The 121896-nt window shown below is 45.5% G+C and overlaps 2 protein-coding genes across 7 annotated transcripts in view; one reads left to right on the top strand and one right to left on the bottom strand.

The window, feature by feature from the left end:
* Positions 1-9405: 9405 nt before the first annotated feature.
* Positions 9406-91822, bottom strand: nptnb (neuroplastin b). 5 transcript variants are annotated; one of them, XM_038784482.1, is made up of 10 exons: positions 91633-91810; positions 84096-84110; positions 53231-53578; positions 47127-47301; positions 44907-45001; positions 33640-33773; positions 26418-26691; positions 13875-13887; positions 11562-11629; positions 9406-10297 (listed from the first exon to the last, which is right to left on the bottom strand). In XM_038784482.1, exons 1-9 carry the CDS (start codon positions 91718-91720, stop codon positions 11569-11571), a joined length of 1203 nt encoding a protein of 400 aa, XP_038640410.1. In that variant the 5' UTR covers positions 91721-91810; the 3' UTR covers positions 9406-10297; positions 11562-11568. The 5 variants fall into 5 exon arrangements, with proteins under 5 accessions (XP_038640410.1, XP_038640409.1, XP_038640411.1 ...); XM_038784481.1 differs by having other exon boundaries at positions 13875-13899; positions 91633-91807; XM_038784483.1 differs by lacking the exon at positions 84096-84110 and having other exon boundaries at positions 13875-13899; positions 91633-91807.
* Positions 91823-111883: 20061 nt separating this feature from the next.
* LOC119956814 (CD276 antigen-like) overlaps positions 111884-121896 on the top strand; it is a 330224-nt gene continuing 320211 nt past the window's right edge. The window contains exon 1 of one of the 2 annotated variants that reach the window (XM_038784260.1): positions 111884-112175. The gene's annotated coding sequence lies outside the window, so the exon portion shown is untranslated. The remainder of the gene's footprint in view (positions 112176-121896) is intronic. The other variant, XM_038784259.1, reaches the window with a different exon arrangement.

Below are 121896 nucleotides of genomic sequence, written 5' to 3'. Positions count from 1 at the left end.
TAGCCAGAGTTTCTGCATGGTTCTGACAGGAGTCATATTTGTTTTTTAAATCAGTATCAAAAGATCTTTATTTCTCAAAGAACACCTCTGTATACCTTTGTTCCAATGGTAGCTAAAGTGAATTGAGAGCTGAGGTTTACACTTAAGGGTAAATGTAAACTATTTTCTCATGTGACGTTAAAGATATTTTAATCCTGTGTTAGTAACAAAGTTTGTTTTAATATGCCATATCCCTATTTATTTGTGCATTCACTCCTGGAGTGAGGTATCCTTTCCTCCATGTCTTACAAAATTAAAATAAAATATTGAGGTTTCTGTCCAGTATCCTCGCCTCTGTTGGGGTGTGGTCTGCAATCGTAATTCTAGGCTCTTTAATAATATTACTGCAACTAATAAGAAAAACCTTACTGCAAGAGATATAAAATGCAATACATATACACCAATTTCTTACATTCATCACAGTAGGAGAATAACAAATATGTAGCAATTGGAAGAAACCAGGCTTGGGTATACGCAGCTTATACGTTGTTGAAGGAATGACAGACACAATAATGTCAGAAGTCCCATAAGCTCAAGGTACTGGGGAAGCATGTGCTAAACTAGGAGGCATATGTATTAAGGGATGATTCCAGCCCAGTGAACAGAGGATAGGAATCATAGACGGGATGATAGCCTGGAAACTCAGAAAGAACAAGAGAGAACATTAGAAGGACACAGTTTCAGCTCAACATTTCTGAATTTGTAATGAAATCGACACTGATATATCATCCCCAAATCCACCACCCACTAGGGGCTGGTTTAGCACACTGGGCTAAAAATCGCTGGCTTTTAAAGCAGACCAAGACAGGCCAGCAGCACGGTTCAATTCCCGTACCAGCCTCCCCGAACAGGTGCTGGAATGTGGCGACTAGGGGCTTTTCACAGTAACTTTATTTGAAGCCTACTTGTGACAAAATGCGAATTTGCATTTCATTTCACAAGGTCAGTATAAATAACTTCAGCTCTGTATTTGACTCAGTTCCTTTCCACTCTCAGGATTCGCAGGAACATTTCCAGGCGTTGTGGGTGACGTCAGTCTGTGAGAACAATCGTTGACGTGCCCAAACGCTGGCTCCCATCAAATCTGCATCTCGCCCATCTGTTCAAGCACAGGGACTTCGTTCGGCTCGGTGACGAGCAAGGGTTTTGAATTTGCCTTATTTTACCTTTCCCCCCTCTCCTGAAGTTGCTGACTCAGACTGTGGAGCATAGAAGCCGGTGGACACTCCCAGTGCTTGTCCCATCATTAGGAGCACTGCAACAAGGCCTCAGGCCTGCCCTGCCATTCAATTAGGCGTTCGCGTATCTACATCGTCACCCCATTTGCTCTGCGTTTATTCCTTTTCCCTTAATACCCTCATCGAACAATTTTTTAAAAAGCTATTGATCACAGCCTTTCTCATACATCTTATTACTATATGTGGCTCCGTTATCAAATTTTCTTTGATAACCCACTTGCGAGCAACAACAACAATAATTCATATAGCACATTCAATGCACCAATGCACTTCACCCAAGTACTGTCAAAAGAAACTTGACTCTTAGCCACATTGAAGATATCAGCTAATCGGCAAAGTTTAAAAACAAAATTTAGAGTACCCGATTAATTTTTCCAATTAAAGGGCAATTTAGCGTGGCCAATCCACCTACCCTGCACATCTTTGGGTTGTGGGGGCGAAACCCATACAAACACGGGGAGAATATGCAAACTCCACACAGGCAGTGACCCAGAGCCGGGATCGAACCTGGGACCTCGGCGCCGTGAGGCTGCTGTGCTAACCACTGCGCCCCCGTGCTGTCCCCTAATCGGGCAAAGTTGACACCTCGTGACATTGAAATATTAGGACTGCTGGTCAAAAGCTCACTCAAACTAGGGCAACAGGGTGGCGCAGTGGGTTAGCCCTGCTCCCTCAGGGCGACGAGGTCCCATTCAATCCTATCCCTGGGTCACTGTCCGTGTGGAGTTTGCACATTCTCCCCGTGTTTGTGTGCATTTCGCCCCCACAACCCAAAAGATGTGCAGGCTAGGTGGATTGGCCACGCTAAACTGCCCCCTAATTGGAAAAAATGAATTGGGTACACTAAATTTTTTTTTAAAAGCTCAGTCAGAGAGAGAGAGAAGGAAGGTGATTTAAGAGCTTGGGGCCAAGGCAGCTGAAGCACTGCTGAAGTGGAGTAAATGACGCTGGGGGTGCACACGTGATCAGAATGGAGAGATCTCTGGTGTTTGTAGGGCTGGAGGAGGTTACAGAGATAGGGAGGCTGTGATCCTGGACGGCTTTGAACACGAGGGTGGGAATTTAAAGTTTGAGGTGATGCTGGGTCGGGAGGCACAAAAGGCCCAAGAGGACAGGAAGGTGATGAGTGAATGGGATTTTGTGCATGTTGGCATACAGGCAGCAACATTTTTGGATGCCCTGAAGTCTTTGGAGGGTTTAAGATGAGAGGCAAGCCAGGAGAGTATTTGAGTCCAAAAATAAGATCTTCTAGTCTGCATTCTTTGTTGAATCTAAATCATGTTTTCTATTGGCAGTGTATGACTTGCTCATTAGCAGCACTAACAGAACAGTTCCAAATCCTCCCTCACCATGCAAGCCAAGTTTGGGAGGATTGTATTTATAATTGTGCAGCTGGGTATTTTCCCAAGTTCAATGGAAGTTCACACACCCACTATTGCATTCGCTGATACGAGGCTAGAGATGGTGCCGAGTGATGAGCGAGCAGCAGAGAAATAGACCATTCAGCCCAACTGTTCTATGCCGGTGTTTATCCTCCTCCCTTACCCTTCTTCACTCCGCCCAATCAGCAAAACCTCCTTAACTTTCTCCCTCATTGCCTCGCCAGCTCCCCCTTCAATGCATCTATGCCATTAACTTCAACTCCTCCCTGAGGTGGCAAGTTCCACAGTGTAACCCCGGAAAACCCTGTCAAAATCCTCAAGGCTTCTATCAGCTCACTCCCTCAATCTTCTCTTTTCCAGAGAAAATAATCCCTGTCTACTCAATGGTGTAGAGGTATTCGTCATAATATACACCAGTATATCATGATGCAGACACACACTGATGGACACACACAGGGACCAATCAACATGTACAAACACCGCAGCCAATCACCAGTTAGAATACCCACACTATAAAGGCAGAGGGCACCACGGTTCCCGCTCATTCTGGGTGCTGCCTCTGAGTGTAACAGGAACTCATCCAGCCCAGCACAAACTCACACCACGTGCCGAGAGAATCAACTGGTTCGGACAAGGCTTAGGTCTCCAGTTTAAGTTAGCATCATTTAGACCCACAGTCATCGTGTGTTAGTTAGTTAGAAGTAGTTAATAAAATTGAGTTGAACCTTCATCTGTGTTGGAAGTGTCTGTTCATCTCTCAAATCTACACTAGCTAACACTTCAGTATCGTCACTAGACTAGTAATCCAGAGACCCAGGATAATGACCTGGGTTCAAATCTCACAATGGCAGGTGATGGAATTTAAACTCAATGAAAAATAAAATCTGGAATTAAAACGTCTAATGGCTGAAACCATTGTAAAATAACATCCAGTTCACTAATGTCCTTTAGGGAAGGAAATCTCCCGTCCTTACCCGGTCTGACCTACATGTGACTCCAGACCCACAGCAATGTGGTTGACTCTTAACTGTCCCCTCAAGGGCAATGAGGGTTGGCCAGTAAATGTTGGCCCAGCCTGCGACACCCATTGCCAATGAAAAAAATATCTTTCTTGATAGCTGTCAGATTTGGGATCATTCAGTGCCTGCAAATAATTTTTTTAATGTGGGAACCAGATATGTGTGCTGCATTTTAAGTATGGTCTAACCATGATTCTATACATATCAGCAATAATAACTTGTATAATATAGTGCCTTCAATGTAATAAAATTACCCCAGGGTGTTTCACAGTGGCAATATGAAGCAAAGGGCGGGATTCGTAGGCCACGACCAGTGACTGGAAATTCCTGCCCGTCGCGGTCAAGGAATCCAGCCCAAAATGTTACAGCAAGTCTCAGGGGAGTTAAGGTAGACGAGAGCTTGTTCAAGGACGGTGGGGACTGGTGGTGCAATGTGAGGGGAAGACGCGCACGATGTGGTCCCACTGGAAACTTGACCTTTTTACCCTTTTTTCCCAACGCCACGGGTCTTTAACTTCTCGGGAAAATCCTGGAATTTGGCTGGGTAGAGCTCTCTCATTTCCGCGATGCCTAAAGCAGGCAAAGCTAGAAAAGAATTGGCCCGAATACCGTCGACAGACTCTGAAGCCTCTTGGGGGATCTACTGGAGGTAAGATGGCGGAGGCAGCTCCCTCTCCAGGCACTTCACTAATGGCCGAATTACTCACCAAATATTTGGCGACCGAGCTTGAAAAATATCAGCTAAGCTTGTCTGCGGATGTCAAAACATCAATTGAGGAGATCTTGGCCCCTATTCGTTTAGTCCACCAGCAAGACCGTTGAAGCTTATGGAGCCACAATCAAGGGCATGGAGACTGACCACATTGACAGGATCATCTCCTTGGAGACCGACCTTGCTTCTGTGATCAAGGTAACAGAACATTAACAGCTAAACTGACCAACCTGGAGAACAGATCCAGAAGACAGAACGTTATTTGTGGGAGTGACCAGAGGGGATTGAAGGTCACACCCCAATTCAGTATTTCTCAGACCTACTTCCATACCCACCCCTCCAGAATTGGACTAGGCCCACTGTTCATTCAACCTAAGCCGGGAGATCCTCCTCGTCCGGTGACCGCAAGATTTCACGGTTTTAAAGAGGTCCTCGCTGGGCAAGAGAGCACGGGTATTTTATGTGTGAAGGACGCTCTATTAGGCTGCACCAGGACATGAGGGCAGACCTGGTTAAGAAAAGAGCCGCATTTAATCGAGTGAAATCCACCCTGTCCAAGAGTGGAATCAAGTTCGGGGTGATTTATCCAGCTTGCCTTCGAGTAACATTCCGAGAAAAAGACAATTTTTCTGACTGGCCGGGGGATACTGACTCTTTTGTCCAGAAGCCCGATTTGCGTTCTGTTTAATCTGTTATATGGCTCGATGTATGGGCACTTTGTATTTAGTTTATTTTCATGCCTGTTGTTTGGGTGTACCCTTAATGTTCTTCGTTAAATAGGGGAGATTTCTGCTGTTCATTCCTTATATTAACCTATTCTTTCCTTTCTCTTTTTGTTATTATTTGGCGTGACGTTTAGTCACTAGCGTGGTGTTGTAAATTAAATGAGCTTTAATTCTCCAGTTGGGAGTTTCCCTGCTAACAAGGTGTGTTAGTTAACGGGAGTGGTATTAAAGGGTCTTCCACAGCACATGATAAAAGTTTTAAAAATTAACTTAGGGTTTGGTTTTGTTATTTGCAGGTTTTAGGTTAAGTTATTGTTTGCCACCGTTCCATTTGCTTTTGGGTGTGGTTATGCTAGACTGCGATGGCGCCTTTGTGTGGGGGAGGGGGTGGGGTGACCTTTAACCTTAGTTTGAGTTTGCTGACGGTGTCTGCTGGTCTCTCTTTGTCGAGTCACCTGACTTGGCTCGCTGGCCACCTTGGGTGGATCTGCTTGCTTTGTCTTATCTGTGACTCTTGTTTAATATCTCCCATCGGGAATGGCTGGCTCCGGTTTGAGGGGTGGGGGAGATCTCCCATCCAACCTATGACCTGGAATGTTCGGGGTTTGAATGGCCCCGTAAAACGGTCAAGAACCTAAACTCTGGTGGTATTTTTACAGGAAACCCATTTACGTATTAAGGGTCAGAACAGGCTAAGCAAAGGATGGGTTGTGCAAGTTTTTCATTCTAGTTTTAATAGTTGGGCCGGGGCACAGTGATTTTAATTATTAAAAGACTCCAATTGAAAAATGAAATGAAAATCGCTTATTGTCACGAGTAGGCTTCAACTGAAGTTACTGTGAAAAGCCCCTAGTCGCCACATTCCGGTGCCTGTTCGGGGAGGCCTCATCCCAGAGTGTGGCTTACCCCAATAGTCGAGATGCAAGCGTTCGCGTCTCCCTGTCGAACACCCAGTAGTCCTGGACAATGTTCATGTCCCTAACAGGGATGAACAACTCTGTTGGCTTCCCACCCCAACCTTGACTCACACCACTTTATTTCAGGAGGTGATCTGAACTGTGTTCTGCTCCCTACATTGGATCGCACTGAACCCAAATCTTTGGTACCGTCTGGGGTGGCCAGGGCCTTGCCTGCCTTCATGGCCCAAATGAGGGGGCGCGAGAGGGGGGGGGGAAAGAGGGTAGAACCCTGCCATTTCTTTGCACCCAAATGACACGGATTTTTTTCTCATGATCACCATGAACTCTCGCATTGACTTTTTCGTTTTAGATAGAGCTCTCATCCAATTGGTAGTGGCAGCTGAATGGTTCAGCAATTGTAATCTCTGACCCCGACCCACACTTTGTTGATCTTTTGCTGGCGTCTGACCCCACCCAGCGCCCACCCTGGAATTTGAATACTACTTCGCTGGCCGCTAAAAATTTTTGCGAGCGCCTGTCTACCTCTATTGACAACTACATCAAATTAAATAGAATCATAGAAATATAGGGCGGGATTCATCATTGCCCGACGCCGATATCGTAATCAGCGATCGGGGGGAGAATCCCTTCCGACGCCCAAACCGGGGGGGGGGCGGCGGTTTGACCCGTTTTCTATCCTCCGCCCCTCCAAAATGATGTCATCGTGCTTCGCGCCGAACGCCATTGGAATGGCATTAGCGCATCACCTGAAGGCCCTCCCCCGATGGGCCAAGTTCCCGACCCCGCTGTTGGTGTGGGGTCTCAGGGGTTGTGAAATCGGCGTGGTGGCCGCGGACTGTGTTGGGGGGAGGGGGGGGGGCGTCTAACCGGCGTGGGCTTCCGCCAGGGCTGGGGGGACTGGTGGGGGATGGCCAGGGGGTGGCCGTGGGCTGCCCAGGGGACCAGTATTTGGCAGGTCAGGTACACGCCGGTGCCATGTTTTACAGCGCAAACCCTGCAGGCGGTAGCCGTGCGCACGTGCAGCCGCAGACCCGGCCATTGTCCAGCCGTTTTTGTCGTGGGAGCCGGGGGTTTTATCCAATGTGGCTGCTAGTCCCTCGTCGCCACATTCCGGTGCCTATTCGGGTACACAGAGGGAGAAATCAGAATGCTCAAATTACCGAACAGCACGTCTTTCGGGACTTGTGGGAGGAAACCGGAGCATCTGGACGAAACCCACGCAGACACCAGACACGGGAAGAATATGCAGACTCCGTACTGACAGTCACCCCAAACCGGCGCGGCGAGATTAACGGTTGGCCGCTGGGAGAATCGCGGCTTGCCGTTTGTAACGGGCGAGTGGCGATTCTCCGGCCCGGATGGGCTGAGATGTGTGGATGAAAGGGACAGTCTGGCTGAGGGAACATGGAATTCCACACCTGAAGAGGTGGCAAGACCCATTTCAAACGGAGACACTTGAAAGGATGGAAAATGCACAAGGCTGGATTTAACCTGTGTTTGTGAAGACAATGGAGACTTGTTTTCTACATGTCAAACATCCAGAAACCCATCTTCTGTTGATATATATCCCAAAATGTAAAGTAGTCCTGAGGCAAAAGCCAAATAAACTGTTGATGCAAGACATGCTTACGTCCCCCTCCCCGGGATGCACAGAGAAAATGGGTTAAAAACTGTCAGAAGAGCAGTGTTTTGGCAGCCAGACTACTCTTCAACCCCCTGCCGAGACAGGCAGGCAATCTCTTTCTTGTTGGAGTCAAGTTGTCTAGCTGATAGGCAGAAAGCAGGAGAAACTGGACAGCCTCTTCGGTTACCCTATCAAGTCATCTCTCCCTCTGGGAACAAGCCAGCAAGCGTCTCCAACAGCCGTATGAAATTTCTAAAGTCAACTCTACCAAAATCATCCAATTTAATGGTCACAATGTACCACCATCCACACTTCATGGTCAAGCCAAGGACTGATCTGCATATTTGGACCTTTCTTATTTATGATGCATGTGTGTTGGTCACATCAATTATTTTTCCTTGGGTTTTTAGTAGCCAGTAGATTTACTCCTTTGACTTAAGAAAACCTGGTTGATTTAGCTTCTTATAAAAATGTAAACATATTTGGATTGGGGAAAGGTATGCCGAATAAATAATTTTAAACAAACCTTTGTTATGAGAGAGTTGTATGAATAGGGGAGCCAGCTCATTCTTCCTCACCCAGTAATACGATGTCACAATGTATCTTTCCCTTTCACTTCAGTGATCCCAAACTTTTACATACTCCTCCCGGTCTGCTTCACAACGATACCGACCTTCAATTCACACTCCTCTTGACCTCTGCTTCACAGTAATCCTAGCCTGCTGTGCACTGTTCCCGGTCTGCTTCAGTGATCCCGGTCTGCTTCATGCTTTCCCTCACCCCCCCAGTCTTGTATGATGCTCATTTTATTTTTGTTACTCTACACTTTTGGGTTATGTTTCAGCCTATTCTTTGAAAACAGTTTGCCAAAGCCCAAGATTGTTTTTTTTTTCCATTTCCTATTTACAGGTTAGAATGTGTATCTCTTGAACTCCAATAATGAACAAAGAGTGCTTTTAGACTCCTTCAGCCTTCATGGGATAATCCTACTCTTCACAAGGCACAGTTGTAATGTAGCGCAACTAATTTTCACAAATTAAGGCCCCACAAACATCAATGAAACAAGTGACCGTATAATCTGTTTTTCAGGTGTCGGTTCAGAGATGAATATTGGCCAGAGTATCAAGGAGAACCTCCCTGCTCTTCTTTGAGAGAGCATCATGGGATTCTTTATGTGAAGCAGGTAAATTCTTGGTTCCACAGGCCATTTGACAGCTTCTCCCACAGTGCAGCACTCCCTTCACCACTGCACAGTCAGCCTAGGTTTTGTGTCCAAGTCTCTGGACGGGGATGAAAACCCACAAAAAACCGTCTCAGAAGAGGGAGTGCTGCCAACTGAGCGAAGAGGAAAGTTAGCCCACAGTGCTCAATCTCAAGCTTCTCGGATGGGTCACAAAGGTAGGCAGCATTATATTTCCACTCATCAGACACTGGGGAGGTGCTCTGAACACAGCAACCCAAGACTTTCTTCCCTTTAAGATGTCATGGATATGTGTAGGGATGGATCAAATCAGGAGACTAATTTTAACCATCGGATGGAGAGATTTGCTCATGCTTTTAGGCAATTGTGGCCATTACCGTGGCTACTGGGATATCAGATTTTTACTGAAATGTCAGTGTTTGTACAGACTGGTTACAAAATACTAATGTGAAACCTGAAAATCTATTCTCTATCTATTCCCAAAGGGGAGACACTCAAATGTCATGTCCGCAATGTTCTCCTGAACAAATCTCATGCACGTAACCTAGTGTTCAGTGTCATTCTTTATTTTTAAAAATCAGTGGGTCGACATACTGTACATGGAGTTAGATTAATGATTATAATAGCCGCAGGTAAATGTGCACTCATGCATTTACACACCCAAAATTATTTTGAAAGGAAAAAAAAACGTCACAACATTAAAGCTTTATTTTAGTGTCCAAACAAAACAGACGGAGGATCGGAGACCAGTAATTTATAAGGAAAAAGGAAAAACTAATAATAAATTGCTCCTTCAAGTTTGCATAGGATACTCCCATACAACGACGACAGAAACACAACATCGAGAACAGGGCCGACGACATGGCTTTCAGTGGAAGAGCTAGATATTTTAGCCTTAACCTCTACCATATCAGTGCAATAAGATAAGACATCATTTTGTTATATGTTCTGATATATCTGACACTAAAATTTGCAATATATACAAATTTGAAACAAATACCATTTGAATGACAGCTATTTAGCAGGTGTTCGGGGACAGAATGAAAGGAATCATGGAGTTAGTGAGTGCCGAATGATGAAGTATGTTATGAACGGGCACACCAGGAATAATAAACACTGCATGCATCCACAGATATTGGAATCACAGGGTGAGGGTGGGGAGGTGGGAAAAGAAATTCAAGCATCAATAAATAGCACTTTGAGCGCCCAAAGTACAGCCTAATCAATTTGAAATAATCAGAATTAAACTTGCAAAGCAATCTTCTTAATACTTTATTCTTTAGAAGAGATTGAATAAGGCAAAACATGCTTCACACAGTCATCTTATTCCTTCTTAGACAACAGGGAAGTTAGAACCTGTCCATTCAGACCAACAATCTCGAGAGTCCTTGACTGATACCCACACTATTTGATAATGATCTTCAGAAATCCAAAATTCTGTTGGTTCAAAATAAAATCAGTTATTCTTTTGAATGTGTACCAAATTTAATTATCACGACAGTCAACAGAAGCTTAGTGGTTTAAAATTAAAATATATATTTATGAGCATAAAGCATTTATGTTTTAGGGCAAGATTGCTCTCAAGCCATGAACTAGTCAGACCAGACATTTGCTGAATAGTTACAAGTACGGGTACTTTGTCAGTAACAAAAAGCTAACTTATATTTAAAGATTCATATGCCAAGCATGCCACGACTGTCTGGACCCCGTATTCGGGCCGACGGGCAAAATAACAGCCTGGAATGCATTGCAATGGGGATATATCGGGGACGGACACCTAAAACGATTAACAGAATTTGTACTTGCATTTACATCACAACTCATTGGAACCTAACTGGAATGGGCGAGAGCAGGTGATTAGGATTGACATGGCAATGGACAGATAAAGGTTCACCTTCACTGCGGATTTCTGCAATTCTGGATTACAAGCCAATTTATTTAGTTCTATTGGACAATAATTACGACGATAGAAAGAGGATTAAATATTGCTGCAAGAACAATTCTTTGGTTACTCTTGCACTATTTCATAAGGCTGTGGATTTTAAGAATGCTGCACTTCACCACTGATAGAAATCAGGAAGGAATTTCAGGCGCCACACAACGAATCGAGAAGCGAAGGCAATTTGTGTTTCCTAGATTTATCTACCTTTTTTGGATCGTCGTAATTAGCAACGAGAGAACTATGGACATGCACATTTGCACTGGAGCTCCACTTTTGATCACTCTGTTCAAGAAAAGTCTTGAATTTGGATAGCAACTGTATGATTTCGCCTCTCAAACATGTTTCTGTGATTTCAATATTCTCATCCCATCAGCAGCATTCTGGTGATCCGCCAGCTTCAATTCACCAAATTCCACCTCAAGATATGGAAGGCGACGTATTTGGAATGCCACAACTCAGGTCACAGGCTAAACTACGGGGCCTCCCCGGCGAGGCCTCGATTAGTCCCGTTTCCTGCACCGCACAGGAGCTCCACTCACCGGAACTACTCAGTGCAAGAGAAGATCGGGCCACCATTTTTAAAAGACAGCCCAATCTCCTGGCAACGACTGGCCGTGCCGCCTGTCGGGTGCCACACGGCCGGTACGTCGCACCCAACGTGTGCAGTTTGCTGTCTGAAATATTAAGCCCCATCGCCCCAAAAATGTGCAACAGAATTCCAGGTAAAATTATAAAGGAAATGCATATGCCAAATTTTACCAAGGTTTTAGTTGGTGTTCCTCTGACGCAAGTTCTTATCCTTATGATTATTTGTGGAATTGGTTTTCCTGTTTGAAATTAAATAAAAATATTCAGCAAGTTAACTGCTATTTATGCAACGTATTATATTCAACACAGACTACAATGCTCGATGTGAGATGATACAACTCAAAGAGTAAAAATAAATAAAGTTTAGAAAACAACGTCATTTAAATTCACCGATTAAAACTCACAAATTAGCATGGGGGGGGGGGGGGGAAATCAGCCTCCCAGGGTGCCCCCCCCCCCCAAATCACTGTTCCCCCCCCCCCCCCCCCCAAACCCCCTCCCGAGCGTGCCTCAATTCACTGGCATCCCCAGGCACGCCCTAATTCACTGTACCACCACCCCCAATTCACTGCCCCTCTTCCTCCTCCAATTCACTGGCTCCCTCCAGGGCATACCCCAAATCACTGCCCACCCTACATGCACTGCAATTCAACCGCCTAAAGTACACTTGGGTAACGTGATGGAACTGGGGAAATTTGCTGAGACTGGACAATCAGACTCATACATATCAGCGATACAATTCCCTACCACACCCAGGAAAGCAAACAGAGGGGCGCTGAGAACTGTAACAAGATACTTTTAATGTATATCTTATAACTACTGGTCATTTAAAACTAGCAGCATGAATTCAACTCGACACCCAAATATTTCAGATGATGGGAATAGGTACCCTCCCGCACTCATAACATTCCGTGTTGCACTAGAATTCCGGATCCAAAAACGGTAGTGGCTAACATTTATGCATATGTTAGCGTTGGCCATCAGACAGCATCAATGGGACTTGATGTGGACCAGGGCAGCCTCAGGTCAATAATGGATTTAAAAATCCATCTTAAATGATATTAAATATAGACAGACTGGTTGCAGCAGCTATGCTGATATTCAGAATTCTAACGGGAGATTGACTGGAGACACCAACAGAAGATATTGCAGAGTGAAGCAACGAGAACAGAGCAATGCTTCAAATGCACTGTCAGCTTTGGGCAATGAGCCACTGAATACAGTACAAGTGTAGAGAATTAATTGCTCACAATATGACAGGATTGCGTCGACACGAAGCACAGACAGACTAGGCTCTAAATGTACTTTTATTGTTCAAGATGTGAAAGGGAAACATTTCTTTCTTCCCCACGCAGCCAATTCATGCTAAAAAAAAAAACTTCTTCGATTCGATTTTCTGCAACCTTTTAGAAAAAAGGAAATCCTACAAGCATATGGGCAGGGAGAGACATGAGGAGCAAACACATTTTTTAGAATGTAAAGGTACAGTCTTGTAGGATTATTGCTTAAAAGGTGCTGCAGAAAAACATAAAGGGGGGGGGGGGGGGGGGGGGACCGGGGTTGAGTATGAGAAAAGGAATATCATTGCTGAAGGAACTCCTTGCAATAAGATTTAATTTACCTTAAATATCAAAAGAGCCAAGGGATTGAAGGCATGCATGACCAACAGTAACAGCTAACTTTAATCCTCAACAATTGAAACTGCATCAACAGTATAGGCACAGAACTTGGGACGCAAGGCACATTTGATCTATCATATGAAATCTAGAAAAACACTACACTAGAGCTCCTTGGAACCTTTGATTAAGTCTTGCTGAGGCTCGCATAAACAGTCAAGAGGACAGGCTTGCGATCTTGTAAAGGAGTCTGCAATGTTTGAATGTAATTAGTACCTACATCTCATCCAGATATTCTTTGGTTCCTGAACTACCATTGGAGATAAAGAATATACGAGAATATCACATGTCACCACAAATGGCCAAGAAGAAGATGATGACAACTCTACATAAATTCCAACAGCAAGAAAAGTATGAAAAACACTGCATAATTTTGGGTCGCATAGTTTGGATATAAACCCAGTTTGGATTGATGGAGAAAGGAACCATTCATTCTTTGGGAAATTAGGCTGAGCAATTGCCATGGTGCAAAAGGAGGCCATTCAGCCCACTGAGTCTGCATCTACCACCAAACGAGAATCCCACCCAAGCCTAGTTCCCCCCACCCTATCCCCGTAACCCCACCTAACCTTCAACAGAGTACTTGATGGGCACAGGGCCCGCACAATAAAACTGCCTCCAATCTGGCACTGAACCTGTATCTTCACCTAGTGCAGGCTGAGGTGCATTATTGAAGCAAAGTAGAGGAAAATTTACTCAGCATGGAACCCATGACCTACGAGTGCACATTGAAGCTCGAGTTCTAAACCATTCTGCCACTTAGAAGAGCACAACATTTGGATAATTTGTGTATTAATGCCATACTCACAATGGTCCAGAAACTGGTTCATCATCTGCCTCAGTTGGATGGTCAGATCATGGTGAGGAACGGGGAGCAAAATATAAATAAAGAGAAAACACACATTAGAAATTAACACACAACAGAATTGTAGATGTGCTACATCAGTTGGCTTGACACTGTCAGTTCATAGATAAACTTCAATGATGTAATTGTTCATGGGAGTTAGTCTCGAAGTCATTACATTCAAATGGCAAAAAAATGTTATTACATGGTTGGTTAACACTTTGAGGCTTGTCATGAAATACTGCAACTATAGTGGACAGATAGTGTAAGTTTCATGTTCATCTTGTCCCCAAGTTCCAGTGGTTCACTCTAATAGACCAATGAGAAGACGTAAACCAACATCTGATTGTGAAATCCTGTTCAATGGTTTTTCTTTACAGTTTTTGTTGACCTGAACAAAAACACGTTCTAATTGTAGGATGAGAGGCAGAGCAAGGGTTTTGCAATGAGATCAAATCAAGACTTGGTACCTGGTTGCCACTAGACTAAAAAATGGCCTCAAATTTATACTTGGTGACCCAGAGGAAAAGCTCGTCTGATGTATATGGAGCGGAGTGAAATTCATTGTCTAAAGTAAGTACCTGTTGAGGTTTGCAGCATCATTCAAATGCACCTGGCTAGAAAAAGGGCTGGAATGGATGGACTGCATATGCCCAAGCAAGGGACATGTTGTGTCGCAATAATTCTACTAAACTGTCCTAACACAGAGGGCAAAGGGGCAGTAGTATAGAACATATAGAACTGAGGAATGTGTTTAACCTTAAGATCATTTTAAATTATACTCAATCGTGTTAAGGCAATATAAAAGGTTTGTAAACATATCCTACGTGGAAACGAGGGCTCACACTACCAACACACCTCGATGTCCTGGGCTGTCTGTGGGATCAGCACACATCAAGGTAAACAGCTTCTGGCCGAGTGAAACACGCATTTTGTGTAGACAGGCTGAAGACGAGAGCGCACTCCCAGATAAACAGCTGATGTTGTGTGTAATGGTCATCCATGTCTGTAATACTTCAATTTGGTCACTTGTATTTATGGCAATAAAATGATGGGAAATGTTTTGAGGGGGGGCAATATAGCCATGGTCACAGAATGATTGGACAGGATTGAGAAAGGTTTAGGCTCCATGTCGTTAATGTCCCGTGTACGTATCTTTGATGCACTGATTTAGTGGTAGTATGTAATGAGTGCAAAAATCAAAGGTAGAATTAGTATAAGAGATGTTGTACTCATACTGGAATCGAATGTGGGCACCTGAACACATTTTGGGTTGAGAGGTTTATTTAAAAAAAAATTTTAAATTTAGAGTACCCAATTAATTTTTTTGCAATTAACGTGGCCAATCCACCGACCCTGCACATCTTTGGGTTGTGGGGGCCAAACCCACACAAATACGGGGAGAATGTGCAAACTCCACACGGACAGTGACCCAGAGCCGGGATCGAACCCGGTGCTCAGCGCCGTGAGACAACAGCGCTAACCACTGTGCCACCGAGCTGCCCGCGGGTTGAGAGGTATGATGTTGCAATAAAGACTTGCGCACACACATACTGGATCATGTGGCATGGTGTCTCACGAAAAGGCATTGTTATGCATTGTTACAACTGCACGTTTGTGCCCCTTTTGTTTAAAGTAATAAGACGAATCAGAAAAAGGTGGCAATCCAACACCCCAGAACTTGGGTTTGTGAATGAACTACATTACGTAGCCAATCTCTACTGATCATTTTTTGTTTAAAAACAGTGGCTGGTAGTCTGGTGTTACAGGGTTTTCCTCAAGTCTGCACCGGATTTTCTGTTATTCATACAGATTGGTCATGAAAAGCTTCACAATGTTTGGATGCCTTTACTCGTTTAATTGCTTTATGTAACTATTTGTCCTATCCTTTCAAAATATGCAGTTGTATGTATTCAAGCTCACTTAGGAAAGGGAAAAAATTGATGGTGTTATCCTCAAAAATCTCTGGCTTGAAGTGGCAAAGAGGTTCTATTACCAGGTGTCCAACCTTCATTTAATAAAGGGACATTGCTAACGGGCCATTGCTAATAGGTAGCCCAAATTTATTTCAACTCAAGAAACTATGTAGCATTGACTGGTTAGGCAACAAAGACCTACATTTGCTTTTGGACAAGCCCTGTATTATGTCCACTCGGTTAAGCAGGATTCCACAAGGTGTCTGGTATACATGAAGCAAGTATGGAGATTTATTGCAACGCAGCCACCTGACAGCACGCACCAGGAGTAATGGCAGCAATTCCAGGGCTACGAAAGTGCCATTACTCCGTCTGTACCTTGAGGCACGGAGAGAAGCCACCGCCAGCACACAAGTGACTGGGAAGACCAAAAAAAGTCAAACCACAAACCAACAGCTCACAGCCGCAAAACACCAGCAACACACCAGTGGCCACAGGTTTCGGTCACTGGCAAGGACGCATTTGGAAAACAGTATACAAAGAAAACCAAGACCAGTCAGACAACCAGACGTTAGTGTCGCAGAAAAGAGTGAAATCATATACAGTTTATGTATATCAAGAGAGACGCATCAGGAATTGAAACAAGTACACAGAGTATATAGTTAGAGATTCTCCCCTCTACCACCTGCCGCTTAACCCCAAGAGTTTGCTTAAGTAGATTATAAATGAACTATATGACTCTTGATAGGACCCGGCAATTTTCTGTATCAGAGGACTTTCATGGCAAATTAAAAAGCAGCTTGTATCACTTGAGAAAACATGATTTGCTGGTACAATGTCACTGATTTCTGGTTGCTTCCAAGTCCGATGTAGAATTTAAACACACCTACTTCCATCCCTGGGGGAGGGAGTCAAGGCAAACGGCACACTCCATCAACTTAAGAGCCCAAAAAAATTCACAAGTTTAAAGGAATCGAGGAACAATAAACAAGCTTAATTTGTTTATTCGGCCGAAAAAATAGAAAGGCAAATTATTTAAATGCGTCTGGACAGAGGGATCTGGGTGTCTTTGTTCATGAATCGCAGAAAGTCGGTATGCAGGTACAACATGTAGTTAAAAATGCAAATGGAATGTTAGCATCTATTGCAAAAGGATTGGAATATAAATGTAGGGCAGTGTTAGTGAGACCATATCTGGAGTATTGTGTCCAGTTTTGGTCTCCGTATTTGAGGAAGGATGTGGTGGCATTGGAGGCAGTTTGGAGGAGGTTCACCAGATTGATTCTGGGGATGAAAGGGTTGATGTATGAGGAGAGATTAAACCGTTTGGGCTTATACTCGCTGGAGTTTAGAAGGATGAGAGGGATCTGATGGAGGTACAGAAATACTAAAATGGGTTGATAAAGTAAAAGTAGACCAAATGTTTCCCTTTTGTGGGGAAATCTAGAATGAGAGGTCATGGATATAGGTTGATTGAGAACTGAGATGAGGAGGAACTACTTCTTGCAGAGGACACTGAAGCTGTGGCACTTGCTGCCCCATAGTGCGGTGGAACCAGAGTCATTAAATGGTTTCAAGAAGGAGATAGATATAGAACATTACAGTATTTCTGATTTTAAAAAAAAGATTAAACGGATATGGGCAACAGGTGGGGAGGTGGATTTGAGACCAGGAAGTGATCAGCCATGATCCGATTGAATGGTGGAGCAGGCTCGAAGTGCTGAATTGCCTACTTCTGCTCAATTTTTATGTCCCTATGTTTCTATTCCTTATTCAAGCTTAGCACTCATAAAAACCGCAACCAATCTAAGCTTCCAACAAATGCAAAGATGCAGACTGATCGTAAAAGGAATATTGTTTGATTGCACCCAGGTTTCAGAGCTAAGCATCAATGGGGAATGTTCTGCACTTTAAATCGTGAGATGTTCAGGCTGCGCATGAGCTGAGGTTAGCTCACATCTGAGATTTTCCATTAAAAACTAAATAAATATTTGAATGGACACCATATTAAGGCATGTAAATTTACATCTATCCAACTTAATCCAAAATATTCCCATCTCCAGGAAGTGAAATTGTACTTGAATGGGAAAACATACAGACCCTATACACATTAATTAAAAATGTTTACACGCTATATACTTCCACTAAATCCTAACATCTTGCATTTCTAATGAGTTAAGATTACCTAATGTGACTGACGGGGGAAAAAAAAGGACTTTTTTTAATAACTGGGCTTCCAATAGTAAATGCAAATTTAGTATGTCCACAAGGGTTAGTTTCATTAATAGAGAACTACTTTGAATTACGAGCAAGGTCGACATACAGAAAATCCATTGCAGAAAAGAACCTCGTCATATTTAGTAGGAAGCCGACAGACATCCCAATTTTCAAAATACAATTTTGAGCATAGACAGAGATGTCGTCATTCTTCCCATTCCTACAAGAAATACACATGCACGCATGCATGAAGCATCTTCCACAGAGATATGCCTGCATCAGGAAGAAATCATTTTCAGGTATGGGGCAATTCTGAAAAATAGGATCTGAAGAGAATTACAAACTGTGGGAGGGCCAACTGAGATGTAGAAAAGAAAAAGACAACACCTTTTTAGTTCAACATTGCACTGTCTAGAATGGCCCCAGATCATTCCCCCATATCACCCCTGTTGGTGTTGATACCAGTTCAGTATTTACATTAACCATCTGCCATGGGACATATGAGACCATCAATAACCCTGATACAGATTGTGACATGGCAAGGGTCCTCATCATAAGTCATATAGCTCCAGAAAGGACAGCTAGTTCAAACCTAAAGAGAATCTGAGCTTGCTGGCCATGGGTTCTGGCCAACTCCTGTAACATCCCCAGTACAGAAACAGAACAGACTAAACCCAAAAACTCAAAACGCAGATTTGAGAAACAAAACAGAACTACAAATCCAGAAACGGGCAGCAGGAAAAACTGAATGGAAGATACGAAATAAGTTGCGAACGTGGATGAGGACTTGGAAAAAGTTTCAACATCATGAACTGATGCACTTCAGACTTGAAGCTGAGAAAAACAAACTCGAGCATGCAATTCTCTCACTTACCACCAGTTTTAGGGTATGATGCAATTGAGAGGGAAAGAAAAGAAGTCACAATAACCGACAAATATCAATATAAACCATAATTCTAACCTAGCATGTTAGCTTGAAGGGGTCTTTGTGAAGAACGTCTGATCCTGCAGAAATAGACACTGAAAATGGCCTGTACATCTGAATGAGATAACCGCATAATTTGGAGCACTTCTAATATTGGATATAGCCTGTATCTTGTCAAGGAGGCTCCTCTAAACAAAGGGGTGAGCGTATGTACATGCGTATTTTCCTCCGAGCCTTACTTTTGCAATACATATACCTACGCAGGTTTATTTGTTGTGCATATTTCAAAACCATAACCACTTCATGTTTTGTATTCACTTAATGAGGTGGTCTTGGTGGCTTTGAACTTTTGCTGAGGATTTAGAAATCAAAAATCTCTGCTCAACAAAGAAAATGGTTTAAAGTGTGCCTGTCCTGGCCAAATAGAACATACAAAAAAGTGTGAATTTTTCAATAAACCCCGATTGAAATACCACGTATTTGATGCTATTCAACTTTTCAGTGCAATTTCCAAAAACAATGCACCTCAAAAACCAAAACGAACAAATTTCAGAAGCTCATCAAGTAGAAATAAGTTAATTCATGGGTTGTCAGTTTTGGAAAAAATAGCCATTATGGATTTGATGAGCCTTAAATCAATTCTGTAAAAGATTAAAAACACTGCGTACCTGCAGTAAGAACAGAAAATTGCTGGTAAGGTCTGACAACATCAGTGGAGAGAGAAGCAGAGTTAACATTTCATCGGAAAGAATGCTGAAGGGCCACAGTCCCGAAATGTTAATCCCATTTCTCTTTGCTCAGACACTCCCAGCATTTTCTGTTTTTATTACAGTTCCCAGCATTGCTTTAGTGCACGAGTAATAATGCTGTAGATATTCAACAAAAGCACTGTGGATGAAAGAAATCTGAAATTGAATTAGAAATTGCTGGAAATACCCAGCAGGTTGGACAGCATCTGTGGAAAGAATTAATGTTTCAGAACTCAATTGTTCGCATTATTACTCTTGCCTTAAAGGAATCAAGAGTTAACAATTCAATTGCAGTTGCGAATAGTACGTTGGATGGATATTGAAGTACAAATTTGCAGAATTGCACGGAATTTTAAATTTCTGCAATGAGTGTGCTCTCAACTGCTCAAGATGCACTCTAAAAATTCCGTAACAAAAGGTACTTAAATTACATTTCATTGAGAATATTGCAAATGAAATTCAAGGTACGCTACAGATTTCCCAATTTTTATTTTAATGCTCAGAGTGACATATTGGCATTTAAAAAAAATTATAATCAATTGTGTAAAGTTTTATATTGAATAGTGAAAAGGAGGTTTATTGCGCGGGTTTGCATCCCACTACTGCACAAAAAGGGGTATTACCTTTAACAAACTGAATCAGGCAACACCTCTGTATGCAGGAGTAACCACAAGTTATATCCGAACGGGGAAAAATCGCGGAAGTTTAAAAACTATCCAAAATAAAGTTTTGGCGAGATTGATCCTGGATATTTTTTATTCGTTTTCTTGCAATGAGAGTGTCGCTGGCTGGGCCAGCATTTTTTGCCTAGCCCTAAATGCCCTTCAACTGACTGGCTTGCTAGACCATTTCTAGCAATGGGGGGGGGGGGTTGTTGGGTTACGGGTATAGGGTGGATATGTGGGTTTGAGTAGGGTGATCATTACTCGGCACAACATCGAGGGAAAAGGGCCTGTTCTGTGCTGTACTGTTCTATGAATGCAAAACTACTGTTTTTATAGGGAAAAAAGGGTGTCTGGCTTGCCTAGAGAGTACTGTGTCTTGGGGGGGGGGGGGGGGGGGTAATTTGTGTTGGTCATTGATAAGATGTTTATTGCGTGTTTATAAAATGTTAACTGGATTCATAGAATAAACATTGTCTTGTTTAAAAATACTTAAGATCTCTGTTGCATAACACTTGGAAAGTGGGCCCTTGTGCTCTTCATAACCAAAACCTATTAAAAGTTGTAGGTCAGGTGAACTCCAGGAAATACTGCTGTTCTCTAAACCCTGGTCCATAACACTTTTAATTCCAGATTATTTTTATTGAATTCAAATTTCACTTCTACCAATGTGGGATTTGAACCCGGGATCCCAGAGCATCACCCTGGATTATCTCTGGATTACTAGTCCAGCGACAATACCACTACGCCACAGCCTCCTCCTGAATAACTCATTTGAAATAACTAAGTGGCATGCATGACTGAAAGGAAGCAGTCTTGAAGTTGTACTGGAAACAGTTTATCATCTTGTTTTAACAAGACACAGTTAGCAAAGTAACCTCATTTATGAGCTAGTTGACAGCATCCAGGCTTTATCCAAATGGCTTTTTTTTTAAAAACTTATGCCGGCATTAGTTTCTTTTTTCTGGATCAGAGGGAAAGTGGGTTAATTCTAAATTGAGGCGCCGCATCAGTATAATGGGCTGTGCTCTCAGTAATGGTGAGTCTGTAGTCCTCTCAGTTACTGTTTTACTGATTGTGATACAAAATAAAGGCATTGTGTGATAAGGGTTCCGAAACATTAACTTTAAAAAAAAATCCTCTAAAACAAACTCTAAACTTTACGAAAGCCCATCGTAAAACCATACAGTGACACAAGGTTACATGAAACATTGCCAAAAATGGGTCCTTTTTGTCATAGTCTAATTTTTTTCCCTCCAAGATATTCTATTTTTACTACTTTGACAAACTGCATCTCTTGCTCAAATTGTTAAATGAAGTACTTTATTAGGATGCACTTTTTCTTAAAGACTTGTCAAAAAGGAATACTTCATTTACCCTGTTTTCTGGTGTCTGCAATAGAACTACTACAAGACGCTTCCCAAATTGGAGATGAACCTAAATTGTTTAACACTGCACCATGCAAGAATTTTTGAATAAGTTACTTCTTCCTCACATTGGACCAAAATTTACCAGGATCTGTGGCACTTTTACAGTACTTCATTTTCCTTGAAATGCAGCTCCGCTACAACCAGATTGACACAGGTTACTGTGAACATTCTGGGAGGGAAAGGAATATATTTCTGAAAATAATCTGATCTATATGCAACTGGAGGAAATATCGATGGGACTCTTGCTGAAAAAATTAAATTAATAAACAAACAAGCTTAAGAACGTGAAAATCATATTGCTCAGATCATATTCCAACTCATGATAGATGTAACCAAACTAAATTCAAAACAACAGCATCAGTAGATCTTCTAAATATGATATGAATGCTCCACAATCTTTGGTTGACCCTTTCAATTGTGCTATTCATAAGCGAACCTGTTTTGCTTTTGTGGCACCTAAAATTCACCAACTCGGTGGTAACATGGAGCAAAATGTCAAACCTTCATGATGTCAACACTTACGTGCACCTATGTAATAAAGGCCATTTGAGTTAAGATTGCTCACTCCAGCAAACCCCTGCAGGTGGCTTCCTAAAAACGTCCGTGAGAAATGGCAGCAGGAAGTCTGGAGATTTCGTCGACGTTTATGCAAAGTTCCCTTATTCAGGGTTTTTTTTTTTAAAAAGTGTCAAGGACATGAGATGTGAGCTGCCATTTCCCAAAGAAAATGCTGACTAGACCATAAACTAGATTAAAAAATGTGTGGACAGGTGCAGACCAATCAGCCCCTCAAGCTTGTGCCACCCTTCAATTAGATCCATTTACCCCACTGGCTCGGTGACTCGTAATATGAAACAACAATTTTAATTGGTCTTGATTTTAAATTTTTCAATTGACCCTCCCAGATTCAGTGGCTTGCTGGGGCCGAAGGTTCAGCATTTCCACTATGCTGAATGTGCTTCCCATCTTCACCTTGGAATGACCCAAGTCTTAATTTTAAAAGGTTACACCCCACTTGTTCTGGCCACAGGCAATAGTTGTGTTACCCCGATCTTGTTTAAACGCCTCAGCGAAAACAATGTAGCACTACCAATTCTTCTTCCGATCGTCGCAGCTCTGCTACACACAACTGTCATCAGGAAAACATGTGGATCACAATGTAAGGATATAAAAATAATTCCCACAGATTGTCTAAAACAAGACTCGTGATTCATTTCATCTCAAGATATCACGTAAATGACGAATCATTCAATCCTGATCAGATCTGGCCTACCAAATTTGGACACATTCTATCAAAATTGTATACTGTTGAGCCATTTCATTAAATAATTCATGTTAAATGGAACAACAGGACTGCTGGAAAATGGCAAGTGCCATTTAGATATCCAACTAGCACATTTTGTATTAATGACAATTTAGGAGGGGCATAGCAACCAAGAAAGCGGAGATCAGCGGTTTATATAAACAAGTCAAGCCAATTAATGACTATTAATTTCTGCCCTAACAAGTCAGGTTAAGAATTATAGAAATATATTTCCTCCAGTTAAAAGCAACACGTTGTGCATTAATAAAAATGTACAATCATCACCTGTATTAAGAGTTTAAATTCTAGGTATAACATGCAGAGCTATTGAAAAAAAGGGCACAGCTAAAAAGGGGCAAGTTGATCACCATGAATAGTGCATTTCAAGACCTGATAGAACTAACCCAGCTATTATACCTGAACAATTCTTGATCAATGCATTTGAACTACTGCGGCAAAAGGAATGCTGTTGTGCCATCACGGACGTTTTTAGGAAGCCACCTGCATCTATTTTTTGGTGAAGAGTTTTTACTGGCAGAGAATGGCTCATTTGTATTAAGGTTGATGAACTTTCCAACCCAAATAACAGTTCAAGCATATTCAGCGGGAAGCCTAGGCTTCAAGGGAGAACATTCCAAATCTAACAACCGATCCATGCAGGAGTACTCCAAAACTGAGAAGTGTAAATCAGCAGAAAAATTAGAAACAAACCCATGATATTTAGAAAATAAGCGAGTGATTATGAAGGATTACAGCCTTTTTCTGACTGAGGAGTGTTTCACCTCACAGCCAAGCATACTCTCCATAACAGAAAAAAACCCCCATTATGACTGCTGAGCTTGCTAAACACAAGAATTCCTGAACAACACCACACAACGTGGAACTAAGACAACCATTATCAGATTTCATACAAGGTGCTATATCTATAATATATAAACTTTTCCACACGCAGTACATCTAGATTTCCAGGTTACAGCACGCAAAATCTTCCATGATAATCACCAGTGTCAAAAGGTTGGAAGGATTTCCAATTTGGAGTGCAAATCATTTAACAAGCTTCAGTTGAGCTTTTAACATCAAAACTCAAGACCAATTAATCTGCAGGTTCACAGGAGCAGTTTTGTCCCTATACTGAAATGATAATAAAGTGGACATGTCCAAGGCTAGAAAATATCTCATTACGAAGCTATATTAATGAATGGACCATGTACAATTCAATACCATTTTGCTTCAGGAAGTGTCATCCTTCCCAAGTCACTGCCTTCATTTCCACTTTTCTTTCAAAACCTTCTGAGACTGACTACAGTTCTGAGCTTGAGCCCACCCAGTCTCCCCCTACCACATACATTTTGAGTACCTTCCAAACGTGCTGCTAATTTGCCAAAACCAAACCTTGTGCCCCAAAGATGGAGGTATTACACTCTTGTTCTCTCATTTTTCACTCCAATTAATGTTACTTTGTTTTCCCTGATTACTTATTTTGTTCATCACTGCAAAAGGTTTCACCTTAATCACACAAAATGAACAACTATTAATAGCAAGGTTACACAAGTTACTTTGGAAAATTCAGCGCATGCATGGTAACAATTTTTCCTAACACACTGCAAAATATGCCCAGCTACAGCTTTCTCTAAAATTTGAGAGGTTATGCATTACCACCATTGAGATGCTGTCAAATATTGTCAAATAACCCAGCATTACCAAGATGCAAATAAAATGGCACTAGCCATTACGCAACAGGAAAAAAATGAACCGAATCCAGACATGCAAAATTAACAAGAGTATTTCAAATAATCCTGTACAAGATTTCTATATCTTTGCATCAACCCTCTTGTTTATACAAAACCCGAATGAAAATTCTGATAGTGTTTGCTTCAACAGGATTAATATGCTTCTCAAGGGATTGATATTTGATGCTTTCAGGTTAATGCAAGCAGTTAACAAGAGAAAGAAAACACTCCAGAAAACACAACACAATTGTGTACCATCACATCAGCTTCATTTCCCAGTTACAGGAGTAATTTCATCAGTCTATTCCTTTTGATTAATTTGGCTCAACTTGTATTATTCCCTATTGCCCTTTGGTACCTGGCCTCTTCAGGCTTTTCCCCCCATAATTTTCCTTATTTATCTTTCATTTTTGAGCTTGATTCTTCTTGGGAGGTTTGTCCAAAATGGTGTAAAGACACAAGGTCGATGGCCAAAGCAAGGCAGGGATTCAAAGTCACAACATTCCCTTAAATGTCACACTCCAAACTGTACAGACAACTGAAGAAAAGGATGAGCAATAAAGCACACAATGAACTCAAGATGTAATGCTGCCTGTTGTCTGGTATGTTTTCAACACAAATATTGTCAAATAACCCAGCATTACCAAGATGCAAAAAACGCACCTGGAATTAAAGATGCTAAACAAGCGTACAATGATAATCATTTGATATTCACATGATGGTTAATAGCATTTCATAACTAGCAAGATAGTTACTGTGAATAATACTCCATTAAATGTAGCAATCAATATATTTGCCTCAATTAAAGTTTTACTTTTTGCCTTCGCCATCTAGTGTCGCTGAAATACAATGCCATAGTAACAGATATTTATACCTACTAAAGGGAAAGGGCAAACTAAAGAGTTTCAGCAGAAGGGCAGTCAGAAACAGCAACAATAGGACCTTTAACGTAGAAAACCGTCCCAAGGTGCTTCACAGGAGTGTTGTCGAACAGAGGGAGGGAGAAGCCATGTGAGGCAGTGGAGGAATTGCTTCTTAAATACCTGAAGACCGCCCCATGAAACACTTGGATCATTTACAGTAAAGCAGGGATGGACTCTCTATTGATCAGCCGGTTTAAATCTTCCAAATTCCAGTTCTCCAGATTGCAATACTTTGCAATTCATTCATATATACAGACGCATTGTGACGATACGCAGTAGTCTCCTTACAACACAGACCAGCACTGCGAGAAAAGGTTTGGTAAAGTAATGGTGACCAATTTGTTTCCTTTTGAAAATCTAAGTTATTAGTTAGTAAATGACCCAAGTTCAAACAGATAGACCTGGGGTCAAATTCAGAAGGGGAAATAGCATGCTTATCAAATTGAAAAAAAAAACTACATTATAAAAAGGAATAATCTTTTACAATTGCAAATGGGATATGAATGTTTAGTTCTCCTTTCATTAACCCATTTAATACTATACACTGCTAAATATCATATTTATAACACAAGTAACTAGATTAGTATGTTAGTATCAAATGGGTTAAGTATGCAGCAATAAAACAAAACATTTTTTGAAGGAAGGGACTTACCATCAGGGACCTCGTCTGGTCTCTTTCGCTTCTCATATACGACAATGATGATAACCAGGATTAAAATTTCTGCCACGACCCCCAGGAAGGGCCAGAGAGGTGCCAGGTAGCTACGGACACGCAGGATAGTGGTAGCATGATGGTATCCAATGTAATTTGAAGCATTGCACAAGTAATCGCCTGGATCATCTTTGATGTGCAGGTTCTCAATAATCAATTCCGTGTAGTTGTCTTTGTTGGTGATGAAGTAGCGACCAGTAGCATTATTCAGTTCCTACCGTTGGGGGATGAAAAAGGAGATTGCAATTGACAGAAACTTACTGTTTTCTACTGGGAGGTGTGCATTTTTATCTGTTGTAATAAATGAAAGGAGGAACTCATTCCAGAATGCACGACTTAGTGTCACTCTTGAGGCAGGAAAACACACCAACTTCAAAAGCAACTTGTTGAAAAGACTTGAAGTGGAGAACAGTGGAAGAACAAAGGAAAGCCCAATGTGTTTCGACAATAGGCAGAAAGTCCCACAGCCAATCACAATTATTGCAGCACGGTGGCAGTGGTTAGCACTGCTGTCTTACAGCACCAGGGACCCAAGTTCAATTCCGGCCTCAGGTGACTGTCTGTGCAAAGTCTGCACGTTCTCCCAGTGTCTGCGTGGATTTCCTCCCACAGTCCAAAAATGTGCAGGTTAGGTGGATTGGCCATGTCAAACTGCCCCTTTGGGTGGGGGATTGGGCCTAGGTAGGGTGGTCTTTCAAAGTATCGGTACACTCGATGGGCCAAATGGCCTCTTACTGCACTGTAGGGATTCTATGATTGAGTTTAGGTCAGAATGCCCATCCTTTATTCTATCTGGGCATTTGGCCCTGCCAAGGGTGGACCTGTGCCGGAGAGCTGTTAGTTGGGCCACACTTGGAGTATAGTGTTCAATTCTAGTCGCCACACTACCAGAAGGATGTGGAGGCTTCAGAGAGGGTGCAGAAGAGATTTACCAGGATGTTGCCTGGTATGGAGGGCATTAGCTATGAGGAGCGGTTGAATAAACTCGGTTTGTTCTCACTGGAACGACGGAGGTTGAGGGGTGACCTGATAGAGGTCTACAAAATTATGAGGGGCATGGACAGAGTGGATAGTCAGAGGCTTTTCCCCAGGGTTAAGGGGTCAATTACTAGGGGGCATAGATTTAAGGTGCCAGGGGCAAGGTTTAGAGTAGATGTACGAGGCAAGTTTTTTTTTTTTTACACAGAGGATAGTGGGTGCCTGGAACTCACTGCCGGAGGTGGTGGTGGAAGCAGGGACGATAGTGACATTTAAGGGGTATCTTGACAAATACACAAATAGGATGGGAATAGAGGGATACGGACCCAGGAAGTGGAGAAGATTGTAGTTTAGTTGGGCAGCATGGTCGGCACGGGCTTGGAGGGCCGAAGGGCCTGTTCCTGTGCTGTACTTTTCTTTGTTCTTTTGTTCTTTGTATATAAACCCTGCAACACAGGTAGGTTCAGGTCATCTGGCTGCGCGCGCTTCGGGTATGCTGTTTCTGACCAGTGTCCAGGTAGGTGTGTAGGTTCAGGCTAAATGACCTCCTGTGCCACAACGACTCTGATGCTCTCATAGGCAAGGAAGATCGTTGTCCCTCTTGATTATCCCATTGCTGTCTCGAAATCCACATAAATGGTTCTATGCTGATTTACTCCTAAAATTGTGCCAATCATTTGATCATCAGTTGCATGCCTTACAGCTCCATTGTGGTGCTCACCATCTCCAATAATGTTTACGTAGTGATGCACACAAATAAAGAAAAGGCATGTCAGAAAGGCAAGGTCACGGTGATCATGGGGGACTTCAATATGCAGGTGGATTGGGTAAATAACGCAGCCAGTGGATCCAAAGAAAAGGAATTCATGGAATGCTTACAAGATGGCTTTTTGGAACAGCTTGTCATGGAGCCCACAAGGGAGCAGGCTATTCTGGACCTAGTGCTATGTAATGAACCAGACTTTATAAAAGATCTTAAAGGAAGGGAATACTTAGGAAGCAGCGATCATAATATGGTTGAGTTCAGTCTGCAGTTTGAAAGAGAGAAGGCAAAATCGGATGTAATGGTGTTACAGTTAAATAAAGGTAATTACGAGGGCATGAGAGAGGAACTGGCGAAAATCGACTGGAAGCAGACCCTAGTGGGGAAGACAGCAGAGCAAAAATGGCAGGAGTTTGTATGCATAATTGAGGACACTGTACAGAGGTTCATCCCCAAGAAAAGAAAGATTATCCGGGGAGGGATTAGACAGCCATGGCTGACAAAGGAGGTCAGGAAAAGTATCAAAGAAAAAGAGAGATCCTATAAAGTGGCCAAAAGCACTGGGAAATCAGAAGATTGGGAAGGCTACAAAAACAAACAGAGGTTAACAAAGAGACAAATAAGGAAGGAGAGGATCAAATATGAAGGCAGGCTAGCCAGTAATATAAGAAATGATAGTAAAAGTTTCTTTCAATACATAAGAAACAAATTACAGGCCAAAGTAGACATTGGGCCAATTCATACTGATTCTGGAAGGCTAGTGATGGGAGACGAGGAAATGGCTGGAGAACTTAATAAGTACTTTGCGTCTGTCTTCACAGTGGAAGACATGAGTAATATCCAAAATTTATAAAGGGTCAGGGGGCTGAGTTGAGTATGGTTGCCATTACAAAAGAGATGGTGCTAAAAAAGTTAAAAGGTCTTAAAATTGACAAATCTCCTGGCCCCGATGGGCTACACCCTAGAGTTCTGAGAGAGGTGGCTGAAGAAATAGCGGAAGCGTTGGTTGAGATCTTTCAAAAATCACTGGAGTCAGGGAAAGTCCCGGACGATTGGAAGATCGCTGTTGTAACCCCCTTGTTCAAGAAAGGATCAAGACAAAAGATGGAAAATTATAGGCCAATTAGCCTAACCTCGGTTAGATAGATAGAGAAATACAGCACAGAACAGGCCCTTCGGCCCACGATGTTGCGCCGAACTTTTGTCCTAGGTTAATCATAGAATTTTGGACAATTTATCATGGCCAATCCACCCAACCTGCACATCTTTGGACTGTGGGAGAAAACCGGAGTACCCGGAGGAAACCCACGCAGTCACGGGGAGGATGTGCAGACTCCACACAGACAGTGACCCAAGTCGAAATCGAACTTGGGACCCTGGAGCTGTGAAGCAATTGTGCTATCCACAATGCTACCGTGCTGCCCTTAAGAAGTTAACCTACACTCCATTATTCTACCCTAATCCATGTACCTATCCAATAGCCGCTTGAAGGTCCCTAACTTTTCCGACTCAACTACTACCACAGGCAGTGCATTCCATGCCCCCACTACTCTCTGGGTAAAGAACCTACCTCTGACACCCCCTCTATATCTTCCACCATTTATCTTAAATTTATGTCCCCTTGTAATGGTGTGTTCCACCCGGGGAAAAAGTCTCTGACTGTCTACTCTATCTATTCCCCTGATCATCTTATAAACCTCTATCAAGTCGCCCCTCATCCTTCTCCGTTCTAATGAGAAAAGGCCTAGCACCCTCAACCTTTCCTCGTATGACCTACTCTCCATTCCAGGCAACATCCTGGTAAATCTCCTTTGCACCTTTTCCAAAGCTTCCACATCCTTCCTAAAATGAGGTGACCACAACTGCACACAGTACTCCAAATGTGGCCTGACCAAGGTTTTGTACAGCTGCATCATCACCTCACGGCTCTTAAATTCAATCCCTCTGCTAATGAACGCTAGCACACCATAGGCCTTCTTCACAGCTCTATCCACTTGAGTGGCAACTTTCAAAGAACTATGAACATAGACCCCAAGATCTCTCTGATCCTCCACATTGCCAAGAACCCTACCATTAACCCTGTATTCCGCATTCAGATTTGTCCTTCCAAAATGGACAACCTCACACTTGTCAGGGTTAAACTCCATCTGCCACTTCTCAGCCCAGCTCTGCATTCTATCTATGTCTCTTTGAAGCCGACAACAGCCCTCCTCACTATCCACAACTCCACCAATCTTCGTATTATCTGCAAATTTACTGACCCACCCTTCAACTCCCTCATCCAAGTCGTTAATGAAAATCACAAACAGCAGAGGACCCAGAACTGATCCCTGCGGTACGCCACTGATAACTGGGCTCCAGGCTGAATATTTGCCATCCACCACCACTCTATGTCTCCTATCGGTTAGCCAGTTTGTTATCCAACTGGCCAAATTTCCCACTATCCCATGCCTCCTTACTTTCTGCATAAGCCTACCATGGGGAACCTTATCAAATGCCTTACTAAAATCCATGTACACTACATCCACTGCTTTACCTTCATCCACATGCTTGGTCACCTCCTCAAAGAATTCAATAGGACTTGTAAGGCAAGACCTACCCCTCACAAATCCGTGCTGACTATCCCTAATCAAGCAATGCCTTTCCAGATGCTCAGAAATCCTATCCCTCAGTACCCTTTCCATTACTTTGCCTACCACCAAAGTAAGACTAACTGGCCTGTAATTCCCAGGGTTATCCCTATTCCCTTTTTTGAACAGGGGCACGACATTCGCCACTCTCCAATCCTCTGGTACCACCCCTGTTGACAGCGAGGACGAAAAGATCATTGCCAACGGCTCTGCAATTTCATTTCTTGCTTCCCATAGAATCCTTGGATATATCCCGTCAGGCCCGGGGGACTTGGCTATCCTCAAGTTTTTCAAAACGCGCAACACATCTTCCTTCCTGACAAGTATCTCCTCAAGCTTATCAGTCTGCTACACGCTGTCCTCTCCAACAATGTGGCCCCTCTCGTTTGTAAATACTGAAGAAAAATACATATTCAAGACCTCTCCTATCTCTTCAGACTCAATACACAATCTCTCGCTACTGTCCTTAATCGGACCTACCCTCGCTCTAGTCATTCTCATATTTCTCACATATGTGTAAAAGGCCTTGGGGTTTTCCTTGATCCTACCCGCCAAAGATTTTTCATGCCCTCTCTTAGCTCTCCTAATCCCTTTCTTCAGTTCCCTCCTGGCTATCTTGTATCCCTCCAGCGCCCTGTCTGAACCTTGTTTCTTCAGCCTTACATAAGTCTCCTTCTTCCTCTTAACAAGACATTCAACCTCTCTTGTCAACCATGGTTCATTCACTCGACCATCTCTTCCCTGCCTGACAGGGACATACATATCAAAGACGGTTGTTGGTAAAATTCTAGAATCGATCGTTAAGGATGAGATTTCTAAATTCTTGGAAGAGCAGGGTCGGATTAGAACAAGTCAACATGGATTTAGTAAGGGGAGGTCGTGCCTGACGAACCTGTTAGAATTCTTTGAGGAGGTGACAAGTAGCTTAGACCAGGGAAACCCAGTGGATGTGGTCTATCTGGATTTCCAAAAGGCCTTTGATAAGGTGCTACACAGGAGGCTGCTGAGTAAGGTGAGGGCCCATGGTGTTCGAGGTGAGCTACTGGCATGGGTTGAGGATTGGCTGTCTGACAGAAGGTAGAGAGTTGGGATAAAAGGTTCTTTTTCGGAATGGCAGCCGGTGACCAGCGGTGTCCCACAGGGTTCAGTGTTGGGGTCGCAGCTGTTCACCATATATAGTAATGATCTGGATGAAGGGACTGGGGGCATTCTAGCGAAGTTTGCCGATGATACGAAGTTAGGTGGTCAGGCAGGTAGTGCTGAGGAAGTGGGGAGGCTGCAGAAGGATCTAGACAGTTTGGGAGAGTGGTGCAGGAAATGGCTGATGCAATTCAACGTGAGAAAATGTGAGGTCTTGCACTTTGGAAAAAAGAATCCAAGCATAGACTACTTTCTAAACGGTGAGAAAATTCATAATGCCAAAGTACAAAGGGATCTGGGAGTGCTAGTCGAGGATTCCCTAAAGGTAAACATGCAGGTTGAATCCGTGATTAAGAAAGCGAATGCAATGTTGTCATTTATCTCAAGAGGGTTGGAATATAAAAGCAGCGATGTGCTACTGAGCCTTTATAAGGCTCTGGTTAGGCCCCATTTGGAGTACTGTGTCCAGTTTTGGGCCCCAGATCTCAGGAAGGACATACTGGCACTGGAGCGTGTCCAGCGGAGATTCACACGGATGATCCCTGGAATGGCGGGTCTAACATATGAGGAACGGCTGAGGATCCTGGGATTGTATTCATTGGAGTTTAGAAGGTTAAGGGGAGATCTAATAGAAACTTACAAGATAATACATGGCTTAGAAAGGGTGGACGCAAAGAAACTGTTTCCGTTAGGCGAGGAGACGAGGACCCGTGGGCACAGCCTTAGAATTAGAGGGGGTAAATTCAGAACAGAAATGCGGAGACATTTCTTCAGCCAGAGAGTGGTGGGCCTGTGGAATTCATTGCCGTGGAGTGCGGGACGCTAAATGGCTTCAAGGCAGAGATAGATAAATTCTTGATGTCGCAAGGAATTAAGGGCTACGGGGAGAATGCTGGTAGGTGGAGTTGAAATGCCCATCAGCCATGATTGAATGGCGGAGTGGACTCGATGGGCCGAATGGCCTTACTTCCACTCCTATGTCTTATGGTCTTATAAACCCAGAGTATCAGTGATTGCTTCTGTCCTTATTTAAGTTGCACATAGATTATAGCTAGCAGTGTTTCTCATATTTTTACACATGCAGTGCTAGCTCTACCTTATCCCTTACATCTCTAAGACATGGCATTATAGTTACCGATATTAAAGGTTTACCACCATTCTTTTTCATTAAATATTCAAGTTTTAAAAAATTATGTCATGGGATGAGAATGTCACTGGCTGGGACAGCATTTGTTTTCCATATCTAATTGCCCTTAACCGAGTGGCTTGCTAGGCTATTTCAGAGGGCAGTTAAGAGCCACCCACATTGCTGAAGTCACATGTTGGCCAGACCAGCTAAGAATGGCATGTTTCCTGCCCTAAAGGATGGGTCTTATGACAATCAATGATAGATTCATGGCCATCGTTACTGAGACTAGCTTTCAATTCCAGATTTTAGATTTATTAATTGCATTTAACTTCCACCAGTGGCTATTCCCCAGACCCAGGGTCTCTTAATTGCTGGCCTAGTGACATTACCACAATGCCACCATCTCTTCTGAACCACACCAAATCAAATATCATTATCCAGTGAAGGATTTGAATTCAAGTTACCAGAAACAGAACAGCAAGTGCTCCATGATGCCAGAGAATATCAGCTCTGTGAACTCACCCTCAATTCATCGTTCTCCTTCTTGTACCAGGTCCAAACAGGATAAGGGTAACCTACAGACTTGCAGTACATGAGAGCGCTTTGGCCCTCATTCTTATTCTCACTCCTCTTGTGACCAACGATTTCAGGAGATGCTGAAACAGAAACCACAGATAATTAGCACGCTTACAAGAGAGAGAGAGCATGGCATTAAAGCAAGTCGGCAAATTATGTCAAGTAATGGGACAAGGCACTTCAACAGTACATCAGCACTTGGAGTGCCAACTAATGGTGGAATTTCTTAAGCCCCTGCGAAAGACATAAATCAGTTAGCCATCACACTGCAGACTAAAGACACATTTTAGCTGCCTTTTAAGTGAGTGCAAAAAAATCATGGGGGAATGTGATTTTGTTTCCAGTTGACAGTCAGGCTCATTTAGTGTCACGTGTTGCACCAAATAACAAGCTAAGCCAGGAAAAGGTAGAATACATCTGAATCCAGTTTGGAATATTTAACTCAGTAAATAGCCAGAGACAAGTTATTTTCCATCTTCGGCAAACTGAACAAAGCAACTTGCCAGTTTAACATCAGTCAGTTTATATTTCTACCGTGGGGTTTTTGGTACCTTTATTTCTCAGCTTATCTAACAGTGTGACTCCTGTACAATCTGTTGCGGAGCTCCCGCCTCCCCGGCAGCACAGCTTTTAATACTAAAAGAACAAATTTTCCACCCACTCAAATGAGCATCTTCCATCTCCAGCATGATCTGAGCAGTATACTGCTGCTAATCTGTTTCTGGATTTGTTTACTGTCACGTGTACCGAGGTACAGTGAAAAGTATTTAATTCAAATGATATTAATGCAATATTGCCGTATTTAAATGGCTTAAATTAGATGACCAGATAAATTAATTTTTATTCCTTCCCCTCCCGCCAGACAGTAAATAACAGGAGCACACTATTTTAAAGTCAAGAAGCATTCCCACATCACTTCGCGGCCTTTGGGCTCAGATCAGGAATCAGATCAAGCCCAAGGTGAGGTGCAGTGCCTTTTCTTGTCAGCTTGGATCTTGTATATTGTCATGCGCGAGTACCTTTAAGAGATGAGTGTTTATTAAATAGCTGCAGTGATGCCAGTGTGTGGGCGGAGCTGAGCAATGACTCTGTTTTTACTTTCGCTTTGAGCAAAATAGCTGGTGTGGGTCTGTGGTGTTTTAGTTTTGTTTTGGAGTTGAAGAAGCTGAAGTTACAGGAAGGTGCTTTGATCTCTCGCTGCAATCCAAACACTATCTCCAAATCATTTGAGGATATCAAAGTAATACCTGTTTCTGTAGAGAATTTAAACCTGCTGTCTTTCTGTATAAAGGGTCTTTTGGATGTTGTTAGGAAAGTTATGAAGAGTTACTTATAGAATATCTGTGGGGTTATTGGTGTTGATAGTTGTTAAGATGTTTACTGTGGGTTTATAAAGTGTTAACTAGATTCATAAACAAACATGGTTTTGTTTTAAAAGTACTTGGTTCTCTGTTGCATCACAGCTGTAAAGTAGGCCTTTGTGCTCCCCATAACCATAATCTATTAAAAGTCATGGGTCAGGTGAACTCCATGATACACTTTGCTGTTCTCTAAACCCTGGCCCTTAACAATATCTCTATTGTGGAGACTATAAATTGGCTTCACTTTGGATTTAAATTGTTTTTGGAGCAAGAAATTAGTTTTATTAAGGGTTGCCCTGTCCACTCTGCGCATTGGCTTTGTAACTTGAAGGATAGGATAAAACATTTCTAAAACCAATCCCACTGTCATGGTTCAGCTCTCTTTCTTGTGCTCAGGATCAACTGCTACCCACTTATAATTTTGATTTGTTTAACAGTCTCGCATTCTGCAAAATAAATAATATAAAATAGATCACGTAGGCTAAAACTATTTGGCACACAAAGATAGTGAATGTAGCCCTTTTGGGTTCTTGGGAGATCTTACAATTGCAAGATTTTAAATGGATAATGCAAATCACTATTCAATCCATGGTGCCCGGATTTCTCATCAGGTTGAGAGAGAATTTGCTGATATCATCTAGGATTAAAAATGGTGATATGAACTATGGTATTGTGTAGAATTGCACAGAGCAAACATTCCAAGGACTTGTTAGCAGTGCAACCATACATCACTTGATCAGCACTGGGAACTGTCAACCTCGGGTTTGGAGAATGGCAAGTGTCTCAAGTCTTTTTAGGACTTCTCCAAAGTCCTAAAAAAGTTCCTCCGCTCCAGTTCATCAAAATGCTGTCGTGGTCTTCATGTTCCTTCGTATAAAGAGTGAATGCACTGTAGTGAAATAGGCCGTTCGGCCTGACTGCTTCATGTTAGTGTTTATCCTCCATGTACCTTCTGCCACCCTCCTTTATTTAACCCAATCAGTATGTACTTCCATTTCTTTCTCATTCGTGTTTATCCAGATCCCTTTTATGACTATACTATTAGCCTCAATTATTCCATGTGGTAGCATGTTCCACGCTCCATTGAACGGAATACCTTATTGGCTTTATGAACGCTCCTGATTTATGGCCCTTAGTCTTAAGACTTCCCCAGTATCTTCTTTATATCCACCCTCTCAAATCTCTGAAGCAATTCTTTTCGAATTAAGTTCAACATTGCTATTGCAGAGTCATTTTCAAGCTCCTGGATTCCAAGCCTGTTCTGTCAACATTCTCCAACTTCAACTAAAGCAAAATGGGTAAGAGGGCCAATCCATGGCTTACAAAGGAAGTTAGAAATAGCATCCTATCCAAGGAAGAAGCATACAGATTTGCCATGAAAGATAATAGGTCTGAGGATTGGGAGCAGTCTAGAATTCAGCAAAGAAAGACCAAGGGATAGATTAAGAAGGGGAAAGTACAGTACGAAAGGAAGTTTGCAGGGAACATAAGGACTGACACTAAGAGTTTCCATAGATATGTGAAGAGAAAGAGATTGGTAAAAAGAAATGTGGCCCCCTACAGACAGAAACAGGGGAATGCATAGTAAGGGACAAATAAATGGCTGAGCAATTGAATACATACTTTGGTTCTGTCTTCACAAAAGAGGACACACATCAGATACCAGAAATATTTGAGAATGAAAGTTTTAGAGAGAGGGAAGAACTGAGGGAGATCAACATTAGTGGAGAAATGGTGCTGGGAAAATTGATGGGATTGAAGGCAGATAAATCCCTAGGGAATCTGCATCCCAGAGGTGTTTAAGGAGGTGGCTCTGGAAATAGTGGATGCATTGGTGGCCATCTTCTGGGATTCTGTAAACTCTGAACAGTCCCTGCAGATTGGAGGGTAGCTCATGTCACTCCATTTAAAAAGGGAGATAGTGAAAAAGCAGGGAATTATAGACCAGTAAGCCTAACATCGGTAGTGGGGAAAATTCTTGAATCTATAATCAAGGAATTTATAGCAGAATATTTAGAAAGCAGTGGCAGGATCTGTCAGAATGGATTTATGAAGGGAAAATCATGCTTGACAAATCTGTTGGAATTCTTTGAAGATGTAACCAATACAGTTGACAAGGGGGAGCCAGTCAATGTGGTATATTTGGACTTTCAGAAGGCGTTTGACAAAGTCCCGCATGAGAGATTATTGTGCAAAATTAAAGCACATGGGATTGGGGGAAATGTATTGAGGTGGACAGAAAACTGGTTGGCAGAGAGGAAACAAAGAGTAGGGATTAATGGGTCCTTTTCAAATTGCAGGCAGTAACCAGTGGAGTGCTGGGACCCCAGCTATTCACAATATATATTAATGATTTGGATGAGGGAACAAAATGTAACATTTCAAAGTTTACAGATGATACCAAGTTGGGTGGGAGGGTGAACTATGACAAGGATGCAGGGATCCTACAGCAAGATCTGGTCAGGTTGGGCGAGTGGGCAAATCAATGGCAGGTGCAGTATAATTTGGATTAGCGAGGGTATTCATTTTGGAAGCAAAAACAGGAAGGCAGATTACTACCTGAATGGTTGTAAATTGGGAGAGGGGAGTGTGCAACGGGACCTGGGTGTCCTTGTTCACGAGTCGCTGAATTTAAACATGAAGGTCCAGCAGGCTGTGAAGAAAGTGAATGGTATGTTGGCCTTCATTGCAAGAGGTTTCGAGTATAGAAACAGGGATGTGTTGCTGCAATTATACAGGGCCTTGGTGAGGCCACACCTGGAGCACTGTGTGCAGTTTTGGTCTCCTTCTCTGAGGAAGGATATTTGCGAGAGAGAGAGAGAGAGAGAGAGAGAGTGCAAGAGAGAGAGAGAGAGAGAGAGAGCAGAGAAGGTTTACTAGACGGATTCCAGGGATGGCGGGTCTATCATACGAGGAGAGATTGACTAGGTTAGGATTGTTCTCACTGGAGTTCAGAAGATTGAGGGGGGATCTGAGAGAGACTTATAAAATTCTAACAGGACTATACAGGGTAGATGCAGGGAAGATGTTACCAATGATGGGTGTGTCCAGAACCAGGTGTCACAGTTTGAGGATTCAGGGTAAACCATTTTGGACAGAGATAAGGAGACATTTCTTCACCCAAAGAGTGGTGAGCCTGTAGAATTCATTACCACAGAAAGTAGTTGATGCTAAAACATTGAATATATTCAAGAGGCGGCTGGATATAGCACTTGGGGAGAATGGGATCAAAGGCTATGGGAGAAGCAGGAATAGGCTATTGAGTTGGATGATCAGCCATGATCGTGATAAATGGCGGAGCAGGCTCAAAGGGCCAAAAGGCCTCCTCCTGCTCCCATCTTCTATGTATCTATGTTTACAGTTATATGTTTACATTATTTGTGTACATATTCCCTGGTTTCTGTCAACCTTAAATAGGTTTTCCACATGGAAGGTGTAATACTGCCATTATTTTAAAGATCTCCTCCAAGTCTCTGCTTACCTAGGAGTAAAAATACCCAGCTTATGCCCATCATGGTAACCAAGTTCTGTATCAACCTAATGGTCTATGTGCCCTTTCCCACAACCTCTAGTTATTTACCTTAAAAAAGAACCAAAACTACACACAGTATTCTACAATAGACAATAACATAAGTGTTTTTCGCTTTTGCTCACACTGCTCTCAGTATTTCAATTAATGTTTGTGTACCTTTAATAAAGGCCCCTCACTGCAGCTTTTCATTAAATGAATTGGTTATTATTAGCACCAACATGCAGGAGGTTCCTAATTACTTGCTATACATGTATCTTAGCTCCAGTCCCTGTAGAATTAACCCTTTTTGGCAGTATACACACAATTGGAGCACCTTGTTGCGTATTGGCAAGGCAGGCATGGGTATCTCGGAGAGGTGGGGCAGGAAGTGAAGAGGAAAGGTGGCAAACTTTCTTTCGGAGAAGTCAGGGAAAAAAATGCAGCATTATCACAAGAGAGAAAAATAATTAATTTGAGCCTTTGCTCGGTTAATGTAAAACAAATCCAGAGCCCTACATCTGTTATCAATTATCCTTCAGGTGCAATTATTGTGATTTCAAATAAATTGATGACTCCTCTGTCACTGGCTCACTAACCTACTGTAACACTCAAAAAAAAATGGTGGAGACAAGCAGACTTCAAGGTCACGATTTAAAATAAAGAACTTGGTTACAATGTGTGCAACACAGAATTTAATGCACATTTGCAAGAGTTAATTCCATTGTATGGGATGGGAATCCCATATAAGCCGATGACACAATTGGCAGGTTCCCTTTCCTGAAGGGCACTGGTGAAACTGCGTTTTAAAACATAGAACAGAGAACAGCACAGCACAGTACAGGCCCTTCAGCCCATGATGTTGTGCCGACCATTTATCCTAATCTAAGAACAACCTAACCTACACCCCTTCAATTTACTGCTGTCCATGTGCCTGTCTAAGAATCTGGTAAATGTCCCCAATGACTGACTCCACCACCTCTGCTGGCAGTGCATTCCACGCACCCACCACTCTGTGTAAAGAACCTACCTCTGACATCTCCCCTGTACCTTCCTCCAATCACCCTAAAATTATGTCCCCTCGTGACAGCCATTTCCACCCTGGGGAAAAGTCTCTGGCCTTAACAGATATCTTTGATATCTTTGATTGCAGCATCCTTGAGCACGGGTGAGGTCCCGGAGGACTGGAGAATTGCTAATGTTGTCCCTTTGTTTAAGAAGGGTAGCAGGGATAATCCAGGGAATTATAGACCTGTGAGCTTGACGTCAGTGGTAGGCAAACTGTTGGAGAAGATACTGAGGGATAGGATCTATTCACATCTGGAAGAAAATAGACTTATCAGTGATAGGCAGCATGGTTTTGTGCAGGGAAGGTCATGTCTTACAAACCTAACAGAATTCTTTGAGGAAGTGACAAAGTTAATTGACGAGGGAAGGGCTGTAGATGTCGTATACATGGACTTCAGTAAGGCGTTTGATAAGGTTTCCCATGGCAGGTTGATGGAAAAAGTGAAGTCGTATGGGGTTCAGGGTGTACTAGCTAGATGGATAAAGAACTGGCTGGGCAACAGGAGACAGAGAGTAGCGGTGGAAGGGAGTGCCTCAAAATGGAGAAAGGTGACTAGTGGTGTTCCACAGGGATCCGTGCTCGGACCACTGTTGTTTGTGATCTACATAAATGACCTGGAGGAAGGTATAGGTGGTCTGATTACCAAATTTGCAGATGATACTAAGATTGGTGGAGTTGCAGATAGCGAGCAGGACTGTCAGAGAATACAACAAAATATAGATAGATTGGAGAGTTGGGCAGAGAAATGGCAGATGGAGTTTAATCCAGGCAAATGCGAGGTGATGCATTTTGGAAGATCAAATTCAAGAAATGAAATGAAATGAAATGAAAATCGCTTATTGTCACGAGTAGGCTTCAAATGAAGTTACTGTAAAAAGCCCCTAGTAGCGGACTATATGGTCAATGGAAGGGTCTTGAGGAAAATTGATGTGCAGGGAGATCTTGGAGTTCAGGTCCATTGTACCCTGAAGGTGGCAACGCAGGTTGATAGAGTGGTCAAGAAGGCATACAGCATGCTTGCCTTCATCGGACGGGGTATTGAGTACAAGAGTTGGCAGGTCATGTTACAGTTGTATAGGACTTTGGTTTGGCCACATTTGGAATACTGCGTGCAGTTCTGGTCGCCACATTACCAGAAGGATGTGGATGCCTTGGAGAGGGTGCAGAGGAGGTTCACCAGGATGTTGCCTGGTATGGAGGGTGCTAGCTATGAAAAAAGGTTGAGTAGATTAGGATTGTTTTCATTGGAAAGACGGAGGTTGAGGGGGGACCTGATTGAGGTCTACAAAATTATGAGAGGTATGGACAGGGTGGATAGCAACAAGCTTTTCCCAAGAGTGGGGGTGTCAGTAACAAGGGGTCACGATTTCAAGGTGAGAGGGGGAAAGTTTAAGGGAGATGTGCGTGGAAAGTTTTTTACGCAGAGGGTGGTGGGTGCCTGGAACGCTTTACCAGCGGAGGTGGTAGAGGCGGGCACGATAGCATCATTTAAGATGCATCTAGACAGGTATATGAATGGGCGGGAACAGAGGGAAGTAGACCTTGGAAAATAGGAGACAGGTTTAGATAAAGGATTGGGATTGGCGCAGGCTGGGAGGGCCGAAGGGCCTGTTCCTGTGCTGTAATTTTCTTTGTTCTTTGTTCTATCCACTCTACCCATGCCTCTCATCACATTGTACACCTCCATCAAGTCACCTCTCTGCCTTCTTGGCTCCAGTGAGAAAAGCCCTAGCTCCCTCAACCTTTCTTCATAAGACATGCCCTCCAGACCAGACAGCATCCTGGTAAATCTCCTCTGTACCCTCTCCAAAGCATCCACATCCTTCCTATAATGAGGCGACCAGAACTGGGCACAATATTCCGTGTGGTCTAACTAGTGTTTTATAAAGCTGCAGCAAAACCTTGCGGCTCTTAAAACTCAATCCCCCGTTAATGAAAGCCAACGCATCATACGCCTTCTTAACAACCCTATCAACTGGGTGGCAACTTTGAGGGATCTATGTACGTGGTCCCCAAGCTACCTCTGTTCCTCCACACTTCTAAGAATCCTGCCTTTTACCCTCTATTCAGCATTCAAATTCGACCTTGCAAAATTAATCACTTCACATTTATCAAGGTTGAACTCCATCTACCACTTCTCAGCCCAGCTCTGCATCCTGCCACTGTCCTGTTGTAACCTGCAACGAACCTCAACACTATCTGTAACTCCCCCAACCTTTGTGTAATCGGCAAACTTACTAACCCACCCTTCCACTTCCTCATCCAAGTCATTAAAAAACCCACAAAGAGCAGAGGTCCCTGAACAGATCATAGCACATACAGTGCAGAAGGAGGCCATTCAACCCATCGAGTCTGCACCTGCCCACTTAAGCCCTCACTTCCACCCTAACCCCATAACCTAATTACCCCTCCTAACCTTTTTAGTCACTAAGGGCAATTTATCATGGCCAATCCAGCTAACCTGCACGTCTTTGGACTGTGGGAGGAAACGGGAGCACCCGTAGGAAACCCACGCAGAAACGGGGAGAACGTGCAGACTCTGCACAGACAGTGACCCAGCGGGGAATCAAACCTGGGATCCTGGCGCTGTGAAGCCACAGTGCTATCCACTTGTGCTACCGTGCTGCCAGATCCTTGCGGGACACCACTGGACACCGACCTCCAGGCGGAATACTTTCCATCCACTACCACTTGCTGTTTTCTTTCGGCCAGCCAATTCTGTATCCAGACAGCCAAATTTCCCTGTATCCCATGCCCCTAACTTTCTGAGCCTACCATGGGGAACCTTATCAAATGCCTTACTGAAATCCAAATACGCCACATCCGCTGCCCGACCTTCATCAATGTGTCTCGTCACATCCTCAAAGAATTCAATGAGGCTTTTGAGGCATGACCTGCCCCTCACAAAGCCATGCTGATTATCTTTAATCAAAATATGTTTTTTTAAATAATCATAAATGCTATCTCTCAGAATTCTTTCCAATATTTTGCTCACCACAGGCACAGGACTGATGGGTCTGTAATTCCCAGGGATTTCCCTATTCCCTTTCTTGAACAGGGGAACAACATTCGCCTCCCTCCAATCATCCGGTACTACTCCAGGAGAGTGAGGATGCAAAGATCATCGCCAATGGCGCAGAAATCTCCTCCCTCGCAACCCGTAGTAACCGTAGGTATATCCTGTCAGGCCCAGGGGACTTATCTATCCTGATGCTTTTCAAAATTTCCATCACATCCTCCTTCTTCATATCAACCTGTTTGAGTCTATTAACCTGGTTCACACTGTTCTCATGAGCAACAAGGTCCCTCTCTCTAGTGAACACTGAAGCAAAAATTGAATTTTATGACAATTCAGTTCATAGTTATTTTTCCCATGGTCAAGCTGCTAATACCCTCGGGACACACTGCTCAGAGTTGCCGGTCAGTGTTTTGCGGATGTATGACCGGGGGGGGGGGTTACGCGGCAACATTTACCAAATTCAATTTCACAACCAGCTGTGGATAGGATTTGAATGCACAATCTCTGGATTACAGATATGATAATTGATTGGGCTGCAGTATCCTAAGCAGTTAGTAGATAGTTATGTTGAGTCCATTTCTAGATACGCAACAAGAACAAAATTAACTGTAGTAGAGATACAGGAAAATAGCGTTACACTTATACCATAACAATATTCTTGACTATACTAAATTCAGAATTCATCTGTTTGACAAGGACCAACAAAACACAGAAGTTAAAAAGCTACACTCATGAGATTTTTAATATAAAAATAAACTGAGTGTCTCCTGTTCATATATACATTTGTCCCATTCACATACAAGACCACAAGACGCAAGAGTAGAAGTAGGCCACTCGGCCCATCGAGTCTGCTCCGCCATTCAATGTGATCATGGTTGATCTGATATAATGCTCAACTCAACTTTCCCAGCTCACCCCCATAATCCTTGATTCCCTTAAAAGTCGGACTATCTCGGCTTTGAACATATTTAACGACCCAGCCGCTAAGGTAAAGAATTCCACAGATTCACTACCTTGGAGAGAAGAAATTCCTCCTCAACTCTTGTCTTAAATGGGAAACCCCTTACTCTTTGATTGTACTTTCTGGTCCTAGATTCTCCCACAAGGGGAAATAACCTCTCAGCATCTACCCTGTCAAGTCCCTGAGAATCCTACATGTCTCAATAAGGTCGCCTCTCATTCTTCTCAACTCCAACGAGTACAGGCCCCTCTCCTCATGAGGAAATCCCTCATACCGGGGATCAACCTTGTGAACCTTCTCTGGACTGCCCCCAACGTCAGTATATCTACCCTTAGATAAGGGGACCAAAACTGTTCACCTGTACCAATTGGGATTTTCTTACGCTAGTGTTTTTGAACGATAGGAGGGAGCAGAGCTAATGTGTCTCCTACCCTCCTGTAGAGAGGTGATTATAGAATCTGCATACCAGATGAACACTCGTGAGCCTTTAGTGCAGCTTTTAAATGATTGAATGAAACGGTAATTATTTCTGTTCTGTATTTTGTTTTGCCCAAAGGCAAGGAAAAAAAGTCAACATCTTTCACAGTTTGACATAGGGGTGAATTACTTAAAGCAACATCAGAGGATTAAAAAGGCATAAGACACGAAAGCGTATCACATCCTGCGTGGCAGCAAACTAGATTCAACAGCTTAGCGATCAACATCATCGTGCACTCGCCATCTGTTACAGAGGGCTTCCAATTACAAGCAGTAAGGGAAAAACTCGAAGGGCAAATGAAGGAAGAACAAGACATGTTTCTTTCACATCTATGTTGTTGCAATTTTTAAGCCACTCATTGAAATCTTGGATATTCTTCAATGATCAGAAATTATTCCTTCAATTTTAAAATGTAAATTCTAATAATCTTCTCCCTTTTGAGGTGGAATAGTCTGCACATTACTACAATTTACACACCGTGCAGAAACAGGCCATTCAGCCAATATAGTGTCAGCGGCTATGCTCCACACCCGCCTCCTCCTACCTTACTTCACCTAACGTTGTTGACATTGGTTCATGAGTTCCTCTCTCATGAACCTAACTAACTTTATTTGCGAACGAGGAAGAAAAAGAAATGTAGAATTATCCAAGAGCTTTAAGGCTGGAGCTGGTACTGAGATACAAAGAGGCAAGGCCATGAAAGTATTTAAAAACGAGAGTGAGAATTTAAAATGGAGACGTTGGTGAACCAGAGAGTTATTCAGCACAGGGGTAATAGGTGAACATATGTTCCCTACAGAGAATCAACAGTGCTTACCTTTGACATAAATGGAGGCATTGACTGGAGGGGAATTTTCAAACGTGAAGACACATTGATACTCTCCAGAACTGTCAGTTTTTGGTTTCTTAATCCTGGATTTCAAAGGGGGAAAAAGATAAAGCTGAATTATTTGTGGACAGAGATTGGACAAGTGTACAATTGCGGTAAACAGAACATTGCAATATTTCTATAAAATTATATATTTAGTTTGTCAATAAATGCATATAATGGACATAACTGCTACTTCAATAAAACACAAATAAGAAACTGTGCAAAATTTAAGGCCATATCAGATCATGGGTTATATTTAAAAAACAAAGTTCTGTTGCTATTTTTAAATCAGAAAACGTATGTTTAACATTTTCCAGGCCCTTCTGCCCATTTGTACACAACCCTGAAGTAGATGTGTTGCACACCATACAAACAGGAGTTTTCAATTTTAGTTGAACCCACAGCTTTACAAGGCAATTTGCTATGAATAACACAAGATCTTTCTAGAGACATGCGGTAATGAGGCTGGATTTTAGTCCCAATTTTCCTCTGACTTCCCAACCCCGCGTCAGTGGTCTTTTTGCGACTTGTGAAGGACTTTGCTGCAAAACAAATGCGCACCTCTTGAAGTCCAGGTCCCCTTCGTGAGAATCACGAGGAAAATTGCATTTCCTTCACGCACTATTTTCATGTGCTGCTGTAGGTTTTGAAAGCCCTAAAAAAGCCCTTGGGAGATTTTGTGGCCACTGTGGGGTGGGGGAGGAGTGGGGCATGGAGGCCTGTTGAGGGGCAGGAATAATTCTGCAGACAAATATAAAAACGTTTTGACACAGTCATGTATCACTTATATGCTTCATTTTAAGATGGGTCTTTTCTAAAAAGTGATTCATTATAGTGATTCATTATAGGTTTCTATTCTGCAAAGCTAGGATTAAATGTTTTCCCTTTAAGAGGACTTTACTTTTCTTTGCAGTATCAATAACATAAACGAGCAGGTTTCCAACCCTTGATTGCTATTCATTGAACCCCAACTAGATATCAAGGAAACCTGATCTGGTTCATCTGTAATAACCCCTAAAGTCAACTAGTCCACTTAAACATGAAGAACAGTTACTCCCGGGTCACTGACATCGGTGCTATCCAGCATTTACGCAGCAACGAGCTGCTCATATTTGCAGGGTTTGCTTTCACCCAAGGCCACTTAGTCCCATATCTCATTACAACCTTACCCAAACGTGGTCAAGGAGTTGAATTCCAGAGCGGACCCTAGCAAAACTGAAGTCAATGGGAATGAGGGAAAAACTCACTATCGACTGAAATCACACTGAGCACAAAAGGGCAATGGTTGGAGTTGCTAGGCTTCAATCATCTCAGCTTCAGGACGTCACTGCAGATCCTCAGGATAGTGTCCTAGGCACAACCAACTTCGGCCACTGAATGACTAACCTTCCATTCAATGAACAGAGTGAGAATGTTTGCTGAGAATTGAACAGTGTTCAATACCATTAGCAACTCCACAGATATTTTATGCCTACATATAGCAAGACCTGACAGCATTCAAGGTTGGGCTGATAAGTAATATTTGTGCCACACATGTGCCTGCCAATGACTGACTCCAAGAGAGAATCTATCATCGCTAAAGGGGATGATTATCATCTTGGGGATATCATTGGTCAGAACCTGAACTGGGCCAGCCATACAAATACTGTGGCTGCAAGGGCAGGGGTCAGAGGCTGTGAATTCTATGGTGAGGGCCTTAGATCCCGACTTCCCAAAGCCTGTTCACCATCTACAAGGCAGGAGTCAGGAGTGTGACGGAATGCTCTTGATGCCACACACCATTCTGACTTGGAGCTAAATCAGCGTTCTTTCACCATTGCTGGGTTCAAATTCTGAACTCTCTCCCAAACAGCACTGTGGGTGTACCCACATCACATGTATTGCACCGGTTAATTACCTTAGGGAAAATTAGGGATGGGCGACAAATGCTGACTTTGCTAGTGACACCCACATCCCAGGAATGAAAAGGAATGTTCGTATTAAACGCTACTCTAGGCACCCTCAACGATTCTACATAATGCATCCAACCATGGAATGTGCAATATTGTAGTTAACTCTCCACAAATTCTCTTTGATATTCAGAGGCATTTGACAAAAGTTTGTTATTTCCCCGCATTTCCAAAATTGCCCCGATTGGTTACATATCTCCAAAGTCTTAGCTCTCACTTCAACTCGGTGCTGTTTGCAGAAAAAGAACTCCTGCTTCCAGGAACCACTTTGTCATCTTTCATCCAGTAACTGCCATTGGTGAGATTCGGTGCCGAGGTCAGGTTACAAATTAGGGCGATGGGTGGATTCGGCAGTTTTAAAACAATGTCTTCAGATGAAGTGATCTTCGGCTCTGAAATGCAGAGCAAAATAAAAGTCATTAGTGACCATAAAATTGGTGCTGGGCACACAACAAATGCAAGGCCATTCCAGCCACCTTCTTTCAACAGACTTCTGTAATGCATTATTCATTTCTAGGAGTTGCTAGGGAAGTTTTGTCAATTGACAGCTGATAAATATCCAATACTAAATATTCGCAAACCTTTTTTTCTACAAAAATACTAATGCGCCCCCTCACTATAAAGGTGCTATGTTGACTAGGAGTTTAGAAATGGTTCAGTTGTTGAACACTAGGAAGGCTGACACTTCAGCGTTATTCATCTATTTATAAATATAGAAAAAACTGTTCTGGACGAGTGCTGGCCAGAATGGCCGCCTGATTAAAAATCAGCATCCTCACATCACACCACATCAGCTTCGCTGCTAGCCAAATCTCCACTTACTAATATTGAAAACAAGATTATAGAAGCAACGTCCAGATGGGAACAGATTATTGATGGATTTTAATAGCACTCAAGCCAACAGTGAATTTAAGTTAATCCCCCTATGAATCGTGAGTGATAGTTTCATGAAGTAAAATTCCATTCATGAGAATTTCCAGTCTCTTTGCAGCTAAGATAAATAACGAGAAATGTAGATTTTACCGAATAGTTTTAATTCGCTCACTCCTATTTGGTTGCAAAATGTCACTGTTCTCAAAAAGGTCAAGTGAAATGTTAATAGAATTTGTCCAGTATTGGTTGAGGATCTGAAGTAGATTTGTCAGGTAATAGTAGAGGAACTGCTTTATAAAACAAAGTTGACGAAGGTATTAATTACAATTAATGGAAAAATAAAATAAATTAAGATGCAAACAACTTTAACAAAAGGGATATTAGATGGGAAGATTGCTCGCAGCACCAAGACCTTGCCACAAATTTGTACTCAACAAGCAGTCAAATCGCATCAAAATCTTGGCAACCGAGTTAAAATTTCCTGCTATCAATCCGCAAACATTTTCTTCTCAGCCATATACTCAGTGAAATGAGGACGGATTTGTGAATTAAATTCAAAAAGGTTTAACAAGTATAAAAATGTTTTAAAAAGACTGACCAGTCAGGGTTATCAATGGGCGATTGGAGGTCTGCAATTTGGCTTGATTGCTAATCTGGCGTGGTGGCACAGGTTTAGCAGTTAAACTACCTTCCCTTTAATGTCAATGCTCAAGAACACTTTTTGAATCCAACTAGCTGTAAATTTAACAATTAATGTAATTTCCTCAGGTACAGTTTAGTCAATTTGAAGATATGGGCCAATAACTGGCATACTTCCTGTTCCAGACATTTTACATTTGCCCGGTGAACCTCCATGGCAAGTTAAATGCTCAATGGCAAAACTCATTTATCATGCAATGCATAATGCACCTTGTCAAGTGTTTTAATGTTGTAAAAGAAAATAGTTAATCATGAATGAGATCGGAAATTCAGTTTGGGATCAGTAGGGTGGAGGAGGAGCTTATGAGCTTATATCCCGCTCCATCACATTGGCCATCAATTTGCACTACTAGAATCTGACTTAATCCTACGTAGGCACATAGAATAGAATCCCTTCAGTGCAGAAGGCAGCTATTCGGCCCATCAAGCCTACACCAACCCTCTGAAAGAACACTCCACCCAGGCCCACTCCCCTTCCCTGTCCTGGTACCCCATAACCACAACTAACCTTTGGCCACTGAGCGACAATTTATCATGGCCAATCCACCCAAACTGCTCATCTTTGGACTGTGGGAGGAAACCGGGGACCCAGAGAAAACCCACGCAGACACGGGGAAAATGGGCAAACTCCACACAGACAGTCACTCAAGGCCAGAATTGAACCCGGATCGCTCGCACGGTGAGGCTTTTATCCGTGCTTTGGTAACCTCCAGATTGATTGAACCAACATGAAACTCAGTTCTCATTATCAATACTTCTTTCTAAAATCAATTTCTGTTTTGGTTTCTGACACGAATTATGGCATTCAATAGTGTGAGATAACCTATCACAAATGGTTGAAATTATGATCACTGAATCATCCCAAGTGCATCAACACAAGTTCACCCTTCACGTGGCATGTACGCATGCTAATTTTACTTGATTTCCCAATATAGTTCCATCTTCAAAGTAGCAATTAAGAGACTTAGCTCACCGTTGATTGTGACTGACTGAGGCTCAGAACCACACTGTGAATATTATAATTATAGTAGCTGAGACTATCCAATATCTCCCAACTCTGTTGTATTACATTGGATCCAAGCATTCCAAATCAATTCCACCCCCCAACTCCCTCCCCCAACCCTGACTCTTTCCTCATACTCTTCAATATTTATCAGATCTTCAACTAATTTCATAAATGTCAATTGCTTTTTGTAGTAATGCATTTTATATTCTAATCAGCCTTTGCCCGAAAAAGAGTTTGTATAACTTTAATCTGCAGAAAGTTTCTCCAATTTTCTTCCAACATTTCTGTTAGCAATAAAACTAAACGGCCATACAGAACAAAGTGTTTTTTTAATTGGCAAATTAAAATTGAACATGCGTATCCAGACAGCACAAAGAATAAAAATAGGCCGGGGTCAAAGTCTGCAAAACACCAACAGTCCAAAGCTGCATCACTAAAAGTCACTACTCAAAATTAAGCTACTTATTTTATTTCCTTCCTGTGAACCTAATTGAAATGGTCAAAAATAAACACACGCATAAACATTTGCAAAGTCAAATTGTGTTAAAAATAATACATAGCAGCTTTATCTATACTGGACTGCATGACAGGCACCATAACGGACTGCAAAGTAGGGAAACCACACATCCTAATTTTTATCAATTATCTTTTAGACAAACAGTATCTCTTTTGGATCAGAAGCAGGCTGAGCTTTGAACACACGGATATTAAACTTCCTAATTTTATTCTTGACCTCTGCCGTAAATTCAAAAGAAGTTAATTTAACCCAGTGAACTCAATGTTAAAAATATTTTCCCTTCCTCTCATCAGTTGAGGTTTCCAATTCAATTAACCCAAGAGGAATGGAGATCACAAGATCAGATTCCCATTCAGGCCCACATCATGTCATTTGAGCACCCCCCCCCCCCAATTATGTACCAACAAAAAAATTGTTGTATATTCTTTTTCCACACAGGGGCTCATCAGGCATGTGTAAATACGTGCAGTGGATCCCATCATGAGAAAGTCCACATATCATGCTTGATGCACTTTATTAAGAAAGAAGCTACAATTCCTGGCAACTCAGCATCAATTAGCCTTTACCTGATTTCTGAATCTCAGCCTCAACTGCCGAAGAAAAAGGGATACTGCATTTGTCTCCAGATCTACAGTCAATGATTAAAAGTATATATTTGGGCATTGCATTTAAGAGAAGTGATCCCATTAACACTTAAAAGAGATAGACTGCCACCACAAGGGAGATACTAGCGTCAGGAACAAATCTACAGAGTTGGTGACTTGGAAGACAGAAAAGGTGAATAACAGACGCGTTTAGTCACTTTGTGTTCTATTCTATGGGATGGAAAAACAAATGGTGGGGGGGGGGGGGGGGGGGAGTGGGATGGTTGGGGGTAGGGAAGTGAATTCTCAACAGCAGGATCACCGTCTTCAATGCCTACTCACCAATCCCAAACGCTGCGTTCTCCTCCCTATTTTTAATACCATTGAGCAACTTACCAATACTACTGAAAAGAAAGACAGTTAAAGCAGGTTGCTCGTGCAAAATGCAATCAATTGCAGCAGTCCTTTCCTTAAAAAAACATGGAACAAAATAACTGTTGGCAATATTAGTGGGCAAAGATTTAATAGATTTTGATCAGATTTCTCTGGTCATTTTACATGCAGGCATTAACCTACAAGTTCTCTGTTCTGGAAAGTACAACACCGAGTGTGTAGCAGCATCATCTGCTAAAATAAGAACATAATTATAGCCCACTGCACAGTGCTTTAAAAAGCAAATAGAGTTGACTGGTCTGCAGCACAGAAGCTCCACATTGCTGCATGAGATTCATTTAAATCTACATCATAAAGCATCAACAAATTTCAAATGGATCTGCCCATTTTGGCTCCAGACCACTCTATGCCAGGAGGCGAATTTTTAAACTCAGGCTACACTTATAACTGCACCAGGAATGTACATAAACCTTAGTGGTGCTTTGACACTTAACAGCATTAATCATTTGGGTTTATCTTGCACTTTTACATTCATGTTCATGGCAAAATGTTGTACATAGACATGAAAATGGTAGTTTGGCTACAGCCTTAATTAAGTCTAATAAGAAACAATTGGAAAATTCTGGGGGGGGGGGGGGGGGGGGGGGGCTTCTTTGATGCAACTCCTATCACTTTCATGGAATAATTCAGACTCTTGAATGCTGAACCCAAGTTCAATAATATGGACAATGTACGCAATAAAAGGTGAAATAGGAATAGCATAAGTTCCAAAAACAAATCAGTGGTCCCTATTTTTTCCTCAAGTACAAAACCTTTTTAAGCTTGGTTAATATCAAAATTATGCTTCCTTAATTAGTATAATGACGGGTTACTGTGGCCACTAGCTCAAAAAGATTATTAAATCAGTGGTTAGATCTGGTGGCATTAATTCAGAGACCATGCAATGTTGGGACTCAACTCCTTCCATCCAGTATCCTGGATGAATTCTGCATATTTTGAAAGCAAAGTTTGAGTTCATGGTTCTTCAAAAAAAATACATTTACCTTTGAACGAAAGGGGTAGGTGCGCTAGAAAGTAAGTCAATAGCTCTAAATCCATGCAGCTTCGCACAAATTGAAACTGGACTGCCACATCAGCAAAAACACAATTTTAATTTCCTCTGTTAAAAGAAAACTCTTGCCATGGAGTGGTCTCAAGGCAGTTGCTTAACTGGAGAGACAGAGGATATGGCAGATGAATTGTAAGCTTATAGCAAATAAAATGTTAGCACATCAACAAAAAGAGATTTGGTTTGCTACACTGCATGAAAGGCACTTCTTTCAGCAAGGTACAATACAACTTTAGAGTACAAATTTTGAAAGCACAAGATGTTTGAAAGCTTGTTGTTAGAACAGTCAGGCATTTAAAAATTATTTCAAAGTTAGTCCAATCTCAAACTCTTCTGACCAGTGTTGTGAACTCTGTCCTCAAGTAGTCGGAGAGGAAAAAAAAGAGCAGGTAAAATTTAAGCACCCATTAAGTCACTTTTGTTGACAATAACACGGCTGGGACTATTAAACTAAATGCAGAGTGAAACATTTAATATTCTATTACTTGGATAGTGAGCAAGCTCGGTCTGATCAGTACTGGTCCTCAGCCATCATTTTTAACGTTGTTTTTAGAACTGTGTCACTGCATTTTTTTTTCTATCCCTGCAGCCACAGAAACTCATTAGCATTCTGAGCACCTCCCTTTGCAGTTCGCTATGCTGTCTGTCCCACATCCAGCATATAGTACACAAGAGTAAACCTTGCGCACGTACATCCTCACAAGATATTCATCAGCACTCTAGTGGCTGGCCATGGCTGCTTCAAAAGGAAAACCAAATCTGATTAGGTTTGAAATTCATGCACAAAAACTCAAGCAAGTGTTCATGGGCAAAGTGGGAGGGTGAGGGGAACTTAGCAGGTAAGGAATTTATGGGTCAGACACACTACAATGGTTAATGTAGGCAGAGTAAAGTGACTTAAATACTAGGATTTCTCTAACAAAGGAGTTAAATTGCACAAACTAGAGGCATCATGATGAGGATAGGCAAGACAAAGTGCAAAATTCGAGGAATTTCTAGACTACTGAAGGAGAGTGCGGTTTCTACAACATTGTAAATGGAGAAGGGTGGTGGGGAAATCAAAATAAAAAGACAACAGGAAAGGAGCAAGGTCTTGCTGACCAGCAGGAACTACTATGGTACCACTATACGTAGTACTCACTTGGTAGGATGACAACAATGGCCTGGGCTCGTATCCAGGTAATGGCTGGATTTTGTCGGAGGTCGTTCCGCCTGGGGTCGTTGCTGGCCCTGCACTCGTAAGTCCCCGTATCTTCGAGGCCCAACCTAGTGACACGCAGCACACTCACTCGATTGCTGCCGGAAGCTGTGTTTATTGAAACCCGCCGCTTCCAAGCACCATCCCACAGTTGTATGAACGAGTCGCCCCTGTTGACCTCAGCATACCACCATTGGATCTCTGGTGTGGGACTCCCTACCACATCACAGTACAGCTCAAAGGTGTCGCCTGTCAGCTTAGTTTCTGACAAGGGAGACTTGACAAACCCAGCTGGAGGGAGGGCAGTAGAAATGTAGTGATAAAGCAGTCAAAGAAGCCCTAAACTCTGAGAATATTCTTAACTCTAGACAGGTTAAAACAGAGATTGTTTATTTGTAAATTAGCTTAGAATAGAATAACAGAAAGTAACAGTACATATAATTTATGAACAAGTCACAATGTTAGGTACTGAAATGGAAAAAGGGTACATAAGAAATGTGGAGTATGAAATAATTAATTAGTTATATCGTAATGGCTTCCTTGGTGAAAAAATAATTTGATGAGATTCATTAGAAAAAGAAAGGCTATCTAGTGAATTAATAGGTCAGAACATTACAACACAAATAGTCTTGTGCGCACAGGTTAAAATTAAAGAAAAATAAATTATGCTCTTTGTAACCGGCCACATTAAGATATTTTGGATTTGTGGTTAACCGATGGCGTGGCTGGACGTGGCTCTTTACTGATCACTATACGCAGCAGTGGGCTTTTGAGGATGTTGAAGTACCTTTATTGCACTGGAAATATATCCTGAGCAGAAAAATTCAGCAACTTCCCCAGTAATGTTCTTTTTAACTCCACGCAATATACCCAACTCCATTATACCTCAACATCAAGAAGAGACATAAATAAACCACTTGATTCATTTTATTGCACAGGGAAAATCTAACTAGATGTACGTACCCATCTCCTTATTAAGCATCAAAGAATTGAAAACAGGGGGCAATGGAAACTTCCCAAGGAACCAATTTAGCTATTCTGTACAATTGTTAACCTTACCGAACAAGTTTCTACACATACTGTAGCGCTTGCAACATTCACCCCACTGGAATGTGCAAAGCACAGCTACAACTAATTACACAGTAATAGAGAAACCAAAAAAGCAGAAAACATTCAAAATCACAGATTACAAAAAACGTTATTGATACCTTATGTATGCACATGCTGCCTGTTCCTAATTTTTGATTACATTTTAATGAAAACTCCTAACGCAAACATTTTGAATGGCAATCCCAGATGCAAACAACGAATGAAGTTCGGGCTCTAGCTAATAAGTGGTGGACTCAAGCGATTTTGTACATTAAAAACATCAGAATGCGACTTCCGGTGGCGGCAATGCGGAGCTAAGCCGCACATTCGGCAGCTCCCGCTGAAAACGGACTTTGGGGCTCTATTCAGGGCCCCCAACGGAGCTGTATCGGCAAATCCCGACGTGGGAAGGGGACAGGAGTCGACCCCTACGGTCCTATGGTCCGGACCAGGAGTGGGGTAAGGAGAAAAACGGAGAAACCACCCCTGAAAAAGCAGGGGAAGGAAGACAAAATGACGGCCGGTGGAGGCCCGGAGGCAGTGGGGTCAGGAGCAGCAGGCGACTCTGCTGCGCTGCTTCCAGGAGCTTAAGTTGGAGCTGCTGGAGTCGTTGAAGGTAACCACCAGGGGGCTGATGGAGACCCAGACAGCCCAGGGGTCTGCGATCCGGGAGCTGCAGAAACAGGCCTCCAAAAGGGAGGATGAGGCCATGGCCGTCGCGGGGAAGGTGGAGATGCACGAGGCGCTCCATAAAAGATGGCAGGAGCGGTTCGAGGAGCTGGATAACCGGTCAAGGAAGAGGAATTTGCGGATCCTGGGCCTCACGGAGGGGCTGGAGGGGTCGGACCTGGCGGCCTATGTGGTGGTTATGTTAAACTCGCTGATGGGGGCTGGGTCCTTCCAGGGGCCCCCGGAGTTAGAGGGGGCCCCACAGGATTCTGGCTAGGAGGCCCAGGCCGAACGAGCCTCCGCAGGCGGTGTTGGTGCGGTTTCATCGGTTCATGGATCGTGAGTGTGCGCTCCGGTGGGCCAAGAAGGAGCGGAGCAGAAAGTGGGAGAACTCGGAGGTGCGGATCTTCCAGGACTGGAGTGCGGAGGTGGTGAGGCGGGGGGCCGGGTTTAACCGGACGAAGGCGGTGCTCCACAGACGGAGTGTGAAGTTCGGCATGTTGTAGTCTGTGGGTCACCTACAAGGACCGTCACCATTATTTTGAGTCCCCGGAGGAGGAGTGGGCCTTTGTGCAGGCCGAGAAACTGGACTCAAACGGAGGGTCTAAGATGGGGGATGCTGTATAATACTGTACTTGTATTTGCTGGGTTTAATGTAAGATGTGGGTTGGCCTTAGGGTGGGTGGGGTGATGTCGATTTTTCTTTTCTGTATGGGTTTTTCTGTAGGGATCTGGTGGATGGGTTCGGTCAGGGGGGTTAACGGGGAGTTCGGGGAGCTGGTGGGGTGGGGAAACTGACAATGGGAGTTGCCCTAGAGTAGGTGGGGGAGGGCAGGGCGAAAGTGCAGGCTTTCTGCGGGTTTCCCGCGATGGGAGATGGTAGCGGCGGGGTCGGGGCTGAGAAGTGCGGGTCGTTGCTGGCTGTTTTCTTTTCCTGCACAAGAGCGGGGGGGGGGGGGGGGGGGGGGGGGGACCCCTTTGACGGGCACGATGGAGGAGGGGAGTCCCATGTGGGGAGGAGTCGGAGGTAGGGCGGGAGTCGCCGGGGTCAGCAGAAGTTAGCTGGCTCACGGGAGTGCTATGGAGGGAGGGGCGCGGCTAGGAGGGGTCCTAGCCTGGGGGGGGGGGGGTGGATCCCTGGAGGTTTGCGAGGCAAACCACGTACACCAGGCCTACTCGAGGATTGATTTTTTTTGTCCTGAGCAGGGGGTTGGTTTCGAGGATGGAGGATGTGGAATACTCCGCCATTGCCATTTCAGATCATGCCCCGCACTGGGTGGACCTCGGGCTGGGGGAAGAGAGGGACCAACGTCCGCTCTAGCGCTTGGAGGTGAGGCTGCTGGCAGACGAGGAGGTGGCCGAGAGGGTTTGGGGGTGTATCGAGAGGCACCTTGAGGCCAATGACAACAGGGAGGTCCGAGTGGGGACGGTCTGGGAGGCATTGAAGGCGGTGACGAGGGGGGAATTGATCTCCATCCGAACCCAAAGGGAGAGGGGGGGGGGGCAGAAGGAGAGGGAGAGACTGATAGGGGAGATGGTGAGGGTGGATAGGAGATATGCGGAGGCTCCAGAGGAGGGATTGCTGGGGGAGAGGCGTAGCCTTCAGGCCAGATTCGACCTATTGACAACCAGAAAGGCGGAAGCTCAGTGGAGGAAAGCACAGGGGGCGGTGTATAAGTATGGGGAGAAGGCGAGCAGGATGCTGGCACACCAGCTCCGAAAGCGGAACGCGGCCAGGGAGATTGGGGGAGTGATGGATAAGGCTGGGAAGGTGGTGCGGAGGGGGGTGGATGTTAATGGGGTCTTCAGGGACTTCTATGGGGAACTGTACTGGTCGGAACCCCCGGTGGAGGGGGGTGGAATGGGGCGCTTCTTGGACAAGCTGCGATTCCCAAGGGTGGAGGAGGAGCAGGTGGAGGGACCACATACCTTTTATAAAATTCCACCGGGGCCAGATGGGTTTCCGGCGGAATTTTATAAAAGGTATGAGGACCTGTTGGGCCCCCTGTTGGTCCGGACCTTTAACGAGGTAACGAGGCGGGGGGGGGGGGGGGGGGGCTTTGCCCCAACTATGTCACGGGCGCTGATTTCCTTGATCCTAAAGCGGGACAAGGACCCTCTGCAGTGCGGGTCATATAGGCCGATTTCACTGCTAAACGCCGACGCTAAGCGGCTGGCAAAGATCCTGGCCACTAGAATAGAGAATTGCGTGCCCGGGGTCATTCATGAGGACCAGACGGGGTTTGTGAAGGGAAGGAAGTTGAATACGAACGTGCGAAGGCTCCTCAATGTCATGATGATGCCGGCCGTGGAAGGGGAGGCGGAGATAGTGGTGGCATCGGATGCGGAGAAGGCCTTTGATAGGGTTGAGTGGGAGTATCTGTGGGAGGTGTTGGAGAGGTTTGGGGAGGGGTTTATCCGGTGGGTGAGGCTGCTCTACGAGGCCCGTCGGCGAGTGTAGCCACAAATAGGAGGAGGCCGGAGTACTTTAGGCTGTACCGGGGGACGAGACAGGGGTGTCCCCTGTCCCCCTTGCTCTTTGCGTTGGCAATTGAGTCCCTGGCCATGGCGTTGAGGGAGTCAGGGAACTGGAGGGGCCTGGTGCAGGGCGGGGAGGAGCATCGAGTGTCGCTTTATGCAGACGACCTGTTGCTGTATGTGGTAGACCCGGTGGGGGGGATGCCGGAGGTGATGAGGATTCTTAGTGAATTTGGGGGTTTCCCTGGGTGTAAGTTGAACCTGGGCAAGAGTGAGTTGTTTGTGGTGCATCCGGGGGATTAAGAGGGGGTGGATTGGTAGGCTCCCACTGAAGCAGGCAGGGAAGAGCTTCAGGTACCTAGAGGTCCAGGTGGCTGGGAGTTGGGGGGCCCTGCACAAGCTCAACCTCACAAGGTTGGTGGAGCAGATGGAGGAGGAGTTTAAGAGGTGGGATATGTTACCGCTGTCACTGGCGGGGAGGGTGCAGTCCGTTAAGATGACGATGCTACCGAGGTTTTTGTTCCTGTTCCAGTGCCTCCCCATCCTTATCCCAAAGGCCTTTTTTTAGGAGGGTCAACAGGAGTATCACGGGATTTGTGTGGGCGCATGGGACTCCGAAGGTGAGAAGAGTGTTCCTGGAACGGGGCAGGGATAGGGGGAGCTGGCGTTGCCCAACCTCTGTGGGTATTATTGGGCTGCCAACGCAGCGATGGTGCGTAAGTGGGTAATGGACGAGGAAGGGGCAGCATGGAAGAGGATGGAGGCGGCGTCATGTATGGGCACGAGTCTGGAGGCGCTGGTAACGGCGCCGTTGCCGCTCCCTCTAACGAGGTATACCACGAGCCCGGTGGTGGCGGCTACACTCAAAATTTTGGGGCAATGGAGACAGCATAGGGGAGAAGTGGGGGGCTCGATGGAGGTCCCGATACTGGGGAACCATCAGTTTGTCCCAGGGAGCATTGATGGCGGATTTCTAGGCTGGCACAGGGCAGGGGTTAGGAGGTTGAGGGACCTGTTTGTGGAGGGGAGGTTCGCGAGCTTGGGGGAGTTAGAGGGGAAGTTTGGGCTCCCCCCGGGGAACATGTTTAGGTACATGCAGGTGAGGGCGTTTGCCAGGCAGCAGGTGGAGGGGTTCCCCTTGCTGCTCCCATGAGGGGTGCGGGATAGGGTGCTCTCGGGGGTGTGGGTTGGAGGAGTTAGGATTTCGGACATATACCGGGTGACGCAGGAGGTAGACGAGGCCTCGGTGGAGGAACTGAAGGGTAAATGGGAAGAGGAGCTGGGTGAGGAGATTGAGGAGGGGACATGGGCAGATGCCCTAGAAAGGGTGAATTCCTCCTCTTCCTGTGCGAGGCTTAGCCTCATACAGTTCAAGGTGCTGCATAGGGCCCACATGACTGGGACGAGGATGAGTAGGTTTTTCGGGGGCGAAGACAGGTGTGCTAGGTGCTCAGGGAGCCCAGCGAACCACGCCCATATGTTTTGGGCGTGCCCAGCGCTGGGGGAGTTTTGGAAGGGGGTAGCAAGGACGGTGTCGAGGGTGGCGGGATCCAGGGTCAAGCCAGGCTGGGGACTCGCAATTTTTGGGGTTGCAGTGGAGCCGGGAGTGCAGGAGGCGAAAGAGGCCGCTGTTCTGGACTTTGCGTCCCTAGTAGCCCGGCGGAGGATCTTGCTCCAATGGAAGGGTGAGAGGCCCCCAAGCGTGGAGGCCTGGATCAATGTTATGGCGGGGTTCATTAAATTGGAGAAGGTGAAATTTGCCCTGAGAGGATCAGTACAAGGGTTCTTTAGGCGGTGGCAGCCTTTCCTGGACTTCCTGGTGGAACGGTCGGGAAATAGGCCGGCAGCAGCAGCAACCCGGGGGTGGGGGGGGAGGGAGGGAGGGAGTTTGGATCGGTGGGAGGGAGAACTGAGTACATGGGTTTGTAGGATGTGGCGGGTGTTATCTCTTTCCCTTTTGTTGTTTGGGTGTTCTTTTGTTTTTTTCTTTTGTTTGTAGTTGATTTTGAAGTTGGGTGGGTATTGTTTTTGGGGTGTTACTGCGGTTGTTTTGTCAAAAGAGTTGAGATGTTTATATTTTGTAAAAATTTCAATAAAAATTATTTTTTAAAAAAACATCAGAATGCTCATCCAGTGACTCAGATTAATATGCTATCCTTAAGATTTGAAAAGAAAAAACTTTTCACAAGGTTGAGATCATGATTTGGGTTCGGAGCATGACTCTGGCCTTATACAGCACTTGTAATTCTATTCCTGATACATACATTACCAAAATGCTACACCCATGCGTAAGAAATCAGGTTTGTAGTCGTTTTTACAACATATGGAAGATAGTATTTAAGTACTGCAGTGAATATCTGCAATTTACACAGGATTTTAAAAATAGAAAACGCTGTGGGCCCCAAGAATTCAAACAAAGCTAACATTAGACTGGAGTGTGGTTTAGCAATGCCTCAATTTTTAAATTTCCTTAAGTTCATAACCCTCTGCTCCTGTCTCTAACCTCCCTAGCCTCAATCTTTGGCAATCTCAGCACTTCTCCAATTCTGGTCGCTTGTACAGCCCTAACGTTTCTATCATTGGCGGCTATGTCTTCAGTTGCCTCGGCTCCAAGCTTTGGAATTCCATTCATAAACCTCTATCTCGCGCTTTCTCTCTCTCCACCTTTAAGCTGCTCCTTAAAACATACTTCTTTGATCAAGCTTTGGTTCCTTATGTCCCCCTGTGACAACTTTGTTTGGTATCGCTCTTGTGAAGTGTTTTGGAATGTCAAAGGCACTATATGAATGCAAGTTGTTGTTGTTGTAAGTGTCAATATTACTCAGGCCACAGGATGCGTGCAATAAGTGACGTCCAGATGCCCAGGACTGAGACACACTGGGGTAGAGTAGAATGAACTACGCTACATCTGACCAAGGAGAGTTTGGCACAGATGTAAATAGACATGTTGCAATTCCAATATTGCTTATAATTCAAATGAGTCTACCCTGTCATATGAGGTTGTATTAGATCCTGCACTTAACCAGTGAACATAGGAACAAGAGTGGGCCATATAACTCCAAGCTTGCCCAATTCAAACTATTTGCAAAGTAACTCCACATATTCACCTTCACTCTGCATTCCTCATGTCCTTGATTAACAAAAAAAAAACCCGATCAAAACCCAGATTTAAAATTAACAATTGACCTAGAATCTCCAGTTTGCTGGAGTTCCATACTTCTATCACCCGTTACTTGCAGATGTATTTTCTTAACTAACTAAAAAGCCTGGCGCCGCCAAATAATAAGAAATGTTACCTAGCTCCTGGACTCCTCAATCAGCAAAAATAAGGTTGTTCATTTCTATTAGTTCCTCTTGATATCCTGAAAGATCTGATCACACTCCTCCTCAAGCTAAGTAGGAATAAAAGCCTAGTCGAGCAAAGCAAGCTTGGCTACAAATGATTCCAGTGAATATCAAGCAGAATTCATAGATATTGAAACTTGGCAGGCTACCAACGTAACATTGTATTTTCAATCTCTGCTTAAATATCCAATGCAGCAGAGAGAGATTCATTCTTGCACATAACCGGAAAGCCAGACGCCTGAAAAGGAGAGAATGTTTAGTCAAGGTCTCAGATAGACCAGACAGCAAAGGATCATTTAAATTAACTAAATTATTGGGAGGAAAGTAGCAAGTGTCATTAATCTGTTTTTGCTTCCCATGGCCTATTTGCTATAATAACTACCCCAAGGCTCAGGTACAAATAGCCCAATGGTACGAGCGACTTGGTGTTCAATTTGTTCCTATTGATTTCTGCTGTTTATGCAGAAAAGCCAAAAAAAACACATGATTTACGATAACAAAAAAAGACTCCAGGGACAGGAATGTTTTTTGAAACCCTACTGTAACAGGTGGATGGGCGGCACAGATAGGTTCAATCCTGGCCCCGGGTCACTGTCTGCATGGAGTTTGCTCATTCTCCCAGTGTCTGCGTGGGTCTCACCCCACCCAAATTATTATTTTTTAATTTATAGAGTACCAAATTTCCTTTCCAATTAAGGGGCAATCCACTTACCCTATACATCTATGTGTTGTGGGTGTGAGACCCACACAGACACGGGGAGAATGTGAAAACTCTACACAGACAGTGACCCAGGGCCGGGATTGAACCCGGGCCCTCGGCGGCATGAGGCAGCAGTGCTAACCACTGCATTGCTGTGCCACCCTAAAAAATATTATGACATGTTAATTTAATACTGGTCTCCTGCCGTTCTCTTAAATCCAGAACGATGGGATGAAATGGTCCCTGTTCTTTGTTGATACGGAACTGCAGTACAATATTACCCCAGTGAAGCACGAATCACATTCCAGGACTGCAGGACAATTACTGTGACAAACAGAAGGGAGGAGTGCAGCATCTTAGTGTATTTGGACAAATGCTCATCTGAGACTGGGTCACGTTGCTGAGTAGAATCATAGCATCCCCACAGTGCAGGAGGCTATTGCCCATCGAGTCTACACCAGCCCTTCGAATGAGCACTCTTACCTTTGTCCCCTCCCCTGTCCACCCTGCCCTATCCCAGTAACCCCATAACCTAACCTACACATCCCTGAACATTAAGGGACAATTTAGCATGGCCAATCTACCTAACCTGCACATCTTTGGGCTGTGGGAGGAAACTGGAGCACCGGAGAAAACCCACACAGACACGGGGAGAACGTGCAAACTGCACACAGAGTTACCCAAGGTTGGAATTGAACCCAGGTCCCTGGCGCTGTGAGGAAGCAGTGCTAACCGCTGTGCCACCGTGCTACCCCATAGAGAGGATTTTGTTCTGCATCTGGCAAGATTTGTACCTTAACTCGAGGCAGTAATAAACTGGGTTTCCAATTGATATAACAAAATGAAAATGAGAGGCTTGAGTAACAAACACTTGGATTGGACTTTTTTAGCTGCAAGGTGTTCATCAGCTCAGCCACATAGTTACTTACAATGGAAGGAGTATGGATAGGAATATGTCCATTGACGTTTGAAGCCAAAACGACAGAACACAAATAGGTTCCTTCAAAATAAGGAGTCCCTCCAAGATACCTATCTGCAATGACCTGCTGCCTGTCCAGAGGGTGCAGTACCAGCAATGGCTCAATAAGCAACTGAAGGCACTACACAGTCTCATCACACAGGTCAATTAAAGCAAAGTGAAAAAAAACAAATTGCTGGTAAAAACTCAGCCGGTTTGGCAGCATGTGAAGAGAAACAGATTTTAAAGAAGGGGCAATTTAGCGTAGCTAATGCACCTAACCCTGCACATCTTTTGGGTTGTGGGGGTGAGACCCACGCAGACACAGGGAGAAGGCGCAAACTCCACATGGACAGTGACCCGGGGCGGGGATCGAACCCGGAGTTCTCAGCGCCGTGAGGCAGCAGTGCTAACCACTGCACTGCCCTGAAGAGTTAACATTTTGAATCAAATCAAATAGGACTCTTCTCCCGAACAGCTGTGCACTCTTCCGATGGTGTGCATTTTGAACAGCTACTTTGCAATGTGGAGCAGACTGCGAAGCAATGGTGTATTTTCAGTGAATTGTGAAAACAACTTTATATTTACTAGATACATATATGACAAAGCTGACGATAGCCCTTTATACTGGTTTCCCCTCATTTTTCCTACCCATTGTAATCTTGCTTTGTCTATTTCTCAGCTATTGTTTTAACAAGATGGGAAAATACTGACTATTCCACAGCTTCAAATGCAAAACTTAGCTTCCTACTTAACCCATCAACCACTATGATCACGTCACACAACAGTTAGCATGGAGCAAACAGCAGGGTTCTTATTTAATCTGTACAAAATAAAGCTGTTCTCTTGTTTAATTTTTTTTTTAAGAAAACTCCCAATTTTAGTGCACAGAAAAGCTATTCTCTATTTGAAAAGAAAATAAATAAACCCGGTCTACAAAACACAAGACATCTTTCAGGCTCCTGATCTGTGGGCCAACTGTCAGATGAATTGTGCATAGAAAGTCATAGAAAATTATTTTTCATAATATTTTGAATATAGCTTTACAAATAGGAATTTTTTGACATTTAACACTTGACCAGCACAAAGTGCAGCACGTATTAGAATTTAAAAGTGAATTAAATACCCACCACTTACCCATTATGTTTTCAAAAGCATACATTTTGTGCAAATCAGTGAAATAAGTTTGAGGGAGTTTTTAAAAAAAAAAGTAAATTGAGAGTACCCAATTAATTTTTTCCAATTAAGGGGCAATTTAGCATGTCCAATCCACCTACCCTGCACATCTGTGTTGTGGGGGTGAAACCCACACAAACACGGGGAGAATGTACAAACTCCACACGAACAGTGACCCAGGGCTGGGATTGAACCTGGGCCACCAGCGCCATGAGGCAGCAGTGCTAACCACTGCGCCACCGTGCTGCCCGAGGGAGTTTTAAGGCAGCTCTCTTTGGCTACCCTTGCAGCTCATAAAGCAAACAAGTCTGACCCAGAAGCACCCGTTAGCCATAAAAGCTGAAGGGGGTGTCAAATTCAAACCCATATTAAGTTGGCTAACCTTGCTGCCCTAATCATGACTGAAGCCGCGATGGGGAAAACAAATTATCTCAATTGATGGGAAAAAGCGAGGGGGATGAAATAAAGAAAAACATCTAGCAAGGGTCACTTGCCCTGACTGCTATATGGTGTACCCTGCAGATCTGGACATTAAGACACTGGCAATGCCTAAGCTGTTCATTATTCTCCCAACACTCAATTCATGGTTCAAAAGCACAATATCAATTAAAGATAAATGCTATCAACAACCAAAACCTGCCATTTTCATAAAAGCTAGTGGAACAGGCCAGAGGAACAGCTTTTTGAGGGATTAACAAGTCACACCAGTGCAATAGGCTTGATCCTGAAGAGGTTGGAATGAAAGCAGATTTCTGGTGCACTGTGCATCAAATCACTATGCTGCATTTGCCAGTCTTCACGCAATTCAATTCACTATGTAATATCAAAAGAAACAGCTGCGCGCACTTAATACTACAAAGGTAAGGGGCTCCAACAACATTGTGACATAGTAGGAAAGATGCTGGAATTTATGATCAAGGAAGAAATAGCGAGTCATCTGGATGGAAATTGTCCCATTGGGCAGACACAGCATGGGTTCATAAAGGGCAGGTCCAACTAATTTAGTGGAATTTTCTGAGGACATTACCAGTGCTGTAGATCACAGGGAACCAATGAACAAAAAAAATGAAATGAAAATCGCTTATTGTCACAAGTAGGCTTCAAACGAAGTTACTGTGAAAAGCCCCTAGTCGCCACATTCCAGCATCTGTTCGGCGAGGCTGGTACGGGAATTGAACCATGCTGCTGGCCTGCCTTGGTCTGTTTTAAAAGCCAGCTATTTAGCCCTGTGCTAAATCAGTCCCAGGGTTTATCCCAATGGATGTGGTATATCTGGATTTCCAGAAAGCTTTTGACAAGGTGCCACACAAAAGGTTACTGCATAAGATAAAGATGCATGGCATTAAGGGTAAAGTAGTAGCATGGATAGAGGATTAGTTAATTAATAGAAAGCAAAGAGTGGGGATTAATGGGTGTTTCTCTGGTTGGCAATCAGTAGCCAGTGGTGTCCCTCAGGGATCAGTCTTGGGCCCACAATTGTTCACAATTTACATAGATGATTTGGAGTTGGGGACCAAGGGTAATGTGTCCAAGTTTGCAGACGACACTAAGATGAGTGGTAAAGCAAAACGTTCAGAGGATACCAGAAGTCTGCAGAGGGATTTGGATAAGTTAAGTGAATGGGCTAGGGTCTGGCAGATGGAATACAATGTTGACAAATGTGAGGTTATCCATTTTGGTAGGAGTAACAGCAAAATGTTTTATTATTTAAATGAAAAAATATTAAAACATGCTGCTGTGCAGAGAGACCTGGGTGTGCTAGTGCATGAGTCGCAAAAAGTTGGTTTACAGGTGCAACAGGTGATGAAGGCAAATGGAATTTTGTCCTTCATTGCTAGAGGGATGGAGTTTAAGATTAGGGAGGTTATGCTGCAATTGTATAAGGTGTTAGTGAGGCCACACTTGGAATATCGTGTTCAGTTTTGGTCTCCTTACTTGAGAAAGAACGTACTGGCGCTGGAGGGTGTGCAGAGGAGATTAACTAGGTCAATCCCAGAGCTGAAGGGGTTGGATTACGTGGAGAGGTTGAGTAGACTGGGACTGTACTTGTTGGAATTTAGAAGGATGCGGGGGGTGGGAATCTTATAGAAACATATAAAATTATGAAAGGGAATAGATAGGATGGATGCGGGCAGGTTGTTTCCACTGGCGGGTGAAAGCAGAACTCGGGGGGCATAGCCTCAAAATAAGGGGAAGTAGATTTAGGACTCGCCTTAGGAGGAACTTCCTTCACCCAAAGAAAGGGTTGTGAATCTATGGAATTCCTTGCCCAGTGAAGCAGTTGAGGCTCCTTCATTAAATGTTTTTAAGATAAAGATAGATAGTTTTTTGAAGAATGAAGGGATTAAGGGTTATGGTGTTCGGGCTGGAAAGTGGAGCTGAGTCCACTAAAGATCAGCCATGATCTTATTGAATGGCAGAGCAGGCTCAAGGGGCCAGATGGCCTACTCCTGCCCCTAGTTCTTATGTAAATCTACTCCCAAATCAATGCAATGTGTAATCAACAATGTTACCAAGTAACACTTTCCTATCACTAATAATGTATTCACCAATGCTCAATTTGGGTGAACTTCATGAAAGCCTTGGTCCAAACATGGACATGAGAGCAGAATTCCAGAAACGATGAGAGAGTGACATCAAATTATCTCGCAAAATTGAAGTCAATGAGACTCAGGGTGAAGTCATTTCAATGGCTGGAGTCATAACAAGGAAGAAGCTAGTCGTGGATGTTGTAGGCTAATCATCTTAGTCCCATCACATCACTGCAGGAGTTCCTCGGATCAACCATCTTCAATCACTTCACCAATGGCCTTCCCTTCACCGTGTCAGAAAGGGGGACTGTGTGCTAATAGTTCCAGTGTTCCGTACTATTCTAAACCAATTAAGCATTCCATTCAGATCCCGCCGTCTGTCGGGACGATATTCAGGTTTGAACTGATAAATGGCAAGTTACATTCGTACTATGCAAGTGTCAAGCAATGACCATCTCCAACAAGAGAGAGACTAATCATCTGAGATGGACGGTCTTACCATCACTCAATTCCACACCATTAACATCCTGGGGGTGATTGTGACTGGAAGAGTCACATAAATTCTATGGTGACAAGAGATGATCAGGTGGTGGGTATTATGCAGTGAATCAGTCATCTCCTGACTCATCAAAGCCTGTCTACCATCTATAAGGCACACGAGTGATGAAATATTCTCCACCTGTCTGGATGGGTGCAGCTCCAAATACCTCGAACTTGCACCTGCTCCAAATTTTACTTGGGGGCCATAAACACTGGTCGACCATCCTTCTCGATCTCCTCCGGTCAATCACTCATTCATGGTCCAATCCTGCTGCATTTCAGTCTCTCGTGTCCTCATCTTTCATTTGGTCTTAGATCTTCCTTTTCTTCATCCTGGCAGTCCCATTTCTATCATTCTCCTAATAATCTTTATTAGGGTCACAAGTAGGCTTACATGAACACTGCAATGAAGTTACTGCGAAAATCCCCTAGGTCGAGTATACCGAGAGGGAATTCAGAATGCCCAATTCACCTAACAAGCACATCTTTCGGGATTTGTGGGAGGAAACCGGAGCACCCGGAGGAAACCACCATATTTCCTCAGTCCTTCCGTCAGAGATGACCATACCATTTCAATCTCTTTGACAGCTACAGTACATGGATGAATTAAAAAGATCTATCCTGCGCTATTGATCTGTATGTAAAGCTGACACTAGCTGCCAAAGTGGCAGGATGTTCTATTCCTCAGCTTGTCAGGAGCAGTCTTTTTAAAGAAGGTAAATTTATTGAATCTGGGCGTCGCTTGCAATGCCAGCATTTGTTGCCCACTCCCAATTTCCCTTGAGCTGGCAGTGGTGAGCCTTCTTTTTGAACCACTACAATCCATGTGGTATATCCACAGTGCGTTTAGGGAACGAGCCTGGGGTGGGGGGGGGGGGGGGGGGGGGGGGGGGTTTAAACAACGTGAAATCTGCAAAGATCACAAACACAAGCAGGTGAAATCAATAGAAAGTTTATGATTGGAATTTGCACTTTCAAACCACTGTAATTGCTGCAATATTGTTACGGACAGGAGGTGGGGGAACTAACTCCTGTATTTTTTGGCTGTTTGTCCTTAAACAGAGGCGATTTAATTGTTGAAATAGACTGTGGCATAGTTCCCCGTTTGTTTGCGAGGTCAATTTTTCAAATGATCCACAGCCAACTTTTCTTTAGGGTTAAATCAGAAGCATATTTATTCAACATTCAAACCTGGGGAATGGTCACAACTTCATTTTCACACACAAGCCCACAATAAGAGATGGGAGAGAGGAGTGTTGACAATAATGAATAACTTTGAGGAAAAGAATCAGACATAGAAACCAGTTTATGAGGTCACCAGAGTCCAGTGAGGGTCCCTGCACGGAGAAGTCACAACAATTCAGGCAGGTTTAGCTAGCTGAAGCAAGAGTTGTAGAATTCCATTAAAATTGATGGGTGACGGAGCAAGGTGATGTTGGTTTACAGGAATTTGGTCTGCACCGCAGACCTGCTCAGCAGGGCTCATCCAGAGAAAACAAGAAGTCTTAGGCTGAAGCAGGCTACTGGTCGGCCTGGAGTCCTGCTTCGATGTTTGCAAGCTAGAGTGTAAATGGCATAATGAGTTGCAAGTTTAGAAATAAAGTGTTAACATTTTTCAAAGGCGAGCAGCTTAGGTCATGTGATGCGACCCATTAAGGAGTCAGTTGGAGGCCAAAAAGCAGTTTTTTAAAAAATCCTTATTCTCACAAGTAGGCTTACATTAACATACCCATATGCTCCTGGTCAAAATCCTATGTTTGCCTTAAGACAGTGTTTTCAAACTTTTCTCCCGGCAATGTTGTCGAGGGCGGCACGGTAGCATAGTGGTTAGCACAGTTGCTTCACAGCTCCAGGGTCCTAGGTTTGATTCCAGCTTGGGTCACTGTCTGTGTGGAGTCTACTTGTTCTCCCAGTGTCTGCGTGGGTTTCCTCTGGGTGCTCCAGTTTCCTCTCACAGTCCAAAGATGTGCAGGTTAGGTGGATTGGCCTTGATAAATTGCTGTCCAAAAACGTTTAGGTGGGCTTATGGGAATAGGGTGGAGGTGTGAGCTCAGATAAGGTGCTCTTTCCAAGGGCCGGTGCAGACTCGATGGGCCGAATGGCCTACTTCTGCACTGTAAATTCTATGTTTCACATGCAGGTCATTGTGAAGGGCAATAGCAACAAAACGCTGGTTTTACCCAGCACTGGATACTCCTCGGAGACGCTACTCCAGAATGCTGACAGCCTCATTGACTTGTGGCGTGTTTGTAATCTGCTGTCATAGGTGAGGTGCAAAAGTTCAGTCTCTTTGTTTGGAGTCAGCTGCAAGTTAATAATTTAGACTCTAGGTCTGAAACTCAAAAGGATTTTTCACTCACTTCTCTTTCAAAATCTGAAACTTCTCCTCGGGAAAATAACAATAAAAACTGTTGACCAGTGCAGCCAGATGCGACTAAATAAGGCTTGCGAGTTTATTCACAGTATCCACACGTGCCAAACTTTCAATGACTTTTGGCAAGTATTTATTTCTTCACAATGCCAAAAGCAATCAACATTCTTCCCTTGCAATTTGAGTTTCAGTTGAATTGAAAAGATGTCTGCAAGGTATGACATAGTTAGCATCCAGCTCTCATTCGTCAGTACGTCCCTGTATATGAAGCTTTGCATCCCGATTTGCAGCACTTGAGCGAGCAGCTCTCTCCACCAGATTCAGTTGAGAGATCCTGGCCTGTTTATGTCTCTGGCCCTCCCTTATCACAAACGATCCATCTTCAGTTCTTCACAATCCTGCTGCTTGCTTGCTGGCAGCTACAAAATGGAGGAATCTCTCCTTCGTGATTTTACACCCAAAGCACGGATGTACAGGACATGTGATATCAGTGTATGTGCCGGGCACGTGATCTGCTCTCTGCCGCCGCTTCTGACAGGAAGACTTCATCGTTCGTGTTTAAAAGCCAGTCGCGGCCGGGATTCTTGAAAGCCAGTCGCGGCCGTTGGGCGCTTCTCCTACGATCGGGAACACCCTGACTGATCATGGTGGCTATTATCATCTTTGCAGGTTTATTCCAAGTTTTGATAGATCTTCCTTAGTTATAGAACATAGAACAGTACAGCACAGAACAGGCCCTTCGGCCCTCAATGTTGTGCCGAGCAATGATCACCCTACTTAAACCCACGTAACCCGTATACCCGTAACCCAACAATCCCCCCATTAACCTTACACTACGGGCAATTTAGCATGGCCAATCCACCTAACCCGCACATCTTTGGACTGTGGGAGGAAACCGGAGCACCCGGAGGAAACCCACGCACACACGGGGAGGACGTGCAGACTCCACACAGACAGTGACCCAGCCGGGAATCGAACCTGGGACCCTGGAGCTGTGAAGCATTGATGCTAACCACCATGCTACCGTGAGGCCCCTAAGTTATAGAACATGACTAGACATGGTAGATACAGGGAAGATGTTACCAATGATAGGTGTGTCCAGAACCAGGGGTCGCAGCCTAAGGATTCAGGGTGAACCATTTCGGACAGAGATAAGGAGAGACTTCTTCAAAGAGTGGTGAGCCTGTCGAATTCATTACCTCAAAGTAATTGATGCTAAAACATTGAATATATTCAAGAGGAAGGATCTAAAGAGAGAGCTAAGACGAGCAAGGAGGGGACATGAGAAGTCTTTGGCAGGTAGGATCAAGGAAAACCCAAAAGCTTTCTATAGGTATGTCAGGAATAAAAGAATGACTAGGGCAAGAGTAGGGCCAGTCAAGGACAGTGGTGGGAAGTTGTGTGTGGAGGCTGACGAGATAAGCGAGATACTAAATGAATACTTTTTGTCAGTATTCACTCACGAAAAAGATAATATTGTGGAGGAGAATGCTGAGACCCAGGCTATTAGAATAGATGGTATTGAGATGAGTAGGGAAGAAGTGTTGGCAATTCTGGACAAGGTGAAAATAGATAAATCCCCGGGGCCTGATGGGATTTATCCTAGGATTCTCTGGGAAGCCAGGGAAGAGATTGCTGAGCCTTTGGCTTTGATTTTTAGGTCATCATTGGCTACAGGAATAGTGCCAGAGGACTGGAGGATAGCAAATGTGGTCCCTTTGTTCAAGAAGGGGAGTAGAGATAACCCCGGTAACTATAGGCCGGTGAGCCTAACATCTGTGGTGGGTAAAGTCTTGGAGAGGATTATAAAAGATACGATTTATAATCATCTAGATAGGAATAATATGATTAGGGATAGTCAGCATGGTTTTGTGAAGGGTAGGTCATGCCTCACAAACCTTATCGAGTTCTTTGAGAAGGTGACTGAACAGGTGGACGAGGGTAAAGCAGTTGATGTGGTGTATATGGATTTCAGTAAAGCGTTTGATAAGGTTCCCCACGGTCGGCTATTGCAGAAAATACGGAGGCTGGGGATTGAGGGTGATTTAGAGATGTGGATCAGAAATTGGCTAGTTGAAAGAAGACAGAGAGTGGTGGTTGATGGGAAATGTTCAGAATGGAGTTCAGTTACGAGTGGCGTACCACAAGGATCTGTTCTGGGGCCGTTGCTGTTTGTCATTTTTATAAATGACCTAGAGGAGGGAGCAGAAGGATGGGTGAGTAAATTTGCAGACGACACTAAAGTCGGTGGAGTTGTAGACAGTGCGGAAGGATGTTGCAGGTTACAGAGGGACATAGATAAGCTGCAGAGCTGGGCTGAGAGGTGGCAAATGGAGTTTAATGTGGAGAAGTGTGAGGTGATTCACTTTGGAAAGAATAACAGGAATGCGGAATATTTGGCTAATGGTAAAATTCTTGGTAGTGTGGATGAGCAGAGGGATCTCGGTGTCCATGTACATAGATCCCTGAAAGTTGCCACCCAGGTTGATAGGGTTGTGAAGAAGGCCTATGGTGTGATGGCCTTTATTGGTAGAGGGATTGAGTTCCGGAGCCATGAGATCGTGTTGCAGTTGTACAAAACTCTAGTACGGCCGCATTTGGAGTATTGCGTACAGTTCTGGTCGCCTCATTATAGGAAGGACGTGGAAGCTTTGGAACGGGTGCAGAGGAGATTTACCAGGATGTTGCCTGGTATGGAGGGAAAATCTTATGAGGAAAGGCTGATGGACTTGAGGTTGTTTTCGTTAGAGAGAAGAAGGTTAAGAGGTGACCTAATAGAGGCATACAAAATGATCAGAGGGTTAGATAGGGTGGACAGCGAGAGCCTTCTCCCGCGGATGGAGGTGGCTAGCACGAGGGGACATAGCCTTAAATTGAGGGGTAATAGATATAGGACAGAGGTCAGAGGTGGGTTTTTTACGCAAAGAGTGGTGAGGCCGTGGAATGCCCTACCTGCAACAGTAGTGAACTCGCCAACATTGAGGGCATTTAAAAGTTTATTGGATAAGCATATGGATGATAAGGGCATAGTGTAGGTTAGATGGCCTTTAGTTTTTTTCCATGTCGGTGCAACATTGAGGGCCGAAGGGCCTGTACTGCGCTGTATCGTAAAAAAAAAAAAAAATATAGCACTTGGGGAGAATGGGATCAAAGGCTATGGGGAGAAAGCAGGATTAGACTAGTGAGTTGGATGACCAGCCATGATCGTGATGAATGGTGGAGCAGGCTCGAAGGGCCAAAAGGCCTCCTCCTGCTCCTATCTTCTATGTATCTAGAACCAGGCTGGGGAAACGGATCATCCGATGGTCTCATTTTGTTGATTCTGTGTCCTTATGATGAGAGTGGTGTGAGATTCCACATAGGAGAGAGGTGAGCATTTGTCCTATAACTGTTGTTGCAAATTTCCAAAAACTGTAAATAACTTGCAAATCACATAACCATTGGCAGTCACCAATTGGTTCAGCAAAGTCCACTTTTATAAATAAGCAAACAGGCCCTGCACAAAAGCCTAATCCACAAAAAAAATTTTGGTCCAAAGCCAAACCGGACCGGGATCTCAAAGAGGTACCCCCGACTCAACCCTATCAAACACCTTCTTCGCATCTTTTGAAACAATCACCGTCCCTAGGGGCGACAATATTGGCCAACAGGTGCTGGCCTATCGACATCTCCAACTTTTGCCTATTTTCCTGCTCCACCTCCGGGAAGGTCAACCTATCCAAAAATTGCTTCATTGATGCACTCTCCTCCTCCGGAGGCTCTGACTTATACAACCCACAAGTGTCGCTGCTAACTCGCCGTCTTACCTATCGTCTGCTCCTGAGATCACACTAGGTAGGCAGTGCTCCAAAATGCATTGCCAATACTTTGGCCAGCAACTTAAGCGTTGACATTTAACGAGTTAGGCCGATATGACCCACATTCCCTGGGATCCTTGTCCTTCTTCAGGATCAAGGAGATCGATGCCTGCACCAATGTGGCTGGCAACACCAACCGGAATACGGAATCATTAAACACACCCACTTCTCAACTGACCAACAAATTGTTTGTAAAACTCTGTGGGAAACCCATCTGTACCTGGTGCTTTACCCGTTTACATTGACTGAACACAGCTCAATCTTCTCCAGCCCTATCGGCATCTCCAAGTTTTGTCTACTTTCCTGCTTCACCTCCGGGAAGGTCAACCTATCCAAAAATTGCTTCATTGATGCACCCTCCTCCTCCGGAGGCTCTGACTTATACAACCCACAAGTGTCGCTGTTAACTCGCTGTCTTACCTATCGTCAACAAATTGAAATCTGTTTCTAATTGTTTTTCTGTCTGCTAATAACTAGATTGTCAGGGCAATCAAGTACTGGCAGTCCACCTCAAGAATGGCGTCCAAGACAGCTTACCGCGAACATCAGGCGCCTGCTGAACGTGATAATGACCCCCTCCGGGGAGAGAACACAAGAGGTGATCGTCTCCCTGGACGCAGAAAAGGCCTTCGACAGAGTCGAATGGAAATACCTCATAGAGGTACTGGAGCGGTTCGGGCTTGGAACAGGGTTCACCGCTTGGGTAAAGCTCCTATACAACGCTCCCATGGCGAGTGTACTGACCAACAATACCAACTCCCAATACTTCCAGCTGCACAGGGGCACCAGACAAGGATGCCCACTGTCCCCGCTGCTGTTCGCACTAGCAATCAAACCGCTAGCACAGGGGTGGGCAAACTACGGCCCGCGGGCCGCATGCGGCCCGCCAAAGGTATTTCTGCGGCCCACCAAATCATTAAAAAAAAATAAAAATAATTTTTAAAAAAATTTTTTTTTTTTTTTTTTTTAAATTTTTTTTTAAGGTTAATGGGGGGGGACTGTTGGGTTACTTACTGGTATAGGGTGGATACGTTGACTTGAGTAGGGTGATCATTGCTCGGCACAACGTCGAGGGCCGAAGGGCCTGTTCTGTGCTGTACTGTTCTATGTTCTATATGCGGCCCTTTGTGAATTGTGAATTTCTGAATGTGGCCCTTGCACGGAAAAGTTTGCCCACCCCTGCGCTAGCAATCGCGCTCAGGGCAGCAAAAAATTGGAGGGGGATCCGAAGGGGAGGTAGAGAGCACAGAGTCTCACTCTATGCGAACGATCTGCTCCTCTGTATCTCGGACCCACAGAGCAGCATGGACGGAATCATTGCGCTCCTGAAAGAGTTTGGAGCCTTCTCGGGCTACAAACTCAACATGAGCAAAAGTGAGATCTTCCCAGTACACCCGCAAGGGGGGGGGGGGGGGGGGGGGGGGGGGCGGAAGCACTAAAGGGGCTGCCGTTCAAACAAGCCCAACACAAATTCCGCTACCTGGGGATCCAAATAGCCCATGACTGGAAAGGGATCCACAAATGGAACCTCACCAGCCTGACGGAGGAAGTTAAAAAGGACCTGCAAAGATGGAACACACTCCCGCTCTCCCTCGCGGGGAGAGTCCAGACGATCAAAATGAACGTACTGCCCAGGTTCCTCTTCCTGTTTAGATCCATTCCGATCTACATCCCAAAGGCCCTTTTCAAAGCGCTGGACAAACTTATCATGGCGTTCGTATGGGGGGGGGGGGAAAAATGCTAGGATCCCAAAGAAGGTCCTACAAAAAACAAAATCCAGGGAGGGGCTAGCCCTCCCGAATCTACAATTCTACCACTGGGCGGCAACAGCCGAGCGAGTAAGGGGATGGATCCAGGAGCCAGAAGCTGAGTGGGTGCGTGTGGAGGAGGCCTCCTGCATGGGGACCTCCCTCCGGGCCCTCGCCACGGCAGCACTCCCATCCCCACCCAAAAAACACTCCAGCAGCCCAGTGGTGACAGCCACCCTCCAATCCTGGAACCAACTGCGGCAGCAATTTGGCCTGACCAAAATGTCGGACAAGGCTCCCATCTGCAACAACCATAGGTTCACACCAGCACTGACTGACGCCACCTTCAAAAGGTGGAGGCAGGACGGGGGGACATTGACAGTCACGGACCTATACATGGACGACAGGATCGCAACACTGGACGAACTGACAGAGAAATTTCAGCTAGCTGGGGGGGGGGGGGGGGGGGGGGGAAACGAGCTACGGTACCTGCAGCTCAAAAACCTCCTAAGAAAGGAGACAAGGACGTACCCACAACCACAACGACAGACACTACTGGAAGACCTACTGGACGCAAGTACCCTAGAGAAAGGGAACTGTAGCAACATGTATGACCGACTGGTAGAAAGGGACGACACCGTACTGGACGCAACAAGAAGGAAATGGGAGGACGACCTGGGGATGGAGATAGGGTGGGGACTCTGGAGCGAAGCACTGCATAGGGTCAACTCCACCTCCACGTGCGCAAGGCTCAGCCTGACGCAACTAAAAGTGGTACATAGAGCCCACTTAACGAGAAACCGTATGAGCAGGTTCTTCCCGGAGGTGGAGGACAGATGTGAACGGTGCCAAAGAGGCCCGGCCAACCACGCCCACGTGTTCTGATCTTGCCCCAGACTTGTGGATTACTGGACAGCCTTCTTCGAGGCTATGTCCAAAGTGGTGGGGGTGAGGGTGGAGCCATGCCCGATAGTGGCGGTCTTTGGGGTTTCAGACCAGCCAGATCTATTCCTGGGGAGGAGGTCGGATGCCCTTGCCTTTGTGACCCTGATCGCCCGCCGTAGAATCCTGTTTGGCTGGCGGTCAGCAGCACCGCCCAGAGCTGCAGACTGGCTGTCCGACCTCTCGGAATCTCTCCAAATGGAGAAAATCAAATTCGCCATCCGAGGGTCAGACGACGGCTTCCATAGAACGTGGGAGCCATTCATGCAACTGTTCCGGGACCTGTTTGTGGCCAACGTACAAAAGGAAGAATAGCCGGGTGGCCAAGAATCGGGGGAAAATGGACAGGAATCGGGGGAAGGTAGCCGGGGGGGTTTACGGGTTCGTTATGGGGGTTTGATGGCAAGCTAAGGCCCAAAACCAAACTATAAATAAATGCCTATAAACATGTGCCTCGGCCATATTGGGGAATGTAAAATATGTATGCTGGCTAAAGGGGGCGGCCACAATTGTTGTTATAAAGATGCTTACCTGTAAATATACATGTTAAATTTTTGTGTTTTCTTTTTTTTTCTCTCTAATAATTTGTAACTTGTCATATATAAAACATGAAAACTCAATAAGAAACATTTATAAAAAAAAAAGAATGGCGTCCACTGGTCTCTGCCTCTCCATTTCTCAGATTTATCCCTATGCACCCGAGAGATTATCTCCCCTCAATAACTGCCTTCAGGGTTTCCCAAAGCGTAGAAGGCCACCTCATTCCTGTTGAGCTCAATATACTTTGCAATGGCAGAGGACACGTGCTCATAAAATCCCTTCTCCGTGAGCAACATGGTGACTAATCTCCACGGGGTGGGGGGGTCGCTGAGAGCGGTCCGACTCCAACGTCAAGTCCACAAAATGTGGAACATGTTCCAATAACACGATCTTCGAATACTCCCCCCCCCAATCCCAGGGATAAGAAACCTACCCACCATGAAGATGTCAATCCAGGAGTAAACCCGATGGACTTGGGTGGAGGAAACTCCTTCGCCCTCAGAATATGGGTGTGCCCCCCTCCCCGCCCAATCAGCTCCATGAATAACATGTCACCCCAGATGTTGGGACTTCAGCTATCCATCCTTGGATACAAACAGTTGAAGTCTCCCCCCCCCCCCACCCCCCAATAATTAACCAATGTGAATCAAGGTCTGGGATAGATGCCAGCACCTTATTAATGAAAGCCGTGTCATCCCAGTTTGATGCATACACATTGACCAACACCACTGGGGTGCCGTCAGCGATCCACTATTGATTATGTACCTCGCACCTGGATTTGCTAATGTATTAACCGCAGAAAAAGCCACTATCAATCAACACAGCGCCCCCCCCCCCCCCACCCCCCGTGCCTCACAATCAAAACCTGCCCCACCCAACCCTCTTGCAACCTTGATTTTCAAATGGGCTGCCTGTAGGAAAACCACATCTGCCTTTAAACTTCAGGGGCGCAAACATCCAGGGCCTTTTTACTGGGCCACTAAATCCCCTCGCATTCTAAGTTATCAACCAGACAGCGCCTCTGACCCCAACCCCTACGCACGACCCAGGATCAGCTATTACTACCCTGTGAGGCAATCCAGCGGTGCCTCAGCCTGCGCCAGCTCCTGGCCCACCCAAGATGGCCACCGCATCCCCCATCAAGACAGTCAAAATACAAAGAAACCGTCAGCAGTCCCCTCCCACATCCCAGCTCCACCCCACCCAGACAAACAAACCACCAGAGAAACAAAAACTCCTCCCCCACCTCATTCCCAAATCAGACAGAAACAAAAAGCCTAACCTTAAAAGAAATACAAGAAACCATCCCCATGGCAACTAGCTGCAGGCCTATCCCCCCCCCCCCCATCCCACCCACTCCAGTTAACTAGCTGAATTGCTAGCAGCGAGACCCCCAGAGTAGAAATCAAAGCCAACTAAACAGTACATCAACAGTCACCCCCCCCCCATCCAAACCAAACTGCAATACCAAACCAGAGGAAAATCAACACCCAGCTCTAGCCCCCCCCCCCCCCCCCCAAAACACAAACATACAATACTCCAACAGTACAAACTCCAACTTCACCCAGAAAACAAAACACCCTCAACAAGCCAGGCACAACCCCAAGCCCTGCCCCGCATTACAAAACTCCCACAAAAATAATAAATACATATGAACTTCCAAAGAACAAACAACAAATTCCATAGCACTTTAGTTCACCCCCAGCCCATGTTTCTTAACATGTTTGCATCCTCCGGCACATCGAAGTAATAGCCTCCGTCTTTGAAGGTCACCCGAAGGACAGGCCGGGTACACCACACCAAACCACATGTTCATGCAAGGCCTTATTAAATGCCGCACGCCTTCTCGCCAGCTCTGCCCGAACATCTTGTATATTCTGATGGCATGGCCCTCCCAACTACAGCCTTGATGGTCCTTTGCCCACCTCGGGACCCGCTCCTTATCCAGGTATCGATGAAACCGGCTTGTGGTGGATTTCCAAATCTGTGCCTCTTGCCTGAGTAACCGATGGGCCCGGTCCAACGCAGGAGGGGCCATAAAGACCCCCTCCAACTTGCCAAACATTTTGGACATAGTTTGTGGAGTTGGAGCCCTCCAGATCCGCCGGCAGCCCAATGACTCTTAGGTTTTGTCGTCTGGAGCGATTCTTCTGATCATCAACCCGGCCTTTAGCACTTTACGCTGCTCAGCCAGAAACACCATCTGTTCCTCCAGGGAGACAATCCAAGAGCACCATCTCCATCTTCCATATTGTCACCTCCTGTACCTCTATCCGCCGGTGCATTTTGTCCATGGCTGCTCGAATTGGGGCCAAAGCCCCCTCCATAGCCTTCGCCAGATTCTCAGCGACCACTGCTACTTCTTAAATTTGGTCAAGAAGCTAACCAACTGCTCAGTCATCCACGGAGGGGCAACCAAATCAGCAGAAGCCGCAGCCATGCTCTGCCCTGTTGAGGCTCGAGGAACTTTTGATTGTGACAACACTCCCTTTCCCGATTTCTGCTTTGCACTATTTGTACTGTACATTACCCATATGAGGGGATCTTATTCCATCAAACTACCATATTGTTCATAAACCGTGCAGAAAGGGCCAAAACACAAGTACCATAGCGGGAGCCACCGCGTGTGCGACTGCTCACCACATAGCCACTACTGGAAGTCATTTGCTATCAAGTTATACTTATGCACGACTGGCAGAAGCCCATTTTGGTGTCATGCCCTTCCATTTTTGATACGGCATTTATATGAAACTGTACAGGATGCTGCATAATAACTCACCACAATGAGTTAATGTTCCTGAACTAATAGGAACTGTAATTCCTATTACAAATAAACCCTTTCACCCTACTTAACAGCAGTTTTTGTTGTCAAATTACATTCAATGTCACTGCCCTTTTATGGTAGCTTAAGACAGAAGCACACTTGTGTCATTTGCTTATATATCACAGCAGACACCAGAGCTTGGAGTTCTGAATCATGACAGATGGAAAGTGACAAATACCAGGTTCAACACAAGAGCAAAACTAAGCAATCCGAGTTTCAGCAACCAAATGTAGAATTAATTTTAAACACTTTGAAGTTTATCCAGCTATCCGCCTAGCGACTGAAAAAAAAAAACAAACCACCCTCACTTTGTCCATAATCAGTACTGATTTCAAATCTAGCAGAGGAACTCGAGATACAATGCAGTTGGACGTTATTTAAATATTCACAATTTCCCAATTCCCACATCGTGCTCCACTAGTAACCCAAATTAGATTTTCTGTATTGGTTTCCTTTGAAGAAATTGTGCGCCCGCGGTTCTTTATCCCAAGATCATTTCTAAATTCACCAAATTTAGTCCCAGTCTCAGGCTAACTTTTTCTCCACGTATAATGAATGAGGGTCTCTTGACTCCAGCAATTTCTGGACATCAGGCTGCAGATATCAAATTAATCACTCTACTGACTGTCTCCAAATCTTTCGCCAAAGTTTAACCACTAGAGGAGAATTTTAGGGTGGTTATTTGAGGGAAAAGAATGAATAGCTCATTCAGCCCGCTCTATCATTCAGTTAGATGACAACTGACCTTGGCCATCGACTCCCAATTTCCTCCTCATCCTCTATTTCCTTGCCCACAAAAGTCTAGCATTGTCAGCCTTGACTTTTTCGACTGACCCAACATCCAAAACTTTTTGTGGGCAGGGAAAGAGAATTCCACCTTTCCACTCACTACCCCATGTGTAGGAAAGCACCTTCTTGATTTCTCTATTGTTTCAGATTTCCAATATCTGCAATGTTTTGCTTTCAGAAGTGCACCACACCAGCTTCCACCCACCTCTCCATCTAATCCTAGTAACAAACACATTTAACACAATTAACTGAACTGCTAGATAATGCTGAAGTGTTTCACAATACTCCACCTTAAGACCAGGGGAAAGAGTGAAAGGCTTACAGCACTCTAATGCTATGGTGGAAGAGGTTCTTGTCAATAGCTGTTATTACAAACAAACAACATTAAACCCTGCATCACTTCAAATAATGAAGTGTGGGGGAGGCAAAGATGACTTTCAAACAAAAAAAAGTTATAAATATAAACAGCTGCACAAGTTTGAAAACCTGCAAAGGATTTAACCACAAGGCTAGAAGGTGCAATAAAGCTACTTAAAAATAGACTCAGGTTCAATGTTATATAATTAATTTGTTATTTGGCTGGTTATAGGTTGCTTGCGTGCTCAGAACCCTGCAGTTTCACGTTACCGAAAAGACACTTTCTAAGCAGTCAGTAATTGCTTTGTTAGCACAGAAGGGAAATAGAGAAACTGAGTAAATATTTCATGTGATATTGGAGCTCCACAAAAGGCTCCCCACACATTTCTCTCCACTGAAATCATTTTATTTTGCTGGCGCTACTCCTTATGGGTTCTTGGAATACTGTCAGTAGAATTCAATTTGTTAAAATTACAAACTGAAGCAAGCATATTGGCATTTACAGGAATTTAACTTTCCTCATTTTGGAAGAGAGGATCAAACAGCATTTTTAATCATTCGGAGCTGAATCATTTTGGGTATCAATGTGTATTTTTAGAATTTCACTCAAGCTGTTCTCACAGATGCTCCAATTGAAACTCAAATGCCATGGCCTGGGTGGCACATTCAACCAGCATCGCCGGCAAATTTTCGTCCTTAATGTAAAAGGAACACAGAAAATTTGATACAAGGTCAACTCCAACAGCATTTCTTTAAACTGAACTATGATTAAACACTGAAAGTAAAACAGTTGTATGTGTGCAAATTCACCCCTTTCCAAATCTGCCCTGGACGTTTAAACTGAAATCACAACTGTAGAGAGTACATGGAGAGGAACTAAACTATTAGGTTCACTTACCACAAAAGAAAATGAGGATGCAAAGTATAAAAGTGACGCATATCCAGTCAGTAGAGATTGACAAATAATAAAAATCACACATCTTCTATTGGTAAACTTTTCCACCTCGTCTTTTTTGACCCATACGCAGCCTTTGACATGGTTGACCATGCCATCCTCCGCCAATGTCTCTTCACTGTCATCGAGCTGGGTGGGACTGTTCTCGCCTGGTTCCATTCTCATCTGCCCAAACATAGCAAGGGAGTCACTTGCAATGGCTTCCCTTCCAGCTCTTGCACCGTTATCTCTGGTGAACCCTGTGGTTCTTCCTCGCCGACAGTATCCAGACACAGCATTAGCTTTCACATGCATGCTAATGACACTCAGCTCTACCTAACCACCAACTCTCTCAACCCGTCCACCGTTGCTGAACTATTAGACAGTTTATCCAACGTCCAGCACTGGATGAGCAGAAACTTCTTCTAATTAAACATCAAGACGACTGAAGCCATCCGCACTCTGTTCCCTAACTATTGACACAACCTCATTCCCTGCAGTCCGAGACTAAAGTAAGCTGTTCGTAACATTGGTGTCATTATTTGATGCCAAGATAAGCTTCCAACCACATATTTGTGTTATTAAGACCACCTATTTCCACCTTCGCAACATTACTCAACTTCTCCTGTTGCAGCTCATCTGTTGCTGACATGCTCATTCGTATCTTCATTACCGTTGTATTTGACTAGTTCAATGCAGTCCAGACTGGTGTTTGACATTTTAAACTGTGCTGCCCATGTTTTAATTCACAGCGAGCCCCATTCCTCTAGCATCCCCGTGTTCTCTGACATAAAATGATTTTAAAATATCCTTCCTTGCTTTATAACCTTCCCGTCTTTGTAATCTTCTCCAGCTCTGTAACCCTCCAAAATAATTGCACTCATTTAATTCTGGCCTCCTGAGCACCCAGAGTTTAATTGCTCCACCATTGGTGACCATGCCATTAGTTGCTTAGGCCTCAAAAGCTCTGGAATACACTTCCTACATATCTTGGTTTCTCCCGCTCTCCACCTTTAAGGCACTCCTTAAAACCTATCTCCTTGACCAAGCTTTAACCATGATCACATGAAGCATCTTAGAATGTTTTATTATGCTAATCACACTGTACAAATGTAAGATAAGATGTTACAGCATCTGTTAAGAGAAGATGTGTACTAAAACGGAAAGTCTTTTCAGTTGAAAAAAATCAGATTGAAAGCACCATGAATAAAGGAAATAATTCTAATTCTTTCCCTTCGTAACTAAAACTCTCTTTAAAATGTAATTTGACAATTCCAGTTGTCATATTCAATAACCCACAATAATACCCTTTATAAAAAGGTGCTTTGTTCCACTTGTGAATATTGTTTAAGGGGCGAAGCAGAAAATGAAATTGCTATTTGTAGGCGAGACTTTCCAGAAATATATGGCACAGTGAAAGATAGAAGCAGGGTACACGAAGAAAATCCTGACTGCAAATGATCCAAGGCCTGGAGCACAGTTCCAGCCATTTACAGCATTGAATGGGAATCTATACTAAATGAAATCAATTAAAAAGTTAAACGATTATTCAATATAAACTTAAATAAATCCAGCAAATTGCAAATGCTACATTTTCTAACATAGCAAATGCCAGCCTGTAGATCATATTTGCACGACATGCAGATCTTGTCTCAGACTTTAAACATACTTTTAAAAATCAAAAGCATAGCCCAATCACTTGCAAGATTTTAAATTGGACTAGAAACAAATTAAGCATTGCCGAAACATACAGGATATTTGACCATGTGTCAGAATATCGTGGTTGTTGGGGCTCGAAGCATAGCAGGGTATCTCCTTCATTTCTCTCACTCTGCAAGCCAAAGCGTCATTATCCTGGGAATTGCAACTTAAACATTAAACTTATTTTCAGGTGTTTGCTTCTAAATGGTTCATGCAGTTAGTCACAAAATTGACAGCTCTGAAATTCAAAGTAATCTTTCAGTCAACATTACATTCTACATCTCAGGAAAAGAACTTAAAAAGCCATTCTAAAGAGCTACTTATTCTGTTGAATATTAGCTTCAATAAAAGTCATCAAGGCCAATGCACAAAAAGGACACGATTTTGCTGAAGACAATGGGGCACACGTACCGAATGTACAAATGCAGCCAGAAATTTGAAGAGGAAGAGATACTCTGTAAATTATGAGCAAATTGCTGGCTGATTTGAATCGCTCTGCCGTTAGCTTAATCGTCCTGTAGGTTTTGTCAAATAGTGTGCATAACCGTTGGCAATTGTTAACGACTGCCAAACAAACTTTCTTGCCCAGGAAGTGAACAATAAAAATGGAGTCTCACACCTTCAGATTGTGAATTGAGATTTATTTTTAAACTTACTTTTTTCAAGTTACGATTTATTTAATGTCTTTGGTTAAGGAGATACATTGCCCGCCCTGTCATTCACCATGGTCCAGATGTCCTGCTGTACCATTATCAGCACATACCTCCAGAAATTTCTTGGGCAAGCATTTTTGAAACAATTGTCAGTCTAACAAGTGGGACACACTAGGTATGCCCTACTCTAGCAAAATCAGGCCTTTGCTAATTAACTGTGACAGAACCATTCAATATACAAGGCTTACGGACCAACTTTGGGGTCCTATAGTGGAACTGCTGTCCTTGCAAAGTCAGGGAATTCTTGTTCTTGCACACATCTGCAAAATCTGAGGATGACCAGACAAAACACTGCAACAAAGAGTGTTCTACGTAAAATCTCCCATCACTTCAGCATCCCAGTGGATTCGCGCACACCCGTGAGCTTGCACACGCGCACACATGCACACACATGCACACACAAGAACACATCTATACAACCCAAGAAAAACCTTAATGTTCAATTAGTTTGTTTCACTGTCACTGAGCAAGAGATCAGCTTTTGCCACAGTAAAGTGCAGCAGGACACTCCTTGAACATGCCATCACCTTATTAAACATCACCCACCTGTCCTATTTAATGCTGCATTTTGTAAAATTAAAATGGTGACATTTACTATAGCCAGCTATAAAGTAACAAAAAAAAAACTGAACATAACTACAGTATGTGAAAGCCATAGCTATCAGGGAATAAGCCAAAATACTGCATTAAATTTAAAATGAATCAAGTTGTAGATTGGTCAATACTGTACCTGTTTGCTTGTCCTCAAAGAATAGTTTTACCACAACAATGTAAAAGTTTGCATATACAGTTAAATCATTGCTTTACAAAACAATAACTTAATTAAAAACGTTGACTATCACAGTAATTCTGAAACAGTCATTCTTAATTGATCGATTCTACAATATAACACAGCATTATTGAAATATTTCACAACATTGTTGGACAGATAGAATGTTAGTATTACACAAATGCAATCATTTCACTTTGTTCCCTTTCAAAACATTCTGCGACTGTATTGCTTAGTGTTCACATGGTACCCAATTCAATTTTTCCACTTCAAAATTAAAACTATGAAAATCCACCAGTCAGATTGCAACTATGAATTAGCAATTCCACAAATTGGCATGCTCAAAGCAGCCAGATTCAAACCCTTGCTGCTTTTCGCTCTCACTGTATCACCCAGCTCCCACATTTAGACTATTTTGGTCCATCCAACACACATACACACAAAATCTAATTTTGCTGCTTTGCAACCAGCACAACGCACCTTTGGCGCTTGTTACTGAGACTAAATGGGGTACAATCAAAACAACAACAGAAAAAAAAAACCTCCAATCTATTGTATTACTCCCCATGGAAGGCAGGGAAGCTAGACTTGAAGCAAGTCTGCACTACCAACAGCAGAGGCAGCAATTATTTTTAATTATCAGTTGCTGTTAAATTAGGGGGTCTTTTCTAAAAATTTTGGATGCTAAAAAGCACCGTAATTTAGATGGTACAAACAGCAAATTAAAACAACAGCGATTCAGGTGACAGAGAGGGAAGGCAAAACATGAAAATGGATCAGTTACAGAAAGCATTGAACTGTTTGTGAAAATCTACCTTCCCGCCTCCCTACCCATTGAAAACCATTGGCTCTTGCGGACATATATTTAGGTGCAAGGTCGCTAATTATTCTTTAGCCTCCAAGGGTTCCTTTCTCACACCAGCCAGCCCAGCAAGGGTGAATGAGCCAGCTGCTCAGTTGTGAAGGCCACAGCCATGAAATTTAACTCCGTCATCTGCCCCCAGATAAATGTTTCAAAACGAGGCAGCATATTGATTCTAAGCAGGAGTGATATTCACCTCTCCTTGGCGTGGGAGAGTCAGGGCCAATTGCTGTATCCCAATTGCTGCCCCAGTTGAGGTCTACTGACCCAGTACAGACTCGGGTTCAACTTGGAACGTTTCCTGCGCAGGATCAGTCAATATGCCAGAGGGCAGCGTGAAGACAAAATACGCTAAAGAGGATTTTATTTGAAATAAAAATACACTGGTTCTCAAATCCCCCCCTCCCCACCACCACCACTCCAAAAGAATAGCCTCCTTACGCAGCCACAACACCTGCAATGATTTCCCAGCATTTTTCCAACATGGCATGAACAGGAGAAAGTTTGCAGTTTAAATTGCTCCTCGCATACCATTTGCACTTCGATGCTACTTGTGCCAACTCTAACAGCCAGCAAGCGAAGGCCAAACTAGTGCTTTGAGAGAAGGTACCATGTAAACAGAGCAAAAAACATTCAGCCTGCAGACAGCTCTCAAAAAATGCAAACTTCAAATGCAAGTACCGTTGTTGCAATAGGAGACATAAAACCAAGGAAGAAAATAACATGGCAAATGGTCTCCAATAGGGCAGAACAGTCAGTGCTGCAGTCTTGAAGCATACATGCAGAGGGGTAACCTGGCCGACACTTGAGCTAGTCAATCTCAGGGAGGGTAGTAGAGCTACAACCGACCTCTGCTGCCCCAGTGTAAAAGAGAACTTATTAGCCAGGGTTCACTTTACTACAGATATATATGGACAGGCTGGGCTTGTTTGCCAAATCTTTCACAAGCACCCTGCAAACATTTGCTATCCAACCTCAAGCATCAACTGCAAGGCGGAGAGCTTCATTACTTATGAAGGGGTGCTCAAGCATAAAGGTCCCTCTGTTCAGGAAGGAAAGGGGAATGGCAAAAATGACGACAAGAGAATATAATCCTATCGTTCTACCTTGAACAGGAATGGTAGCAAATGCATTTGCATACTTTAAAAAAAAAACTATAAACACACAGTTAAAAAGAATTCAATATGTGGAACTACTTTTTATGGGACGTCACTGTTTGTCCCAAGTGGATAAATTATATAAAGATATACAGTAGTCATATCAATAAATTAGGCGTTGGTGATATAGCACCTTGGGAGGACTTCTATGGCAGAATACCAAATCCCCAAGAGCCATGATTTCAATTTCATGTTGCGGCATCACCAGAACAATAAATTGCCACCAGGCTGACAGAACATACCTCAGTAAGACTGAGTAGGATTGGAAGCAGGAAGGCCTGTCTGTCTGTCGGCTACATAACAGATGCAACCAGTACTGTCTGTGCCGGAAAAAAAAGTACCGCACCAAATTTCTCCAAATTCCCCAAGAGCTAACTAAATAAGCCTCTTCAGTACATTTTGTGCCAGCCTCCAATCCAATCTACATCTTCAAACATTGTATACTTTTCAAATACCACACTTTTCCATCCCTTTAATAGACTGTTGGGGGCAGTGGATTCTCTAGCTGCCTTGCAAAAGCAAATAAAACACATGTGGGCTCAGAAAATAAACTATTTCCATAGAAGAACTAGACATGAACAGCTGTAACACCCAGACAATTTGACCGTCAGCATTTAAGGAAACTAAGCTTAATGATGGGGCTCTTCCGTGTAATTAACTCCAATGCTCTGAAATTCTGAACATTAGAGTGGCTTGCCCAAATGTGCAGTTGTCATGCAATGGGACTGAGCCATTTTTTAAACAAACATGCAAAAAGGACAATGAGCATATTTCTTGGTTGATCTGAGCTTCCACGTTTTAGTTATTCGTTAGTCGATTGTGTTTTTTTGTCTCGCTTAATTCATACTATTTTAGTTGAGACCACCTGCATCACATTTGGTGCGTGCGTGTGTTGGTGGGGGGTAAGACCATGAGATATGGGAGCAGAATTAGGCCATTTAGCCTATCGAGTATGCTCTGCCATTTGATGCTGGCGGATATGTTCCTCATCCTTTTCCTGCCTCCTCCTCATAACCCCAGATCCCCTTGTTAATCCAGAAATCCTCTTATTAACCAAGAACACCAGGTTTGTGCCTGAGGTGCTGTTATTTACAGGGATACAGATCAAGAGCTGGAAAGGGGAATTAGACAGAATAGTTCTTTCTGAGAAGATAAGAACTAGGAGCAGGGGTGAAATGTAGCCTCTCAAGCCTGCTCCACCATTCAATACGATCATGGCTGATCTCATCCTGGCCTCAACTCCACCGCCTGCCCTTTCTGCATAACAATTCAGCCCATTACCAATTAGAAATCTGTCTCACTCCTCCTTTTTAAATTTACTCAATGTCCCAGCACCCACTGGGGTAGCGAATTCCAGATTGACAACCCTTTGGAAAAAGTAGCTTCTTCTCATCTCTGTTTTAAATTTGCTACCTCTTATCCTGAGACTATGACCTCTCATTCCACAAGAGGAAGCATCTGCTCCATGTCGACTTTATCCATACCTTCTCTCATCTTACAGACCTCAATTTTATCTCCCCTCATTCTTGTAAACTCTAGAGAGTAAACTACTCAATCTCTCTTCATAAAACAAACCCCTCATCTACGGAATCAATCTAGTGAACCTCCTCTGAACTGTCTCCAATGCCACTACATCTTTCCTCATTGGCATTGTCACTGGACTAGTAATTTAGGGACCCATGGCAATGATCTGGATTTGAATCCCACTACGGCATATGAGGAAATCTGAATTCAGTAAAAATCTGAAATTGAAAGTTTAATGATGGCCATGAAGCCATTGCCGATTGTTGTAAAAACCCATCTGGTTCACAGTATCCTTGAGGGAAGGAAATCTGCTGTCCTTACCTGGTCTGGCCTCCATGTGACTCCAGGTCTACAGGTTGACTCTTAAATGCTCTCTGAAATGGCCTAGCAAGGGCAGTAAATGCTGGCCCAGCCAACTACGCCCTCATCCCATGAATGCATTTTTTAAAAACCCTATTGAGCCTCTCATTTCAATATGATCATTTCTCATTATGACAAGACCTTAAGACAAGAAACCTACCCGACAGCAAGTGGGAATTCCTACACCTACACTACTTGGAGTACAGCGGTTTGAGGCAGCAGCTCATCGCCACTTTCTCAAGGACAAGCAGCAATAAATTGTAGCCAGACCGCCAGCCAATGCATTCCAAGAATGAATTTTTGAAAATTACAACTTTACCACGACGTGTTTTTAATATATTTCTGAGTAACTCCCAAAGTACAAAACTGAGACTGCAATCCATTCATAATTAGGCACACCTAATTTTATGGGGACTGAATCTGTCAAATTTTGTTTTTATTAGGTGAGCTGAAAAAGGTTTTCAGCAGCATTTGTGGGATCGCGTTCCATGGTTCCATTTATGTTCCTCCATATAGACTGCATTTAAATAGCCTTGATGGCATCTCGAAAAAAGATGCTGGCTCAACATCCCCCAATCAAAACAGCCTCGCTAATTTTCAGGATCATTCTGACCTTGTAATGCCTCCACTGCTTTCCTGTTGGAGATGCCGAATTACATTAATTAACATCTCCTTCAAGCCCGAGAGGCAACACAACACTGACAGGAGGAAAAAACAGTGGAAATGGATTGAAACTACCATATTAAACCATCACTGTCATCAGCATAAATTTCTTCAATTTAGATTTTGGGTTTTAGGTGACTAAACTGGGGCTCTGTGCTGGTGATATAAAGGATAATGTATATAAATATATTATACATATATAGGACAGATGCCTGATCAATCTTTTACAGTTAGATTCTTCTCATTACTTCCAGTTTTATGCAAATACCTCCAATGCATTTGCTACCTTTCCCTAAATTGATGGCTTGGCATATTTTATCTTGGATCTGATAAAAAAATGTTTAAAGACAAGATTGCCTTCTCCTTTGCAGTGTCCTCAATTACAAAAAGGGACGAATGTCAAATGGGAAATTTTGGGATCGCCGCTGTGCTGCACTACCGTATTACATTCACCACTTGCAACTCAGGACACTGCATTCTGCAAGACACCGGCTCAGAATGAAAAATCACCACCGAGACAAAACCTAAAAGAAAAACAAACATTGTGCTGAATTGAAGGCAGATGTAAAAATGAAACAATTTGGTCATTAAAGGTGAAGTAGAGGGGAGAAAGTGAAAGAATTTGTGTGAAAATACAGCATTGAGTTTGCATTTGATTGAGCCGGTAAACATATAATAATGAATACATACTTATGTTTCATAGGCAAGCAATCCAAAAATAAAGCCATTTGCAATTATTTAAAAGTTACATGGAATGCAAATGCAATTAAACTGAGCACACCAAGTTAAAAAATAAGCAGTTAGAAATTCAATAAAATGGAACATATTAAACAGAGCATGGGTAAGGAAGGCTTAATCCCTCCCAGGTTCCTACACCACCTCATTCCCCATCCCGGCCCAGAGCTGGCCCAGATTCTAAACCGCCCCCCCCCCCCGGAAAGGGCCTGGCCTTATAACCCACCAAACCCCTCAGGGGAGGGTCTGGCTTAGTTACCCCCTCTCCCCCCACCTCATAGGAGGGTTTAGCCCCACGCCTAGTAAACCCATGGCGCAGATCTGCCAGTTCCCCCCCCCCCCCCCCAACCCCAGGTTAGGGTCTGACCCAATTACCCCCTGACCCCCAGTGGAGGATTTGGCCCATTTACCCTCCCCCCCCCCCCCCCCCCAACCCAGGGGAGGGTTCAGCCCAGTTACTGCCCCCCCCCCCCCCCCAGGGGAGGGTTTGGCCCAGTTCACCCCCCCCCCCCAGGGGAGGGTTTGGCCCAGTTCCCCCCCCCCCCCCAGGGGAGGGTTTGGCCCAGTTATCCCCCCCTCCCCCCAGAAGAGGGTTTGGCCCAGTTACTCCCCCTCTGCCCAGGGGAGGGTTTGAGCCATTTACCCCCCCCCCCCCCCAACCAGGGGAAGGTTTGGCCCAGTTATTCCCCCCCAGGGGAGGGTTTGGCCCAGTTACCCCACCAGGGGAGGGTTTGGGCCATTTACCCTCCCCCCCCCCCAACCACCTAGGGAAGGTCTGGCACAGTTATTCTCCACCCCCCCCCCCCCCCCCCCCCAGGGGAGGACGTGGCCCAGTTACTCCCCCTCCGACCAGGGGAGGGTTTGGCTCAGTTACCCCACCAGGGGAGGGGTTGGGCCATTTAACACCCCCCCAGGGAGGGTTTGGCACAGTTACCCCCCCCCCCCCCCCCGGGAGCATTTGGCCCAGGTACACCCCCGCCCCAGGGAGGGTTTGGCCCAGATACCCCCCCCCCCCCCAAGGGAGGGTTTAGCCCAGTTTACCCCCCCCCAGGGAGGGTTTGGCACAGTAACACCACCCCCCCCCCCCCAGGGAGGGCTTGGCCCAGTTTACCTCCCCCAGGGGAGGCCCACCCAGGGAGGGGGAGGCCCACCCAGGGAGGGGGAGGCCCACCCAGGGAGGGGGAGGCCCACCCAGGGAGGGGGAGGCCCACCCAGGGAGGAGGAGGAGGCCCACCCAGGGAGGAGGAGGAGGCCCAGTTTACCCCCCCCCCCACGGGAGGGTTTGGCCCAGATACCCCCCCCCCCCCCCCACGGGAGGGTTTGGCCCAGATACCCCCCCCCCCCCCACGGGAGGGTTTGGCCCAGATACCACCCCCCCCCCCCCCCCCCCACGGGAGGGTTTGGCCCAGATACCACCCCCCCCCCCCCCCCACACGGGAGGGTTTGGCCCAGATACCCCCCACGGGAGGGTTTGGCCCAGATACCCCCCCCCCCCCAAGGGAGGGTTTGGCCCAGTTTACCCCCCCCCCCCCCCCGGGGAGGGTTTGGCCCAGTTACCCCCCCCCCCCCCCGGGAGGGTTTGGCCCAGTTTACCCCCCCCCCCCGGGGAGGGTTTGGCCCAGTTTATACCCCCCCCCCGGGGAGGGTTTGGCCCAGTTTACCACCCCCCCCCCGGGAGGGTTTGGCCCAGTTTACCCCCCCCCCCCAGGGAGGGTTTGGCCCAGTTTATACCCCCCCCCCCCCCGGGGGGGGTTTGGCCCAGTTTACCCCCCCCCCGGGGAGGGTTTGGCCCAGTTACCCCCCCCCCCCCCCCGGGAGGGTTTGGCCCAGTTTACCCCCCCCCCCAGGGAGGGTTTGGCCCAGTTTATACCCCCCCCCCCCCCCGGGAGGGTTTGGCCCAGTTACCCCCCACCCGGGGGTATCTGTCTCCGACCCTCCGCAGTGCCGGTGGATCTGACCCGGTTGCCCTCCCCCTGAGGCCCTCGCCCACCTCCCCGGGCCTGGGGCACTCACCGTTCTGTCCGCGGGCCGGTACCAGGCTGAGGCAGAGTAGGGCGGACACGGCAGCGCCGAGCCGGTGCAGGCCGCGGGCCGTTGCCATGGTGCTGCTGCGGCGGCTGCTCCTTCCGTCGATCGCGCGGCGGCGGCTGTTGTCCCTTCTCGGTCCGCACGGACTGCACCAACTCCTGTCCACCCCCCTTTCACACCCCTCCCCCCCGGCCGGCTCCCGCGAGCTGCACCCGCCCCGCGTGCGCGCGCAACCAGAGAGCCCCACACTAACGTCCGCCCCTCTGTCATTCTCCCAGCTCCCCTGCCCACATTAACCGCACCCTGCCACGGGAGGCGCTGCTGCGCACCCATCCGCGGGAGGCGCTACCCCGCACCCTGCCACGGGAGGCGCTGATCCGCACCCATCCGCGGGAGGCGGTACCCCGCACCCATCCGCGGGAGGCGCTACCCCGCACCCTGCCGCGGGAGGCGCTGCTCCGCACCCATCCGCGAGAAACGCTGTACCGCACCCTGCTGCGGGAGGCGCAGTTCCGCATCCTGCCGCGGGAGGCGCTGCTCTGCACCCTGCCGCGGGAGGCGCTGTTCCGCATCCTGCCGCGGGAGGCGCTGTTCGGCACCCTGACGCGGGAGGCGCTGTTCTGCATCCTGCCGTGGGAGGCGCTGTTCGACACCCTGACGCGGGAGGCGCTGTTCCGCCCCCTACCGCGGGAGGCGCTGTTCTACAATCTGTCACAGGAGGGTCTGTGATGCAGTTCCTGATCCTGCCACAAGAGGCGTTGTGATGCAGTTCTAGATCTTGCCACGGGAGGCGCTGTTCGGCATCCTGTGCTGTAATGTAGTTCCCGACCCTGCCACAGGAGGCTGTATGGTGCAGTTCCAGCCCCTGCCACAAGAGGCTCTGGTGCAGTTCCAGGTCTCGCCAAAGGAGGTGCTGTGGTGCAGTTCCAGACCGTGCAATTGCACACCCATTTACAGGTTTATTAGTGTTGATAAAAGTTTGTCTGTAGTAGTAAGATTTATTAGAAGTAACAAAGTTGATAACAAAAAATGGCAGGGCTGCTCCAATCTTGAGGTTGCACATCCTGTGCTACGTGGGAACTCCAGATTGCTTCCTGTATCCTGGCTAGCCATTTGTATCAGAAGTGTCATTCGTTGCAGCACCTGGTGCCATTGAGGTGCAGCCACCAGGTGGAGAGCTTCATGCATAACATGGATGTGAACCGCAGCTCCAAAAAGAGAGCAGTAAGAAGTCTTACAACACCAGGTTAAAGTCCAACAGGTTTGTTTCAAACACGAGCTTTCGGAGCACGGCTCCTTCTTCAGGTGCCTTCAGGTTCTTCAGGTTCTTCAGGAGCCGTGCCCCGAAAGCTCGTGTTTGAAACAAACCTGTTGGACTTTAACCTGGTGTTGTAAGACTTCTTACTGTGCTCACCCCAGTCCAACGCCGGCATCTCCACATCATGGCCAAAAAGAGAGGGAATAGGTGATTGCCCGACAGTGGTTTAAGAGTGTATCCCTCTCCGAAACCATATTCAGTTCAGAATGGTGGCACACCTGGTAAGAGCAGCTGATGACAGGTCAATGATACCTTGGGTGCCTCAGCTGTACAGGGACTACAAGGATGACAGGAATCTCTTGGTGATGTGTGATTCAATAGTTAGGGGGCAGATGGCGTAAATGTAGGTGTAGAGAATCAGAGAGAAGGACTGTGATAACATTAAAGAGATTAACATAGGCAGAGAGGGGGTTGTGTTTGGTCTGGCAGGCCTAAAAGTAGACACATCTCCAGGGCCGGAGGAAATGTATCCCAGGCTGTTGAATGAGGCAAGGGAGGGACTAGCAGGGGCACTGGTAATAATTTTCAATTCCTCTCTGGCCACAGGAGAGGTGCCAGAGGTTTGGAGAATAGCCAATGGGGTGCCATTTTTCAAGAAGGGTGGAAGGGATAAACCAGAAACTACAGGCCCGTCAGTCTAACCTTAGTGATGGGGAAACTATTGAAAGCAATTCTGAGAGACAGAATTAATCTGCATCTAGAGAAACCGGGATTCTTCAAGAACAGTCAGCATGGCTTTGTTAGCATGGGGCTGGTTTAGCACACTGGGCTAAATCGCTGGCTTTTAAAGCAGACCAAGTCAGGCCAGCAGCACGGTTCAATTCCCGTACCAGCCTCCCCGAACAGGTGCCGGAATGTGGCGACTAGGGGCTTTTCACAGTAACTTAATTTGAAGCCTACTTGTGACAATAAGCAATTTTCATTTAATTTCATTAAGGGGAGGTCATGTCAGACAAACTTTCTTCTCTCAAAGAACAAAGAAAAGTACAGCACAGGAACAGGCCCTTCGGCCCTCCAGGCCTGCGCCGACCATGCTGCCCATCTAAACTAAAATCTTCTACACTTCCGGGGTCCGTATCCCACTATTCCCATCCAAAAAGTGGTGAATCTTTGGAATTCTTTACCTGGGGGATGCCGAGTCCTTGAACATCTTCAAGGCTGAGGTTTTAATCAGTGGGACAATAAAGGGTTATGGAGAGAAGGCAAGCAAGGAGCCTTGAGTGTTAGATCAGCCATGGTCTTACTAAATGGTGGAGCATGCTCGAGGGGCTGAATGTCCTCCTGTTCCTATTTCTTATGGACTTAGGTGGGGGTTAGAATAAGAATGTAAGTAATAAGGCAAAGTCTAAATCAGGGTTACTGTGCATGCACAGATTGTAAATAAGATTTGTGAACCACATGCAAATTGATAGAAACATAGAAAATAGGAGTAGGTCATTTGTCGCTTTGATCCTTTTAAAAATTATTCATTTATGGGACGTGGGCATCGCAGGCTGGGCCAGCATTTATTGCCCATCCCTAATTGTCCTTCAGGGGGCAGTTAAGAGTCAATCACATCGCTGTGGGCCTGGAGTCACATGTAGGCCAGACCAGGTAAGGATAGCAGATCAGTGAACCAGGTGGGTTTTTAGAGAAGGACCTCTCACCCTACACCCCATGCTGCCAGCCCCTTGCGCTCCCGAGCCCACAAGATCGCTCCACCAGTTCCGCGCCCCCGTGCCGGCCAGCCCCCAGCGCCCCCAGTCCCCGGTCGAACCAGGAGAGTATGAAGCTCCCCCAGCACACAACACCCATCCAGCCACCGCAAGAGACTGCAACCCCGGTGCTCCGCAGATCACAACGGACAATTCGACCACCGGACAGACTGACATTGTAGACCACCACCCCCGCCGGACTTGATTTTTTTTTGCAGGGGGTGAATGTGGCGAATGTAATATATATTTGTGTATATGATAATTCACACTCTCTTTGTAAGCGCAGTAGCGCTATCCTACCACTAGGGGGAGTAGCTCTGGGAGTACTCAGGAACTTGTACTGGGCTCCACCCTTGGCTCCGCCCACAACTCCTCCCCCTAGTGCAGCTGTATAAATATCCTTGTCCAGAGTCAGCCTGAGTTCACTAAGAGTTCATCAACGGGTAACAGGCTGGCTCTGAAGTAAGTCGATTAAAGCCTAGATTCATATCGGAAACACGTGTCTGGTGAATTGATGGTTCCATGACCTTCATCGTAAACTCAGAAGTGGGGATGTTCACAGATGACTGCACAATGTTCAGCGCCACATTTGAAAATGAAAATCGCTTATTGTCACGAGTAGGCTTCAATGAAGTTACTGTGAAAAACCCCTAGTTGCCACATTCCGGCGCCTGTTCGGGGAGGCTGGTACGGGAATCGAACCGTGCTGCTGGCCTGCCTTGGTCTGCTTTAAAAGCCAGCGATTTAGCCCAGTGTGCTAAACCAGCCCCTGCACATTTTTGACTCTTGGCATCGTTGTGAAGATCCAATTTTGGATCAGATGTTGAGCTTTTGTTTCCGGAATCATTCCTCCGCAACTAATCATCTTCCTCTCCATTGAATTGGCTGTTCGTCATTTTATGAGTTAATTGACGGCACTTGTTTAATAACATCCCACAGGTTGATGAGGCAGCCAACAAGCAGATCAATGTGCATATTTCCCCTCTCTTGTGAAGGTTTCTATTCTCTGTCAGCCATCCTCCCATTCCATTTGTGGTGGACATGATCCTTGAAAGGCTTGTTGAGGCACGCATCCAAAGGAGGAACTACAGACACTAGGCCCTGTGGTATGGTGCCCCCCAGGGTGGCATAGTGGCACAAACGCAGGACAACCAGTGGATTTCTCCTCAACCCTGGAAATACCCAATATTTGTGCCTCTTTACTTGAAACTAATACATATAAATATCATGTAAATAATATTTAGAAGTTATAAATAAATATTATACATCTGCGCCCCCAAACAATTAATGTAGGTGAAATTCAGCTATGCACGGAGATACACCAATATTCAGACCATCGTTAGGTGTGGCAGCTTTATCAGTTTAGTTCCTTTTCTCTGTTCCTGCTCCATATCCATCAATACCCTGAATTCCACAGGATAATATTCATCTTCCTTTCCAAGCCTTCCATCAAAGAAAAACCTCCATTTATATGGTGCCCATCGTGATCACCAGGGGATGGCACAGTGTCTCACAGCGCCAGGGACACAGGTTCGATTCTGATCTCGGTGACCGTCTGTGTGAAGTTTGCACGTTCTCCCTGTGTCTGCGTGGGTTTCCTCTGGGTGCTCCGGTTTCCTCCCACAGTCCAAAGACATGTGGGTTAGGGGGTTTGACCGTGCTAAATTGCCTCTTAGTGTCCAGGGCTGTGCTGGTTAGGTTATAGGGTTATGGAGATTGGGCTGGGGCGGATGGGGGAGTGGACATTGGTAGAGTGCTCTTTTGAAGGGTTCTTGCAGATTTGATGGGCCGAATGGCCTCCTCCTGCACTGTAGGAATTCTATGAAACATAGAAGGTTTTCCAGCCAATGAAGTATAATAATCTTTATTAGTGTCACAAGTAGGCTTACATTAACACTGCAATGAAGTGACTGTGAAAATCCCCTCGTCGCCACACTCCGGCGCCTGTTCGGGTACACAGAGGGAGATTTCAGAATGTCCAATTCACCTAACAAGCACGTCTTTCGGGGCTTGTGGGAGGAAACCGGAGCACCCGGAGGAAACACACGCAGACACGGGGAGAACGTGCAGGTTCCGCACAGACAGTGACCCAAGCAAACCCGGGACCCTGGCGCTGTGAAGCAACCGTGCTACCCACTGTGTTACTGTGCCACCCACACTTTATCAGTAAAGTCACTGTTGTGAGGTAGGGAACATGGAACCAATTTGTGCACAGCAAGCTCCCACAGGCAACAATGAGAGAATGACCCAAAAAAAAAAGGTTTTGTTTGAATTGAGGGTGAGGGCTGTATATTGCCCAGGGCATCAGGGGAAATCTGCCCGCTCTTCTTCCAAGTGGGATCTTCCATATCCACCGGAGGGTGGTGCTGGGGCCTTTGTTATGCGTCTCAGCTGAAAGGGGGACACATTTGACCGAGTGACACCCCTTCAATACTGCACCAGAAGTTGAGCCTGAATTCTGTGTGATCCTCAAGCCACAATGTCCTGACTCCGTGGGAAGAGGGCTGTCCCCTGAACCATCGCGCAGGCCTAAAGGAGGCTGCATTCTAACTTCCTGCAGCCCTTGGGGCAAAAACATTTTGCCTGCTTTTTGTTTTTAATCGTTTTGTTTTCTGAAGGTTGTGAGTTCTCCCTATTTTCGAGAAGACTCACTCCTCATCCAACCTGTCAATTCCGTTCGTTATTCATCAGACCAATCAATGGATAATGTCACTCGGGATTACTTCCCACTTCTGATTGTAACTCATTTCACTTTATCACCTGCATGGGCTGTCGTCAGGTTTTGATCCAAGGCCATTATCCTGCGCTGGACAGGAGATGCTGGAAAATGATAACAACATATCAGTGAGGCCAGATCGTTGCTCTGTATAATTTGTGCAGTAGATGTCAGCCATGGCTCAGCTGATGCCCTCTTTTCTGTACATCAAAAAAGGTTGTGGGTTCAAGACCCACTTCCTCTTTTTTCTTTTTCACATTTAAATTTTTTTTTGCAATTAATGGGGCAATTAAGCGCGGCCAATCTACCTACCCTGCACATCTTTGGGTTGTGGGGGTGAGACCCACGCAAACTCCACACGGACAGTGACCCAGGGCCGGGATTGAACCCGGGTCCTCGGCGCCGCGGGCCTGCAGTGCTGCACTGCGCCACCGTGCCGCCCTGAACTTCCACTTCCAACTATTAGAACATAGAATTCCAACAGTGAAGAAGGAGGCCATTCGGCCCAACGTGTCTGCACCCACTCTGTGAAAGAACACCCCACCCTAGTTCCACTCCCCCGCGTATCCCCGTAACCCTACTAACCCTGGGGCAGCAGGGTAGCATGGTGGTTAGCATAAATGCTTCACAGCTCCAGGGTCCCAGGTTCGATTCCCGGCTGGGTCACTGTCTGTGTGGAGTCTGCACGTCCTCCCCCTGTTTGCGTGGGTTTCCTCCGGGTGCTCCGGTTTCCTCCCACAGTCCAAAGATGTGCGGGTTAGGTGGATTGGCCATGCTAAATTGCCCGTAGTGTCCTAATAAAAGTAAGGTTAAGGGGGGGTTGTTGGGTTACGGGTATAGGGTGGATACATGTGTTTGAGTAGGGTGATCATGGCTCGGCACAACATTGAGGGCCGAAGGGCCTGTTCTGTGCTGTACTGTTCTATGTTCTATGTTCTAACCTGCACATCTTTGGATACTAAGGGGAAATTTAGCATGGCCAATCCACCTAACCACACCTTTGGAATGTGGGAGGAAAGTCCCCGGAGGAAACCCACGCAGACACGGGGAGAAAGAGCAAACTCAACACAGGCAGTAGCCCCAGGGCCAGAATTGATCTCAGGTCCCTGGAGCTGCGAGGTAGCAGTGCTAACCACTGTGTCACCGTGCTGATCAGCACCCCCAAAAGTTGCTCCAATCAAAATTAAACTCCCGGTTAACGGCCACCCCTTGGAGGTGGAAGTGGACATAAAAGCTGCTGTCTCCATTATGGGAGAGCAGATCTTCAGGTGCCTCTGAGCGGGCATCGCGCCCCTGGGCCTGCGAGACACCAGGGCCAGGCTGGCCTCATACACAGGGGAGCCTCCACGAATCGTAGTGACCACCGTGACCCATGGGCACCAGGTGGTCAAACTCTCCCGAATAACCATACAGGACCAGGGCCCAGTCTTCTGGGCAGCGACTGACTGCAAACAATCCGATTGGACTGGCAGCAAATTTCCAAAATGCGAACCGATGGCCAATGTGAAGCCATAGAATCCCTGCAGAAGCAGGCCATTCGGCCCATCGAATCTGCACTAGCCCTCCAAAAGTGCACCCTAACTAGGCCCAATCCCCAGCCTTATCCTCATAACACTACTGTTGTAACCCTGCATGGGGATGGGAATGGTTGTTCCCCAGTGCTTATTGAGTTTTGAGTTAGCCAGCACCAGTGTAACAGGGCAGCTGCTGTAGCAGCTGATAGAAATGAGTGAGGAGCCTGGGATGTATAACTGGGCCCTGTGTAAATTTACTGTTATGCTGAATAAACATCTTTCTTATGAATTCTTCGGACTTCCCTTTTCCGTTTACATCACTGGCGATGAGGATGAATTGGGGCTGCCGGCCGCCTTCCCTGAAATTTTCTTTACAGTGTGGCTGTGGCTCTGAGGTTGGGACTTTTGTTGCTGCGAGGCCATTTGTTTTGAACAAGTATTGAAACAGCCGGTGAGCACCGGGGTCGAGGATCGATGCCGGCTTGTGGAGCGTGTGTGCTGGGAGAGTTCCGGGGTCTGCTGTATCCGGCAGTACCGGAGGCCACATCATCAGGACGACGTCCGGTGACCGTCGCACAACGTTTTCATCCGTTTTCCATTTGCGGCCTTTTTGCGGTGCCGGTTTGCTGTGGCGGAATGGTTTACTAGGGAGTCCTTATTGGAGATGGCTGCCACCCTATTGGACTGCCATTAGGCTTTGTGAGTGTGGCTTTGATTTTGAAAGACTGCATTATGTTGGTTGGGACTACGAGATGGACTACAGCGGTACTTTTCATGGGTACTAATGTTGCTGCATAACTGCAGGTCTTGTGTCTACAGAAACTGTTGAGGTGCATGGACCCTATATTTTGTTGTGTGTGATGTGCCTGATTGTATCAGTACTGTATAAATTCTGGGACGACAGCTCCATGGGAGTTCCGTGGGTGCAGTTAATTCCCCTTATTCCAAGGGCAGCACGGTGGCCTAGTGGTTAGCACAACCGCCTCACGGCGCTGAGGTCCCAGGTTCGATCCCGGCTCTGGGTCACTGTCCGTGTGGAGTTTGCACATTCTCCCCGTGTCTGCGTGGGTTTCGCCCCCACAACCCAAAAATGTGCAGAGTAGGTGGATTGGCCACGCTAAATTGCCCCTTCATTGGAAAAAATAATTGGGTAATCTAAATTTAAAAAAAAAAAAAAAATTCCCCTTATTCCCCTAGCTCCTGTACTAAAACCCAACAAGTCTTTGCACAAACTCTAACTGTCAACAGAGCCTCCCGTCTTGACCGGTACCACATGCTGTGTATCGAAGACCTGGAAGCAAAACTGGTTCGAGGCCACATGTTTACCAAGCTGGACAGGTGACATGCATACCTCCAGCTGGTTCTCGATATTGCATCCAGAAAATCTGTCAAAATCAATGCCCATAAGGGGTTATATGAATACACCCGCCTGCCTTTCGGAATCTCATCGGAGTGCGCCATTTTCCAGCGTGTAATGGAAAATATCTCTCAAGTGTTGCCTAGCGTGGCAGTGTACCCGAATGATGTATTAATCACAGGAGCTACTGAAGAAGAACACCTGGTAAACTTGGAGGAAGTCCTAAGGTGATTCTCGGACGGGGGCTGAAGCGGGAAAAGTGCATGTTTCAGGCGAGTGAGGTAACGTACCTTGGATACCCAGTCGATAAGGATGGCCTGCACCCTGTAGAAGACAAAGTAAAGGCCATAAAAAGGTCAACGACTCCGCAAAACACGATAGAGTCGGTCGTCGGCCTCATCAACTATTACGGGAAACTCGTCTCAACCTTATTGGCACCCCGGCATGTATTGTTCTTTTTTATAAACTTAGAATACCCAATTACTATTTTTTTTCAATTAAGGGGCAATTTAGCACGGCCAACCCACCTAACCTGCACATCTTTGGGTTGCGGGGGTCAGACCCACGCAGACACGGGGAGAATGTGCAAACTCCACACGGACAGTGACCCAGGGCTGGGATTCGAGCCCAGGTCCTCAGCGCCGCAGCCCCAGTGCTATCCACTGCACCACGTGCTGCCCCCCGGCACGTATTATTGAAGAACAACCAAAAGTGTTCGTGTCGGATGACCACCTGATGAAGCATTCACAAAACTGAAGCAACAGTTGCCCAATACCTGGGCAAGCTATTGTAATGTTCTTGTTGGATGGCCTACTTTATATTACAAGAACACTTGTAGCTAAAGCTATAAACAATTTATTAACATGAACTGTGGGTCAACTATACACAAAACAACAGATGAATAACAGTATGAACATGCACAAGCAACCTCTCTTCCAGCTCCTGAGTCAGTCTGAGGTCACCTGACTCTAACATTCACTTATATACTAATGAGACTCCTAGTGAAGGAGAATCAGTTGGTGAATTACAACAGAACTATCTATAACAACTATGATCACACAAGATAGTTGGTACTAATGTGCAATGCCTCTTCCTGAGGAGTCGGGGCAATCCCTTCCTATTGATGAGACAACGGCACCGAGTGACCGATTGCATTCATCACAAACCTTGGCAGATGCAGAACGGGGCTCTGTGCAGATTGAAAAAGAGTGAAGTTCGATGCCCTCAGAAGGAGAGGAGGTGGAGGTGGTGGTAGCAATGGATGCGGAGAAGGCTTTTGATCAGGTGGAGTGGAATTACCTGTGGGAGGCGCAGGGAAGGTTTGGGTTTGGTGAGGGCTTTATTGACTGGGTGCGGTTGCTTTATCAGGCACCAGTAGCGAGTCTGCGTATGAACCGGCTGAGGTCGGGGTACTTTAAACTACACCAAGGGACGAGACAAGGGTGCCCCCTCTCCCCGTTACTGTTTGCTTTGGCCATAGAGCCATTGGCCATGGCGTTAAGAGCCTCTAGGAACTGGAAAGGGCTGGTTTGGGGGAGAGGGTTGGAAAACCGGGTCTTTCTTTATGCAGATGACCTGCTCTTGTATATTTCAGACCCGTTGGGAGGGGATGGGGGAAGTAATGCGAATTTGGGGGAATTTGGCAATTTTTCAGGGTATAAATTGAACATGGGGAAAAGCGAGATGTTCGCGATCCAGGCTAGAGGACTGGAGAAGAGACTGGGAGAGCTGCCGCTTAGAATGGTAAGGAAGAGCTTTCAATATCTGGGAATCCAGGTGGTGTGGGAATGGGAGGCACTGCATAAGTTAAACCTATCCCGCTGGTAGAACAAAAAAAGGGGGTTTTAAGAGATGGGACATGCTCCCGCTATCACTGGCGGGGAGGGTACAGACTGTGAAAATGGCGGTCCTCCCCAGATTTCTGTTTGTCTTTCAGTGCCTCCCCATCTTCATCCCGAGGGCCGTTTTTAAGCGGGTGAATAAGGTTATTTCGGGCTTTGTGTGGGCGGGTAAAACCCCGCGAGTGAAGAAAGTGTTGCTGGAGCACAGTCGGGGGGAGGGTTGGTTGGCGCTGCCGGACATCTGCAATTACTACTGGGCGGCTAATATAGCCATGATTAGGAAGCGGGTAGTGGGGGAGGGGTCGGTATGGGAGCGGATGGAGGCGGCGTCATGCAAAGACACAAGTTTGGGAGCACTGATAACGGCACCTCTTCCGTTCTCGCCTGCCCGATACTCCACAAGTCCGGTGGTTCTGGTGGCTCTGAGAATCTGGGAGGAGATATAAGCGAGTGGAGGGAGCATCGGGTTTGGACCCCGATTTATAATAATCATTGGTTTGTACCGGGTAGGCTGGATGGTGGGTTCCGAAGTTGGCAAAGGGCAGGAATCAGTAGGATGGGGGATCTATTCTTTTCTTTTAAAATGTTTTTATGGAAGTATTTGCAAACTTTTTAGAACAATAACAAGCAAAATAATAATAACATAAACAACAACATGGTAAAATAGACATTTCCCACCCAACTCCTTCTGCACACCCCTTAACCATATTGCACCCACCTGACCCCCCCCTTCAGAGTGCTGCTTCTGCTGACATTTTAATTTCCCCCGAGAAAGTCAACGAACGGCTGCCACCTCCGAGAGAACCCCAGCGTAGACCACTTAAGGCAAACTTTATTTTCTCGAGGCTGAGAAACCCAGCCATGTCACTGACCCAAGTCTCCACACTCGGGACGGGAGCTTTCCCAGCTTGAAAGCCTTGGAGGATAAATTTGAATTGCCAGCAGGGAATGGGTTTAGGTATCTGCAGGTGCGAGACTTCTTGTGAAGGCAGGTTCCGGCCTTCCCGCTGCTGCCGCCACGGGGGACACAGGACAGAGTAGTCTCCAATACCTGGGTGGGAGAGGGGAAGGTATCCGATATTTACCAGGAGCTTTGGGAGGAAACTCCGGTGGAGGAGCTTAAGGGCTAGTGGGAGGATGAGCTAGGAGGAGAGATAGAGGCAGGTCTGTGGGCAGATGCCCTAGGCAGCGTTAATACATCCTCATCGTGCACCAGGCTTAGCCTGATACAATTCAAGGTAGTTCACCGGGCACACATGACGGTGGCCCGGATGAGCAAGTTTTTTGGGGTCGAGGACAGGTGTGCGAGGTGCACGGGAAGCCCAGCAAATCATGTCCATATGATTTGGGCAGGCCCGAAGCTTAGAGGGTTTTGGCAGGGTTTTGCTAAGGCAATGTCCACGGTGCTATAAACACAGGTGGTGCCGAGTCTGGAGGTGGCGATATTTGGTGTGTTGGAAGAGCCGGGAGTTCAGGAAGCGAAAGAGGCCGACGTCCTGGCCTTTGCCTCCCTGGTAGCCCGGAGACGGATCTTGCTAATGTGGAGGGACTCGAAGCCCCCGAGTGTAGAGACCTGGGTTAGTGACATGGCTGGGTTTCTCAATCTCGAGAAAATAAAGTTCACCTTAAGAGGGTCAATACCCGGAGATGACAGCCGTGCGTCGACTTTCTCGGGGAGAATTAAAATGTCAGCAGAAGCAGAATTCCAAAGGGGTGGGGTGGGGGCGGGGAGAGGGCCGGACAGAGCGATCCATCCCAACCTCTCGGCTTGGATCCAAGGCTGGTCACTACTGTTGGCGGCTTAAGCTCCTTCGAGCACCGCCCTGGAACGCACGTAGACAATGCCATTGCCCTGAATCACCTACTGCTCCCCGCAAGCTCTCCTCCCCCCCTCCCCCCCCCCACCCCCCCGCCCCGCCAGTAATGGATGTCATTATGGACACCCTGCTGTATCTGCCAAGCAAATCCAGACAGGGCCAGAAGGACCCCACGCTGGCAAAACTATGCCACGTGATCCTAAGCAGCGGAATTCAAGGATACCCTGTAGTGTACCTGATGCCCTTCCTGTCTAAACGCCTAGAATTCAGCGTGGAAGACGGCACCATCCTACGATGGTGGTCGTCCCTCACCCAGACCAGCGCCCAATCTTCAAGGAGCTACACAGTGGTCACCCAGGAGTCTCCAAAATGAAGATGCTCGCAAGAGACCACGTCTGGAGGCCCGGTCTTGTCTCCCACATTGAAAATTTGATAAAACAATGCCCGTCATGTCAGGAAAATCAGAAGCTCCTGCCGTCGGCCGAGGACACTCGGAAGGGCCTCGGACACTCCCCTGAGGAACTCCTGCTGTGATATCCTGAAGCTGAAATGACTGGGAGGATTCAACAATTCTATTTCAGCTGGGAATGTGACGATCCCGGTGCTGATCCCAGAGTGAGTGACCATTGTGGTGAATGTAACTCCGTAATTCACACTGTATTGTATACACATGAGACCATGCATTTGTAAGCGCAGTTGCGTTGCCCGACCACTAGGGGGAGTAGCGCTGGGAATGCTTAGGAGTTTGTACAGGGCTCCACCCTTGGCTCCGCCCACGACTCCTCCCCCTGGACTGCTGTATAAATACCAATGCTCAGAGCCAGTCGTTCAGTTCATCGAGAGTTCAACGCGGAACAGGCTGGCTCTGTTGTAAGTAGATTAAAACCACTGTTCATATCTTAAAGCACGTGTCTAGTGGTTCCATCAGCCATCCCACAGCCTAACTCAGTTCACACGAGACAGCCATAGATGGCGATCAGTGAAAAGAGAGCCTGCCCTCAGCCAATCAAATTGGGATCACGAGTAAGCACATGGGGATATTAGGATCAGGAATCAAGCAAGTAGCCCCTTTGCCTGCCAGTGGAATAGATCTTGGCGAATAATCATAGCTGGAAGGATTCAGGGCAGACTAATTTTACAATGAGAGACTCAAGCAGGTTTAAGGGCCTTTTTTTCTTATGCAATATAATCGAACTCCTGTTTCAGGCATGGACTTGGGATGTTCCTTTTTCTCCATCACCAATATGGTGGCACTCTTTTAGCGCAGAATGCACCTTCTTTATTGGACACTGTAGTAATCCACGGGAGGCAGGAGTTCCGTCACCACACCAATATTTATTGACAATAACGATATTACAGGAGCAGCTACAAACAGTGCTGCTATCAGTCCAGTCAACTTAAGACTGGCTCACAAAGCCTACACAGGTGATTATATGGGCCCCCTCAATGAGCTATCATTGAGGGAGCTCATACTCCAATTGGCCAACCAATAAAGCCAATTGGAGTTCATTACAGACACCTATATCCATTTATGCCTGGATAATCTTCTCTTCTCAGGCAGTGTGCAGTTTTGGTGTCCTTATCTAAGGGAGGATGTTCTTACTATGGAGGGAGCGCAGCGAAGGTTTACCAGGCTGATTCCTGGGATGGCGGGACCGTCATATGAGGAGAGACTAAGTCAGTTTGTGTGATGAATGATTACTGCACCTTTAAGGTAATTATCCCTTTAAGACCGGGTTTGGAACCCTGGGGGGACTCCGCCTCCGGCTCCACACCCCCCCCCCCCCCCCCCCCCCCCCCCCAGGGAGCCATATATAAGGTAATGTCCAGTGGGCTGTGTGCAGTGAGCACACTTCTCGGTCGCTGTCTGGTTCTCTGCTGATTAGATAGAATAGATAGAATAGATAGAACAGTACAGCACAGAACAGGCCCTTCGGCCCTCAATGTTGTGCCGAGCCATGATCACCCTACTCAAACCCACGTATCCACCCTATACCCGTAACCCAACAACCCCCCCCCCCCCCCCTTAACCTTACTTTTATTAGGACACTACGGGCAATTTAGCATGGCCAATCCACCTAACCCGCACATCTTTGGACTGTGGGAGGAAACCGGAGCACCCGGAGGAAACCCACGCACACACAGGGGGAGGACGTGCAGACTCCACACAGACAGTGACCCAGCCGGGAATCGAACCTGGGACCCTGGAGCTGTGAAGCATTTATGCTAACCACCATGCTACCCTGCTGCCCATTAAAGCCTTTGTTTTACCAATCATCTCTCTCGAGTTGTAATTGAGGGCGTCTCAGTTCGGATTATATTCATTGGAGTTTAGAAGAGCGAGGAGGATCTCATAGAAACTTACAAAGTTTTAACATGGGTAGATTCAGAAAGAATATTTCCGATGGTGGGGAAGACCAGAACTTGGGATCATAGTTTGAGGATAAGGGGTAAACCTCACTGAGGTGAGGAGAAATTTCTTCACCCAGAGAGTGGTGAATCTGTGGAATTCGCTACCACAGAAAGTAGTTGAGGCCAAAACATTGTGTGATTTCAAGGTTGAATTAGATACAGCTCTTGGGGCTAAAGGGATATGGGGGGGAAGGTGGGATCAGGGCATTGAACTTGATGATCAGCCATGGTAATAATGAATGGCGGAGCAGGCTTGAAGGGCTGAATGGCCCCTCATTCTTCTATCTTCTATGTTTCTAATCTTTCGGGACAAAGGGTGACTTGCTCCCACTCCGGTTCAATGGGTTCTGAGATGGCTGACAAGTCAAATGTGTGATCTGCAGGTCCTGACACACACACAGAGCAGGAGGTGACTGGAGGATTGGGTGGATGAGTTATTGGGAGCTTTGGCGGAGTCTCCGAAACAGCGACGTTACCTCTGCGTGTTTCTGCTGAAGCCTCTCGATGTGTTCGCTACCTTCCTGAATAAACATTTCAATTATGGTCGGGTCAGGCATCTAACCATTTTCTTGAGCAGTGCCATCCGTTTCCTCTGATGTCCCCAAAGTGCTTCCCATCCAATGAATTATCTTCAGGAGCATGGCCAAAGCTGCTTTGCTGGCCGATTCGAATGGGTGAACGCAGCTGTGGGCATTTATAGTTGACAACTAAAAAAGGATAAGCACAACCAGGAACTTGAGATGCCGCTCGATCTCGCTAACATCTGGGAAGGGAGCCAGAATGATGGGTGGGGAGGCACAAGCCATCCACAAGGCAAATATTAATGACATCTATTTTGAATTTATTGGGCTGGTCGTCCTGTACATGGGTGTGAAATGTCTTTGGGGAGCGATGTATAATTATTTGCCAACTTTAAGCATTATATTTTCCACAGTTTCACGTGGTAATTTAACCCTGAGTTTCAATTGTCTAAATTAAGGGGAAGGATAAACAGGTGGAGGGCATGCAGTATTTGAACACTTCAATAGGGCGGCACGGTGGCACAGTGGTTAGCACTGTTGCCCCACACCGCCAGGATCCTAGGTTCAATTCCCGGCTTGGGTCACTGTCTGTGTGGAGTCTGCACGCTCTCCCCGTGTCTGCGTGGGTTTCCTCCGGGTGCTCCGCTTTCCTCCCACAGCCCCCAGAAAGACGTGCTTGTTGGGTGAATTGGACATTCTGAATTCTCCCTCCGTGTACCCGAACAGGCGCCGGACTGTGGCGACTAGGGGGCTTTTCACAGTAACTTCATTGTAGTGTTAATGTCAGCCTACTTGTGACAATAATAAATATTATTATCATAAGTCACTATTGACACAAGGTAGTGGTGAGGGTTAGAGGCTAGACACTTGTAATGTTTCACTTTGTGAATATATCACATCATTTATTGCAAGATAAATTGAATGTATAAGTAGGAAAGCTTTACTGCAGCTGAACAGGACATTGGCGTGACCACACCTGGAGTACTGGATATCGCTTTGGCCTCTTAATTTAAAAAAAACCCTGCTTTCGGAGAAGTTGAGAGAAGGTTTGATTCCCGGGATGAAGAAAGGTTGAACAGACGATGCCTGAACCCATTGTAGTTCAGAAGAATGAGAGGCGATCTTATTGAAACATATCAGATCTTGAGGGGACCTGGAGAGGGTCGAAAGCCAGTGGATGTTTCCTCTCATGGGCGAGACTGAAACTAGGTGAATTAATTTAAGCCTAAGAGGTCTACCATTTACGACCGAGAGGGGTAATTTTTTTTTCTCTATCACATAGGGTCATTTGTTTGTTGCATGTTTGGTCTTAAATGATTCAAGAGTTGGATAGGCCTTTGACAGACAGAATTATGGGGTGTTATAACCCGACCGGAGGTTACGGATGTCAGCAACATCAGCGTCACTGTAGCCGCACTTGAATGTGATCGCCCCGGATGAGGGGGGCGAAGCCACACCTTAAAGCCAAGGGTCTCATGGGACATAAATAACCGGTCCAAATGTGGGCTGGGCACTGGAGACCCTTCAGGGGAGTAGAAGTTGTGTTATAGTGGGTTGAATAATTATTGAGTTTTCTTACAGTCATCGCAACCGTCTGGTTATTCACCTAGGACTTTACATTGGCGACGAGGATGAGATTGGCCGGGCCGACCATGGTCCCAACTCCATTTTGTGGGCTTTTTCAAGGAGCCATATATTTACTTATCGTGGACGCCCATTCGACGTGGATAGAAGGCCACTGCATGTGCACGATGACGTTGCAAACCACTGCTGAGAAGCTGCGACAAACGTTCAGCATCCGCAGGTTTCCCGAGGTGTTAGTGTCGGCCAACAGCACAGCTTTAACGAGTGCTGATTTTCTGAAGCTAATCGGGGTCCACCAAGTGCAGACTGCACCTTACCACCCGTTGTGTAATGGATTGGTCGAACGGGCGGTACAGACATTTCAGCTGGGATTGCGAAAACAGACCTCCGATTCCCCAGAGACCGGACTGGCCCATTTCCTTTTCTATTACCGGACCACACCGCAGCCACTACCGGGATGGTGTCCTCGGAGTTGTGAATGGATCATCTGCTGTCTACGGGGCTGAGTTCCATCCTGCCAGACATTGGGGGAAATGTCCGTGATCGGCAGGAACACAGGTATACTGGTTTGGACTTTGGAAAGATTGGATGGTGTTTATTTTAATGCAAGGAGTCTGACGAACAAGGCAGATGAGTTGAGGGCACAGATTAAAACATGGGAATATGATGTCATTGCTGTCACCGTGCCGCTTAATGTTACATTGATAATCGTGCCTTGTGGGATAATGTTCCCTCAATAGAGGGGGGGGGGGGGGGGGGCACGGTAGCACAGTGGTTAGCACTGCTGCTTCACAACGGCCGGGACTCGGGTTCGATTCCTGACTTGGGTCACGGTCTGTGCGGAGTCTGCACGTTCTCCCCGTGTCTGCGTGGGTTTCCTCCGGGCGCTCCGGTTTCCTCCCACATCTCCCGAAAGACGTGCTTGTTAGGGGAATTGGACATTCTGAATTCTCCCTCAGTGTACCCGAACAGGCGCCGGAGTGTGGCGACACAGTAACTTTATGGCAGTGTTAATGCAATCCTACTTGTGGCACTGATAAGGATTATTATTATCAAAAGTCTGGCGGCGGGCGGCAGAGAATCCAACTCAAGGCTCATGAGGCTGAATCGTGGGATGAAGGTGTTGCCTGATGAGGAAAGGTTGAACAGACTGGGCCTGTACTCGCTAGAGCTTTGAAGAGAAGGAGGTGATCTTATCAAAACATATAACATTCATAGAATCCCTACACTGCAGAAGGAGGCCATTCAGCCCATCAAGTCTGCACAAACCCTCCGAATGAGCACCCTAACTAGGCCCAATCCCCCCCAACCTATCCCCGTAATCCCACCTCGGGGAAATTTAGCGTGGTCAACCCACCTAATCTGCACATTTGTGGACTGTGGGAAGAAACCGGAGCACCTGGAGGAAACACATGCAGACCCAGGAAGAATGTGAAAACTCCACACAGACAGTCAACTGAAGTGTTAACCACAGTGCCACTGCTGTTGCCCACGCCCATAATATATATATATCATGATCTGACCTTGGAGTAATTTCTTTTTGGCACTTTTGTGTGTGAAGTGGAAGTGTTCAACTGCTCGACACTCTCAATAGTTAGTTTTAAACATTTATTCCTGAGATATTGGCATTGCTGGCCAGGCCAGCAGCTATTGCCTATCCCTAATTTAGGTTAGGTGGATTGGCCATGATAAATTGCCCTTAGAGTCCAAAATTGCCCTTAGTGTTGGGTGGGGTTACTGGGTTATGGGGTTATGGGGATAGGGTGGAGTTGTTGACCTTGGGTAGGATGCTCTTTCCAAGAGCCGGTGCAGACTCGATGGGCTGAATGGCCTCCTTCTGCACTGTAAATTCTACATCTAATCGCCCTCGAGGAGGAAATGTTGAGCCACCATCCTGAACCGCTGCAGTCCCTGTGATGTAGGTACATGGTGTAGGTACACCCACAGTGCTGTTAGGGGAAGGAGGTCCAGGATTTTGACCCAGTGACAGTGAAGGAACAGCGATACATTTGCAAGTCGGGATGGTCCGCGGCGTGCAGGGGAACCTATGAGCCGTGCATGCAAATGACAACCGGTGCCAGAGCAATTGTTAATTTCGAATTGGGGGTTGGCAACGTATGTGGACCAAAGGTCTGAAATCCGAGGCAAAGTTTGGTCATAGATTGATGGGGGGGGGGGGGGGGGGGGGGAGGGGGGGGGGGGGGGGTGGGAACAGACTGGAGGGCCTTGATGACATCCTTCCTGCAGTTCCTACATCTGCGTTACAAAAATATCGCTATTGCCTTGCACTTCTTTGCTATTCTGGTGCAAGACATTAAACACTGTAAGCCAACCCAGAACTGGTTTTATATAATTATAATATAACAATCTTTATTGTCACAAGCAGGCTTACATTAACACTGCAATGAAGTTACTGTGAAAATCCCCTCGTCGCCACACTCCGGCGCCTGTTCGGATACACAGAGGGAGAATTCAGAATGTCCAAGCACGTCTTTCGGGACTTGTGGGAAGAAACCGGAGCGCCCTGAGGAAACCCACGCAGACACGGGGAGAACGTGCAGACTCCGCACGGACAGTGACCCCTCGCACACTTTCAGATGGAAAACCAGCAAAACAGGGAAATAAGAATACCGGTCCGAACTGGGCACCCTCTTTCAGAGGGTGGGTGCAAGGCTCGATGGGCCGAATGGCCTCCTTCTACACTGCAGGGAGATTCAAGGGCTGCAAACTGTTTTTTCTCCCCTCTGGGAGGCCATGTGTGGGGGTGGGGGTGTATTAACAGAAACAGCGGTGGGGAAAAGCTACTTGAAAATGAAGAAAAATGAAAATCGCTTATTGTCACGAGTAGGCTTCAATGAAGTTACTGTGAAAAGCCCCTAGTCGCCACATTCCGGCGCCTGTCCGGGGAGGCGGGTACAGGAATTGAACTGTGCTGCTGGCCTGCTTTAAAAGCCAGCGATTTAGCCCAGTGAGCTAAACCAGCCCCATCTTCCATTTGATCTGGAACCGGGTTTATGTTAGAAGCAGTGAAAATGCCCCTCTGGCAGATGAATCAGCCAGAGGGGGAGATTTTCTTTCTAAAATCCATTAAAAGGCGGACGCTGTGAACCTTTACCCTGGGTGAAATGACCTCAGCCCCTCTCCCTGCGCAGAGAGAGAACTGGGGTGAAACTTACAACTGAAATCGCACAGGCGGATCCTTGTAAAAGTTAAGCCCCCTTCTCCTCCCCTGCCCTCCTGGCCAGAACACAAGCAGGCATTATGCACACAGGGTAATTTGATGGCATAAAAAAAGGCAACACAGGCGGGATATGTCCCTTTTGCAGTTAGAAACCAGAGTGAGCTGCACGTTGGAAGTGTGGAGACGACACAAAGAGGTGGTGCTTGATATCCCCTCCCTCCTCTTCGGGGGACTCCAGATTTATTACTCCTAAAAAAACTAGCCAATGAACAGCAGGGAGCAAGTTTAGTCCAATGCGGTGACATCAGCCGGACAAAGAGGAGTCTATCCCACTTCCTGAGCCGCTGACTGACTCACGTTGTTTGCCACCAAGTCCCCCATTGCTGGTCCCACTCACCCCCTTCCCTCTGCCTGTCTCTGTGTGTGAGTCTTAACTGCCTTTCCACCCAGTGCTGCCGACTTAAACGCGTTGAAACAAGACCCCAGCAACTTCTGGTGGAGGAGCCTGTGTGTGTGTGTGTTGGAGTGGGGGAGAGAAGCTGGAACAGAGATTCCTTCTGAACTGGAAGCCGGGTGAGTAAGATCTGCCCATCGCAAGTACAAAAGCAAATGACTGCGGTTGTCTCAGCAGTTCTGACTGCACCTGTGCAGAGAGAGAGAGAGCTCAGGGTGCCCAGTTTGGACGAGCTGTTCTGTTTTGTTTTGTTTTGATGTGTCTCCAATGGAAAATAACTGTAGCCCTGGAGAAATGTGGGGATAGATTAGGAGCAGAAAGAGCGGCAAAGTGTGTTATTCGGGTTTTTAAAAAAAATCTCTTGCATAACTTTGTACAGTCATAATCTCTTAAAGCAACATTACTCCAGAAATATTGAATGATTTTTAGTAGTGTCACAAGTAGGTTTACATTAACACTGCAATGAAGTTACTGAGAAAATCCCCCAGTCGCCACACTCTGGCACCTGTTCGGGTACGTAGAGCGAGAATTCAGAATGCCCAATTCGCCTAACAAGCACGTCTTTCAGGACTTGTGGGGGGAAACCGGAGCCCCCGGACGAAACCCACGCAGGCATGGGGAGAACGTGCAGACTCCGCACAGGCAGTGACCCAAGCCGGGAATCGAACCTGGGAGCCTGGTGCTGTGAAGCAACAGTGCTAATTTCTTGGTCCCCTATTATTCCTGTAACAGCCTCCCCGGACAGGCGCCGGAATGTGGCGACTAGGGGCTTTTCAGAGTAACTTCATTTGAAGCCTACTCGTGAAAATAAGCGATTTTCATTTCATTTCATTTCATTCATCATTAATATAAACAACATAGATGACTGTGTGTGTGTGTGTGTGTGTGTGTGTGTGTGTGTGTGTGTGTTGGGGGGGTAGAATCAGCAAGTTTGCGGATGACACAAAGATTGACCGGGTGGTAAACAATGTGGCTGAGTGTCTTGGGTTACAGGAACATACAGGTGGATTGGCCATGCTAAATTGCCCGTAGTGTAATAGTAAGGTTAAGGGGGGGGTTGTTGGATTACGGGTATAGGGTGGATACGTGGGTTTGAGTAGAGTGATCATTGCTCGGCACAACATCGAGGGCCGAAGGGCCTGTTCTGTGCTGTACTGTTCTATGTTCTATACAGACGGGATTGTCAGATAAGTAAGTGGCAGTTGGAATTGAACCTTTAAAGTGTGAGGTGTGATGCGACCATCAATTCACACGAGACAGAGAATAGAAGTGAACAGTGCCTACCTGCGACTGCTCTGCACTGAGAGCCGCTTACAGGGCAGCTGCTCTTTATACCTCCCCTCAAGGGGGCAGAGCCAGGGGCGGAGCCCACAAGAGCACCAACATAATACAATCAGTGTAGTACAGTACAATGGTCCATAGGTGGAGCCCACATGGGCAACAGCGTGGTACAATGTGTGGTACAGTGGTGAATGGTTACCATAATACGTTCACCACAAGGTGATACACATTAAAAGGAGTAATTTGACAAGGAAGTATTCAATGAACGACATGGCACTGGGAACTTCTGAGGATCAGAAGGACCTTGGCAAGTTTGGCCATAGATCTCTGAAGGCAGAAGGACAGGTTAATAGGGTGGTGAAAAAGGTACATGGAACAGTTGCCGTTATCAGTCGAGGCATAGATTACAAAAGCAGGGAGGTCATGTTGGGGTTGTATAGAACTTTGGTGAGGCCACAGCTGGAGTACTGTGTGCAATTGTGGTTGCCACATTATAGGAAGGAAGTGATTGCACCGAGAGAATGGAGAGGAGATTCACCAGGATGTTTTTTTAAATATCTTTTTATTGGGATTTTCAACATTTTGTACATTGACGTTTGTTTTTATTTATTGTGCAGTAAGAAAAAAAAGGCTTACATTACTTTATTTACAAATTGTTGTCATCCAGTTTGGCGTATCCTCCCACTCCCCTAGCCCTACCCCCGTCCCCCTTTCCCTAACCCCTCCCCGCCTCTCCCTCTAAGGAATACAAAATTCTGACAGGACTGGACAGGGTAGATGCAAGAAGGATGTTCCCGATTTAGTGGGGGTGCTCAGTACTAGGGTAAACCCCTGGACCAAAGTAGCTTCATCCCAAAAGCAACAGTGGGGTGGAGAGGCTGCTCATGTCTTCAGAATAAATGATTATTCTGGCTGCACAAACCCTTGATGCACGATGTATATGTTGGGTCAGAACAAGTTCACGCTCCGCTGCTGTGTCCTCTTCCTGAGATCCTCCACCAAATGGGTTGACCAACCTTCACTACAGTTAACTTTTAAGTACTGAGGCTTAGCACTGCTGCCTCACCACGCCGTGGATCCGGGTTCGAATCCCGGCCCTGGGTCACTGTCCGTGTTGAGTTTGCACATTCTCCCTGTGTCTGCGGGAGTCCCACCCCCACAACCCAAAGATGTGCAGGGTAGGTGGATTGGTCACTCTAAATTGCCCCTTAATTGAAAACAAAATGAATTGGGCACTTCAAATAAAAAAAACTTTCCAGTACTATTACTAATTTATTTTGGTCCCTCAGTTTCACAAGTCCCTTTGTCACTGAATCATAGTGTTTTTCAGCACAGAAAGAGACCCATCGGCCCATCATGTCTGCGCCGGCCATTAAACACCTATCCCAATCTTATTTCCTGGGAGACTTTCTGTATCTTCATATAGACAGATGCAAAGGAACTATTTAGTTTCCACTATAAATTCTCTTGTCATCACCTGTATACTCCATTTAAAGGTATATGCACAGCATAATACAACACCCCCTTTTGTTCCAAACTAAATATTTATCCTTAAATAATCAAAATGTTTGCACGGCAGTAAAGGAAAATTAACATTGTGTGTGTGGTGATATGCATCATTGTAAATACACGAGGGGTTAATGTAAATACACATAGACTAGCTTGACACTAGAGGGAGCACCAGAAACATGACACACAGACATTCAACCAATAGGCCAAGACAGGACATGACCAATGGGCATTCACGATACACACAGAGGTGACATTACCACAGGGGGGGCATTACACCAACCCATATATAAGGACACAGCACACATGATCTTTCTCTTTCTAGTGGAGACACTCATTGAGTACATAGGGTTGATTGAACATCACACCCACCACGTGGATTGTAGCAGACTGGTTCGTCAGCCTGAGTAGCAATAGTGGGCAGCACGGTAGCATTGTGGTTAGCATAAATGCTTCACAGCTCCAGGGTCCCAGGTTCGATTCCCGGTTGGGTCACTGTCTGTGCGGAGTCTGCACGTCCTCCCCGTGTGTGCGTGGGTTTCCTCCGGGTGCTCCGGTTTCCTCCCACAGTCCAAAGATGTGCGGGTTAGGTGGATTGGCCATGCTAAATTGCCCGTAGTGTCCTAAAAAGTAAGGTTAAGGGGGGTTGTTGGGTTACGGGTATAGGGTGGATACGTGGGTTTGAGTAGGGTGATCATGGCTCAGCACAACATCGAGGGCCGAAGGGCCTGTTCTGTGCTGTACTGTTCTATGTTCTAGAAGGATTAACAGGAGAGTCGAATCCAAGTAGGAGAACAGTTTAATAAATGTGTTAAAGCTATCTCCAAGTCTGAACCTTCCTTTGTCAGAGTGCACATCAAGCAAGCAGCTTTTACTACGTAAAGAGCATAACAAAACAGTGTGTGAATGTGTTCTCACACAGAGCAATAAATATATAAGTGTCTGAAATGTATCGGTCATTTTCATATCCATCCAGACTTCGTTACGTTGATCTTTGGAGGTTGTTGCATGGTCTCAAAATGCTGTTTTTTTTTTCGTGGGAATAGAAATAAGCCATTCAGCCATCAAGTCTGCTTCAACATTCAATGATATTATGACTGATCTGACATGATAATCCTCTACTTGCCCACTTTATCCCCTTAACCCTTAATTCCCTTACTGATCAAAAATCTGTCTCTCTCAACCTTGAACATACTTAGGAGTACTTTGTTTATGTTGTGTTTTAGACCCTATTCATAGAATCACAGTATTTACAGTACAGAAGGAGGCCTTTCCTTGTAAAGAGCAGCCTGCTTAAGCTTAAACCCACGCCTCCACCCTATCCCGTAACCCAGTCACCTCACCTAACCTTTTGGACACTACTTCTGGTCTCTGGGTTTATATTCTCTTTCTTACAGTTATTCAGTTTTTATGACCTTATTGTCAATTAACTTATTTCATTTTGATTGTTAAAAAGTATCTTTGATCTAAACATTCTAATACAACTAAATATTCATTTTGGGCATGGCCTCACCTCTCAGATCTGATTACATTGTCCTTTGTAATGTTCAAAGTTCCTTTGTGATATTCAAAATGCTTTGGTTTCAAGAGTTGTTACTTTTAATTCCTGTGATTTCAATAGTTAAATTTTCCAATTGTCCCCAGCTCATGCCTTTGATTTTGACTTTAAATTATGTTTCTCGTAGACTGATCGTCTCCAATTTTCTTTTAATTTACTTGATATCAGTAGAATTTCACACTTAGAATTGACACCAAATTCAACTGAACCTAATCCTTTCCTTTCTAGTTGTTTCCTAAGATAGTTACTTTCAATGAAGGCGTGAACCATTGTTTTTAGTCTCATACAAAAATCCTGTGTGTTTGCTAAACCTGCTTGAGAGAAAGAATCTGCATTTTATAATGCTGCACTTTGCAGCTGCTATTAACCCTTCATGGGATCTTTCCCTGTAACCTCTCGGGTTTCTCTCAGACCAGATATTGCCAGAACTCCATGTTTCGAGTGACACATTTTTTTTGTATTTTCAACAACAACTCATATGCAAGGATTTCTCAAACAATAATGTAGGTTCTTAAAGATAAGACAGTATACAGATAATGTTCACCGGGAAGCTAGTACATCCGATCTCTACCTTGTTGCTTGTCGACTGACTGCAGGTTGTGAGACGAATGCATCACATCCTGTCTCGAGGTGTGTAGCGATTAACAGTCGACTAAGATATGGTCGCATAAAGGTGGATGCACATCATTTCACAACCGAACTGGCAGATGATGTCATATTATTTGGCCGATCACACTGAAGATTCCGCTGAATGCCCATTCACTCGCCCACCTACTTCCCTGGCCAAAAGCATGAAGGCTGCAGAGCTGCCCCTGTGTTTTACACTGCAGCACAAGACCGAAAACAATTTTGACTGGATTTGCGATGTGGTCGTCTGTATTGTCCACGTCTGAAAACAGCCGAGCAGAGTTTCTCCAGTGTGATGAATGTAAGAAATTGTTATAGATATTGTATTTTATATCTAGTGCAGTAATTTTATTACAAGCCTCGGTTTAAGGTATGTATTTGTGCCAGTAATGTTATTAAAAGCCCTGGTTTCAAATACATACAGGCAGTGTGTCGACTAAAGCTGTAATTAAGGTGTTGTAAAAGTATGGTCACCATTGTTTCTAACCGTTTACTTGTTTAGGGGGATGGCTAATGGGATATTATTTTGATTGCTGCAGATTCCCTGGAGAGTAGATAATTTGAGGGATTGTATTTAGCCCTAGCTCAGCAGGCGATGGGACATCTTGGACACAGATGATGTAATTAATGGGAAGAGCTAAGTCTGTCTGTAGTTTACAGTTTTGCCAAATTCTGTTAGGTTGAGAAGAAGAACCCGACGAGACAGAAGGATTTTCAGGTTGTTCCTGAAAAGGGTCTCTCTCTCCAAAGGGCTGCACAGATAAGCATGTAACCTGTTTTGTTAACTTTATTTATAAGTGCCATTTGAACTGTATTGGGTTGCTTAATTGGAATTAGTGGCAGGTGTAGATAGCAAGATAAGAGTTTTTCCTTTTATTTAAGAACTGCTTCAATGATAATTGTAAAGCTATCTTCTTTGATAATGTGGTTCATCCTGTGTTTAAACTAAAGTTTGTTTTAACATAATAGGTGCCATTGGATAGAGTCATTACTACTGGGCAGAAGTATCTTTTCCTCACGGTATTACAAATAGAAGAATTGTTTGGGGTTCTTGTCCGCTATATCCGATATGTTCACACAAGTTGGGGTCTGGTCCGTTATCCTAACACGTGCCAGATCCCGAACTTTCTCGAGGCCGATACAATATAACTATGAACCAATGGAATGAATAACTTTTATCGCTCTGTCACTGTGGGTTTTCATTCAGTATGTGAATCTGAAAAGCAAATTCGTACAGTAAGCGTTTGTTGACATATCTGCCTAAATGGTGACGCAGTCATGTGGCAGTGTGGGCCTACTCGACTATCACAGAGCTTTGCTTAACCTGAATTTCAAGGCAGCTCCCGTGGGATTTGACCCATTGAGAGTTTACTGTACGTACATTTACAAAGCGCTTTTGATGGAGTCAGATGTCTCTGTGCTAAACGAGCGTGATATCAATAAAATACATTTGTGACATTATTTTGACATCGAGCCACTGAAGGTGACTGCAAACTTGTTCAGTGTTAGTATTTTAGAAGCATCTTATAGAAAGGTGGAGCGTTTTAGGGAGGGAATTTTTGAGCATAGATCATGATATGAATAACATCAGGTGTGCGCAGGAGATCCAGAATTGGAGGTTTGCAAAGTTCTCAAAGGCTTGCAGGGTTGGCGAAGGCCACACAGATTGGGAGGCCAAGGCCCTTTGGAAGCTAGCAGGAAAATATTTGAATTAAATTAACTTATTTAAGGTCTGATTGTGGAAGGGTCTTATCATTGCGGAAAGGCAGCACGGTAGCAAAGTGGTTAGCACTGTCGCTTCACAGCACCGGGGTCCCTGGTTCGATTCCCGGCTTGGGTCACTGTCTGTGCAGAGTCTGCACGTTCTCCCCGTATCTGCGTGGGTTTCCTCCGGGCGCTCCGGTTTCCTCCCACAAGTCCCAAAAGAGTGCTGTTAGGAAATTTGGACATTCTGAATTCTCCCTCTGTGTATCCGAACAGGCGCCAGAATGTGGCGACGAGGGGATTTTCACAGGAACTTCATTGCTGGTTTAGCTCAGTGGGCTAGACAGCTGGTTTGTGATGCAGAACAAGGCAAGCACCGCTGGTTCAATTCCCGTACCAGCTTACCCGAACAGGTGCTGGAATGTGGCGACTAGGGGCTTTTCACAGTAACTTCATACTTGTGATAATAATAATAATCGCTTATTGTCACAAGTAGGCTTCAGTGAAGGTACTGTGAAAAACCCCTAGTCGCCACATTCCGGCGCCTGTTCGGGTACACTGAGGGAGAATTCAGAATGTCCAATTCACCCAACAAGCACGTCTTTCGGGACTTTTGGGAGGAAACCGGAGCACCCGGAGGAAACCCACGCAGACACGGGGAGAACGTGCAGACTCCGCACGGACAGTGACCCAAGGCCCGGGGATCGAACCTGGGACCCTGGCGCTGTGAAGCAATGGTGCTAACCACTGTGCTACCGTGCCACCCTTGGAATTCAGCAGGCATTCTTTTTCCAAACTGCTGCATCTTGATCCGCAGTGAATAACATCAGGTGTGCGCAGGAGAACGTGCAGACTCCGCACAGACAGTGATGTTATTTACACTGGGAAGTAAATGAGGCAGCACACGGATTGTGCACATCTGCAATATTCTTTCAAAATCTCAACGCCCAGTACTATATGATGGAGCTGCCGACTGGTATAAACTGGGCAATGCCACTAATCGGGTGGCAGACCTGAAACTGCGCAGTGGCAGAACAATTGGTCCATAGAGTGACGTTCCGAGCCTTCCTGCTGGACTTTGTTTGGTTACGTGCACTCTGAGTGGCTGCCCACCTGATGTCGTGACCCCTCAATTGAACATTTTTTGAAAATATTCTTATTGGAATTTTGCATTTAATATCAAAACTTTTCAGAAGAATATTAAAACAATAATGGTAACCACAACGATAACCACACCAACACAGGTCTCAAACATTCACCACGTCAGTGACAATAGTCGCAGGATTATCGTTGCCTACCTTATTTACGTCAGTGTGTATTATGCAGTTTTTTTTAAGGTGTTCCTATTCGGACTTTTAATGTTTAATAATGAGAATTATTCGCAACCTTACATACGTATTTAGTTACTGCCACTTCTCATGTTCACCATGTGTGGGTGGGATCTTTCTCCCTGTTTCTCTTTTGTACATGAGCATCCAGGCAATACTCCCTGCCCCCCCTTCCTATCCCTCACCCCCCCCGCCCTCCTTTCCTATCTGCCACCCCCCCCGCCGCCCCCCCCCCCCCCCCCCCTCCAGTTAGTTGCTGATTGCGAACAGGTCTGCAAAGAGGTTTGTGAACTTCTTTCACGTGTCGTGGAATTTCCCCTCGGCCCCCCCCCCCCCCCCCCCCCTTATCGAGAATTTCTTTTTGCCAGTTTCAGGAACTCTGCCCGGTCTGAGAGCCGTTCTGAGACCCTGAGTGGCACTGCCGGCTGCCAGCCGAGCAGAAGTCTCCGCCTGACAATCAGTGAGGCGAGGGACAGGGCATCCATCTCCTTCCCTGTTTAGAGCTCTGGAGCATCACCAGAACATGTGGGTGTGGTTGGCCAGCCCCTGAAACCACTCTCATTTATCCTCCACCTCCGGGAAGAACCCGCTCATGCATGTCTTAGTAAGGTGCGCTCTGTGCACCACCTTGAGCTGCATCAGCTTTAGCCCGCCCGGTGCAAGAGGAGGTGGAGTTAATCCTGTGCAGTGCCTCGGTCCAGAGTCCTCCCCTTATCCCCATTGCCAACTCCTTCTCCCATTTCCGTCTGGTCATGTCCGATGGGGTCCTAAGCTTTTCTCTGAGTCGTCCGTAGATATCGCCACATTGTCATCCCCTAACCAGTCCAGCCGTACCATTGTGTCCAGAAATGTGTGTCCGGGTCTCAGGTGGAATGTTTTTGTCTTCTTGTGTAGAAAGTCATGCAGATGCACATACCTGAGCTTGTTCCTTTCAGGAGCCTCTCTCAGCTCCCCCACGGTCTCCAGTCTATCATCCACGTACATGTCCTTCACTCTGTGTCCCTCTGTCCTCCCTCCATGTCCCGAATGTGGTGTCTATCCTCGCCGGTGTGAACCTGTGGTTGTTGCAGATGGGGGCCTCGATGGACATCTTGCCAAGCTTGAAATGGCGCCTGAACTGGTTCCATGTCCTGAGTGTGGTCACTCCCACCGGGCTCCTGGAGTATGTTTGTGGGGGTGGGGGCAGGGGCGGGAGTGGTGTGCTGGCCACTGCTCGGAGAGACGTCCCCGTGCAGGAGACCTCCTCCATTGGGACCTAGTCTGCATCCAACTCCCTTACCCACCCCCTCATCTCTCCACGTTTGTCACCCAGTGGTAGAATAAGAGATTCAAGATTTCCCTGCAAGAATATCTATTTTGCAGGTGCACTGTGCGTGCTTCCTGGCTTTTTCTTTCATTCAACTTCCACCACTTTGTCTCATAGAACACACACACACAGAGGCACTGGAGCAGCCTTTCAGCTGACATGGGGGGGGGGGGGGTTGGGTTACAGGTATAGGGTGGATATGTGGGTTTGAGTAGGGTGATCATGGCTCGGCACAATATTGAGGGCCGAAGGGCCTGTTATGTGCTGTACTGTTCTATGTTCTATGCTAGTTAAGTGGGGCCTCACGGTAGCATGGTGGTTAGCATCAATGCTTCACAGCTCCAGGGTCCCAGGTTCGATTCCCGGCTGGGTCACTGTCTGTGTGGAGTCTGCACGTCCTCCCCGTGTGTGCGTGGGTTTCCTCCGGGTGCTCCGGTTTCCTCCCACAGTCCAAAGATGTGCGGGTTAGGTGGATTGGCCATGCTAAATTGCCCGTAGTGTAAGGTTAATGGGGGGGATTGTTAGGT

The sequence above is a fragment of the Scyliorhinus canicula genome, chromosome 24, assembly GCF_902713615.1.
Source record: "Scyliorhinus canicula chromosome 24, sScyCan1.1, whole genome shotgun sequence".
In the NCBI taxonomy this organism is placed as follows: Eukaryota; Metazoa; Chordata; class Chondrichthyes; order Carcharhiniformes; family Scyliorhinidae; genus Scyliorhinus; species Scyliorhinus canicula.
The sequence above is the reverse complement of the archived record's forward strand: the minus strand, read 5'-3'. Positions and strand labels throughout refer to the sequence as shown.

Excerpts from the sequence above, each read along its gene's own strand:
- nptnb (XM_038784481.1), bottom strand. The coding sequence starts at position 91,720 with ATGGCAACGGCCCGCGGCCTGCACCGGCTCGGCGCTGCCGTGTCCGCC. Across the intron at positions 13,900-26,417 it reads ACCAGACGAGGTCCCTGATG|ATGATGAACCAGTTTCTGGA; the intron begins GTAAGTCCCTTC and ends CAACTGAGGCAG. Across the intron at positions 11,630-13,874 it reads GAACCAGTTTCTGGACCATT|GAAAACCAATTCCACAAATA; the intron begins GTGAGTATGGCA and ends AATTTCAAACAG.